The sequence below is a fragment of the Dermacentor albipictus genome, chromosome 9 (genome assembly GCF_038994185.2).
Source record: "Dermacentor albipictus isolate Rhodes 1998 colony chromosome 9, USDA_Dalb.pri_finalv2, whole genome shotgun sequence".
Lineage (NCBI taxonomy): Eukaryota > Metazoa > Arthropoda > Arachnida > Ixodida > Ixodidae > Dermacentor > Dermacentor albipictus.
In genome coordinates, this window is record NC_091829.1 from 117,070,670 (window position 1) to 117,214,848 (window position 144,179).

General features: G+C 45.9%; 1 protein-coding gene and 1 long non-coding RNA gene across 3 annotated transcripts; both read left to right on the plus strand.

Moving 5' to 3' along the window:
* Positions 1–23,392: 23,392 nt before the first annotated feature.
* On the plus strand, positions 23,393–104,782 carry LOC135915858 (cytochrome P450 3A4-like). Of its 2 annotated transcripts, none has more exons than XM_065449046.2 (5): positions 23,393–23,572; positions 86,285–86,477; positions 89,251–89,440; positions 101,773–101,984; positions 103,696–104,782. In XM_065449046.2, exons 2-5 carry the CDS (start codon positions 86,298–86,300, stop codon positions 104,641–104,643), a joined length of 1,530 nt encoding a protein of 509 aa, XP_065305118.2. In that variant the 5' UTR covers positions 23,393–23,572; positions 86,285–86,297; the 3' UTR covers positions 104,644–104,782. The 2 variants fall into 2 exon arrangements, with proteins under 2 accessions (XP_065305118.2, XP_065305119.2); XM_065449047.2 differs by lacking the exon at positions 23,393–23,572 and adding an exon at positions 57,612–57,749.
* LOC139050076 (uncharacterized) lies at positions 30,750–34,758 on the plus strand. Its single transcript, XR_011508778.1, has 3 exons — positions 30,750–31,086; positions 31,856–31,942; positions 34,566–34,758. It is a non-coding gene; the product is annotated as an uncharacterized lncRNA (long non-coding RNA).
* Positions 104,783–144,179: the final 39,397 nt, after the last annotated feature.

Consider the following 144,179-nt stretch of genomic DNA (forward strand, 5'->3'; position numbering starts at 1 on the left):
TTTTTTCTTAATACATTTCGGGGGATGCCAATTTTTTCCATGCAACATTTACCATATATTGCTCGCTTTTGGCTTAGTTAACTTATATTTCCCAGCAAGTAGACATGATATCCGATCTCTAGACGGCGCATTGGCTTCCTGCGGAAAAGCCATAATACTTGCCGGTTACTTTAGCTATCGCCATGTGTTTTGGTGTTTCCGAAATAATTTAGGTGAAAAACACCTGTGTGAATGAACTCTGAATAACAATCTTACTAGTCTAAATTCAAAAGTTACTGTGCTTGTTCGCGGCCCGTCTCACTCATCAAATTATCTGACTTTATCCAACAATCTCCTTGTGGAATCCAATAGAATGAACTACAAATAGCAACCACATTCGTATTATGTTTTAGATCAATTTTTCTTCGATTTCTTTCAGAAGCGAAATTGGCACGCTGGTGAATTATGACAAATTTCAATATGACTTGTAGTGGACCATGCTTTCTCGTATAGATATACAAGAAGATATGATGGCTATAAGCCTCTGTGCAGTTTTGAAACGTTCCTTGAAGAATGCAGCTTTCATTTAAACCTCAGATACTGACGGATCTTTGAGTCCTCGATGGAATTCATAATGCACGTCACCAATCGAAAACACAAAGCTGCTTGGCATTAACCTTGTAACCAATGTCGAGGAAATTTCTTTATTTCTTTATTGATTTATTTAAGACAATGAACAGATTGTCTTAGGGGAAACGGCTGAAGGCAAACATTTGCCTGACTAGGCCCGTGCCATTGGCAGCAAAATGGCAGTTGCAGACTTTAAGGAGGTCACACATGAAATTAAAGTAGTAAACATTTTCCAACACTTGAGTACACAATTCGCGTAAAAAGAAAAAAAACAGGTTAAAATTTACAGTTTTCTAAGCACTTGAAGCACAACAACAAGAAAAATAAACATGTACGAAATTTTCTATACCTGTAGTTGAAAGAATAAAAATTACACAGTTTTCTAAGATCAACAACAGCAACAAGAAAAAAACATGTACGAAATTTTCTATACCTGTAGTTGCACATTTATATTAGTCTTAGGATAGTAACAGTTCTTTTACCGTTTTCTTAAAGCTTTGCTTTGAAATTCCAAACTTTAGCAGATCTAATATGAATGGGTAGTCGTTCAGAAGGTTAGGAAGTTGAACTGCTAGTTTTTGATCTCCGTATTTTGTTTTGCAACGTGGTTTTCCTATCACAGTTTTTCTGAGGGTATAGCTTGTCATTCTGCCATTGTATTTACTTTGGAAGGAACATCCGTCTTCCCAGAATTGCCGTGAAAATTCGAGGAATAATTTGTAAGTGTGAAGTTTTGATGCTGTTAATATTTTATATTTGGTATAGTATTGTTTGGTGGTATCAGTACGTTCCAAGTTACCTATCGCGCGCAGTGCGCGGTTTTGGAGCGCTTGAATTTATCGTAAGTTAGTTTGCGTAGTGGTTGAGCTAACTAGAAAGCAATAAGTTAATCGAGAATGTATAAGCGCGTTGTAAATATTGCGCTTCACATTTATTCGCAGCAAATATCGCAACCTGTTTAGCACACCGACAGCACGAGCAATATTTTTTCTGAGAACATCTACGTGCGGTGACCAGGACATATTTCCGTTGAATATAATTCCTAAAAATCTGGCTGTTGGTGCCTGTTCGAGGTTGATCTTCTGAAATTGGACTGTTAGCTGAGGGTTAATTATTGTTCCTTTTGGTGTAAACACTAGGTACTTAGTTTTAGATATGTGTAATTGGAGTTTATTTGCATTTAGCCACAAGCTTAGTTGCTGTACCCAGATGTTAGCTCGCTCAAAAAGATTTCTTATTTCCCTTCCTGAGAAGAACACGTTAGTATCATCCGCGTATAATATAATATTGGAGCAGCCTTGAATATTGACAATATCATTAATATAGAGTAAAAATAAAACAGGCCCCAAGATGGATCCTTGCGGCAAGCCGCACTTATTCTGCTGAATTTCGGAACTAACTCCATTTATTGTTGGGTACTGTGTTCTAGAGGTGAGATAGCTTTTTATTAAGGATAATGCGACAACACGAATTCCATAAAGATGTAGCTTTTTCAAAAGGACTTCATGTTGCACGCAATCTAAGGCCTTCCTAAAATCTAGAAAGATACCTAGAGTTAAAATTTGGTTTTCTATGTTGTCAAGTATTTGTTATTTTATTTCAAGTAAAGCGGTTTCTGAAGATTTAGCCTTGCAGAAACCATATTGCTCCTGAGCTATTATTTTATTTGTGTTTAAAAACTCACAAAATCTTCTAATAATTACATGCTCAGCAATTTTCGCGATGACAAAAAGAACGAATATTGGCCAGTAGTTATTCATGTCGTTAACTGGGCCACTTTTATGAATGACAGTCGCCCGGCCTAGCTTCATCTTATCTGGAAACACACCGTTAGAAAGAATTAGGTTACAGATATGTCCAAAAGGCGTGCTTACAATTTCGCTGACGGCTTTCAACGGCTTCACTTTTATGTCATCTTTCTTTCTTTCTTTCTTTATTTGTTTCCATTGCTAAATACAATGACGGGGGCTAAGATAAAAGCTGCAATGAGGCAGCTTGAGGTGCCCTTAGCCCCCGTCTTACATGGTGGCAGTGAGTAGCGCAATCAACCGTACACAAAGAACAATGCATATAAATAATAATTGCAATCATCAATCAATTCAAGAGAATTTTCTATAATGGAACAAACTAGAAAGGAACAATGAAATGGGATAAGGACAGATAAAAGTAATTCAGATATTACGCACCACAACATTACATACACTTGCCAATACGTAAGTAAAAGTGAATATCGCGTGCACTTGACGATGCATAATTAAATGTGGAAAGATACGATGGTCGATTAATATTGGAATAATTAGGAGAAAGAAAAAGACGAGCCTTTGTCTCTTTGTCTCTTGATTTCCTTCCGGCATATATATATGTGTATATATATATTATTTCACTTTCTTTCTTCTAGCTATTTTTTTCACCTTTCGTTGACTAAGTCGAAGCCTTGTTTTTTGATTAATACTTACATATGCTGCTTTTCTGTTCATTTATGCCTTGTCTCTTAAAACCTTTGCTTGTAAATTTTTCATGTTGCCATTGTTGTATGTATTATTAATTCTAGGCATCATGCACAGGAGGTCCCATTTCAGTTTCTAACTACGGGACCTCCTTCTGTATATACATATGTTGTAATTATCCTCATTTTGTCATGAATAAAAACTGATTCTGATTCTGATTCTGAAAAGTTATCTCATTACAAACATTCAGCAAGACACATGTGAATACAGGTGAAAAAGAAATTACGCTTGATTCATCATTTAGGAGAAGGTTCTAATAAGTAGCGACAGTTCTGACCGTGTTATGTTAATGATGTCAATGCCAGCGTCATGTAATGTATTAAGCAGTCTGGGTAATTTATTTTTGGTCATTTGCAAACCGTAGTTGGTTCTTGAAGGGGGTATAGACCAATATTCTCCGTGACGGGTAATATAGGTAGCTGTATTCCTTTGCAGACAAGCAATTTCATTATATACGCTGTTTTCAGAGTTTGAGTTTGAGTGCCATATACGAAGGAGAGAGCGGTTGTATAGAGAGTAGATTGTAGGTATGTTGTATTGTTTAAAGAGGTGTTCACTGTGACTGTTATATGGCACATTTGCAATGATACGTACGATCTTTTTCTGTAGTAAGTGTATTTTCCTGAGGTTAGTTTCAGTTGTTGTGCCCCACACAAGGTGTGTATAATTAATGTGTGATGCAAATAGTGAGTGGTAAATTAATATTTTTACGGATGTTGGTAGGCGATATCTGTTCTTGTTCAGCATTCCTGTTATACGGCTAAGCTTTTGTACTACAGAATCTACTTGTCGATCCCAGTTTAGCGTACTAGAGAAGTATGTACCTAATACTTTAATTTCATTTACTATTTCTATGCTCCCTTTGTTCATCTCTAAAGTGTGGCTTTGTGGAATTTTTGTGCCTTTCGCATGAAAGATTACGGCTTTTGTCTTATTTGAATTTAATTTTAGATAATTTTCTATAGACCATGAGGATATGTTATGGAGAAACTCATTTGCGCTGTTTATTAAACTAGTATAAGATGCCGATGAAATAAACACACTAGTGTCGTCTGCATATATGATAAATTTTGCCTTGGGATAAATGAGAACGATATCGTTTATATACAAGTTAAAAAGTAGCGGTCCAAGAATGCTTCCTTGGGGGACTCCTGTTTTTATTTCTCCAGAAAACGACTTAAAGTTATTTATGTGCACATATTGCCGTCTTCACCTGAAGCACAACTGTCTTTCAACGATAATGTTATGATCTGTATCTCGTACTGCTCAGTAGGCGCCAAGAATACTGTAGAGGAACATCGATTTGATATATGTTCCGTGCAAGAGACTGGTGTATCATTTTGTGAGGACGCACAAGCATCAATAAAATGAGAATTTAAAGTATTTGAAGCCGCAATATCTGATAATTCACTATGCTGAAATTCTAGTTTTTTTGTGATAGAGCCTTTGTTAATTACCTCGTTGACTTTCCCATGATAACCATGACTTTCCCAGATTTGACTTTCCCATGATAACAAAAAACTTGTTCGCGTAATATTTTTGTTTAGAGTGTTTATAATCAGATTTTAATTTGTTACGCTCAGATTTAAAAGACCGAAGGTCATCTTCCCTTCTGCTACTCAGAAAAATGTGCAAGAGCTGGTTACGACATTTTATCTTCTTATAGATTTCACGAGTTATCCAAGGCTTTCTAGCTTTGTTGTGTTTCTCTAACTTCTTAAATGGAAAACATCTGTTGTATAAGAATGCGAAGGAAGGAAGGAACGCGAAAAACATCGTAAGCATTTTTACGTCAGTTTCCGCAGTCACTTCGTCCCACCGATAACCAGAGATTAGTTCAACAAATCTCTTAACACTTTGTTCTGAATAAGTTATGTTTAAGCTTTCAGGGCATATATTGGATAGCTACTTATGAGGTAGCAGACAGTATATAGGGAAGTGATCACTAAGATCGCACATCAGGACCCCTGCTCTTATATATTCAGCAGAAAAACTCGCCACACAGAGGTCAAGCGTTGTCTGACTGTAGGTGTGATGCGAGTAGGCACGGTGATAACATTTGAACACCCATATGACCCAAAGGTTTCCTGGAAACGCTTATATTCTAGGTTGTCTGGGGAAGCATATATATTAGGATCGCCCATTAATATTGTTTCGAGTTTAAGTGTGATGCTGAGTTCTAATAATTTTTCAGTATATTCTAAAAACTTACACATGGATCCAGATGGCGGGCGTTAAACAAGCGAAATCAAGGTTTTCATGCACTGAAGACCAATACATTCATAGCATTCGTTAACAATCTTGAGCTTGGGGATTTTACTGTACGACAAACCAGAACGGACATAAATAGCGAATCCGCGTCCTCTTTTTTTCGGTCGATAAACAAAGATACAATCATACCCAGAAATAGAAGCGCATTCAACCTCTGATGTCAACCACGTTCACTAAAACAACGCAAGTCGAAGCAGCGTTGCAGTTGAGACAGATACAAACTGACTTTGTCAAACATATTTCTCAATCTTCGCGCATTGAAATGAAATATTGAAAGTGGACACTGGTTCTTTAATGACGCGACATCACAAGGAAATTGGAATTCCAGCGTCGCCATTGTGGTTAAGTAAACATAATGCATGCATTGCTATCACGTATGCCACCATCACTTCGAGGGTGTAAGACTGGCCAGATCCTCCTCGCCGCGGATGAGAACAGCTCGGTGACTGCTCCATTTTCACACCAAAAACTCACCGTTTGAGTGCCAGACGTATGCCATTCCTGAGGTCGTGGCACATTCCTTCGTCTTTGATACGATATCACGTGATATTCGTGTCATATTTTCACAGAACAACACGTTCACGATAATTATCCGTGAACAAAACGGGTAATGATCCCCCGTGTTTTGTCTGGTTAAGCGGGAAGTCTGTGTATAGCCCAAACATGACCCTTGTTCAATAGTGGAAGCTTAATTTGGATCGCTACTTCATTTACCTTCATCATTAGGTCTTCGTTCTTGCTTTCAGTAATACCGTGTATTTCAATATTGTCACGTGGCGGTGACGTTGAAGAACACAGTAGCAGTACTGTGAACAACAAAACTAACTTTTATTGGGCGAACCTATGCCCACAAAACAGGCTACATTTAAAGCACAACGATAGCGGCGAACACAGTCGGCGATTGTCGAAAAATCTCATCAGCGGGTCAAGCGCGTCGGCTTTTATACAGCAGTCTTCGAATGTTCCACACTAATCGTTGGGACCCGCGTGCCTTCCACAAAGTTCTACACTATTCGCGTCACGCGATGAAATCAGTTAACACAAGTTCTGCGACAACAGACAACCGGATAGAAGCATCTATAACTTTCCAGAAACTTCGGATGCATGCAGGCGCGCCCCGCGCTTTGCGATAACATTTGTTAGGCGGCGAAACGTGGTCGCCCGATAAAGATAAGTACAGTGTCAATATTTAACCTGCGTCCATGGCATTCAAGATTGTCCAGATCCCGTGTGATTTGGGACAATTCACTGCTCGAATCTGACTGTTCAAGCTGATCAACTTTGTTTGATAGTTGCGCGATAACTTTTTTGTGAGCCTGCAGCCCCGTATGAAATTCACCGAATTTATCAAGATGTTGCACAGACGATTCCAGTTCCACTAGTTTGATTGGCAGAACCAAAAGGGTATCTAGCTTGGTTTCGATTGCTAGGAGTCGAACTGCGGCGTTTGCCGCTCAATTTCAGCATCCGCCCCTTCTCCCGGGCCCCGACATGTCTCACATTTCCCTAGCTTCTTAGAGATATCGCGCTTTCTAGTAAAAGCTTCTTCCGTTATACCAGAGTACGAACCAAAGTGAAATTTGAATTTGAACTCGCAGCAACTCATGTAGAAGCCACTGTCAGGCTTCGCGGAGCGACACACACAACAACGCGACATTTCAACGAGTACTAGTAACACTCGTAAATATCACGCAGCGTTGGCAGCAGCGGCTTGCACGTACAAAAGGTAACTGATAGAAAACACCAACCTGTATTATTTCAAAAACGTGTTTCAGTGGACATGCGTCACATGCTGCCGCTACTGCCAAAGTGCGCAGGAAAACGGTTGTCAGGACTTGACATAGCCACTGGGCCAGGGGGCGCTCCGAAAAGTGCATTGATAGCAGATCGATGGCCAAGAAATCCGTGTGGTGGTATGGGCTTGCATTATCAGCAATGAGGCTGCAAGTGGCAGAAGAAACCGGGAGTAAAGTTGAATGCTTGAAACCGAGGCAGGCCAAAGATTGGGTATGGGCACCACAGTCTTGGGACGAGTGCCCGACGATTCCACGGGTAAAGTTTGTAGACGAGGCAGAAGTCACCGTACCTGTAATATTTCAAAAACGTTGTTCCGCGGATATGCGTCCGATGGTGCCGCTACTGCCAAAATTGAAGTAATTACCAATTTGTTTATGTGTCTTCCAAGCGTACAGGATCTAAAATCAAACGTGAGTCTAATAGGAACAAGTTTATTTATCGGTCTAAACCTAAAGACAAGAAAGCCCATTTTAGATTTTTTGATGTCTCGAAAGATGATTCAGGTTCTAACAAATAGTATTTTGTTCTTTCTCCATGTGTATGTCATAATTTTTAGAACATATTGGAAAGGGACAAAAAATGATCATAATCATCAGCCTGTTTTATCTCCACTGCAGAACGAAGGTCTCTCCCTGCGATCTCCAATTGCCCCTGTCCTGCGCCAGCCGCTTCCCCGGTTCAATCGTTCCACCACCCCTACTGAATCCGCTGCCACTTGAAGACTTCACAAAGTCACATTACAAAAACTGGCGAATTTTGTTCCCTCTTTGCTTTCTTGTGCTCCAGGTCCTGATGGACTTCTCGCAGGGGTGATAAAAATTCTTTGTGAATTGTCACCGCAAGAAATTCTGAATATTGTCAACTACTCTTAAGAAATGTCTGGATACCTTCAGAATGAAAACTCGCGAGGATAATTCCGATACTTAAAAATCAGGGACGTGGATATGAGTTAGATAGTACTAGACCTAATTCTTTCATATTCAGCCTAGTTAAACTAATAGAAAGAATATCGAATTGCCGAATGGCGACCAATATTTTTGAAAATTCAGTGCTTATACCCAATCAAACTGGTTTTAGATCTAAGGGCTCGAATCTGGGTGCGCACGTGGACTTAGGGAGTCGCATGCAACTTGCTCGGCGGCGAAGAGAATATTCAGCATTACGGATCATGACTGCATTGCGCTTAGTAGCCCACCGACGGGAGGTCTATACAGGGGGTTTCACGTACCTTGAGCCAAACTTTAAAGATATGTAAATTCCACGTAGCTGGACGGAACCAAGGTAATGTGGTTTGCCTTACTCAGATTATTTATTTGCATTCCGCCTATTCAGATAATTGGTCATAATTATTTATTGAACTTCTAAATTAATATAGTTAGATGAAAAGTGTAAATGAGACAATCGTAGAGCAACATAAACAACTCCCGATGCAGCTTTCCGTAGCTCAAGACGCACTACATTAAAATGTTTTTCCGAGCGTCAAAGAAGCCCGAGAACACACGCAATATTGCCGCGCGACTGGCTGCTCAAGGTACGAGGTAACAACATTACTTTGGTTTTGTCCAGCTACGTAGAATTTGTATATATTTAATGCGTGGATCAAGATAACTAAAACACCCTGTAGAACGAAAATAAAAGAACAAGACGTGAACGTACATGCCCAAGCCACCAACACAATACTGTTACAGAACATCCTTATATACATGGTAAATGAGAGGGGGGTGTTGTGCGTCAAATGTAAGATATTTCAAGCTTATAACATCTGATGATGCCGCAAGCGGGAACAGCGGCGCTCACTTGCAAAAGTTGGCCTTTGCAAGCTCGACCTCAGCTTCGATGAGCATGATGAACGGAGTGCTTCCGCAATTCTCTTTTTTTTTCCTGTCGCAAGTACTTCCCATATTCACAACAACATTGATTTGGGCTAGATTGTGCATGCTACTTGAATTAGTAAGGAACAGCGCCAACTAAGCTAACCACGAGAGAGAAAACGGCACACGACAAGCGCCGTGGCGCTTGTCCTGTGCTGTTTTCTTTCTCGTGGTCATCATAGTTTTGCTGTTCCTTACCAATTCCCATATTCCTCGTTCTCTTTTCGTTTTTGCTGTGCCAGTGACATTGGTGCTGTCTAGTTACGGAGAGCACTTGCAAAAGTTGCAGTGCGCAGCCAAGTTGCCAGGCGCTCTCCGAAGCTGGCGCGTGTACTTGTGCCTCCCGTAATCTGTCGTTTAGCCAGCATCCGGTCTGCCCATTATACACATTCGCGCAAGTTAGTGCAATCTAGTAAACCGGGCAACTCGCACATTGCGCGCATTTCTTGAGTTAGTCTGACAGATTGTAGCACTTATGTTTTTTTTTTGCCTTTTAGTTAAAATGCACAAAAAAGGAAAATCGATAAAATGCAGGAGGTTCCTTTTATGCGTGGACTGTCACAAAGAATAAAACGACAACCCGATGCCATGACGTTAAAGTACTGTTCTCCGCCCCGCAAAAAAATAAAAATAAAAGCCATGCAAAACATGGTGAACGCAGGATCCAAAGAAAAAAAACAGGTGCTACTGTTTGTCAGACTAAGCCCGGGAACGAATGCGTGTACTGCACAAGTTGCGAAATTTACCACATTCAGCATTGTGCTGCTTGCTCAGCTCGACGCAGCCTGGTGTCATGGTCAGTTTTATGAAACTTTATCCGACCGGTATCCGACCTTATCTACCCTTATCGGTCGTTAGCAACATTATCGGGCCAGATACGATCCTTATCAACCTTTATCGGTTATCTATTTATTTTAATTTATTTTTTATTTATGCAATACTGTCAATCCCGTCAGGGATCGTAACAGAAAGGGCATTCAAAGAAGTACCCTGACATACAAACATGACAATAATAACGGTTTAGAAATACAAATTATTACACAGAATAAACTTATACATCAGTAGCAGTAAAAAAATATATAATTAGGTTCACGCTGCAAGATTTGGGTTGGACAGATATTCGTGTTAAAATGCAAAACAAAGGTAATAATAAAGGAATACTGACAGTAAACAAAAATAATTACTGATATGTGAGTAGGCCTTTTTGAACAAGCGTGATAAAAGCAGTTAGTGATTAACTATTAGCATAGCCCACGTTCAAAGCGTTCCAATCGCGTATAGTCTGTGGAAAGAATGAATACCTGAAAGTGTCAGTACGGAATGAATACTCGTCTAGTGTATGTGGGTGGGTATGACGTGTTTTTCTCGTTTGAGATTTCGTTATGTATCGTGAGATATCCAGACTTAATTGATTGTTTATGAGTTGGTAAATGGTTTTAAGGCGCGCTAGTTTTGCACTGTTTTGGAGGGTTAGCGTCCCGTCTTGTTTGAGTAGTTCTGTCGGTGGATCTGCTAGCCTATGTTGTTAAAAATTTATCTGAGCGCCTTTCTCTGAACACCTTCAAATTTTTTAATCAGCTTGTTAGTAAAAGAAAACCAAACTACATTTGCATACTCTAATACCGGGCTGAGAAATGTTTTATATGCTAGTAACTTTATATCAGATGGTGCTAGTCTGAGGCGTCTATTAATGAAAAATAACGGTTTTAGTGTGGTTGCCATGACTTTGTTAACGTGAGAATCCCATCTGAGGTCGGAGGTTGGTCATAATTCTAAGTATTTGTATTCACAGACCGAAGCAAGATGAATGCTGCTTAGTGTGTACTGAAAGAGTGATATAATGTTTCTTCCTATAGTTGGATACAACTTTAGAAAAAAGGGGGCGTTTACTCCTCCGAGGCGGATGCACATGAACATCCACCAATGGGCGCACACTCTGGACCGACGTCATGCGCTGGACGGCCAGTGACCCCACCGTCGGAGAAGATGGCCGCTTGGGCATCGAACTGGGCCAAGTCGCGTCCGCTGTGCGCGTCTACGCCTCGTCACAGTGAATTCCCGAACTGTTTGTGATTCTCTATCATGCCGGAAATATTACTGCGAGCTTACGATGCGGCATTTGTGCCGCGTGCGTTTATTCCAAGCCGTGATCCGGCGAAGAAACATTGCAGCAAGCATCGCTGACGCTGCACTACACTTTGCCTGAAAACAGCATCCCACGGCGACCGCTGTAAACACAGATCCTGTCTGTTTATTCCATGTCTGTTTTATTTGGCTCCCGCGTGAATTTACGATGAGAAAAGTTTGCCAAAGTCTGGTGCCTACTGTCAGTGGCGGGCGTGTTCGTGTACTGTGTCGCTGCGTTTCTCGTAGGACGAGATGAAGTGATGGAGCAAAACCATTCTCAGGAGAAATGAGAAAAGCGTGCGCGCGTGAAACAAACCTACGAGCGTCTCAACAGAAAATATTTGCAAAAGAAGCCTCCAATGCAAAGATCTGTCGCGGTCAACTTAGCGTGAATGATCGTTTTCAGCAATGAGATGGCCGAACGTCTAAAGGGCCGTTTATAGTCCGACGTAACGCACGCGCGCGCGCGCGTGCGTGCACGCTACGTCACGTCGGCGAAAACGACACCTCTATAGTCGGGCGCACCGGCGCAGCTAACATAACCGGCGGCTTCCAACGCGCCCCGACGGGCCCGGCGCTGATTTGGCTCCGGAGCCATTCGCGCGTCGAAGTCGGCGGAACTCTCGCACCACAATGCATTGCGCGCGAAAAAAAAAAGGCGCCAACACAACTCCGCAGACGGCTTTTGTGGACGGCGCGCGACTTGGCGAACCTTCTGCGCATGCTCCGAAGATAGCAGCCTACGGCGCGCGCGTTGAAGTATAGAGGGGATGGCATCTCGGGCGGCGCAGCGCAACCGACGTAGCGTGACTGACCGCGAACGACGCTCGCCCGCGCGCCGATAACGTCGGACTATAAACAGCCCTTAAAGGGCTGTTTATAGTCCGACGTAACGCACGCGCGCGCGCGCGCGCGCGCACCGTACGTCACGTCGGCGAAAACGACACCTCTATAGTCGGGCGCACCGGCGCTGCTAACGTAACCGGCGGCTTCCAACGCGCCCCGACGGGCCCAGCGCCGATTTGGCTCCGGAGCCATTCGCACGTCGAAGTCGGCGGAACTCTCGCACCACAATGCATTGCGCGCTAAAACGGCGGAGCTGGTGCGTCTAGAGGAAGCTTTAGCTCGGGTGCTCCTATCTAAATACATCTAAAAGGAGAATTCGTTTTTCTCGGCAACGACTGCACCAAATTTGACGGGGTTTGCTGCATTTAAAAGAAAAACTTAAAATCTAGTGACTGTTGGTTTCGAATTTTCGATTTAGGTCGTCAAATATTTATAAAAATTTGGCAAAAATCGCAAATTTTCAGAAAACAAAACTGTCATGTTTACAACTCCGTAACTCAGCAGGAAAAAATGATATCGCAATTCTGTGAATTGTACCTAATAGCACATCTAAAGCGGACAAAATTGATATGTTACACATGAACCTAAAAAAATGGGGTAATGTGTAATTACAACTTTTGCAGAACCCTTGTAAACAACGTAACAAATTCACGTAAGATGTAAACTGACATATCAAATTTGTCCGCTTTGAATGGTCTAGCGGATGCCGTTTACATAATCGCGATATCTGTTCTTGATGCTGAGCTCTTAGCTTGTAAACTTCGTGCTTCTATTTTTTTCAAACGTCTGAATTTCTGAAAATCCTTTTAACAAAATTCAAGCCCTAAATCGAAATTCCGCTTCCAACAGTCACTAGAATTTACCTTTCTCTCTCAAATGCAACAAATTTCATTAAATTCGGTCGAGCGGTTATCTCAGAAAAACGTTTTTGCGTTTTTACATGTATTTGAATAGGCCGCGTCGGAGTTGGGCTCGAGCTAAAGCTTCCTCTTAAGGGCCGTTTATAGTCCGACGTAACGCGCTCGCGCACGCTACGTTACGTTGGCGAAAACAACTCCTTCTATAGTCCGACGCACTGCAGCGCCGACGTAACCGGCGGCTCCCAGCGCGCCCCGACGGGCCCTGCACAAATTTGGCTCCTGCTCCATTCGCACGCCGGCGCCGCCGATTGCGTCGACCCACAATGCATTGGCACGAAGAAAAAGGCGCCAACAGAACTCCGCAGACGGCTTTTGCGGACGGCGCGCGTTGAAGTATAGAGGGGATGGCATCTCGGCTGGCGCAGCGCAACCGACGTAGCGTGACTGACCGCGAACGACGCTCGCCCGCGCGCCGATAACGTCGGACTATAAACGGGCCTTTAGGTGCTAGAGCGTTGTGTGGCACCGTCGATTGATTGCTTGCACCAGTGCTCACCACGCGCGCAAGCTGTAGCATGCGTGCTGTGGCACAGTCACGCATAAGTTATGTTGCCAGCGCTCGATATGGTTGCCCACAACATAGCTTCGCGCTGCTTTTCGATTCTTGTGATATGTTGCAATTAAAAATTCCTAAGACAGTGTTAAGAGAACCGTTTAAAAAAATACATATGAGAAGGTAGACACAGCAGCTTGTGAACCCGCTCCTATGATACGTCTACCCAGGTCTGTTTATAAATGTGTGTGTTTTTTTGCGTTTGTCAACTTCTTATTTCGCACATTCCTTTATATTTGAGTTTTTCTTAGTTTTCGCGTTTGTGTGCCTGATTCCATGCATGTTTGCGCATACTCTTATTTCTCTCCTTTTATTTTATATTATCATTTGTTTTTGCTAGTTATCTTTCAGCAAAGTCTTTACACATTTTCATTAACGAATCTCATTGAAAGCACTTAACTCCTGTACACTGCAGGGCTGGCCTCTTCCATCTCATCAAAACCTTTCTCACTGGTCTACCTCGTCTTATCAATCTGCCTACTCACTGTGTTTTCTGTCCTTGCTTCTTGTGTTGTTGCTTCAATGCGATTAACTAACTAGCTAAACAAATTTTGATCGCCTATGAAAACAGAAAGGTTTAGAGATACATTTTCTTAAAAACGTCATGTGGGTTTCGCAGCAACTTTGCCTCTTACCTCTGTTCATGTTTATGCATCAGTACATGTGGCAGATCGCCAGAAGTGCACATGAAAGGCAGCATATTGCGAAGCAACATCTTTCTATGCTGTTGCATTTTTCATGCATTAAGTCTTAGTAAACAGACGGTGTCGCTGCCCATCACATATGATGGTAAAGGTTTTCAACGCGAATAACTTTGTGCAGTGGGGAGTCATTTCTTGTCTGACGCTTTCATCGTTGCAAAGACATTTTTCAGTGAATGGAGCCCAGCGAAGCAGTGCACTGAGAGCTTTCGCAACTTTCACCATTTATTACTTCACAAATGGCATTGTCTGAACCTGCCTGTCCATCACTATGCCGATGGTTTGTGAATTAAATAATTGCCTCAATAAAACACATTCAACTTCACTCAGCATTTTTTTACTACAAACAATGCTAGCAGAGCTATTCAGGGTGAATAATTGTCCTTACATTGGTGTTACTTGCCCGGTCATATAAACAAATACAACAATGGGTGTGGCATGACTGTGATTTGATGTGCAGACTGCGAACGTTGCCTTTCAAGCGTGCCCTTGACTGCTGCAATTAATCGTTACCCGAGTGACTATTTTGGGCTTAACTACGCTAATGATGTTTGATAATTCTTCTTATTCGCAAAACTTGCCTGGGCCAGATAACCAAAATAAGCAATGCCACCACATGAATGTGTTTTTGCATGCAAGCTGCCAACAGTGGCTGTCATTTTCGCGTTGATTGCTGCTGTTTCACCAACAGTGGCAACAGCTTGACTGCGCTTTGATGTGCAGGCTGCTAATGGTGCCTTTCAAGCGTGCCCTCGACTACTGCTATCAATAGCTACCCAAATTAGTTTTCTGGGCCTAACTAAGCTAATGATGTTTGATAATAGTTCTTATTCGCAAAACTTGCCTGGGCCAGATAACAAAAATAAGCAATGCCACCACGTAAATGTATTTTTGCATACAAGCTGCCAACAGTGGCTGTTATTTTCGCGTCGATTGCTGCTGTTTCACCAACAGTGGCGACAGCTTGACTGCGCTTTGACGTGAAGACTGCTAATGGTGCCTTGCAAGCATGCCCTCTACTACTGCTATTAATAGCTACCCAAATTAGTTTTCTGGGCCTAACTAAGCTAATGATGTTTGATAATTGTTCTTATTCGCAAAACTTGCCTGGCAAGGTAACCAAATTAAGCAATGCCACCACGTAAATCTGTTTTTGCATGCAAGCTGCCAACAGCGGTTGTCATTTTCGCGTTGATTATTACTGTTTCACCAACAGTGGCGACAGCTTGACTGCGCTTTGATGTGCAAGCTGCTAATGGTGCCTTTCAAGCGTGTCATGGACTACTGCTATGAATAGTTACCCGAATGAGTATTTTGGACCTAACTAAGCTAATGATGTTTGATAATTGTTCTTATTCGCAAAACTTGCCTGGGCCAGGTAACCAAAATGAATTGCGACCACATGAATGTGCTTTTGCATGCTAACTGCTAAAAGTGGCACACAATTTCTCATTGACTACTGCTGCTTCACCTACAATGGCTACGACATGGCTGCACTTTGAAGTGCAGATACTAAAGGTGCCTTTCAAGGGTGCCTCGACGACTGTTATTTCATGACAGGGCCCGTCATGCTCATAGGTGGCGGCACAATAGAGTACGTTGGGCCTTCTGACATTGGCATTATTCATCTCAACGGGCTGGAAAAAACGTTAGGGGCAGCACAACTGCACGCAAAGCACATTATGCTTTGGCGTGCAGGCTGCTAAGAGTAGCTGTCACTTTCACTTTGACTACTGCTTTTTCGTGTGAAGGTGGACAATGGCTGCCCGAATGAGCATTTTGGGCCCCACATAGTTATTCAGAGTTAATAACTGTATTTGCATTCAGATTTTCCAGCTTTTTAACTCATTTCATTGCCAAATCTTATATTGAGCATGATCTCTGCAGGACGATGCTTTTTCAAAATTGGGCTTTGATTAAAGGGAAGCTGAAGAGTCTGTCGAATTCAATAAGACGCTCATATACGGATGCGGGAACCTTATAAACCATGTAGGTCAAATTTGGGGGTTTTTTTTCAAATAGGAGCGACGTAATCGTCGGCTGAAATTGCGCTGTAGCTCCGCCCCCCGTCGAATGCCGCGCGCTGCTGCTGACGCTGACGATGCGAGCGGAGACCGGAAACCGCGGTGTTGTGACGTCAACTTTAGTGTTTTGCTCCTTCGCAGCCTGAGCGACCGTGCCTGACCGTGCTTGTTTCTGCGTGCGTGCCGTCGTAATCGGCTTCGATCGACCCTGCATTTCTTTGTTGGTGCGTCTGTGTGTATGTAGAGTGGTGGTCAACGTGCGCAGCATAAACGGATGTGGTGGGCCGATCATGCCGTCTTTCTGTGCAGCCTACGGTTGCACGAACACCAGCGGCCGCGACGATGTATGTTGTCTTCCATTGCTTCCCACAAGACAAGACGCTTTTAAGGAAGTGGGAGGCTGCTGTAAAGCGAAAGAATTTCAAGCCCTCAAGAACAACACTGCTGTGCTCCAACCACTTCCGTGACGACGATTATCACCAGAATTTCCACTAGCAGGCTTTCTAAACGCAGCGCGAAAAGATCGGAGCAACGAAAACAAAGACGGCACGAGTGCGGACTGACTGATGATAACTGGTGTTGGAAGGCCTTATGAATACACGAACTCGCCCAAACCTGGATTTTGATTTACTGCGAGCTCCTTCTTGTTAGCACGCTGAACGGAAGGTGCATGTTTATTTCCCGTCCTCGACGCAGGTTTCGTCGCAAAGCGCCGCGAATTTTCTATTTGCACGTGTGTTGTAAAACAGCCTGCACGCAGCTACCATAACGCAGTGCAAATGCAGAGTTTGCATGTGCTGGAAAGCCGGCGCACGCCAGGACGCTACGCTCCCGCCCCCGTCTCTCGCGCACAGCGAGAAAGCGACCGTCTCACGTAGCCTACGGAATTCGCCGCCTTTACGACTTCGGTTACGAGTAGTATGCGGATGGCGCACAGATGAAAGTCACTACACGTACTGCATGAACCGGGAAGCTTTTCACGCATTCGAACCGTCTTTGTAGGTTGCCGACAGCTTTGGACAGCGCACAAATGCCGACGATCGCATCCCCGCTTACGTTCCACGAGGAGGCATCCAGGAACACAACACTGCAGTTGTTTGACCGGAAACGAGCTCACTAGATTGGCGAAAGATCGGCGAGATCACTAGATCGCTTTGCAAAAAACATACTCACCAAAAAGCATTTCCAACACGAGGAGATCCCAAGACTTTCGTTCGCTTTCGCTTTCGTTCTCGTCGAAAGCACAGCTCGCACCAGCATCGTTTGCTTCTTCGAGAGGCCGGCTCTTTGCAATCGGCTCGTACATGTAGGGAGCAACGCCGAACTCTTCAGAAAAATGTAGTCTCTGTAAATTTTCCATTACCTCTTAATTTTCTATTACAGCACCAAACTACCTGGCACCGCGCTTCATGTGGAGCGGCAGCGGTCGGTCGCTAAAGTTCACGTCACGGGTCGCCCGACCAATCACAGGCGGAAACGAGACGCGCGAGGTGGGCGTGTCCGCTGCTGCACTTTTCGTCGAAATGAAATATAAATGCGCTTTCTTTCGCTCAATTTCGATACGATATTCGAATTCGGAGGGTCGAAAACCATTATGTACACATGTGCACTCATTTTTTCTGGAAAACCTTTCAGCTTCCCTTTAAAAGAAATATGTACCCAAATGAACTGCTTATTTATTTGAGAGATCACGGGAGAATGCTTGGCTGCTGCGAACCCACCGGCAAAATTTTGGTAGCCCTAATAAGGGCTGTTTGTTTGTTAATAAGAAGCTGTTATGCTTCATTGAGTGGCTCAATGCCGGACAGCTCGCAGTCGGAGTCGCTTTCTTTACTGTCATCTTCACACATTTGGATGATGATGGGTTGGATACGGCCACTCCCAGACGTATCAAGCGCAAACTTTACATCCAGGTCGATCACGTGGTGAATGTTCTTCCTCCAGTCTTCTACCGTCACGTGCTGGATTTTTTCTCTCAAGACGTCTTCGACTGTGGACAGCTTGAAGTCTCCATTGCCCACAGCGATCCCATTTTTCACCTTTGCCCAAACGAGCTCGATAGGACTAAATTCGCAGTGGTACGGTGGCAGCCTGAGTACAATGCATCCAGCCCTTTCCGCTGCATTGTCTACAATGTAGCTCAGAAAGCGTGGCCAACTCAAGCAGGTGCTTTCTAATTATCCTTTCGCTATAGGTGACGGTTTTGCTTTTGAGCCACTCCAGTACTTTTTCTTTCTCCCAAGCTGTCATCAGCAATTTCTCTTCTCTTCGGGAATGGTAAGGTGCATTGTCCAAAACAATGAGGCTACCAGCAGGCAACTTCTGCAGAACGTCGTTAAACCATCCCTCGAAGTGGTTGCCGTCCATTTCATTGTGATAGTTGCCTGTTTTTTGGCCACGGAATCTATCTAAGCAGCCGTCGATGAAGCCATCCTCGCTGCCGATGTGCATCACAATCAGGCGATGGCCTTTTCCAGAAGGTTGTTTCAGACCCATCGAAAGGCCATTTGCTCGAGCGTACAGGTGTCCGCGCTTCTGCACCACGATGTCTGTCCACATGATCGACCCTGTGTGTCCCGCCGTCACCCATGTCTCGTCCAAGAAAAAGATCTTTCGGTCTTCTGCCTGTAGCGCTCCACGTCAAGAAGGTAGCGATTCCAGCATTCAGCGATGTCATCCCGGTCGATAAGTAGCGAATTGTGGCTCCTCTTCTCATGCTTGAATCAGATCTCGACAAGCAGGTGACGCACAGTTCATCGCTTCAGCGATGGGAAATCCATTTTTGCGTGTGCCGAGGTATGTGTGGCGGGCAGGAGGTCTGGACCCCACTTCACGCAGAGTCAGAGACGAGGAGAGCTTTCTCGGCGAATAATTCTTTATACAATGTTTACATCTTGTGGTCGTTATCAGGAGTGAGACCAACAGAGCAGCTGCAAGCTGCTTAAATAGCACCCCTCAGTCCCCAGATTCCCCAGAGGCCCTAAGGACGGAACAAGGTCGAGAGAGAGGTTCCGGGCTGCCTCCGTGGCCCTAACGCCGCTCTCGGTGACCGGTGCTTCCTCGAACCGCGCTGTGGCGTCGGGCCGATGTGGCGGTTGGTCAGAATGATGCGCCGGGGAAGTTTTATAGCCCGCATAGGAAAAGGGAACCAACTGCAAGGCAGGAGTCGAAACACAGCCCTCATTTGGAAACCGTCCCAAACACAGCGGGAGTCGTTCGTGGTGGCGGCGCCGCCGGACAAAGGAAGAGGGGAGTTGCATTGCTGCCGGCACGGGGAGGGGCCTAATAGCACTCCGTGATCCGGTGGCCGCTTCAGTCGTGGACGCCGCGCAGCCACGAGGAAACCAGAGCCGTGCAGGTAGTCGTGTGCCCTTTTAACGCGATAGCGTTAAGGAGCTCGTGTCGCAGAAAAGCCGGTGTCGTCGGCGTCGGGTGTCGGCGTCGGCGGCGTTGACCGTGAGCGATAAATCACGGCACGCTCTTCATAAATAAAAAGCAACTTCCAAGATTGGCCCGGTGGGAATCGAACCCAGGTCTCCGGAGTGTGAGACAGAGACGCTACCACTCAGCCACGAGTTCGATGCTTCCAAGCGGTGCAAACGCGCCTCTAGTGAATGCGGTGTTGCCTTCGAAACCAGCCGTGGAAAGTTATACTGCGGTGTATATCGGTAATTATGAACATGTAACGTACAGAAGTCACAATTACACGAGTTGCGAAGTGCGTTTCCGCTGCATTTCTTTTGCGCTTTCCGCACACGCAGAGCCATCTTGCGGCAAACACAGAAGACCCCCTCCTCTCAATGTACGGCGCTGCCCCGACAGGAGGCGCGCCGCGCGCGCATTGGGACCGCTGCCAGGCGCGTCGCGGGACTCCCTCTCCCCTGACGACGCTTCGCCGTGCTTCCGGTTTAGATTACTATCTATCTCTCTGCCCGTGCCGATCACGGCGTAGATCGTTTTCCCTCCGAGACACCGAGTTCTTTGGTTCGTTTCGTTCGCTCAGGCGCACGTTTCGTTGTCGCGCCGAACGCTGCGTTGCTCGACGTTCACCGCGTGATAGGTGGGCGCATCGTAAGTGATTGCTGTGCCGTAGCGCATTGTCTTATACCCCTTGGCGGGTCGACGGGAACGCTGTCGCGTCCCACTCTTGAAGGCGAAGCTTAAGCGTCCTCCAATTTTTATGCTGCGTCTTCTTTTCTCCGCATTTCGTGGGCGCTTTCGCGATGGCGTCGACAGTTTGCCACCCAAAATATGCGACGCTTTGGCCTCCCTCCTCACCTTGAACACTGTGCTTTCGCTGACACCGAGCATCTTGAATTTCTAATGGTTATGATAAATGAATTGTTTTATCTAAGTACTTGTTCAATATCAACTGATTCATTTCAAGCTCGGAACAGGAGTAGTATATTTGCCGTGTACATGTAAACAAGCACAAAAGCCATGCAGAGCTGCCCTTTCTACTTTCGTCACGTGCAATGAAGCTAAAGAGCAGACGACGGGCAGTGTTGTGGAAGGCACGGGGTTATCTTTCCGTCGCGATCCGGCATGTGCTGTAGCACATGAGAGCCCTACTAAACCAGTCATCCAAATACAAGAGTCTTTATTTATATCGAGAATTGCCCGTTTCAGACGCACGATTTTTTGAGAGGGATTGTTTTAGTCGCGGAGGCAATCGGACGTCGCGCTTCGGTCATCTGGGCGGGGCCTCGACGGGCCTTCCCTTTTTTCTAAATTTGTATCCGACTATAGTTACAAAAAATACAACAGATTTATTAACGTTAATAGTCATCTGCCAATCTTCCCATCATTTGGTCGCTGCTGCTATGGCGTTATATAAAGCTATATGGTCGACGACAGATTTCATTTCCTGATATAGCACGCAGTCATCGGCAAAAAGTGTAATGTTGTTAAAGATGTTAGCAGGAAGGTCGCTTATAAAAATTAGAAATAACACTGGGGCTAAGACGCTTCTTTGTGGTGCACTTGATGTGACATCAGCTGTTATGAATTTCCCGTTCTTAATTTCGACAAACTGAGCATGGTTAGTGAGGTAATCAGTAATCCAGTCTAAAATTGGGCCAGTTCCTAAAGTTAGTTCGAGCTTCCTAATAAGTTTTGGGTGTGACACAAGGTCGAAGGCTTTCGAAAAGTCTAGGAAAATGAGGTCAATTTGTTTCTGGTGATCAATAGAGGTAGCTACGTCATGCACGAGTTCAATTATTTGAGTAACGGTAGAAAGTCGCTTTCGAAAGCCATGCTGGAAAGGTGTTAGAATTTAGTTATCTTCTAGATAGGTTGTTATGTGCTTTAATATGATGTGCTCAAGTAGCTTGCACATTGTGCTGGTTAGTGAGATTGGTCTAAAGTTGGAAGGTTCTGATTTGCTTCCTGATTTATGTATTGGTGTTATTTTAACTGTTTTCCATTCTTTAGGAAGGGTGCAGGATGACAGGGATTTGTTAAAGAGTATTACTAAATACTTCGCAATCCACTCGGTATATCTGCGCAGGAATGTGTTAGAAATGTTATCAGGCCCCGATCCTTTTTTAGTGTCTAAATTTAGTAGTAGGTTTAAGACTCCAGCTTCAGACACAGTAAGGGGCCCTAGTTGCTTCTCGGTGCAGGGGCTATTGCGGGGTGCATTTCCATCGTCTGTAGTGAAAATTGAACAAAAGTAGTTATTCAGTGTCGTTGCAGTATTTCGATTTTCCTCCGAGAATGGATGACTGTCATTATGTACTTGAGGATTTAAGTAATGCCAGAACTTTTGGGGAGAATCTTTTAGGAAATTTGTTAGCATATTTGAAAAATAGAAAGTTGTAGCTATGTTGATTTTAGGTTTTAAATCGTTGGTGGCTAATGCTAAATTTTCGGCTGTTCCTTCTGATGGGTGACGTCGTTGCGTTTTTTTTTTCAGTCGCTGGACCTTCCGTTTGGCATGAATTACAGTTCGTGTAAGCCAGTGATTATTCTTTCGCGTTACTTTAATCTTAGTAGGAACGAAATTAGTAATGCAATATGATAGAATATTTTTAAACTTATGCCATAGAATTTCCATATCGATATTAGTGTCATCTGAGAGTTGACAGAACAATGATAGCTCTTCAGATAATGTGTCAAGTATGCTAGTGTCGTCAGCTCGGCTGTAGTCAAGGATACGTTAGTGTTGATCGGGAAGGGGGTGTAGTGTAATGAAACGGGACAGAACACATTATTAGTTTGTGGTCAGACAGGCCTTCAAGTACTTCTACATTCGCGTCATGGTAAAGGAAATGATTGCTCAGGAACACTAAATCTAAAATGTTAGAGCTAGTTCCTTGTACACGGGTAGGTTCTGTAACGATCTGCGTGAGGTTGAAAGCAAGCATCATATCGAAAACAACAAAACAAGAACTGAGTAAATGTTGCGAATAGGTTAATTCCTTCAGGCGCTTCTCCAGAAAGACAATTCGACCATAGTTCATTGCGGAGCTGTCCCTATATGAAGAATATCAAAGCTCTAATATCTAGATATAAAAGTCAAATGATTTCATTGACTTACATACAGAGTAAAGACTTCAGTCCTATTTATACCTATTAATATGCTTCCCGATATCGTATAACCTATTGGCTAACTGGAAATGGAAGGCTCGCGGTTTTCTATTTCTTTTGAAGAGGAAGTGGGGTATTCGTGGACAGCGGAAAATTCTAGTTTTTTTGAAGGAATCATTTGCTCGATTATCCTTCTTAATCCAGTCAAGGTCGACGCGCCACAGAAGTAATGGCAAACCTGCTCTGAAGGGGCTAGGTGAGATAACGAATGCTTTTTCTACAGCTCCGTAAAACCTTTACATTTTCAGCAATACGAAGTGAGTGATGATATTATAGTGTCCGGAATGGTAGCCACTGGATAAAATTTAATATGCGCCATCATATGCGTGGATTTACCGAATTAACGTCTATTACCTTTTTTTTATTTGTAATTTTAGGTGGATACACGCACCACTTCTTTCTCTAAACAACCTTCAAGGCAGCCCCGTCGCGGTGTAAGGCTCGAAGGCACGCCGACACGCTGTGCGGCACGCAGGCCGCGCCAACGCCACCACGAACGGAGGCCACCGAATCGCTGAGCCCCGCGCGCCATCACCAAGGACGTCCGTGTCAACCTCAAGGCGCGTGTGTGTAAAGACACACAGAAGCTAGAGGCCTTCGACAGGCTGCAGGGGCCGCTGTACGGAGAGGGGGCACGCGTAGCTGTTTCCGCGATATACGAGGAAACGACGACGGCGCTTTACGTGTGCTGTTGTGCCTGCAGCCGCTGCTCCCGCGGCAGGGGGAAAGATGTTGACCAACTTCTGGCATCGTGGGTGAGTACAATCGCGACTACTTTTCATTCATGCGAAATTCAAAAACAATGAGCACGCGCCCGACGTTACAGCTTGACAGCGGCGACACTGCCGCAACAGCTGCTGCTGCGATGGATGTTGCTGCTGCTGTCGCAGCTGCGGCAGCATTCGTCGAAGCTGCTCCATATTTCAGAACCATCTTTGAATGCTGTAAGTGCAGTTGTCAATGGAGAATTAAAAGATACGCCATGCAATTCTTTCATGTCTACAATGACTTGTATTCGCCAACATTTGTCAACCACGGGGCGTAAGGATTACGTAAAAGGTAAGCAACTTATGGCACAAGTCGAGGTCAGGCTCGGCCCCAGAAGCTCTGGGATTGGTTTGGGCGCGGGCTTAATTGAGTCGGTCCCGTAATAAAATTTAAATGTCTGTAGAACTGCTGGCTGTAAAAATTGCCCCCTAAAGAATCTCGGTTCAGTGACGGCCTATTAGCCAAAGAAAACGAGCGCAGGCAGGTCCCGTAAAGGCACCGGTGTACAGTCGACCAAATACTTTTAGCCCTTCCCTCGGTTTCTGGGGAATTCGTACCTGTAGCCACTCACGCTCACCTAGTTTGATGCGTTAGTATTTGTAAGGTATTTCAGGCACTTTCTAGGGCCAACTATGTATATACGTTTGTATCTATGTACATTTGTACCTAACTGATGTCCGGTCTACTTGCGTCGCTGGATAGTCCGTGGTCAAATGGGTAGCGCCCCTGGCTGCTGTCCAGGGGTCAGGGTTAGAAATCGAACATCGACATGCGCTACGGTACACGACTCATACACAACTCGTTTCGACGGCGGGAATACGTTGCGTGACTATAATGGCTCCATGCGAAATGCATTATCGTCGACAGTCATCGTGAAACGGGTTCTTCCAAAAATTTTTTATTAGTCTTCGTGACACGTAAACTCTGTTGGGCGCATTTCTTACGTTATTGATTCCTCATATTATTTGAGGCGAGCATCGCGCTCAGTCGAGGGACAGACGACGAGACGTTCCAGTGAAGGTGATGACATGAATGACAGCGACTCTGTTGGACGAAATGGAGAAGCACATTAGCCAGGCAGTGAACCAGGGTGTAACTCCAAGTGGGGCGAGGCGTCACAAAGTCGGAATAAAGTGACGGCGAGTTCGCATTGCCATGGCGTTGAAGAGATTGGACACGTGCCTGCATAATACAAGCACAGTGCCTAGATTATACTGCCAGTGTGTCGTACGGAGCGCTCTCCCAATGGGAGAGGGTGGCAGCACGCGCGATGCCTTCCAACTTGGGCCGCAAGAGGCGCTGCTCGTTGTAAAGGTGCCGTCGCTGCCGGGCATTCAGCAGTCGCTGCAGTTGCATTGGTCGTGTGCGGTGTGTATTATAGTATTTTAGTCGGATCTGCGCTTTTTCCTGCGTTTTTCTCCGTGCTGTTCTGTGTGAGGGAAGACCATAGCGACTAATGATGCTAAACTCGAAGCATCAAGGCCGGGAAAAAACGTGTTTCATGCAACTCTGTCGGAGTGGCCACCGGTCGAATCCGGACAAAGCTTCAACGTTCGGTGTGCCCTCGAACCCAACACGGCTTGCGGAGTAGGAGTGCCTGATCAGAAGAGAGGAACGCAAGTTGACTCCAGCGTGTGTTGTCTGCGAAAAACATTTTGAAGACCGCTATATCGAAAGAACGTTCAAAGTGACGGTGAACGGTGTTGTCAACGAGCTCGCCCGAGACAGACCACGTCTCATGCCCGACGCAATGCCAACGGTATTCGACAACTATCCGAAATACCTTCTGCCTAAGAAGACATCGAAACGAAAAGTAAGGAACTTGTGTGACGAACCTGCCGCTAAACGGCAAAAGCGCAGTGCCGGTGCAGGCGTCAGCGATGGAGCGTCAAGCACGCTCGACGATGTCTCCGACGAGCCGCCAGCAACGGAAGAGCCGTGTGAGAACTCATGCCCGCAGCAGCAGATGGGTTGTATTGCTGTTAAAGATCACCATCCGTTCGACTCAATTTGTATTCCTGAAACCTGGGCCAAGCTATCTGATGCACCTGCTGGCTTTTCCAGTGTAATGTCTCATTTGATGAAAACTTTTAGCTAAATAATGTCAAAATTTTGCTTGTTTTTGGTGCTGTGTATTTTTTATCTGTTTTTACTGTATTCCATATTTGTAGATAAGAATAAATTGTACAATCACCATTTTCTTTTGTTCCGTTACAAAGGGAAGCGCAAGCACACACACACCTGCGTAAGTATTTATGTATTAAGCAAGCTAGCTGTGACTTGCAAATAAAATACACCCATAGTCTGTCCTATTCCAACTGCTTGTGTTGATTGTCACATGCGGTCTTTGAAGACGGAAGCCGTGGTGGGAAATAGCGATAGTGCCCTGCTTTTGTCTTTTACCTATATGCGACGTCATTCCGGGTTAGATGTTCTGCTCGCCATTGGCAATGCGGGCCACTACTCGGTCTTTCCACCTGCACAGAGCTGGCTGAGCGCTCATTCAGCATGAAGGTGTATACGATATCCTTCACCCGCGATGGCGATGCGCGATCGCAATCGACTGGCCCCTAGTCGAATAAAATCTCGATCAGAATTAAGTTTCCATGTAGCAACAATGAGTCCGGACCATACTCGATCGTTCTATCACAACAACGCAATGCGGCCAACGCATCAAATTTCGTTGCTTATTTCAAGTTGGGTACCTCGCTGAACATTAGCCGGTCAATATGACTTCTGCTTAAGTCCTCTCGCGGTTCACCACAAAGATAAACGAATAAAAATTAAGAAACTGGACCTGGTTGTACGTGTCAAACGTTTCGCCGAGCTCTGTTTCAGTCCAGGAGTTTTTCCGGCTAATGCCAGGGTGGTAAGATTGTCTCCAGCCAGTAGAGTTTTTAAGCAAAAACTGCTCTCAAAGCCTTCAGAGACAGGCTTTCGCAGTGAAAAGCGCAGTGCACCAAAGTCAGAGTTGCCGCACCTACGCTGCCTCGGCAGCGAAAGAGGCGTGGTGGCACGGATGGATGGATGGATGTTATGAGCGTCCCCTTTGGAACGGGGCGGTGGGTTGCGCCACCAAGCTCTTGCTACTATACTGCCTAATATTCTACCTAGGTTAAACAATGAAAACAGAAAAAAAAACTACTATGAACTACCACGCCCAAATTTTCTGATCCCCTAGTGCGAACTGTACTTTTGTACGTCTCCGTCTTTTGTCGTTTCCCTACTTTTCTTCCACCAACCCTCCGGTCGCCTCTTAGTAATGCCTATTGCGGACATGTTTGCTTTACCTACTCCCTCTCAGCCCAAGGGCTTCAAGGAGGCCAGTGGTGCCTAAATCGACCGCTGGGTAGACGTCTTCACATTCTAAGCGATTGGCAGCGCCACCACGCGGTGGCTGCGGGAAGGCATCGCCCCAGTGGCCACGCGAATGCGCGCCGTCGGCACAATAGCAAGTATATTCTAGGCACTATAATACAAGGCTAGCAGAAAAAGAAGCGCCAGATGTATTCGTTGTATAGAAGCCACGAGTGCAAGCAGTGAAATAAATTGCAGTGCATCTGATTTCAGTTTTCGAGAGCAGATGACATGCTTATAGCAGAATGGTTGTGCAGTCATTTGTTTCAGCGCAGATATATTTAGACTTTTGGTAGCAGTTAATTCTGTCTCACCTCGTGTTACCCTGCCTGTTATCGTTAAATTGCAAGAAAATAAATAACCTAAATTTTGAATACTTTCTTAGAACAATAAATTAATTATTTTGGCAGCAGCAAATAAATTCTCGCACATACGTCCAGAAATTGTGTTGCGTGCAAAGACATAATACAACTCGATATTGGGTTCCATTTACTTCATTCTTTGTTCAAGCGAGATAAATAAAGGGCGGCATATTGTCGCATATTTAATCAGACATAATCGAATTCCGACTTTCAAGTATTCTTAGATAAATACTTCAAACCAACGCAGACGCTGCAGAATTTTGTACACTTTCTGAAGCGGATGTATGAAATTAAACAGAATGCACAGAAATGCAATATATAAAAGCTTTTCTTTTTCTTTTGAGTGATGTTTTGAAATGCTGTTGCTGAAACGCTGAAACCGTGTTGCCCTTACGGAAATTTGGCTCTCTCTTAACATGCAAGATCGCGAAATCTTTCATGAAGGTTCACATTTCAACAAATACCGATGTGACTGCACTGCGTCTCGAGGTGCAGCCGTACTACTTGCGGTTTCAAATGATATTCCTTCATCGAGCATATCAGTTAGAACTTACGCCAAAATCATCTGGGCATCAGTAAAAATTGACCATCGCAAACTCATTTTAGGCCTGTGCTAGAGACCCCCTTCTTCCTCTTCCTGCTTTTAAATGCGTCCTTAATACGATTTGCACTCTGTTTCTGATATGATGGTTGACGGGTCCCTTATGAAAATGAACCATGAGTTTCTGTGGAGGACGTGATGTGTTCCTAAGGTGACATCAGACATTCATAAGGAATGCATCGTCTAATGTTTTTTGGCATCACAAGTACATCAGAGACTCAAATGACAATGCACCTTAGGATTTCTGATGAGAGGAGTGTACAGCTTTTTTGTGTTATTGCTAATGTCAAAGTACATCATATATGAATGTGTACGATGCCAAGTCGCGAAAAATTCTTTGTAATGCGATAGCATTAAATGGCTCATGAGCCGCAAAATCCGGCATTGTCGGCGTGAGCACTCGATGTACAAAGAGGTTACAAACTCTCAACCTTTCATGGGAGTCGAACTAACTTACCTTTGGCGGCAATTAAGGCTACGAACCCACGACCTTTGGTGTTGATTAAGGCACCGTTAATTAAGAATGTTATTGAAGATATGGTTGATTAATGCACTCAAACGCACGTACGACTTTTAGTGGAAGTCGAAGCCTGTTAATTAATATGTTAATTAAGGCGCAGCTGATTATTATGTTGTTAATTAAGACACTCGTATCCACGACCCTTGGTGCTTATGAAGGCGCTGTTAATTAACGCGCAGTTAAGATGCAGTTATTTGAGGCAATCGAACCCACGACCTTTGTTAATGATGACGATGCTAATTAAGGTACAGTTAATTACGATCTAGGAATTAAGTCACTCGAACACATTACCTTGTGTGGGAATCGCACCCACGACCATTGTTGTTAATGAAGGCGATATTAATTGAGGTAACGTTAATTAGGATATAGGCAATTAACACCCTCGAGCCCACGATCTTATGTGTTAATGAAGGTGGTGTTAATTAAGGCGCAGTTATGATACAGTTATTTGAGACACTCGCACCCACGGCCTTTGTTAATGAAGATGGTGCTAATTAAGGCACTGTTAATTAAGACCTAGCAATAAATCACTCGCATCCAGTACCTTGGGTGCGAATCCAACCCACGACCTTTGTTGTTAATGAAGGCGATGTTAATTAAGGTAGTGTTAATTCATATAGTCAGTTAAGGCACTGGATCCCACGGCGTTTGTTGTTAAAGGTTATGCTAATTAGGCATATTCAATTAATATATAGTTACTGAAAGCACTCGAACCCATGATCTTGTGTAGGAGTTGTGCCCGCGAATTTTGTTGTTAATGAAGGCGATGCTAATTAATGTACAGTTAATTAAGATATAGTTGATGAAAGCACTCGGACACATGACTATTGGTGGGAGTCCAACCCGTGACCATTGATGTTAATGATGACGATGTTAAGTAAGGAACCGTTAATTAGGATACAGTTAATTAAGTCACTCGGACCCTTGGCCTTTGGTGGAAGTGGTTCCGATTCATCGTTAGGGACAGTCTAAGAGACAAAAATGATGAAAACGATATAACACAGCGTGAGCGCCGAGTACTCAGGAAACGCTTCCGATATATCAGGGCTAGGCACAAAACAACGACGTCATTTTCTTTCCTTTTTAAAGAGCACTGTAAGATGGTGTTACCCCGTTATCACATTTGGTAAAGAGTGCGATCCTATAGCGTATGCCTTGTTCTGAGCAGTTTGATTTCTCGGATGTGTTACTAGTCTTTAAGTGGCAAACCGACAATTGTGCAGATTGACATGATCATGACATGGGAAACTGCGCGTAAAAAATTATGGGATTTTACGTGCGAAAACCACTTTCTCATTATGAGGCACGCCGTAGTGGAGGACTCTGGAAATTTCGACCACCTGGGGTTCTTTACCGTGCATCTAAATCTAAGTACACGGGTGTTTCCGCATGTCGCCCCCATTGAAATGCGGCCGCCGAGGCCGAGATTCGATGCCGCGACCTCGTGCTCAGCAGCGAAACACCATAGCCACTGACCAACCACGACGGGTAAAAAGAAAAAAAAAACTGCGCGTAAGCGTCTATTTGCTGGAACGCACTGTAGTACTTGGTTGAAAGCACATCGTACGCCAGCGCACATTTCTGGCATATACCACATAGGACAAATGCACGCTACCGAGACATGTGGGTTTTTCGAGGAATCTTCGTGGATAGCACGATCAACACAGAAGGCACGAGCGACAGTAGTGCAACCCGCGCAGATTAAACGCACTAACACGAAAGCAAGATACGGACGACAGGGGCGTAAGCTGCGCCACACGAGCAGATTTGACGCTTTCCGACTGACACTGTTGCAACTGGCACTAAAACATCGCACACTGCACACATGTGTCCCTCGGAGATCACGTCAACGATGTCTGAGGCCATATAGTTGATGTTAACGACAGCAGGAAGTTATTTAAATTGAAGTGACGGCGCAGGTAGCACGGGGAGCAGCGAAATGCGTAATTCACGGGTTTTATGAGAGGTAACCGAAGCGAGAATCGTTCGAATAACGTCACCGCAACGGCTTTCTATAGGGTTAACATTTTCAGATCTCGAAGGCCATGCTTTTGCTGTCTGCAGATAGCAGAAACGATTCAAATTGAAGATGCGTTATAGAATTTCTTTCTATGCCAAACTATAGCTTACAATATAGACTTATCTGCGGTTCTGCTTGTCTTGCAACAGCTATGCGCAATTAGGGAGCCGCACAAATCCTCAGATGACGCTAGCCGAGGCATTGGCTGGCCCCTGCCAACCTGTTGGTGGCGCCACCCACCATCCCGTTTCCTATCCAATCCAATCCAATAAGCCTGTCGCTCTGTTTACGAGTCGGTCGGGCGTGCGAGCTGCAACGATGTGTTTGTTTGATCGTGTGTTTTTGTGTTTGCTGTAACTAAATATGACTTAGTTCGCGTGCGCATAAGTGCCACAGACAGCTTGTGTCTCGCTGCAAACTCGCCGTGTGCGTGGCGCGCCAGCCAAATGTGGACCAACGATATTCATGCCGTGGAGTGCGTTCCCTTTGTCTCTGGTTGTCGTGGAAAGTTGGGTGGACGTCGCGAAGAAATAATGCGTATTGTTAGCGTGCCACAGCTCCTCCGGTATGTCTGCTGGGAGCAACATCGAAGCATCGGCAACTTGGAGGGCGCTTTTCGACCGCGTCGTGCCATTCAAAAGGTGAGTAACCGTGCTTGCTAACTACACACGTGTTGTGCGTGCTTCTCGGTGTGGGCATAGGTTGCCTTGCGAACGTAGGAAAGAGAACTCCCACGACAACAGTGAAACCTATGCCGATGCCTGCTGGGTGTCAGAGTTTAGTTGCGCGAATTTATTGCCATAATGCGGAATTGAAAATCTTGATGAGCGTTTTCTTCTGATGAGAAAGATTAAGTTCGGAAATAATCGTGTTCATCATGCTCGCTTGTGCGTGAGCTCCCGCATTTCTGCTGATGTCGCATAATAACGACTCATCTACCTCTTGACCGATTCTCACTGCAATGACGTTTCCTCGCTTATAAATGATTCGACGTTGTAGATAATCTCTGCTTACAAAGTTTTCGATTTAGGAGTAGTATTAGGAGAAAAGAAATGTAAGCAATCACAGCGTACTACTGGTACAGGTTTGTTTTGAAGGGGTGTTGCCATAACTTTGACGTAACTAAACATTACAAGGGATAGTCACATAAAGTCATTAAAGAAACTCTAGAATCGTTATGTAAACAAACATTCATGTAATGCGCTGCTGCTGCGTGTAAAATTTTGCCTTGTTCAAGGGGTCCCCGTTATCGTGACATTCATCAGTGACTTCGACTTTGTGCTCTATTGCCACCCTGCACCAGTGCAGGCATTGTTTTCGTGACTGTTTTTACATGCTCCTTGCATGTGTTCACGATGTGATGGTCTTATTCTGCCACAGCTATAAGTTAACACAGAATTCTCTTTGTAGTGGTGAAGCCGTGACCCACAACAGTGTCCACATAAACCGTGGCCATGGCTGCAGCAGCACGGCATGTAATCTGGATGGACATATCAGGTATGCTTTAAGTGTACGTGTTCACAAAATTGGGCTTCGGTATCATTAGTGGATAAGTGTATCGACATATTACTTAATGAATCTTGCTAAATAGGCTAAATATTTATGCAACTTTATTCCACTTGCTGCTTATTTGTGTTTGTAGACATTATGCACACGTAATCTTGTTCTGTTAAAACTACACCTCGCATGTCCTGACGTTTAGTATTTTTCTCGCATCAATTGCTTGGCTGCAAGTCCATTTTATTTTTGCCTATTACGCAGTATGTTTCATTTTTATTTTGGTTTTATTTGTTTGGAACTGTTTCTTATGCTGTAGCATATATTTCCCTGTTTTCCTTTCTGCTTATGATACACACATGTGCTGTTTTTGTCCATGTAAGAATTCGAAGTGTAGTGTGCCATATATGTCGCAGGTCTAAGCACGCAGTGTGCATACCATTGTTTAACATTGATATTTACAATTATGTCTGTTTTGTTCTCAGAATAACTGTCACTGGCAAATACACATTTGATGAACTCGAATTTTTTGAAATGAAATAGGAAGGCCAGTATTCATTGTGCTGCAGTTACTTAAGTAGTGAGGTCTTTTCTGGTAAGCTTTCTATTTTTTCTCTGACTTTCTTCGTATTCTTTTCTTTGCAAGCTGCCCCTATTTATGCTGGTAGGCATTGTAGCAGTTGTGAGTGTGTCTAGTGCAGCAATGTCACAGCTAGGTTGCACACACTACAGGATACCAACAGATACCCATCACTGTTTTTGAGCATTTCTGAGAACCAGCTGTGTCCACTCGGCAAAACTTGTAGTGTCCATTTGAATTTGCCAATCAGTTCATGTAACTTTTCAGGACAACATTTACCCACGCAACATGACCTTGGCTAACAACTGTTTAAGTTGTAAGAAGGACTAACAAAAATAGCACTCGTTGTGCACCAGTTAATTTGAGGGATGGCAGAAGTTGTAATACAAAGGCATAAAATCATGATAAATGGTGTTTGCATAAAAAGAAGTAAGTGAATCGGCACACACTAGTTTCTATCCCTTGTAATCTACAAAGGATGCCTTTCTTCATGCATTGATAATGAGGGCTGCCTGACACTTATTGTTATTTATGTGGTGTGCCTGACTGATTTCTCTTGCCAATTTTCATCCATGGGTGAAAACAGATAAACAATCCTAATCCGGCCTGAAGCCCCATTGCGGATATGTGTGGCCAAGTCGGACGAGCATACTGGTCTTTTGAGGGAAATATGGTGATCTCATAGGTACATATTTAGGCACCAGCCAGTCTGCACTATGTACATTTGACCACATGTGAAAGGAATACAGTACAGTGCCTCTGACACGTACTGGACAAATTTGGTGCTACCTTTAACCAAACAACCCTCGCTTGCCTCCTTGCCTTTCTCGATTCAATTTTCAGTTCAATCAGTTCATGTAACTTTTCAGGACAAAATTTGCGCAGCGAGGGATGGGAGACCACACAACATGACTGTTGTTCATATGCGGCCTAATTTATTTTTGCTGGAAATACATGTGCATTGCAATCCACAAGTGAATTGACAAAGGCACCCAGGCATTGGAGGCTTGCTTAGTTAAAGATACCCAAAATTTGTTTTGTATCTCTGAGGGGCAATGTAGGCTATTCTTTTGATCACGTGCATATTTGGTCCAATGTACATTGGGCACGCTGACTAGCCGGTGCCTCAGCATGCGCCAAGGAGAGCACCATAATTCACTCAAAGGACCAGTGTGCTCGTCCCATTTGACCATGCATTGACACGACAAGCTGTGCACTAGATTCAGATTGTTTATCTGTTTCGTTCGCCTATGGCAACCGATTGATACAACAAAATCAGTGAGGAATACCACATCCAAAAATGGGACATGTGTCAGTCAACGCTCATTATGATTGCATGACAAAGAGGAATACTCAATAATGACGTGGGATAGCAACCACCATGCTTATTTATTAAATTATTTTTGTGCAAGCTTGTTCATCATGCTTCTACGCATTTGCTTTCAACTTGTGCCCTCCCTCTGAAAGCAGTGCTCGGGTTTAAATGATAAAAACACCAGACATGGTGGGGTGTATTTCTTGAATTGGATGTATGCCGTCATTCAGGAGGCCAACACATGCATGACATAGCAGGCTTCGAATGTATGAGAACTGTGCCCGTAGCTGATGCAAATATTCTGTAACGACTGGCACTTGGATGCCTCTGGGATGCATTGGGTTGCCCGTGCACAAACACTCCTACGCTCATTTCCAAGCCAAGTAATTAGTGAGATTTTCTCATTCACGCTAGCAATCCACAGACACTGCTGTCCTTTGTCAAGTGGAAACCGATATAGCTGAAGTAGTTCACGAAATGTACACACGCCACAGCTGATCCACGTTGCACGTTTTTACAGCCAAGAGCAATTTCTGCTTACTGTAGTTACTGCTCCACCCAAAGGCCACACAGTGGTTCCTCAACAACTTTGTGTGAACCGACCCCACATAAATTTTTCGCAGAACTATCTATAACATCTCCAGATCGTTCTGCAGCAAGTGATACAGCGTGTATTTCTGTGGTTGATTGCCAAGTTTTGTTAATTTTCTGTGCTTTCTACCATGCAGGGTACACGTGCACTTACTTCAAGATGACGACACTCCACCTCAAGAACAGCCTCTCCTCAGTTATAAGTAGCGAGATTAAATGAAAGGAAAATATCACATCCGTAACCAGACTGATACTGTGTTTTCCTTCCATTTAACCTCCTTCTGCATTTAAGGAAGCATTGATATGCCCAATAAATGTTTTTGTTAAATATCTTTCCTTGAGTAATATCTAACATGCAGCATATGTAGGGCCCATGTAAATGTTGACAAAAGTGCTGCATCTTCGCTGGACATACATACATGCATACAGGCTGCATATATCAAGCACCAAAGACAGTCACGCACAGGTAACATATTTAAATATGGTCTGACTGCCATTGGGACACATGAGAAAATGTTACCACACGTGGTGGCCAATTTTGTTATAGGAGTAATATGAGCACCAGCAGTCTAATGTATAAGCTCAGTAGAGATTCATTAGGAAGACGTGAGAAAGTCACAAGAAAACTGCTTTGGAGCGCACATTAGGAACACATTTCATGCTCACAAGAAAAACACTCGTCGAGAATTCTACAGAAAGACGGTGGCCAATATGTTATAGAATGATATTAGGAATACATCAGAAAATTCCAACGAAACTCATCAGAAAGTCTAATGGCTTTGATGTCAAAACTCGTCAGACTTTCTTCTGAAACTCATCTCATATTTTCATAAGGGGTGGAGGCAACGCCTCTCCCGTAGTGAACGAGACAGTCGTTCCAGCCGAAGAACGCCGGGTTTATTCACACTCGGAAATATAAAGAAAAGATAAGGGGAGAGGGAAGGTGTGACAGATAGAGTATGCACATGCGCACTGAAGGAAAAAGCTTGCTCGTAATGTTCATGGGCTACCGCATTTCTTCACCTTTAGTAACCAAAACGCACAACAGGTTTCTTTGATCGTGTGGAGCGATGTAGCTCCTGAGGTTGCGCTCTGGTATTCTCTGTTTCAGAGGTCCATGGTTCCTTTAATACCGGGGAACCCGTTGTAGGAAGCCTCGACAGGTCGACGGCTGCTGGGGTCTCATCTGTGCTCCGCTTACGAGCTTGATCCAAGTGGCGGTGGACAAACCCGTCCGCAGTCTGTTAAGACTGCGGACGGATTTGTTCTAGGCGAGCGCCGGAAGTAGCTTTCACAGTGCCTGGGGCCCACTTATCCGCGACGCCGTAATTTCGCACGTACACATAGTCTCGCGGTACAAAGTTCCAGCTCGAGTCGTTCACAGCTTTGGCAGGGCAGGTTCTGGAAGGAAAAGACATCTCGAGTCTTGTGCGCAACCGGTAACCTAATAGCATCTCTGAAGCAGAAGGGCCTCCTTGGTGTGGCGCGTTTCGATAATTGCACAACAGCCGGGCCAACGACGTTATGATGCAACCGCCTCCTATCTTCTTCAAGCCTTCTTTAACGGTGCGCACGCCTCGCTCGGCTAGGCCATTACTCTGGGGCTGATAGGGGGGTGCCCGAATATGCACTATTCCATTTCGCTTCAAATACTGCTCGAACTCCTATGCTGTGAAGGGCGTCTCGTTGCCTTACACGACCGTGCGCGGTATACCGAAAGGGCTAAATAGTGTCCTGAGGGCATTAATGGTGCTGTGAGCGTTACCCTACTACATGGGAACCGCCTCAATCCACTTTGTGTGTGAATCGACGACTACCGGAATAATTCTCCCTTTGATTCGTCCCGCATAGTCGATATGCAAGCACGACCACCTTTCGCGCGTATCGGGCCAACTTACTGGTTGTTTCCCCTGAGGCTTCGGTAACATTTGCACGTAGTTGTGGCATGTCGCTGCAATGCGCTCGATGTCGTGGTCTAAGCTAGGACACCAAAGGAAAAACCTGGCTTTTGCCTTCATAGCGGACATAATTTGGTGGGCTGCATGTAGTATATTTAGTAGCTTCCCTCGCGCATGTGTCGGCACTACAAGGCGATGACCCCAGTAGAGCACTTCTTCAGTAACAGACAGCTCATGCCGCTTTTTGTAGAACTCTGCCATCTCTTTCAGTTCCATGTCAAAACTGCGCGGCCAACCTTCTCGTGTGTACTTGCGTACCTGTGAGAGTACCTCATCAATGACAGCGAGTGCTTTGAGTTCCCTTAACGGCACGGCAGGCTGATCCCACTGGCCCAGGGTCAGTTCAATATGGGCCTCATCCTCCTGGTCTGCTCCGCCCTGTAACGGTTGAGGTAGGCGGCTCAGAGCAACGGCATTGCACATCAATTTTCCAGGCTTATGTTGCAATCAATATCGATAGGCCCCGAGTATGATTGCCCATCGCTTCTTCTGGTGCTTCTGGTGCTTCTGAGTCTTCTGGTGCTTTAATCGTCTTCTTAATTGATATGTGTACCGAGAAATCCACGGAGGTTTGTCTTTCCTTTTCTTTCACATGCATGGAACAAAGCGCTTTATGCAATCATTTACAAGATCTTTAAATTGATTTCACAGTGTATGAATGTCTGCACTGCTGCCATGCAACGGGTCAAAACTACACGAAAGCATGTCCAATATGCCGACATCATCTGCGCGCGAGAAGTTGAGCATGGAAGTGACACCAGCGGACTTGTTCACAGAGGTGCCCAAAAGGGTCAACAACGCAGCAAAGTTATCGGAAATTCGAGGCAGCACTACACACTTTGACTGCCCCGTAATAGATCCACTTAAGAAAAACCGATCAAGGATGGAGCAGCAGTTACCTTGTATTCTAGCTAACTGTCAACTACTTGCCATAGATAAAAAGACGAAATCATATCAAACAACCCTTCTTGTAGCCTGTCAGTAGATACGTTTAGTGTGAAGTTTAACCAATCCACGTTTGGCATACTGAAGTCTCCGCCCAGAATCATTCGATCTTCAAGCTTCACATGAGCAATCAGGTAACATTTAAAACGAACAGAGAAATCAGGAGAGAAATTAGGTGGTCGGTATAGTGCTCCCAATACATATCTAATTGAGCCATGATAAGCTTTACAGAATAGACCCTCAATGTTTCGTATATCAGGCATTCTAAACATTTTAAAACGCTCCTTGAAGAGCAAAGCCCCAACCGCAGCTTTGCTCTCTCGATCTTACCTGTGCATACTGTACCCACGAGGAACAAATTCGTTAACTTTTATAGAAGCATTTAACCATGTTTCCATGAGAATCATTATTTCATGGCTATGGGTCACCAATATTCCCTCCAGTTCTGTGAGCTTGTTAACAACACTCCAGCAGTTCGCGTTAAGTATAGTAAGCTCCTGAGGCTTTTCTACAAAACGTCAATTTTGATTTTTTTTGGTTGGACACGTGCATCTTTCTTTTCATCAGAGCCAGAGATCACGCCATCTATGCTCAGTTTATTGTGCATAAGTTTGACTTTCCAGCCACAATTTCTTTCTAGAGTAGAACTGTTCCATAGCTTCTTTTGAATTTCTTGAACATTACGTGAGAAATATTGCGATGCTAAAACAGCTGCACCCTTAAATTTGAATGCAGCCTTCAAAATTGACTTTTTTCACCATAATCAAGCAACCCAAGCATGACCGGTCATGCATGGCTAACATTTGTGTTTCTAATTCTATGGCATTTTTTTATGTTCGCCGAAGAAATACACAGTTTGCTGTGAAACAAATCTTCTACTATTTCTTCAAGATCATGAGAACATTCAATTGCTTGGCTCTTGAACACCGTAAATGACCAAGTTGTTTCTTCGACTACAATATTCCAGATCATCTAGTTTTTCAGCAATGGTGGCTATAACTGCTCTAACCGTAGACATCGAAGTCTCCATATCCTAAACCCGCTTGGTAACTACACTTAGGTTGCTCAGTTGGCGCTCTAAACCATCAACACGATCAGTAACTTAACTGACTTGCTTGCCAGTCTCTTTCTGAGACGCCTGTACATCTTGTATAGCTATTTTCAATTAATTTTGATCGGCAAGAAGTTCTATCCTTCTCGGTAGGGCCAGGGTTGGCCTCAACATCGCCACAAAGTAAAATATTTGCAGGAATATTTTAAGACGAACAAGAAAGCATTCAAGACACAGTGGGCAAGGCAGTAGCAGCGAAAACCTATTACCGCTACGATAGCAGGCCCTCGACAAATATTTACTGACCTGGAATACGTAGAAAAAGGGGCTCCTAAGCATGTTGCCCATTTCGCTGCTGCGTTGTCCACTGGAGTAGCATGGTGCTGACTTCACATTTAGGTCGTCCTGCAGGGTCACGTGAGACGACGTCATCCATGGTCGATCCCGCGTGTTAGCTGTGATGCCTGGGCTCGATATCTTGTCGACGTCTCACGTGTCACCAGGATCCGATAGCAGGATGTGAATCCGTCCTATATTGTGATTCCAAGAGGCAGTTATGGTGCGGCAGACCAACAAAAGCTCGCACTTTGCCAGCAGAGCCCTAACCTGGAATGCGTAGAAAAAGGGGCTCCTAAGCATGTTGCACATTTCGCTACCGCGTTGCCCAGTATTTAGTCATAGTCATAAACGCATCATTTTCAAATTGATGCGTTTATGGTCACTCCCTAGGCTGCTACACCCTTCCTCATCGATGACCATTTCTCTCTACTTATCATGAATTCCTTCTGTCATCAGACAGTAATCAATGCTTGATCGCCGGTTTCCCACTTCCCAGGTGATCTGCCCTTCACACTCAGGCCCTGTACTCACGATAACGAGGTTATATTGCTGACAAAGGTCTAGCATTGCCTTCCCATTGTTGTCAGTATAGCCATCTAAATGCTGTATGTTGTCATTCATGTCACATAATAGGACAATTTCAGCAACATTGCCGAAACCCTTAATATCCGCACTTATGCATTCCACTAACTCTTCATTCTTCTATGTGCAATTGTTTCCGGTACACAAATACTTAACGCCCAGCCAAGTTTTTTTTTTTCTACTCACTGTACCTGATAACCAAAGATGCTTTTGACATCTTGAATTTACTCTTTCCCATTTGGCATCCTGATGAATGAGCATTGCGACTCCCCCTCGCTTTCTGTCCGACTTAGTTCTGATGCACCCTTCCAAAACATATTTCTCAATCACTGGTTGCTCTGCCTAGTCTCTAACCTGTGTTCCTGTAAGCGAATACACCGCTATTTGTTTCGTATTTAACTGCTCCTCAATCTCTGGCCACTTTTCATTTCTTCTGCCACCCTGTATGCTATGTAGCCTATTGCATGGCGAGCGCTCTTTCTTCCTTATCTCCTTCTTCTGTTATTGACGGCGATGCTATTCTTAAGTTCCCTTAGGGGACCTTCTTCCTTGCCACCTACACTGGCCTCCCGAAAACCCGTGAGCCCCCTAAAGAAACAACAGCACTACCAGCATGTGGCCAGCCACCTTCTCATGCAAACCTGTAATTGAAGTGGATCCCGTCACGTTCAACACCACCACGCATTCTCACTCTCCTGTTTACTTCGACAACCTCGAACCCTTTCTCTCGGTTAATTCAATTCAATTCAATTTTTATTTTTCCAGAAATAATAGGTCCTGGAAAGGGTCAAGAGCTAAAAGCTGTCTCGACAGCTTGACTAGTGACCCCCTCTACAAGGCAGTATTGATGTACAGCAACAAGTAGTGTCCATGACATCAAGAAATGCGAAGAACAATGAATTATACAGTAGCATAAGGGTAATTAATTAATAAATCTACAGCATATGATTTCAAAATGTGTGTAATAACTTTATAGTTGTGAACATATGACAATACAAACAAAAAGAAGATTAAAACACCAGAGTATAAAGAAAATAGAATACATACATGCTCATGTGAAACAGTACTTGCAAAACAAAAGGCAAACATACATAGCCCTTCATTCTTTAGATACAAAATACATTCTCAGTCCTTTTACGCCGTAACTGATCACACATTTATGCTCATTTAGAATAAATGGAAGATTATGCTCTAATGACTGAACTTTATAATTATTTCGAAATTTCGGTTGAAGCCAAACGTCATCATTACGTGTGGATACTGTAATATGTCTTTTTCTGAGCGATGCTAGATTCATTAGAAAATCTTTGGAAGCTACAGTGGAAAAGTAAAAGGAGCGGAGCAAGCGATACGGATACATATATTCCGCCCTAATCGTATTGTAGCTTATAAAAGCACTTTGCGTGGGAGACTGGTGATCAAGGTTTGCAATATGTCGCACGATCCTCTTTTGAAGTGCACCTATCTTTGCAAGGTTTCTTTTTGTTGTTGTAGCCCATACAAGACCACAGTAGTTAATATATGTTAATATATGACGATTTACCCCAACACGTGTCTTGTAAGATACGAATTCTCGCCGATGACTGCGTGATTTACCATCCAGTTTTTAATGCTACTGACGAAAACACCTTACAACAAAGTCTTAACAACGTGCAGTCTTGGAGTGAAAATTGGCTGATGACTCTTAATCCCAACAAATGTAAACATATGTCTTTTACCCGTCGCCGTGACCCTTTCCTGTCCTCTTATACTATAGTAAACGTTCCCTTAGAATCAGTAGAATCATTTAAGTACTTGGGCGTCACACTTTCTCGTGATCTCAGTAGGGGTACGCATATTTCCAACATACTTTCATCAGCTAACAGAACTTTTGGCTTCATGAGACGACACTTGCGTGACGCCCCGCAGAACGTAAAACTACTAGCTTTCAAATCCCTTATCAGACCGAAAGTCGAATACGCATCACCCATCTGGAATCCATATCAAGTCTATCTAGTTAACGAGCTCGAGTCCTTTCAAAACCGCGTCGTCAGATACATCCATTCCTCATACTCATACGACGTAAGCGTATTATCCTTAAAAGCAAAATCTGATCTACAGCCCCTTGCACGTCGCCGTGCTACTGCTAGCCTTTGCCTCTTTCATAAGTTTTTTTACAGTACCTTATTTCACGAGCCATATATCACACCACCCGCATGCATATCTCTACGAACTGGGCACCCATTACAAGTCTTACGCCCACGCTCCCACACAACTACATTTTCCTCGTCTTTTTTTTCCCGCACAGCATCAGATTGGAACGCCCTTCCCCACCACGTAGCTGCAATCACTTGCCCGACATCGTTTCTGGAAAATGTGTCCTTGTTGGCTAATCATTAACTTGCTTTCTCACGTGTTATTATTTCTGTTGTTTTGCACTTGCGAAAATGTAGCTTCCATGTACAATTTTTTCTGTATACCTGTGTTTATATTTGTATATTCAAATGTACCCACCCCTTATGTAATACCCCTAGCAAAGGGGTCTTTAAGGAAATAAAACTGAACTGAACTGAACTGAACAAACAGTGCATGATAAATTTGGATTTTAGCCTGTGTTGGAAGAAGATGTCGGCAACGAGATAAGATTCCTGTCACTGCGGCTAGTTTACTACAAACATCTTCTATGTGTTTACCCCAACTTAAGTTTGTAGAAAACGTAACCCCGAGAATTTTGTGTTCGTTCACTACTTTAACTTCTTGGCCTTGGCATTTGACAGCATGGCATGTTTTGACTATCTTATTTTTAGCTCTAAATATTACTACTTTCGTCTTCTTTGGATTTATTCTAATGCAATTCAAATTGGACCAGAGGTGTAATTTGTCAAGTATTTGATTACATTTGATAATTAGATCGTCTGCATTAGGACCCGAAATTAATATGCTGCTGTCGTCCGCATATATGATAAATTTTACGGTTGAATCAATGCTCACAATATCATTATTATATATATTAAAAAGCAAAGGCCCTAACACACTGCCTTGTGGTACACCGTTTTGCACTGGTAAAAAAAGGATTGTTGATTGTCTATGTATACTGCCTGCTTCCTGTTTTCTAAGTAAGACTTTATTAGAGCCAGAGGTTTTCCGCGGATTCCACTAAGTGAAAGCTTGTAAATTAAAATATTATGTTTGAGACAGTCAAACGCCTTGCTAAAATCGATAAACAGGCCAAGAGTGAAAAGGTTGTCTTGAATATTTTGCACGATGATTTCTTTAATGGTTAGCAGGGCGCTTTCGGTTGATCGCCCTTTTCGGAAGCCGAATTGGGCGTCACATATAATATTCTTACAATGGAAAAATTTAGACAAAGGAGTGAATATCACCTTTTCTAATCCTTTCGAGAAGATAGGAATGACAGAGACTGGCCTATAATTGCTTGTGTCGTTTCTGTCACCGCCCTTGAATAAGACGGTCACCCTACTTTTCTTCATTTCATCAGGATAGACGCCAGTTTCTAGAATCAGGTTAAAAATATGAGCAATCACAGGAGCTATGAATTCTATGACATACTTAACTGGTTTTATTTGAAGGTTATCTATGTCTAAGGCCTTGCTATTGTTTAAGTTCATGAATGTCCTGTAAACCTCTACTTCATCGGTAGGCTCAAGGAAAACGCTGTCGGTGCATGTGTTCGTCGGCATTTCTGAATTCGGTATCTGATTTACTGGTATTCCAATGTTCGTGAAGTACCTATTGAAATGGTCAGCAAGTACTTTCCCCGATAGTTCACTTCCTTTATGATTTATTCTTCCTACTGACGCGTTCTTTCTGGTGCGGCCCATAACGTCATTTATCAGTTTCCAAGCTACACTGGGCTGTTTCCTTGCAAGTTCAGAAAATATTTGCTGATAGTATGTTCGCTTGACGTGTCTAAGCTCCAAAAAAAGTTTTCATATCGCGTAATAATTACACTTACGCGTAATATCGCGTAAGTGTAATAATGACAGAAATACGGAAAGGGAACCAACATGTTCTTTGGAAAGGAACAAAGAAACTGAAAAGCTGGTCGAACGTGGAGATACGAGAAGCGATCGCCGAACGCCAGAAAGCATCTCGAGAACACAGGCCGGCAAAAAGGCGCAGTTGCCGCAGGATGAAGTAACCAGTAAATGGGAAATATAACGTGATTAAAAGTCTATGGTTCAAATACTGGGGCAAGAAAAATTAAAAGGTGAAAGTGAACTTTGGTTGTCAGAAATACGTAAGGAAAAGAAGGCTGCACCTCAAATATCTTGAACCACATAAAATTATTAGGCAGGAAGGCAACAAGAATACAACAACACATCCTAGACGATAGAAGAATTCCTTAGCACGCAGCCACAGGGCTAGACGAGGTTCCCGTTAGGATGAATAATGAACTAGGACCAAAAAGTAAGGAAGCTCTGGTGAAAGCAGTGGAAAAAAAGATTGACGAATACCACAGTTGGCGACAAAGTAGAATTATATTAATTTATAAAGCTAAGGGGGAGAAAGACAGAATTCACTCGCATAAGCCCTTGAATATTACATCAGCAATAAACTGGCTAGCAATGCAGGCAATCAAATTAAACCGTCAAGCATGGGGCAGAGAATAATGGCATTTTGGGAGAGCTTCAGAATTGCTTTAGAATAGGTAGGCGTATATAGTGTATTGAAATATCAAAAGCTGAAAGCAGACCGTTGTATGTGGCCGTTTTAGACATTACGGGTGCCTATGACAACGTAGACTGCAACACCTTGTGAAATATTCTGGAAGGGGAAGGCTTAGGTGACGTTTGTCTACAGCTTTTGAGAGAGATTTACCAAGAAAACACCGTTTTCGTTCAATGGGAAGGGATGAGGAGTGATGAGAAAGTTCAGATCAACAAAGGAGTGCGGCAGGGGTGCCCTTTATCCCCGCTACTATTTATTATTTACATGGTGAGGTTGGAGAGGGCGCTAGAAGGAAGTAATATCGGGTTTAATCTCTCATACAAAGAGGCGGGAACAGTAGCAGAGCAGAAGCTCCCAGGTTTATTTTATGCCGACGACGTTGTGTTGCTAGCTAACAAGCAAAATTATTTTTAACGTCTGGCTAATATCTGTGGAGAGGAAGGCACCAATTTAGGTTTGAAATTTAGTGTTAGAAAATCACGTGTTATGGTATTCAATGAAAACAGTGAAGAGACAGTGGAGATACAGGGCCAGGAAATACCTCGGGTAACAGAATATAAATGCCTTGGTATATGGATAAACGAAGGCAATAGATATTTGGAAGCACAGGAATCATATCAAAAAGGTTCATATCAGGTTCATATCAAAAAGGACTGCGGCGGGGGTGTCCTTTATCCCCGCTACTAGGCAGTGACTGGTATTAAGTATGAGCGAAGGATTGGTTGACCTTTATGTTTGGATGAGGAAGAGGAATGATGTCTAACAAGAATGTAGAATGAAAAGACTTGCATACTTAAAAATATACTTGGAACAAATGGAATTTGACCATGCCACGAAGCTTCTTAATGAAATTTATTTTTATCAATAATGCAAACAGTAGTACAAGCAGGTGAAGTATAATAGCGTAATCTGAGGTCGCGAAGTAAAAACTGTCAGGGGGACCTCCTAAACAAGAAACAAATGGGGGTTAGCACAATTGTGGCAACAGTAGCAGGCTACATCATACAAAGGTTGTGTTTGCAAGCGAAAAAAGAAACTTGATAAAAAGAAGAAGAAAAAACAGAGCTTTGAATACAAAAGTGTGGTAGTAGTGTGTGGAACATGCAACACGCAAAAGTCTTCACTGAGAAAAAAAAACAATATTTTAATCCAGAATTAGGTGGTGGTAGCATGGGGAATAAGCAATGCTGTAGTGTATTGACAGGGACAGAAAAAATAAAATATATATAAAAAGAAAATTAGTAACAATACAATACAAATATATACTTCGCACAAAATATTTACTTCGGAATACAAATATTTTACATTGCACAAGATATACTAGGAGTTCGGTAAAGAGTTATTATAATATGCCTGAGCTTTGCGTTTGAAGGCTTGAAATGGACATGATTTGTTATCGGACGGAATGGAATTCCACAATGACATGCCTGAAAACGTGATAGTAAATTTAAATAGCAAATTACGACCTGCGGAAAACCTTGTGGTATTATTATTAGTGAGGTCAGTACGGATAAAACTTTCAATACCTATCTCCGTATTTATGAGGCGGAACATTATTAGCAAAAGCTTATGATTGAATAAGATGCGCAAGGGGATAAGGTTTAGGGAACGAAAAATGGGAGCACAGTGAGACGGAAAGGTTAAAATCAGTCGTACCGCTTGCTTTTTTAAAGCTTATTGTTGGTGGAGATGAGTGAAGTGTGTATTACCCCATAATGAGAGGCAATATGAAACATGACTGTGAATATACGCGTCATACATAGACGAAATAATTCTTGGTTGAAAAAATGAGCGTGATTTCATAATCACGTGATTGCCAAAAGAAATTTTTTGAGCAAGAGATTTGGCATGGCGGTTGAATTTTAAGTGCTCTTCTAAGATAATGCCTAGAAATTTGGTTGACCTAGATCTTGCAAATATGTGATTGTTAAGTGATACAACTAAGGAACCTACGAATAATGTTTGAGGGGAATGAAGGGAGGGCAAGCTGACAGAACTCTTTTGGCCAGCGTCGTGTGCTTGTTCAGAGGTTGCAGGTACACCTGAAGACACATTATTTTTATTGTTGAGGTACCTGCATTACTCGGCCAATATCCGTGCTGGCGGAATGATGGCGGGGGCTCTTTTCAATCCTCACACAGTCCTCCGTAGACTTTATATTTCATCCAAATACTTCTGCATCCGCTTCTTTGTTCGTGGTGTAAAAGCCTTGGAAATTCTGCTCCAGCCCCTTCCTGCTGGTGTAGATGGGGGCTCTTGTGATAACCAAGATGTACTTGACACAGACTCTGTTGGGACGGAACATTGACACTTGAGATGCAGCACAGATTAGCGAAACTGATGTAATGTTTTCTTTTATGCTCGAACCAATTCTGCTGAACCATAAATATGAACAAACATTCATATCATCTGCTAGAAACAAATGACATGTATCTCAACACTAGCAAGCCAATACAGCATATAGCAAGCATATTTATTTCTGAACCAGGTGTTTTTTTTTACCTTGTCGTAGCAGCCAAAGTCAACACAATGACCCTATTGTAGCAGGCAGCAGCTTCGCTTTAGCGCGCAGAGTGTGTTGCTTTACACTGGTACCGTCCTCATTACTGCATGTCTGGAACAGACGTTTTGACTGCTCCAGACATTGAATAAGCACAATTTTGCAATAGGAATTGCGAGAAGGTGTGACCATTGTAACTGATTGTGACTACGGAACACATTCAAACGTACACTGTTTGTTCTAGAGTGCTTAAGCAGCATGATAAATATAGCTACTCTCCATAAAATTTATCTCTGCCTAACTACAATGCATGTCAACAGCTTAGGTATTATTAAGATCACAAATGAGAAGATTTGTGCGGTCACTGCTCGTTTCACAAGGAAATAAATGAAAGATGTGAAGCTACTAAAAATGCCGCATTTTTTGTGTGAACGTGATGTACTGCTTCGCTACTGCGAAAATAAATGTCCTCAGGTACCAAACCGAACAGCAAGAACATTTGGAACCAACAGGTACGAAATATGCGTGAATTATCATGCGAGCAACAGTTTAACATATTAAATTCAGTACTTTAGCTTCAGTTCATCAAATGCTTATTCGCGTCTGTGAATGAAAGAAGTTGTCGGCGAACTCAAAAAAATATATATTGATAAGGCTACTCAGTCACCCATGGGTGGCTACGAGATGAAAAATGTGACGCGCGTTCCGATATCGCTTTCGCTTTCGTGAATGCGTGCATAATGATGGCCTCGCAACTAAAGGTTTATTTCGGAAACAGCAACGGAGGGTCCTGACTGCCCATATTTAATGCAACAGCTACTTCGTTAAGATGCCTCTGCCTGCAAGATACCGAGACGAATGCATTACAAAGCGATTGAAGCAGCGACGTTATACGACTCACAGGTATTGCCGTGCCCAGTCGCAAGAGGATCCGGCTCCCACTTCTATGCAGACGTGCTCCACATGGCTCACGACCGAAACCTAGCTTTCGGGCTTACACCACCAGGTTAAATAACGCGAGGTATCGAAGTTCAATAAACTGGTTTTAACACAAAATAAACAACCGATCCACGAACCAATGAATCCGCTCCTGCCGTGCATGCGAACATACCAGTAAAAATTTTAAATCTAAGTGAGAGGTCAGGTGGGAGGTCGGTGATGCTGAACGCTACTTTGCATTTATATCAAACAAAGAGCAGAATGTGAAATTAGGAATGATAATTTCCTAGTCTTTTTCATGTAATAAAAATGCTACCTTTGTTGTTGAAGAAAGTTTGTAGGTTAAAATTGCGCTTGCTATGGTGCCTCTAGCAGGACATAATGCTCTCACGGGGGAAACTTTTTAATTGGTATACTATGCTTGTTTTCTTAGTAGCGCCACGCGGTCAATTATTTCGCCCTCTGTAGCCATTTGTGGAACTTTAGAGTATTCGGGGCCTGGCGGTGGCCCCCCACCGAAGCGCAGCGCGCGCTGTCGCCTGGTGCCGCACTCTGCGAGTACGGAGAACAAAACAGGATTGGTTTCGTTCTCGCATTTGTGCTCCAGTCTCGGAAATAGTAAAATAATTGCTTGACAAATAATTGAATTCTGAAAGAGGAGCACGCTTTGTTTTCAACAAGGTAGTGCATTTCGTGCAAAGAGATAGATTATGCAAGAAGAAGAAAGTCAGGCAGGTCAATCAGAGAGTTTGCTTCTGCGGATAGCTAACCCCAGTCTTGCAATGCAGTGCAAAGCACTGCCCTGCGATGCGTCAACACGCTCTACTGTAGTGCTAATTTGGGCTGGTTGGCGCATGCAATTAACGGGTAAATAAGTGTATGAAGCACATGAAACAAATTGTGTTGCATGATGGATCAAAAAGAAATAAAGCTTGAATCGTTACGCCAACTTGGCACTAGGCGTTCTTTTTTTCCTTTCTCTTTTTTTTTTGCTTTTGACAGTACACGCAGTACTAGCACGGTACTAGGTCCTTCACCTCCAGTTACCTTTTCTTAGATTGCACAAGTATCAGCGTATGTTCGCGATCTTTATTCTGCCATACAAGAACGTGCGTGCTCAACGGTCTTGTTTCAAGGTGAAGCGCCAAATGTTTGCGATTGTACTTTGCCGCAAGAATTCAGAGCACATGAACAGTGAAAATTATGCTTAATTGTTGTCTGTCAATGAATGCTCATTTATTGACAGACACGAGATATTTTGGAAATATTGTGTGAACGAGTTAGACCAGTAACCTTATAGTTCAGCGAAGCCCGTTCACTCTTGGGTTAATTGCTTCTCGCATTCGAAAATTCCACCCGGCCGTTGTATACTTGGTTATACAGGCCGCGAGTCAACTTTGACACCAGTTGTTGCCAAATATAAACGCAGTTAAAGTCATTATACCTCTCCCTACGTTTCGGAACTGATTTATAGTGCAGACAATTTTTGGCGTAGAGCACCAGTGTCATTCCCGGTGCATCAGCACCTGAGTGCCGCAAATTTGTTTACGGATGCCCGTATGCCCACGGCTCTTCATTCACTTAAACATATATGCTGTATTATTAACTACGAAACGCTTAATTTGAGCACATTGCACACACGTATATTTGCGCATATGATCAGCGTTACAAGGCCTGTATGCGCGGCAAACTGCGACCGGAATCGAGGATGCGTATATATTTATACATGCTATCTGTTACTGTAACTTTTGTAGAACTCTCACATTTGGTGCGCATCTTCAGAATGCATTCAATTTGCGTGCTCAATAAAATACGGTTAGCTGAATCTGAAAATACAAGCGCTCATTCAGACGACGTGTATAGTTTTCCTCGCAAAAGCACTGATGTTCGCGTAACAAAATTACGGAATTCTGTCTCTTTCGTGCAAAGCAGTGTAGCCACTGTATTATTACAGTGAAATGGCCGTAAAGGATAAAACGTAGATGACTTCTCGTGTATTAACGGGAGATTTTACCATATTCTTAAAATTCCACATACTTTCCGTATATTTACTTGCACATCCTCCGTATAATGACGGCAATATTTTACAGTGAGGATTCACCTCAATTTGAAGAGATAAAGAGTAAAATTCGTCAGAAGAAACAGACGAAGCTAGGCGCAGTAGCGGTAAAACGAGACCACTTCAGACTGCTACTTGCGAACAAATATGCAGCCTTAGAACAGAGAGATGAAGACCACATAGAGATAATGAATCAAACAGTAACTAGGCCGGCTTTAGAGGCAGCAATTGAAGTGGCAGGTAAGGCACCAAGGCAACCAGTAGGCAAGCTCTCCCAAAGAAAAAAGGACCTAATAAAGGAATTACCAAGAATGAAAGTGTCCAACTCAAAAGATAACATAGAATTCAAGAAACGGTCAAAACTGATAAACAAGTAGAAAATAAGGGATATTGGAAATTATAATGTCAGAAAGACCGAGGAAGGGGTAAAAATTGGACGCATCCTCAAATCAGTGTGAAGGAAACTTGGCATAGTACAAACAAGATCTTAAAGATAAACAGGGTACTATCATCAGCAATCTCGAAGGTATAGTAAAAACAGTCGAATAACCCCATACTGACCTGTGCAGCATCCACTGGAGCCACGATACCTGCATTAAAAGCAGTAATGAATAGGTTGCAGAGACTCCTTCTATAAGTAGCGGTGAGGTTAGAAGGGCAATGCAAGACATGAAGCATGGAAAAGTGGCAGGGGAAGATGGAATAACAGTCCATTTAACCAAAGATGCAGGAGACAGAGCTTGAAAAACTGGCGGCTCTCTGTAGGAAGTGTCTATTGACTTGAAGGGTTGCAGAGAACTGGAAGAATGCAAACATTAAACTAATCCACAAAAAGGGAGACGTTAAAGAATTGAAAAGTTATAGGCCCATTAGCTTGCTCCCAATATCGCATAAAATATGCACTGAAGATAATCTCCAATATATTAAGGGCAACACTAGACTTTAGTCAACCAAGGGAACAGGCTGGCTTCAGGAAGGGATAGCCTACAATGGATCACATCTATGTCATCGATCAGATTATCCAGAAATCCGCAGAGTACATCAGCCTCTCTATTTGGGTTTCATAGATTACGAAAACACATTTCATTGAGTATAAATACGAGCAGCCATAGAGGCATTACGTAATGAATGGTACAGGCCGCTTATGTAAATATCCAGAAACATATCTACAGAGATTCCATAGGTACCTTAATCCTACAGAGGTAAAGTATTAAGATACATATAATGAAAGGGGTCAGGCAAGGAGACACAATCTCTCCAATGGTATTCACTACCGCTTGTGATAATTATTCAAGTTAATAAACTGGGAAGGCTTAGAAGTAAGGATCAACGGCAAATATCTGAGCAACCTTCAGTTGGCAGGTGAAATTGGCCTGTTCAGTAACATCGGCGACGAGTTACAACAAATGATTGAGCACCTTAAGAGAGAGTGTGTACGAGTAGGGTTGAAGATTATTATAAAGAAGAAAAATGTAATGAATAGCCGGGCAAAGGAACAAGAGTTCAGGATCCACAGTCAGCCTCTAGTCTCTGCAGTAGTACGTTTACAAAGGTCAATTACTCACAGGGAAGCCTGATCAGGAGAAGGAAAATCACAGAGGAATAAAAATTTGCTGGAGCGTATAGCGCAGCCATTGTCAGATTGTGACTGGAAGCTTACTATTATCATTGAAAAGGAAGGCGTACAATCAGTGCACTTACAGCACCTAGAATATGGGGCAGAAACTTGGAGTTTCACAAAGAAGCTTGAGAAGAAGTTAAGGACAGCGCAAAGAGGAATGGAACGAATAATGCTAGGCATAACCGTAACAGACAGAAATAGAGCGGTTTGAATCAGGAAGCCAACGGGCATAGCCGATATTCTAATTGACATTAAGAGAAAAATATAGAGCTGGCTAGGTCAACTAATGCGTAGGTTAGACAACATGTGGACTATTAGGGTTACTCAATGGGTTCCAAGAGAAGGCGAGTGCAGTAGAGAATGAGAGAAGACTAGGTGATGCGACGAAATCAGGAAATTTGTGGGCGCTAGTTGTAATCTGATGGTGCAGGACAGGCAGCGCTTGATTAGGGGGGGAGCGGGCTAAGGGGGCTGCTGCCCAGGGCCTCACCTCGGACAGTACAAGAAGGGGGCCCGTTTATTCTAACCTGCTTATCATATGCAATGGAAGGCGCAACGCAACTTCGAACGACATGTATGAAGCGAGAAAACCAGAACAAGCAGACGGGACCACCCGCCTACTGTAACAGCATGCGTTTAGCCTTTAGCCATTTGGGGACAGCTTGTCGAGCTGTAAAAACAGAAATCCCCCACCACCAAGGTGCGACCCTCTTTCTTACGAAGCGAGGTGCGTTTGCTTGGAAGAGTTTTCGTGATTTCATGTTAGTCCGTCTGTCCAGTGCTCTCTCGAGAGGAGGGGCAAGAGGGAGACACCTAAAAATGTAATATGGGATGAGGATCTAAATGTGCCTCGTCCCTCGTCACCACCGCGGCACCCTCCACCTCTCAAATAGCTCCGCCGCTCTCCTTCTCATAGAAAGAATGAGCTGCAGTACCCAACAGTGCCTCCCATTCGACTTTCCTTCACCGTGATGCTAACTTGGGCGGGGGAGGCTTAGTCCGATAGCAGATGATGATGTGTCTGATGGCAGAGTCTAGGCAGGAAAGGAGAACAGACGTCACACGTGCTTTTGTCCGCGTGTCTTGGGGCATGGAAGGTTCCCTGTTCGGGCTGGGGTTGTGGAAGAGTGAAGGGGGATGTTGGAAAGCTCGGCACAAAGGCCTGTCTCCAGGGCCCATTCCTGCCTGGTGGGGTCGCAACCCACGCGCGCTCGACGGAAAAAGTAGGTCAGACAGGCCGCAAAACTTTCTAGAAAGAAGTAGAAAAAGATGACTCAGAGGCGATGGAGGGCGCGTAACTTCGCCTGCGCTAAGAGTCGCCCTTTCCCCTTCGTTCTTGCGCTCGGCGTCGACGGGGCAAAAGAAAAGTCGAGAACCTCCCGGAACAGATGATTGCTCCTAGCCAAAAGGAAGACGAGACCGGAACGGGAGTAGGAGTGAGTTTGTACGGACAAGAAGGTAATTTGTACACGGAACTCTATGCGTATATGAACGCCTGCTTTCGCGCTAGTAACACACAGACGCGGCACGCCTCTATCGCGGGCTGTGATTCAGCTCCAAGCCGCCGGTTAAGCTTGCATAAGCCCGCCCGCTGAGGAGCTCCCGGGGGACGCACCACTCTGGGCCAGCCACGGACCATCCAGGCAAGGTTCGCCAGTCATCGGGACGGCCACCATCGGACACCTGCGGTCACGTCGGACTGAAGAAGTGCCTGGTGAACAATTAACATCCATTCATGTGAAAATTCTTTGTCGGAAGCATCAAAGTGGTGCGTCTAAACGAAATTCGAAGTTAGAAAGAGATGAGCGTGAAAAGAAGCTACCAAAGATAACAAAGATAACAAAATACTTACTGAATGCAGCTTCCGCGGAGCCGTATGATCTCTCTCTCTACCCAGAGTCCGTGTCAAACTCCCAATAGTACCGACTGTGCTTCTGTGGAGGACCTGCCAACTCCATCACTACGGTTTCCTGGCAAGCAGCAAGGTTTGAATCATTTTGGTTGTCGGGATCCTGCGAAAACGGTGCCAACTTCGGTCGTGCATATTTTTGAGCAACCGACGACAACCAAGCCCTGTCCTGTTCCAGAGTCAGCAACGTCTTTTGCTACTCGGCCGGGCCCTTGCCACAGAGCTCCAGGTGTCTGGCCCACCATGCCCGATTTGTACTACCGCTGATCAACAGGTGCCAAACCTCCCCGGTGAGCCTCCTTCTACTGACGAGCGCCAGCAAACAACACTATAAGAGCCGACTCACTTGTTTCCTGTAAGTTTTGCTTCAAATAAACATTTTCCCACCCACAAAGTGTGCCTCGAGAGGACGAATGAGACGGCGTCTCGTTGCGGCAACAGAGAACTACAGATACCCCCGCGGCAAGAGGTACATTGCGAGGTTCTCCGAAGTGACCCTGCTAAGTGGCCGGGCGTTATTACTGACAGCTTTCCGAGTGTATGCCTTGAGAAAGGGCCATTGTATGTTCCAAATCGGGCAGAGAATGTTGTCTTCTGAAAGGCAATACAAAACTCAGAAACGCTATATGTCACCTGATCTTTTCATGCGAAAGGCTGTAAATGAGGAGGCGTACGAGCGACACTGACTAATGTACTCGAAGTCCAAAGGTTCCGCTTATTGTTTCATGTGCAAACAATTTTCAATTTCAAGCAACCCCAGTGCTTTCACCACGCAAGGCTTTTTTGATTGGAAAAGAGCAGAAAAAAAGGTTTGCGCACATGAAAATAGCGTAGAGCACCGGAACTACGTGGCAGCATGGCTCGCCCGCTCTAGCTCAAACAGCACAATTGACAAGGAGCTGGTTAAGCATCTTGTCACTGAGGCCGTTTACTGGACAAAGGTGTTGAAGCGCGTAGTCGTTGTAGTTAAGGTTCAAGCTGAGCGGAACCTAGCGTTTAAGGGCAGTGATGAGATTTTTGGTTCACCGAGAAATGGCAATTATATGGGAGTGCTCGAGGCCATTGCCAAGTTTGATCCCTTTCTAGAGCAGCACAACAAACGCTACGCGAACACAGGAAAAGGTCACTCACCGTGTCTGTCAAAAACCATTTGTGATGAATTTATCGAGCATATGGCAAAGGCTGTCAAGGAACGTCTCGTTGACGAAGTGAAACACGGAAAATACTTCTTTTTAATTGTTTATTCGATTCCCGACCTTACTCCCGTTGAACAGCTGTTAGTTCTTTTACGATACAATGTAAATGGAAAAGTGTATGAACGCTTTCTAGGATTTGTTCCAATTGAATCTTATGCCGGCTTGTATCTTTTCGATACCATGATGTCCCTCTTAACGACCAATGGCATCTCAATTCATGATTGTAGGGGCAAAGCTTATGATAATGCGAGTAATGTGTCAGGTAAATACCAAGGACTGGAACCTCAAATGAAACACCTGAACCAATTGGCAGTCTACGTCCCGTGCGCTGGTCATTCACCGAACTTAGTTTGCGCGTGTAGCTTTGACAGTTGCTTCGAGGCAGTCAAATTTTTCACTGTAATTCAGAGGCTGTATGTGTTCTTTGCTGCCTCACCTAAGTGATGGAGGTATCTTTTGGACAGCATGGGCGGAACTGGCCAAAAGCTTGTTTTGAAAAGTCTCTCTGAGCCCAGGTGGTCAAGACACGCTGAATCACGTAAGGCCATTCTGAAAAAAATTTATGCAGTCTTGTGCTGCCTTGAAGCTGTATCAAAGAACGAGCAAGAAAACGGTGACACTAGGAACGGAGCGCATTCTCTCTTCAAGAAAATTAGAAAACTAGAGACTGCTCCCTGAGGGTGACTTTCTGGAGTGATATCATGGAGCGCTTTGAGAAAACGAGCTTAGCACTTCAGAAACCAGGCCTAGACATTTAAACTGATATAGACCAGCTGAGCTCTCTAGAAGGCTTTGTTAATTCTTTGCGACCTCTCTTTGATACCTTCGAAGAGAGAGCACGCACGCTAAGTACCAATCAATGTTATGAGGATGAGAGCAAGCGCATCATGTTGAGTAAACACCCCGACGGAAAAAAGCGATGGTGCGCTACAAGGTAGAAAAAAAAGTTTATTGTAGAGACCTAGAATGTTGTACTTGGCAGTCTAGGTTCTGCTTTGCGAACGAGAAAGGCTGCCTACACTGAACTCTGCGAAAGGTGCGGATTCTTAAAAATGCTGGCAGAAGTTGGGAGCGAGGCCTCTCTGGCGCAGCAGACTGAGAAGTTGGTGAAAATCTGCAAAATGATTTAGAGCCAGCATTTTCCGCTGAAATCGTTCAGTTTGCGAACTTTGTGCACAACTCTGTATGCCAGGACACGAATCCCCAGGAAAAAGTGAAGTTGCTGCACGAAAGAAAGCCTATTGATGTGTTTCCGAACCTTTCTATTGCTTTACGAATGCACTTAAGCATACTCGTGGCAAACTGTCGGACCGAACGATCGTTTTTCAAGTTGTCGCTGATAAAAAATCGCCTTCGTTCGAGCCTCCTTGATGACAAGGTGAACTCGCTTGCTATCATGTCCATTGAAAGTGATCTTCTCCGCGATCTATCCTTGGAACAGACTATATCCAATTTCGCCAAAGCGAAGGCCCGAAAGATGCCATTTTAAAAGAGCACTCTTTGCGCTATACATGAATAGTTCCAATAAGTTCGTTGTGTCCCTTTTCAGATCCACGTTGCCAATGAAACGCTGAGCAGTGTAATTCAAGATATGCAAATCTTCGTTATTCGGTCTTGTTTGTTCTTGTGATATTTAGCGTGCTTATAAAGAACTGTATTTTCGTTGTTCTGATAGTACCACGTTTATTTTGTGTCATCCTTGCTTGTCTTATCTTTAAAAAAATATCTTCAAAATATGTTTTTTAATTACAGCTGGTAATTTTCTTCTGTATTCTAGTGAATTTTTATGGTGTTTCTACTGCCTTAGGCATTGTAGATATCTGTTGCATATGTATAGAGTAACGTGTATGACGATTACTGCAGTCTGATGCTTGAATTTTCATAAAGAATGTTTTAAATGCAACCATGCGTCTCCTCACGGGATTAAACTTAGTAATGCAAACAAAGCCTAGCTTCAGAAGGATCGACCTCTGAGCTGTGTTGTCTTTTCTACGCTCTAGTTCGTCATGAGTGCACTAAACATTTCCTAAAAAGCCTAGCTATTGCTGAAAAAAAGGAATACAGATTAATAAAAGAGTGAACATATGTATTGGTGTTTACAACAGCACGCGCTCCAAGCAAGTTTTGTTGTTTTTCCTTATAATAATAACAATAATAATAATCCCGTTGACCGCACTTCGTTCTTCTTAATTTGGTGGAATTCAAATGAAACATGACATATTTCCAGTAGCGTAGCAAGCGAAAGGGGTGGGGGTCAGTATAAGGAAAGGGGCCTGCGTGCGCATTTGCCCAAGGCCCCCATTTTCCTTAATCCGGCCCTGAGAACAAGGGTAATTGGAGATCGCAGAGTTGAAAATTCTGTGATGTCCCATTAGGCCTTTGTGCTGCAGTGGACATAAAATAGGCTGATGATGATTATATTGAGATGTCCTTCGAGATCCGTGTGTCGCTGATAAGTGAGCTTATTAGCTTCTAAGAATGTCGAAATATGTTTGAGTGCAATGTGTTCGAAAAATTTCCACAAGATCAAAACATTGAAATATGCCAGAAAGAGGAGACTACCGTTAGGCTGTCAGTTTTTGGTATGCGGAATACGTTATCAAATTTGTGGTATTCAGAGAGCTCTTACTTTAGCAGTCACCTGTTGAGTATTATGTTCGGGAATTTTACAAGCTCATGAAGCAGGGTTCATTCCAACTTGTTTTGGCTCGGTTTCCCTATTGTTGTTGTTTTCTACTTCTCTCTTTGTTTATAATTTCTACATTTCAATTAAAATGCAGTTAAATTTCCCTATGCTTTCCTCGGCTTCATTATCGGTTCGCTTTAATTAATGAGCGTATAGCATGCATTCTCCTTGTCAAACGGCATAGATTTCAAAACGTTCAGTTATAGGCGCGTATTTCCCCTGGCAAAGAAAAATTACGCACGCGGGATGTTTACGTGAACGCTATCAATTGTACGTGGAAAGATGTTTTCTTTTCTGTAGGCGTAAAGTAAATTCGTTTTCGCACACCTGTGTTCTATTGCAAAAGAGCTATTTCTATATAAGTGATAGCGTTACTGTTTTATTTTCCCATCCCTGTCGATTTCTTGAATATCAAACTGAAAAATACAAATTTGGAACACGCTACGTCAACGTCAAAAATTATCGTTATTTATTTCAACAATGGCGCAAACTGCAATCACGAATCTCCAGTTCCACACTCCTAACAACCTCACGCATCCTGAAACACAGTCGCGCGCCAAGAGACAAGCGAATAACCGAGCCAGAGCCTACAAGGAGGCAACGCTTCCTGAATGTCGGCCGTAAACATCGGAAGCCGAGCGGGAGAGTCCTTGAACCCACGCATGTGCCTCGTCAGACGAGCCCGCGCTTGTCAGCTCCTTATCCCGCCGTCGTTATTTTTCGCGAGGCGCGTGCGGCGGAGAGCTGGCTCGCGTACGTGCGCACTTGCTGTGTCCTCAATCTGAGTACTGTTGCAGTCGCGAGGTAACGGAGCGAGCCAGCCGTGGCATCGACGGCGTTGCGAAAACGAATCGAGCGATGAAAGGTGCGTGTTTCATGTGCTGCCACGGGGTCCATGTGAATCATTTTTGTTGCAGCTGTTCGGGGAAACGGTGAGCTGAGCTCGACCCGCACGTGTCTGGAATGCCCGGCTACTTACACTTGGTCGCTGGAGCAAGTTGACTTGCTTAAACAGTGCACTTTTCTTTTCTCGTGTTTGTCATGCAATTCTTGGATTTTATGTGACAAAACCTTGATACTATTATGGGGCCTGCTGCAGTGGGGGACTCCGGATTAATTTTGACCACCCGGGGTTCTTTACCATGCACCCATGCACGTACACGAGTGTTCCTACATTTCACCCCCATCGAAACGCGGCTTCTCGTGCTTTCTTTTATAAGCGTCAAAACATGATAATAAAATTCCGAAAACTTTCTGCTTGGTACGCTGTTCTTAGCTAAGAGTTTCAAGCAACCAAGGAGACAATGCGACACCGAATGTGAGCGCCTAGGATCAGCGTTTGAGAGAGAAGGAAAGCGCTAATTTCACAAGGTCACGTGGAATTTCGCTGATCTTGTACGCGTCCGGTGCCTGGACTGTAATGCGATACCACGAATCGCCTTTCTTTGAAGCTTGGCGATTTCTTCCTACGGGCGACTGCCAGGCACGCTGCAGCCTGACGTGCGCGGTTTCCTACACACTCTGTATGAGCAACAAGGGAAGCCGAGAAGACAATAAACAGCGAAAGCTGCAGTTATCGATAGGGGTGTGCCAAGTCGAAACTAATAGCATTTTTTCACTGTCGGCCCGTAGACGTCGATACTTTAACAGAACTGCTACACTCGACCAGCTTTCCCAGACACCTAGTCTCTGAGAGAGGGTAAAAATGCATTACATTGACTCATCTACCTCAAAATATGGATTCTTTCTTCAATCGCGTAGCATCAATCAATCAATCACCCAAATACTTTAAAAATGCGCGTCATTTCGTTCACTGACGTGAACGCAATATGCGGAATAGTTTGTGGAGACTCAAACAGTGCGAGTTTAAAAGTTCAAATTAATTACTCTCACATCAATTTTATTAGACCCCCTTCCACCATTTCAGCGCGCGAAGTCTCTTAAGCTACGTGGTGGCTTTCCGTTCTGTTCTTGTTATGAGCTGAATTAGTAAAGGCAAATATCGACATTGTATGTTTCAGTTGAAATTTATTTGTAGACAGTGCCGCGCCATTTAACTGTACATTTCTTCAGAATATGGAGAAATTCGTGAGCAATAACTTTATTGAGCAGCAACAAAGTCGGCTCGTTTATCTAAGAGTTGCCTGATAAGGTTCAGGAGATTCTTGATAAGCACCCTGATAAGGAATATCATTATTTTTAACGTCTGTATGAACACGGTAGCTACACGAGATGCAGCTAGTGGAGGGCTCCGGCTAATTTTTGAACTGGAGTCCTCAAATATAATAATTTAAATGATGTGCCTGCCAGCATCTTAATCGTTAATCATTAACCCATCATTCGGTTGGAACTTCTTTCCATACATGTTACATGCTTTCTCCGACAAATACTCAACTGTTTCGTTCCTACTCATCTTGTAGTAAGCTGTTAAGAGGCCACGCGAATTTAATAAAATTAGTGTCAGTGATCAGGCCTGAAGTCAAGCATGTTCGACGTGCGTTAGAACAGCAACTTATTCGAAATTGTGCAAACCTAACTTGTACGGGGTATTGAAATTCGTTTCTCTGATTGGCTAATTTAGATTGTACGGCTGTCGGCTTTGCGATTATGAATACCAATATAAGCAATCACTGGACAATATCTATCCGTTCAAATAAGCCCTAATATACGAAAATGGCATTGAGAGGGTTCACTTAAGTACAGTGATATGCGAAATGCACTATTCACCGAGTATATTATGTGCACTATATTGCTTAATCACCTCAAGGTAAGGATATCAAGGTTAGCATAGTCCTCTGGCACACCCACACACATGCATGCACACAAGCATGCACACACACCCCGATACTTGCACAAACCTATGCATGCACACAAAAGAGACTGATGAATGGAACGCGAGGAAGATAGGCAGTTTGCCAATAGGTGGCGGAAATGGAGAAGAACGGCGGCGTGAGATCTTGTGGTGAACGGACGTGCTTTCCAAAGATCCGTGGCGGTGACGAAATCACAAGTTTTTTTGTGCATGCTTTAACCTGTATTTTGTTTTTAATTTGCTGATTGTTTTACTCTTTAAAGAGTAATTGGGTGGTTTTCTTTTTTTGTGTCTCTCTTTATTCGTCTGCGCGGGTGTGTTTCATGTACATTTCATTTTGCAGGATAGTCAGAGCATCCTTTCGCACCACATGCTTCAACACGTGCAACCGGGTGGGAACGTGCAGTCTTTATAGCCTTTAAATAATAGCTTGGAAGTGGCAAGACTAATAGCTATTAGCGCTTTTACTGTGTGTACTTTGGTGTCGGGAATATTGCTTTGGCAGCATAGTGAGAGCGCAGCCGCGCGGTGGAAAACGTGCGAAAACGTGGCATACCCTAAGTGGGTGCGGCATTGGTTACTTTTAAAACATTCGTGAGAATTACTTTGCGACATTTTAAGGATTTTGATCCTGGGCGTATCTGTTTTTGCAAGAAGACACGTACTCTACATTATTACGGTGTTATAGTATTTCCATTAGGAAATAACCGGGAATGCGTGGTGTGTGCGGAGGACCTTCAAGGCAAATCAGAAGACGGATGAGAATTGAGAGCAAATCGAGTCAATCGGCACACAATGTGATATCAATGCTAGGCTGAAGGAAATGAATATTTTCCACGAAGAGCTTGTCAAGCAGGTTGAAGGGGTAAAAGATGAACTGATTGGGTAGCGTGATGCACGGTAGGTAGTGGAACAAAGACTTTAAGCAGCCGGGGAAAAGCAGAACAGGGCCGTCATTGCGAACAAGAATGGGCGTGACAATGGAATGCAGTCCCCCCACGAGACAAGACAGGAAGTGTCAGCAAAGAACGTGGAATGCGTTCAACCTGGGGAGGAGGTAGCTGGAAACAGCCGCATCAACCTCAAAGCCACCGCACACAAAAAGTAGGAGCGCAGGGGCCAGTGCCCCTTGTCGAGACCGAATCACGCGGAAAAAGGCAAAGACAAGCAGGGAGAGGTAGTACTGAGTGGAATGGTGATTATCGCCGGCGACTCAAACCTAGCTTGGTGCTCAAAAGCAACTGTGGCAACAAAAGAGTGGCGGTAGGGACATTTCCAGGGCGGACACTAGGTTGTGTTATGGAGCGAGCAAAAGTAAAGCTGGCGGAAAATACGCACGAGTGTAACCTTGTCATAGTACCAGTTGGGTTAAATGACATCCGAAACAGGCAAGGGACATGACCAGCCCAGCGCTTCGCGAAGGGGGTGACCGACTTGCGCGAGCTATTCCCTCAGGTGCAGATCGTGGTGTGCACGGTGCCGGAGGTGCCTGTACGTGACAGTCACGTGCAAAAAAGGCGTAGTGACTGCTAATGAGGCGATATGGAAAATCAGCCGAGAGAAAGGCTTCGAGGTTCTCGAAGTAAACAGGGAAGTGAGAACGTGTGGTGGTTTTCAAAGAGACGGTCCACTTCAACTACAGGCTAGAACGAGAAGTGGGCTGGCGACATGTCAGTCGTGCTGTTGCTTTTTTAGGGGGTTCATGGGCACTCAGGAGGCCAGAGTAGGTAGTAAGGAAGAAGGTCCCTTAAAGGAACCTCAGTATAGCCCCACTGTCAATAACAGAAAAAGGAGGTAAGGAAGAAAGAGAGCTCGTCATGCAATAGGCTACATAAGCATGCAGGGCGGCAGAAGAAAAGTGGGCGCAGGTTGAGCAGCAGTTAAATAGAGAACAAATAGGGGTGAATACGGTTACAGAAAAACATCTTAGAGACTCGGAAAAGCCGCGAGTGATTGAAAATTATGTTTGAGAAGGATGAAACAGAACTAAGTGGGACAGAAAGGGAGGGGGAGTCGGAATGCTCATCCATAAGGGAGCCAAATGGAAAATGGTAAATTGAAAATGTTAAGAGCATCTTTGTTTATTAAGTACAATGAGTGGAAAACAATAACATGGCTGGGCGTTCCGTATTAGTGAACCAGAAATTATTGCAGAGAGAATAACGACCTGGTGGAGTGCATAGGTGCTTATATTAATTGTTTCGGGAATGATGCCGAACATATCTTACTGGGCGACATGAATGCCCACATAGAGGATTTAGATGGCTATACCGACAACAACGAAAAGTCAATGCTGGACCGTTTTGAGCAACATAACCTAGTTATCATAAATACCGAGACTAAGTGCGAAGGCCAGATCACGTGGGAAGTGGGAAGCTGGCAATTGACCATTGATTACTGTCTGATAACAGAAGAAGTTCATGATAAACTCGAGAAAAGGCCACTGAGGAGGAAGTGTATAGCAGCATAGAAGTCACCGTAAATGTATCATATTGAAAATGGGATATGTAATTGAGAAAGAGAGCAAGGAGTGCAAAATGGGCAGTTCCAATTTGAACACTGTACAAATAACAAATATAGTCACTAGAATCGAGGAAGAGCTTGGCAAATGGCCAAGAGTGATAATATCATCATCATCACTGTCAGCTGCAGCAGCAGCCTGGTTGCGCCCACTGCAGGCGAAAGGCCTCTCCCATACTTCTCCAAATACCTCGGTCATGTATTAATTATGGCCATGTTGTCCCTCCAAACTTCCTAATGTCATCCGCCCACCTAACTTTCTGCCGCCCCCTGCTACGCTTCCCTTTCCTTGGAATCCAGTCTGTAACCCTTAATCACCATCGGTTATCTTCCCTCCTAATTATATGTCCTGCCCATGCCCATTTCTTTTTCTTGATTTCAACTAGCGTGTCATTAACTCGCGTTTCTTCCCTCACCCAATCTACTCATTTCTTAACTCCTAATAATAATTTCTTAATATCCTAACTTAACACCCATAATTCTTCTTTCCATAGCTCGTTGCGTCGTCCTCAATTTAAGTAAAACCCTTTCCGTAAGCCTCCAGGTTTCTGCTCCATATGGAAATACTTCTAAGACACAACTGTTATACTCTTTTCTCTCGAGGGATAATGGCAACCTGCAGTTCATAATCTGAGAATGCCTGCCACCGTAGCCCTCCATATAGAAAGCAACAAAGTCACAATAAAGGAAGGCGTCAGCAGGGAGATACGATCTCTCCGATGCTATTCACAGGGTGTTTACAGGAGGTAATAAGATACCCGGATTGGTAGGAATTGGGGATAAGAGTTAATAGAGAATACCTCAGTAAATTGTGATTTACACATGATATAGCCTTGCGTAGAAACTCAGGGGACTATTTGGAATGCATGCTCACTCACCTGGAGAGGCAAAGCAAGAGTGTGGGTTTAAAAATTAATCTGCAGAAAACTAAAGCGATGTTTAACAGTGTCGTAAGAAAACAGCAGTTTACAATAGGTAGCGAGACACTGTAAGCGGTAAGGGATACATCTACTTAGGGTAGTTAGTGACCGCGGATCCAGATCATGAGACTGATATAATCCGAAGAATAAAAATGGGTCCGGGTGTGTTTGGCAGGCATTCTCAGTGGGAATATAGTGAGTTTCAAATTCTAACGATGGCAGAAATCTGGAATAAAAAACATGGTCGTTGGATAGTAGAAAAAAAAACCGAAAGGCGAGAAGCGATACGAGAAGCGATCGCCGAACGACAGAAAGCATCACGAGAGCACAGGCTGGAAAAGAAGGCGCAGTTGACGCAGGATGAAGTAACCAGTAAATGGGAAATATACGGGGAGAAAAAGTCTATGGTTCAAATACTGGTACATGCAAATATAAAAGGTGGAAGTGAACGTTCGTTGTCAGAAATACGTGAGAAAAAGAAAGCCGCACCTCGAATGTTTTGGAAACGCACAAATTATTTTGGCAGGAAGTCAGCAACAATAATATAACATATCATAGACGAGGATGGAAACGAACTGGAATGAGAAGCGGCATTAGATTACACCCAAAAAATAACCGCCGAATCTTTCCAAAATAATGACGAGGTTGTATTTGGAGACAGAAATAGCATGGAAGGGAATCAGATTGAAAAGGAGCTGGTGCTCAAAAAATTCAACTGGAAGAAATCCGAAGAGAAAATTCCTAAGCGCACAGCTACAGGACTAGACGAGGTTTCCAAAAGCCTGATTAATGAACTCTGACCAAAAAGTAAGGAAGCTCTGGTGAAAGCAGTGCAAAAAAACTTTAAAAGACGAATACCAGACAGTTGGCGACAAAGTAGAATAAATTTAATTTGTAAAGGTGAAGGGAGAGTAAGATAGAATTCACTCGAAGGGACCGTTGACCATTGCGTTCGTAATATACAGGCCAGCAATGCAGGCAATCAATTTAAAGCTACAAGCATGGGCTTAGAATAATGGCATTTTTGAAGAACTTCAGAATGGCTGCAGAATAGGTAGGCGTTCGGATGACACTTATTTGTTCCCACAGAGTGTATTGAAATACCAAGAGTAGAAAGTAGACCGTTATCTGTGGCCTTTTCAGACATTACAGGAGCCTATGACAAGGTAGACCACAACATTTTGGGAGATATTCTAGAAGGGGAAGGCTCAGGCGACGATTGTCTACAGCATTTGAGATCGATTTACCTAGAAAATAACATTTGCGTTGAATAAAAAGGGATGAGGAGCGAGAAGAAAGTTCATATCAACAAGCGACGGAGACGGGGGTGCCCTTTATCCGCACTGCTGTTTATGATATACATAGTGAGGATGGAGAGGACGCTAGAAGGAAGTTATATCGGGTTTAATTTCTCATACAAACGTGCGGGTAAAGTAGTGAAGAAACAGCTTCCTTGTTTATTTTAGGCGGATGACATTGTGTTGCTTGCTAAGAAGGAAAGTGATTTGCAACGTCTGGCTAATATTTGTGCACAGGAAGTCGAGAATTTAGGTTTGAAATGGGCGTTAGAAAATCAGGTGTTATGGTATTCAATGAAACAGTGCATAAACAGTGGCAATACATGGCCAGGAAATACCTCGAGTAAAGGTATACATATATATATATAAACATTAATAATTATATATATATTGTTACAAGCACGGGGAAAAGGGGTTTATTGAGGCGTGCGTGAGCAGGAACGGCTGGCTACGAACAACAGGAATGGCCACTGCACAGTCTTCGTTCTCCTCTTCCTCTCTCTTCTTGATCCCCGCGTCCCTTTGACGCGCTTGGACGTAACATACCTCCCCTCGCAGACAAAGCCCCCTGGGCGAGTCAACTAGCTTGTCGTGGCGTGCATGATTTCAACCGTGCGACATGCGCGACTTGTGTCCTAGCAGAACGTCTACCAGTGTTCGTGAGGCGCGCGAGAGTATAGTTAACTTCGCTGACTTTGTCGATGACAACATACGGTCCATCGTAGTTTGCCAGCAGCTTTTGACACAAACCGCGCTTCCTTGTGGGAGTCCAAAGCCAAACGAGATTACCAGGGTGATATGTAACAGGCCGATGTCGTGCGTCGTAGCGGGCTTTGGAGTTTTCTTGTGATGCCAGAGTCCGAAGACGCGCAAGTCGCCGAGCCTCTTCAGCGAGGCATAGCGCATCGGCGACCGTAGGATTGTCGTGGTCGTAAAAAGGGAGGACAGTGTCGAGCGTATACCGGGGCGGCCGAGCATATAGAAGGAAGAAGGGGCTGTAGCCGGTTGTCTCGTGCTTGGCGGTGTTGTAGGCGTAAGTAATAAACGGTAGAACTTCATCCCAATTCTTGTGATCGGACGCAACATACATGGAAAGCATATTGGTGATTGTTCGATTAATGCGCTCAGTGAGGCCGTTCGTTTGGGGATGATACGGCGTCGAGTGCCGGAGGTGCGAGTTACATAAACGCACAAGTTCTTCCACGATATCCGCCGTGAATTGACGTCCCCGGTCACTTATGATAACACCAGGCGGTCCATGCCGTAGAACAATAGCGTAAAGTAAGAAAAGCGACACTTCGGTGGCAGTTGCTGATGGTATAGCCGCCGTCTCGCAATAGCGTGTGAAATAGTCGGCGCAGACAATTATCCAGCTGTTCCCCTTAGATGACTTTGGAAAAGGGCCCAACAGATCAATTCCAACTTGCCGAAAGGGTGAGCTGGAAGGCGGCACAGGTTGAAGGAGACCAGATGGGGCAGTGGTTGGGCGTTTCCGACGTTGGCACTGTATGCAGCTGGCGACATAAAACTCAACCGAATGTCGCATCCGGGGCCAGTAAAAGCGTTCTTGAATGCGATAAAGTGTGCGCACAGTGCCTAAGTGACCGGAGGTAGGGTCATCGTGCATAGCCTGAAGGATTGCTGGCCAGAGACGCTCCGGCACCACTAGAAGGAAGCGTGCACCCGTGCTTGAGTAGTTCCTTTTGTACAGGAGCCCTTCACGTACACAGTAGCTGCTTGTTGCACTTGAATGGGCAGAAGTAAAGAGTGGCTCCAATTTAGTGTCTGTCCGTTGTTCTGCTTTGAACGCATCGATATCCGGAAAAGCGGGTGTCACAGAAGCGACGAGATGATCAAAATCGTCTGCGTCGCAGTCCGTCGTGGCAAGCGGCATACGGGAAAGGCAGTCTGCGTCAGCGTGTTTTAGGCCACTCTTGTAGGAAACAGTGAAGTTATATTCCTGCAACCTCAAAGCCCAGCGCGCAAGGCGACCACAAGGGTCGCGAAGGTTCACGAGCCAGCACAGGGAATGGTGGTCTGTGACGACTTGGAATGGGCGTCCGTACAAGTACGAGCGAAATCGCTGAACCGCAAAGATTACAGCGAGGCATTCTTGCTCTGTCACCGTGTAATTCCGTTCAGGTTTGCTTAATGAGCGGCTTGCGTAAGCAATCACGTGCTGACGGTCGTCATAGCGTTGGACCAATACGGCACCCAGACCAACGCCACTAGCATCTGTGTGGATTTCTGTCGGCGCAGTAGGATTGAAGTGGCGAAGGATAGGTCGAGAGGTTAACAGGAACTTCAGCTGACGAAATGCAGAATCGCACTCGGGTGTCCAGTCAAACCGTGCGTCTTTATGTAGCAGATTTGTCAGAGGATAAGCGACGTCAGCAAAACCAGGAATAAATCGGCGAAAGTAAGAGCAAAGGCCCAGAAAACTGCGAAGTTGCTTCACTGACTGCGGTGCACTGAATGCCTCGACAGCTGCCGTCTTGAGGGGATCAGGCCGGATACCGTCTTTGTCAACAAGGTGACCCAGCACAAGGGTTTGACGGTCACCAAAGTGACATTTCTTGGAATTCAGAACCAGGCCAGCGTTTTTGATGCAGTCGAGGACAATATCCAGGCGCGTATTGTGCTCATTGAACGTGCGCCCAAATATAACAACGTCGTCAAGATAGCACATACAGATGTTCCACTTTAACCCACGCAGAATGGTGTCCATGAACCTTTCAAAGGTTGCTGGAGCGTTGCACAACCCAAATGGCATCACATTGAATTCGAATAATCCATCCGGGGTTATGAAGGCTGTTTTCTCCTTGTCTGCCGGGTGTATAGGGATTTGCCAATATCCTGAGCGCAGGTCCACTGAAGAAAAATAAGAGGCCGAATGCAGGCAATCAATTGCATCATCAATCCGGGGCAGGGGGTAGACATCCTTCTTAGTCACGGCGTTTAATCTTCGATAATCTACGCAAAATCTCCAGTTACCGTCTTTCTTTCTGACAAGTATGACCGGAGCTGCCCAAGGACTCGAGGACTCTTGTATTATTCCATTTTTCATCATGTCACTCACTTGTTCCCCGATTATCTTCCGCTCGTTAGGCGACACGCGATAAGGCTTTTGCCTGATCGGGCGCGCAGATCCCGTATCTATAGTATGGCGTGTTCGTGACTCGGGAATCGAGAACGCTTTGTCCGGCTGCGCAAAGTCAAACACTGACAGATGCTTAGAAAGCGTATCCACCAAGGTATGGCGCTCCCTCGTGCTGAGTGACTTGTTTACCATAGACAGAAGCTTTTTGTCTGAGACGTGGCGAAGGTCAGCAGGTTCACACGGCGGATCTGTTAGTACGGCTACGGACGAGGACGAGTATTCTGTAAAGTAGGCGAGTTTCAGGCCGTCTGGAAGCAGGATGGGTTCTGCCGAGCAGTTGGCCGTCCACAAGCCAGCACGCCCCTTGCCGATGGATACCACACCATGAGGGACAAAAATGTTCTTCTTCATACAATTTAGATGCATTGGCTCTACGGAGGCATCGAAACTGTCTGGCACTTCACCGCGACACACAACCGGCACGCACACAGAGGTGGACGCAGGCACAACAGTATCTGCAGATACACAAAGTTCACCTTGACTGCAAGTCTCCTCTAAGAGCCCGGACGAAACATGGCCATCGACGCAAACTTCCCCCGTGCGACAGTCGACGGTCGCACCACACTGTCGCAAAAAGTCGATGCCCAAAATCACTTCGTGCGTCGATCGGGGAATAACTACAAATTCCGTCGCGAAAACTCCACCAGCCAAGGATACGTCAGCAGTGCACACACAAACAGGGCGCAACGACTCGCCGCTCACTCCACAAAACGTTGCAGCCTGGTCCCACCGAAATACAACTTTACGCCCCAACCGACCTTTAAAACCGAGACTCATTACGGATACAGTTGCTCCGGTATCCACTAAAGCCATTGTAGGAACACCATCCACAAGTACATGCACTTTGTTCTTAATCATAGCAACTGCAGGGGGCATTTCTGTCGATAGCACATGTCGAGCGACCTCACCCCCATCGGCCGCGCTAGCTAGTTTTCCGGTTGTGAAGGCGAGGAGGAGCGGCGCACTGGCGATGGAGATCGACGTAAACGTGGCGCACGAGAAGTCGGCGGTGGTGTCAAACTCCTGTCAGATGCCGGCGAGCGGCTCCGGAAGCTTCTCTGCCAGTAATCGTTGCCGGGAGGGACGCCAGCTGACCAAGAGGTGGTGTACGGCTGTTGAGTAGTCCTCGTAGGAGGTGTGGGCCTTGTTGAAGATCCGGATCGACCATTCCACGTTGTTGGGCGACGATTGCAAAACCTCGCTATGTGGCCCGCGACACCGCATCGGAAACACACCGGCAGATGCCTCAAATTGCGATGTTCTTCCATGCAGTCGCGCATGTTGCTGTCAACTGCATAGACAGCAGGTAGGTGACAGTCATCATGGCTAGGCATCGGCCGCTGGGAGGCGTGTGTGCGGCGTGGGCGTTGGTCGTAGTCATGACCTTGATAGCTCATGGTCCCTCTCGTTTGTGGGGTAGACCTATACTCGATGGTCGCTGAGTTCACCGTGGGTTGCCATGTCGTCGAAACGGCCGTGTTTCTCATCTCGTGTGCTGAGTACGCGCCAGTGATGCCGGGTGTGCAACGGTACATCTCTTCCTGATGGAGCAACTCTTCGCGAACAATCTGCCGTATAGTGGATGGAAGGTCAACACACGAGCTTGGGTCTACACTCGCCACCGTCGTGACATTAGCCAGGCGACCAAACTTCGGTATTATCCGTCGCATCTTCAGCGTCTCAAAGGTTCGGCAGTGGCGAATGACGTCAGACACGGAATCCAAGCTTTCCTTGCCGATCAAAAATTGTAGACGTCTTCGGCTATTCCTTTCAATAAATGTCCAACTTTGTCATCTTCAGACATTTGAGAGTTGACTATTTTACACAGTTTCAGCACTTCTTCTATATAAGTCGTACAGGTCTCGCCGGGAATCTGAGCTCGTTGCGAAAGCGTCTGTTCAGCGCGTTTCTTTTTTGCGCTAGAATCTCCAAAACACGCTCTGAGCTCCTCGACGAAAAGCTCCCACGAAGTGAGCGAGTCTTCGTGATTCTCGTACCAGACGAGCGCAGTGTCGGTAAGGGAAAATACAACATTGGACAACTGTGCGGTCGAGTTCCAACCGTTAGACCGGCTCACCCTTCGGTAGTTCGTGAGCCACTCGTCGACATCTTCTCCGGCTTTTCCTCCGAAAGTGAGTGGCACGCGGTAGTATTGCCACGGAACACCAGGTGCTGGCCTAGAAGCCGCGTCAGATCCTTCGGGAGTCTGGCAGGCGTATTCAGGCATGTCAGGTGAGGGTGGCGGAAGTCCGGCAAGTCGACGGCTTCGGCGAAGTTGTAGCAGCGTAGGCTCCGTGGTTACGAGGTGTACCCCGCACCGTCCACCAATTTGTTACAAGCACGGGGAAAAGGGGTTTATTGAGGCGTGCGAGAGCAGGAACGGCTGGCTACGAACAACAGGAATGGCCACTGCACAGTCTTCGTTCTCCTCTTCCTCTCTCTTCTTGATCCCCGCGTCCCTTTGACGCGCTTGGACGTAACAATATATATATATAAAGAGAGAGAGATCAGTATATTGGTAAGCGAAGGCAGTAGATATCTAAAAATATATAAAAACACTAACAGTAAAGGGGAAGGGAAATGCGGTTGCTTGCTTGAAATCAGGGGTGCAATTAGGACTCGATGGGAACCAAAAGTCCATGGGACGCCGTTGATCTTCGCCTCGATGTCAGTGAGGGAAACTTGAAAATGGTATGGATGACGCGAAGTCACATTGCTGTAGGCAAGGCAGGGAGGTTGATTGCAAAGGGGTTAACTGTTTATTAGGACAGTGTAGGCAGGCGATAGAATTGAAATTATTTACAAGGACATCAAACTACGAGTCAAAACTTTGAGGTGAATCTCCACGGTATCTCCGTTCGACGGCCCTGCACGTACCTAAAAACATTCCCACCAGCCTCCTCGCCCCATCATTCGTCCAATCACACTGCGGCGCGCAGTTTGCACACAACGGGGCTCCAGAGTGACACTATCCGGAGTTGGAGGCCATTGCCACAAATCCTTTGCAGCGCAACGAGTCTCCTTCTTTCACAACCTCGTAAGACACACTCGCCCGAAGAAAACACTTCCACGCCCGTTGGGGCATCTGGTGTATTTGCGGAATGTTTCGCCATGGTGCGGTTCAGCGGCGAGGAGTTGACTTCAAAGCCACGGCGCAGCTTCTGCGAACCAACCGGCGAAAGCCCCGACTCAGTCAACTCGCTTAGCGCTCTTTGTAAACCGCAGCCCCTCCTTCCCCCTTCTGCCTATAGGTTTCACTCTCCGCCGCCATCTTGTTGTCTAACCACGCGTCTCTTTTGACCGCCCCGCGTGACCCTTACACGCAGCCGTCCGCACAAGCAACGCTGAACTCCACTGACGCTTGCATTGGACGCTCACGGGAAGACTACAAATGAAGCTGTGCAGGGTTAAATGGGCTGGACTAGTTTTGAAATGAGGAAAGCTCACAGCAAAATTGATTATGGAGAACGACCGAGGAATATGGAAGGATTTAAATTGGGTGGGAGACTGTTGGGAGGTATTTGTACAGGAAAAAGATTCATTCACAGTGCAGGAAAAGAACCAGGAATCTTACCAGCAAGTATGCGGCCTGTCCGGTGAGGAATACGGCACGAACGTGAAGAGGAAAGTCAGAGAGGCTGAAATAATCTCATGGGTGGCGGCAGTGGACAAGAAACCTGCCATGAGTAACTACTTAGGAGATAAAAACGAAAGCAGGAAAGAATGAATTGATGACAACTCAAAGGGCAGCTTATTACTTTTCGAAGCAAGATCAGGATGCCTTAAAACACGCGCCTATAAAAGGGGATATAAGAAGGAAGAAGAAGCATGTGCTTGCTGCGGCAAAGCTAGGGAAACGATGGAGCATGTTTTGTTTTAATGTGAAGACATCTGCCCAGCGTTCGATGTAGGTTCAGCTAGAGCAAGGGAAAACTGAACATGTCCGCAGTGGAGATTAGTAAGAGGCGCTTGGAAGATTGGTTAAACAAAAGTACGGAAACGTGAAAAAACGGGGACTTACAAAAGCAAAGCTCACAATAGGTGGTCAGAAAACTTTGTTGTGGGAGTTCATCGTGTTTTCCCTTTCTTTCTCTTTTTTTCTTTTTTAGCGTAGGTAGGATATTAGGCACTATAATAGCAAGAGCTTCGTGGCGCATCCCACCACCCCGTTACAAATGGGATGCTCATAACATCCCTCCATCCAACCATCCATTCATCCATCCTTCCATCTGTACTCGCCAGACGAACCATAACGCTGAGTAAACTACTGCTGTGTACCGGATACCTCACAGTACAGCGGACAAGGGATCCAGATGTGGCCAATTGCCCAGCTATTGCTTTCTTTGTAGCGGTCCAGCGATTGGCGCATTTTGAAGATGCCATATGGCGAATATTCAAGAACGGAAGCAGCATTCATTGCACTTTCAAGTAACTATCCGATCCATCGCAAGTGGTTATAAGCCGCGTCATGAATACGTAGTTGTGGAATTCACGCGGTGCCACAATCACACAAGTGTGTTCCTCGTGTGTTCACTTTTTAGGCTTTGCATGCAAGAAATAAGACGCATTCATAAAGCACCAGCAATGTTCTCCTATGTGCGCGCAAGAAATGGTGCCGCGAACATCAGAGATGGTGCAATGAAATAAGTGAGTGACGCCGCCTTGTTGACGTTCATTGTCGGTCTCCTGCAGAGAGCTAAGTAGCCAGGCAACGAATTTAGTGTTCCTAATACCTGCTGCAACAACCGTCCCCTGCTGGCCTCATCGTTTGATATAAAAAATACTCCATGCAAGTGACATTATTTTGGTATTTTTGTTGGGACAAGGCAGTTCGATATTTTCACTTTTTTGCTTACAAAGAGGGAAAAAAATTAGTTTGATATTTGCACCAAAAAGGATGGTTGTTTCTGTTATCTTCGTCAAGCGGAAGCATTGCGCTTGGACGATCGTTGCGCTCAGTTCTTATATCATTTCTTATAAGGCACCGTGAGTAATATATAATCCGCTACTCATCTGCGGGCGGGCATATCTGAGAATAGGAGACCTTACTCCCTTAAATATTCAAGATGAATCGAAATTTTTGTCCTCACTATGGAATTATTTAGGGTATATGGCCCTGATGGCGATTTTTTTCAACCTGAAGATCTGTCATAAATTGACAGTGTTGAATCGATGTCACCACATTGTGTGTCGCAAGTGTAATGCTGAAAACTTCGTCAGCCAAATTATTATTCCATGGTAGGCTTTGTCGAGATCATAGAAGATTTATAGAAAGCCTTTCGCGAGTGCATCTATTTGTGGTACTTTATACGCAATGCGATCCAGTAACTGCATCAGACTCCAGAATAATGGAGCAGAAATTGGAGCAGGGGTAATGTTCAAAGTAAGCAGCGTCAGCTAAGAGGCTGGTATTTTGCGCCATTGATGATGTCTTGATTCGCTTAAGGTATTAAAAGACAAAGAACTCGTGTTCACGATGATCTGCTATTACTGCTTCGCTGTGGTCTCCCAGTTAAAATTGTGCGTATTGACCCCTCTGTGGCGGACACAGGATCAACAGCAATGAAGGACATTCCACCTCCTCAACCGGCAAGGTTGGGGGCTAGCCTCCAAAGCGCAAGTCGGACTTCTGCTCCCGACCACCTGAACGTGACTCTTCTAAGGTCATCGAGCTTCTCTGACGTAGACGACATGGAATCTGACAGTGCATATACCTTCGCCACAAACCGTTCGTTGAAGAGGAAACTTCGTAAGACTTCAAGCGTGAGTGAGCTTAACTACAATAGGCCGCCCTCACAGCAAGCGTACACAATCGCCTAAATGCCAGTCGCTGCTACAGGCAACCTTAATTCCCTCAGCATGCAAACTCTCACTGCCTATCCCGAGAGCCCGGCTCCAGGGCAAATTAGAGAGGTCCGTAATAATCGCAGAAGGAACATGCTGCCGATGTGTCTACGCGAACCATTCTGGATACATTGAAAAGGGTAACTCAGTTAGGAAATATACTTGTCCGATTATTCAGCGTGCATGCAGGCAGCCCTACTGCCACTGTAATCGACGATGTGAATAGAGATATTGATAATGGCGATCTACCAATGTTAGTCTCCTCAACTGTCCATATCACAGACCCACACCAATTTGGACGGCCGAGATGCATAAAGCTAATTTTTGAGGGAGACAACTTAGCAACACGTGTGAAAGTGGGATACGTGAGACATCCTGCCCGTCCATACATCCATAGGCTATTATAGTACCGTAAATGTGAGAGAAAAGGACACTTGAGTGCTGCCTGTGTGAGCAAGACATGTCCCCGCTGTGGCAGTGATCTTGATGAGTCTTCGTGGGATGTGGCGGACTTGCAGTTCTATAACTGCGACGGGTGGCACGAAGTAACGTCGAAGGATTGAAATTTCCGTAAAGGACTGAAATGTCCGTGCTGAGGAAAATGATGCGAGATAACTCTACACAGACAAGCGGCTACCGACGTACACCGCCACCAGAGGAGTTCACATAATCGCACGAGGAGATTAGCATCGACAACAGGACAACCTATACTCCCTCAAAAGTAGCCATGTGCTCCTGTTAATTCTCATTTGTCGGGGCCACGTCTAGCCATGTCTACTCTTCTGAACACCAAATACCCTACGTATGGCCTTCCCTGCCATTTCGGGGTACAGAATTGCATCCGAAACGCCAGAATGGACGTAAATTTCCGTCATCAGCTGGGCAATTGCACAGTTGGTTCGTTGCTTGCGAATGCTGCTTATAGACTTAAGGCGCCATTTGCCGACACTGTGGTGCAGATTCTAGACACACTAGAACTGGTGCTTGCTGCTATATAAGAACTAGGAAAAACTACGGAATCATCGCTTCAATGTTACCACTGCCGGAAGGGATCAGCTGTTCCGCAAATTTAAGTGGGATGCACGAAGTCTGTCATGTCGCCTCGGAGATATTAAACAGACATTGCTCAAGTAACGATTTTGAGTTATTGTGATTTTCGAGGCGAACATGACATCCACATTTAGACTTCTTGGGTAGGATGCCAACAATACGCGCCTGAGAAAAGTGGATATCCTAGCAAAGCTTTAGTATGCATACGATGTGTACTGACGCATTCGCTAAACCATGTTCCCGTGCAGAACAGCAATGAGCACGTTTCTATAACACTGAAGCTAGAGCACCACACAATCTCAGTCATCCGCGGCTATATGAGGCTGGACAAAAATAAATTTCTTCTTGACTCCAGGCAAGAACCCCATGTCATCCCAACTGACTTCAACGGGTACCACCATCTTTGGGGTAGCAGGGTCATAAACATTCGAGGAAGACAACTTCTTGACTTCAAAAGTAAAAATGGCATGGACATGCTGAAAGATGGCTCACCAACATATTTTCGTGGGACAACGTACAGGAGCTGTCTCGATTTAGCAGTAACTTCACGATGCTTTTTGTCTTCTGCTGCCTGTTACGTATATGCTGAAACGTATGGCGATGATCCCCTACCTACTCACGTACAATTCAGATGGTTTACCAGACTTCTGAATTCTCAGGTGCAACGCCAGAGTGGGATGCTTTTCAAAACAAACTGAAAGAGGCCTGTGACTGTTATTTATTGGAAAGAGGTAGAAGAACACATTAGAGCAGCAGTGCACGCAACCACACACGCCGTCATAACATCAAATTCCAGAACATCCGTTCAGGTTGCATATGAAGAGCTGCGAACAGTCCGACATCGCTCAGGGAGGACATACAGGCGAACTAAATTGGCATCATAATGAAGGACATCACGCCGTGTGCCAAAGAAAATTTAAAGATACTTATTCAAGCTCGAGTGACAACGTTGTAGATCTTTTTAGACGAGCATGGACCCAAGAAAGCCATTTTCCACGATATGTCTTGTTGCATGAGCCCTGCCATCTTCTCCACAACAACTACGTCCCTTCCGAGCTTTGGCAATCGTCCAGATGCGCAGTGAGAAAGAGGTGGCAGAACATTCCTGATTGCACCTCTCCGGCTCTACAACAGCGGTAGCTTCACCCCTCAAGTACGCTCTTCTAACAATTGACGATCCTATCCAACTTCCATTCACGCTCCAATAGCTACGGGCCTACGCGCAGCGATTTCTTCTTCAAGACACTCAAGCGCGCCTGGGCCAGACGGCAAACCTTACCCTACCTGGCACCATCTAGGCCCTCGATCAAGTGAAGAACTTCCGGCTTTATACAATCTCTCTTGGTCCTGGGAACAGTGCCCGCAAAGGGAAAGTCAAGCAAGATCATGGCAATATTGAAATCAGAAAAGACACCCCAAGCTATGCTTTTCTAAGAACATGTGGTGCTTGGCAGTTGTAGAGAAAAACCATGGAACACATGGTTTAGACGCTACCGGAGTGGTTCTCGGGGATGCGTAATCTACCTCCAGACACAATTACAGGTTTCCGAAAGGGTGGGTCGTCAATCGACAGCGTTATTGGCCTAGTAACAACTGTCGAGCATAAAAAAATGTTGCCATACACTGACGGCTGCTGTTTTTTCTTGACATGAAATGTGATTTTCACCATGTTCTATATGATGCAGTTTTAAATGTCATTGAAAAATATGGCATTCCTGGTCGTCTGCATCAGTGGATAGCTGGCTATTGTAAAGAAAGAATGATATTTATGACAACATTACAGAGCATTACAAGGAACCATCGTGCCTATCGCGGAGCCAGTTGTAGTGAGCAGAACTTTATTTAATGTTGTCCTGGTTTGGGGGCGGGGGGGTACTCGTCAGAGAACTCGTAGGAACAATCTGGGTCCCGATGCACGCAGAAGACATCAGCAATAAACAAAGAGCATAATGCGCTTGAAAGTACAAACAAAGCTATAGCGTTCAGTGTCAGTAATGCCGACATGCCTAGACAGTCGTGGACTCCAGCGCTCACTGACAAGGAATGTAGCCATGGTATTTACACGGAAATCAATGGTCTGCTACCCCGTTATGATTGATGCGAAAATTGCACCTTTGGAAACCAGCTATAAGTCTCTATCAGTCAGCATCGACCGTGACTTGTCTTGGTCGATGCATATCTCTGCATTAAGAAAAAACTGAACAGCTTTGCTCAAGTCATTCGACATATGTCGGGACAATCGCGGGGGCCATCCAGATCACACCTTCTGCAGCTCTACCAGGCATGTTTTGTTAGATACCTCTGCTACAGTGCTCCTGTGCTATCTCGGATGAGTACATCTGCGCACGCAGACTCGAAAGTGCTCAGGCTCGTGCACTAAGAATTTGCCTACGACTACGACGATGTGGTTCTACTTGGGGCACGATCGCAGATGCACGCGCGTACTGAGGTCTAGTTTATCGGGAACATGTACCATTACGAGTACATGTAAGGCAACTGACTAGGCGCAGGAATCATCCCCTGACAAACGCCACAAGCATACGGCCTGACTCCGCCTATACAGAAGCCGTGTTGTCGCCATAATATCTACTGCCGTCGGTGTCAAAGCTGACAGCGAGACTCTCGATCCCCGGAATAGCGACGAAGTCGAAATTGCCACTTGCTGGGCTCAAGCATTTCGGTGTGTCCTACATTGCTTATATGTACGGATACACCGAAAATATTTTGCAGATGGTTCTGTAACAAAGATCTCTCCCACGGAAGCTTACAACATACCTGGAGTGGAGATAATGCAAACCGTACTTGGAATGGAGATAACGAAACGGGTCAAGATAGGACACCTAACATTGCCAACAGCAGCCGAGTTGAGCGGCGTTCTAGAAGCAGTCCGCTGCCTACTGCAACAAAGCCTCGTAAAATGGATAGTTTTCTGTGAATCAAAACCGGCGCTGCAACTCATACGCAATCATATGAACCATCATTATCATAATCATAATCATACTTTGTGTCCACTTTTATGGCCTCTCCATGCGATCTGCAATTACCCCTGACCTGCGCCAACCGATTCCAACTAGCACTCGCAAGTTTCCTCATTTCGTCGCACCACCTACTCTTCTGTCGTCCTCTACTGCGCTTCTCTTATCTCGGTATTCATTCTGTCACCCTAATGGCCCGACGGTCATCTAATCTGCGCATTACATGACCTGCCCAGCACCATTTCTTTCCCTTAATGTCTATTAGGCTATCGTCTATACCCGTTTGCCCTCTGATCCAAACCACTGTCTTTCTGTGTCTTAAAGTTATGCCTAGCATTCCTCGTTCCATTCCCTTTCCGTGGTCCTTAGCTTGTTTTCAAGCTTCTTTGTCAGTCTCCATGTCTCTGTCCCATATATCAGCACCGGTAAAATGCACTGATTGTACACCTTCCTTTTCAATGATAACGGTAAGCGCCCAGTCAGGAGCTCACGATGTGTGCCGTATGCGATCCAGCCCATGTTTATTCTTTGAATTTCCTTCTCATGGTCAAGGTTCCCTGTGATTAGTTCACCAAAGTAAAGCTACCCCTTCACAGACTCCAGATGCTGACTTACGATCTTGAGCTCTTGTTTCCTTGCCCGGTTATTTATCACTATCTTCGACTTCTGCATATTAATCACAGAACCGCATATAGTCCTATGGGTTACTACATCATGGCCCTGCTTACTGAGACGTCTCAATCCGGGCATGCCACCTTGCTGAAGTGCATTCCTAGCCAGTGTGGAATAGCTGGAAATGAACAGGCTGACGCGGAGGCAAAAAAGAGACACGCTGAGGGGAAGATTATAAAACCTAAATTTTCCAGGTATAACATCAACGCCTCGCTCTATAACTGCATCCAAACTTCTGTCGCACGAGAATAGGACAACTCCGAACATCAACAAAAACACCACCATAGATTTGACGATCGTTTGCGATTCCGGCTTCCACTTCATCAATTACGGCTCCGTGGGGCTACTCTCACCGTTACCTTCAGAAGATTGGGCGAGAACGGGACCCTGACTCTAACGTCAATCACACTCCGGAGACAATACCTCACATGCTTTACGTACGCCATAAATATGAGGCCGAGCGAAGGGAACGTATATCTAGTGTTGACTGCTCGGACTCCCGTCCTTTCTCGGAAGAAAACATATTAATCGAGAAGATTTGAATATCCCAAGGGCCATAAAATCACCATTCAACTTTCTATGTCACACTGGCTTAGACGCATATCATATTGAGCGCTAACAAAGATGATGACAGGGGAGGAGAACACAAAACGACGATGCGGGTGGTCTCTTTCAACTGATTTAAATACGGTAACACACGAAACTATATAGGCCAATATAACATACGCAGAACACAGAAATAAGACCACTCATCAGTCTAGAGGGGCAACCACTTATCAAAAAGATATATCTCCGATTGAAACAGAGTAATCGAAGTATCACTAACCCAGTCTTGGCCTTTCTTTTGATATGGTATGCCTCTATCAGTTCGCGTGCAGTCTGCTCCTTGTTTATCCCCAGAGTCTTTATTTCCCTGAAACGTGCTTTACAAGGGCAGCCATTGCAAAGCGTATTCAAATGCGCCAATTCGGATTTACTTAACTTTTGTTCATGTTCCCTGGCTTGATCATTCAGGCACCGTCCCGTCTGCCCTATGCAAGACTTGCAGCCAGGCATGGGGATACTATACACAACTCTTACATTGCGTTTGGCATACATCTTGGCATGCTTCTTGCCACAGCCTTGCCTTCTTTTAGCATCTCCGTATTGCGAGGGCAGAGCCGTGCGAGCTTAAAATGAGCAAAAAACCGAAGGGGGACACCGAACCTGCCTGCCACCTTACTTAAGTTGTGAGCGACCCTGTGGACATACGGTACCACTTTAGGTCTTACGGCCATAGCAGTCGTCCTCGCGCTTGGTTTCCTCCTCGATCCTTTTACCTTCTGCAGAAGGGTTTCCACCACTGGCGTTACTATCGAGTAAGGGAACCCTGCCGTTTTAAGAGGGGAAATCTGATTATCAAATCCAAGCTGCACCCAGTGTAAGCACGATTTCGGGAGAGCCAATTCTAAATATAGCATCGTTACTCCTCCTTTTACTATCTTTGACTGGGAGGAGTCATATGGCATCAAAACCTTCTGTTCCCGAGGGAAATACTGCCAGCAGGCTTGGCTAAAATATCTAAAAGGCTGTCACAACCAGTTAAACTGCCTTGACCGTTGTAAACAATAAAGAAGTCATCCATATATCTAAAAAGGCTCAAAGTGTTTAAAAACGCGCCCCCAAATGCCTCATCAAGCGCTGTGTCTAAGGTCTCTTAAATAATCCTGCACAAATTGGCGCGAAAACCAACTAGGCCAAAGTGAAGTTCACCTGTGGCTTAGAGGGTCGTCTCTAGGACCTGTGAGAGGTGAAGACAGAATGAAAGGTGTTTGCGCGATTAGGTTTTTTGCGCACAAGATTGCTTCTGCGCGTAGTCCGTCTAAAGCGCCTATCAGCGTTTTGGACAACAAGTATATAGTAGCTCACTGAACTGTATCATAATCACCTGCCACCTGCCTTTACCTGTATTTCCCACTTACCCTTACCCCATCAGAAGTAGAAGGCTAACGACACGCTCTCCAGGCCGAACTTCTCTCTTCCTTTCTCTTCGTTATAATCCACTCCTCCTCCTTCCTCCTCAAGGCTTGCGAGACCATGCAGAAAGTTATTGTCCAACTATGTAAGTGTATTTCCAACACAGCTTGCGTTTCTTTATTCGTGGCTTGTCTTCAAACATGACAAATATTTCTTCATTTAAAACTGTAGAGCCAGCAGCACTCGTTAAGTGGAAGTAAGTACGCAATATCTAATCTAGTTCACAGTGCCGATTCGCAATCCCCCCAAGCATAGCACAGAACGCAAATATCTAAAAAAACGAAGCTAATCTCTTACCGTGGCCTCATGTACGCCCGAAAAGGGAATAATGGCTGTGTACCAAACAAACGCGACGTCACAAAATAGAACACGAGGGCTTGAAAAGCATTCTGCCATCTAATAAGCACCATGCACCACTCATGCGCACATTGTTATTTTCTTTAGGAAATCGACTGCTGACGGTACGGTTGCAGCTTCATCTTGCACCAGCCATGTAAGATCGTCAGAGCCATGAAGTTCACATAAGTGGTCAGCACTTCTCTCAAAGTTTTTTATTTATTAAATAATTTATTTATTATTATGGGGTTTTACGTGCCAAAATCACTTTCTGATTATGAGGCATGCCGTAGTGGAGGACTCCGGAAATTTGGACTATCGAGGGCTTTTAACCTGCACATAAATCTAAGTACACGGGTGTTTTCGCATTTCGGTCCCATCGAAATGTGGCCGCCGTGGCCGGGATTCCATCCCACGACCTCGTGGTCAGCAGCCCATCACCACAGCCACTGAGCAACCACGGCGGGTCACTTTGCTCAATGTGGCGGTCGAAAGGGTTATATGAATTATTCCACAGCCTTGAATAAGGAAAGCCTGATAATCATACCGTGGTTTTGGTAAGTAATAGTGTGGGAAATTATAAGCTATTCTTTGTCATCTGTACACGATCATCATCATATGGGGTTCATATGGGGTTCTTCTTCATCATCGCTTGTGGGGCTGGCTCTCGAGTGTGCTCCATGCTGTGGGCGTGGTCGGTTCGCCTAACCTTTTGACGCGGAATAAAAGCCGTGATTACTGCTGCGTCACAAGTGGTGGGGTGTGCTCATCGGTCCCCCGTCCTCTGACTCCCCGCTCAACCTCCTGGAGCCTCGATCGGGTCGCCGATTGTGCCAACTGTCCGCCAACATGTCGCAGGACGAGCCCACAGGCACTTCTACTTCCGCCATCTCAACCTCGCCTACCCCAGCCGCTCCGTATTGGGTTGTCAGTGGGCACCAGCGTGATCCCCATCTGTTTGCTGGACTTCGCGGTGAAGACGTCCAGGATTGGCTGGACGACTATGACCGAGTGAGTTCGGCTAACCTTTGGGACGACGCGTCGAAGCTGCGTCACGTCGCCTTTTATCTGACAGGCGTAGCGAAGACTTGGTTTTTCAACCATGAGGTTGATTTCACGAACTGGGGCGCTTTCAAACAGCAGCTCCGCCAAATCTTCGGCACACCGGCTGTTCGTTCTGCCCTCGCAAAGAAGACGCTCGACGCTCGCAAACAACAACCCGGTGAATCTTATACGTCGTACATCGAGGATGTGCTTGCTCTTTGTCGACGCGTGCACACGGCCATGACCGAATCAGACAGGGTTCGACACATCCTCAAAGGCATCGGAGCTATTGCTTTCAATGCTTTAGCCATCCAGAACCCCACTACCGTCGCTGATATCGTCGCTACTTGCCAGCGCCTTGACGAACTCGAATCAGTTTGGTTGCAGCCGGACACCACTGCAAACACTAGCGCCGACGACCCTACGTTACGAGCAATGATACGCGCAATAATTCGAGAAGAGCTCCAATATCTTGGCTTAGCAGCAGGACCTATGCCTTCTCATGCCTCCGATACCAATCTGCGAGATGTCATCAAGGAGGAATTGGCATCCATGGCTCGTGCAGCGTACACGGACCCTCTAACACCTAGGGCCCCATCGACGTACGCACAAGTAGCCGCAGCTACTCCAGTCATCGTCCCACCGATGCCTCCAAAACCAACACCGGCTCACATCGCTTCCATGACTACCAGCGCACCTACCCAAACCAGCTATCCGCAGTGGCGTCCTCCTCGTCACATCTGCTACTACTGCGGCTATCGTGGCCACATAGCGCGTTTTTGCCGCAAGCGCCAGCAAGACGAGCGTCGCGGATATGACGTATACGAACGGGGTGACTTTTCGCCCGGAGCTACTTTCCAACGTCTAGGGAGCTTCCATGACCAACGCCGTCCTTATGGTCCACCGCGCGGACGCTCTCCATCGCCTACTGTAGCATCCGAGACGGCTTACCGTCCTGCGAGACGCCGTTCGCCGTCACCCCTTCGCCGCTCTACGTCCCCACTGAGACCTGCTTCTCAATTCGCCGAGCGTCGCCCGGAAAACTAAATTAGGCAGCTTTTGGAGGAAAAGCTGCATCGAACGACAGGACAGAAATTCCGCCATCGCGTCCGTACAATGTGATATTGGTTGTAGTAGAAGGTGTACAAGTAGAAGCTTTAATAGACACTGGTGCTAGTGTTTCAGTCATTCACCGTGATTTGTGTTCGCGACTTCGGAAAGTTACGACCCCCTATGAAGGACCTACGCTACTCGCTGCTCAAGAGGCCTCCATTCAACCTATCGCCATGTGCACAGCTCGTATTTCCATCGATGGACTTGTACATCACGTACAATTTGCAGTGCTAAGTTCGTGTGCCCAGCCGCTCGTATTGGGATGGGATTTTCTTTCTATGGCCTCCGCCTCCAACTGCTGTGGACAACACGTTCTCCACATGACCGACACGACCTATTGACTTCATGCAGATGACACACCCCTTCACTTCCTTGCTCCAGAAGATACCGCGTTGCCTCCTCGCCATCAAAGCATCGTTACTATCACGTCTGATGTGATTGACTGCGGCGACGTGCTCGTCTTACCATCTGCACGCTGTCTTGCAAGAGGGATAGCCTTTGCATCAGGGCTCGTTAGTTTTGATCATGGCTCTGCACTTCTCTACGCTACAAACCCGACATCCGAAAAGATTCTCATCCCTAAAGGCACTACATTGGCTTGCGCCACTGCATCAGAGTCTATATCTGTTATTTCCTTTAAACCAGCTTCCTCTGACGGTCCTTGTACCGGATGGGCCGCATCTCCTTCAGCTCTTGCAGCTGCGATCAGTTCCGACCTGACACCTTCGCAGTCACAACAATTGCTTGCTTTGCTCCAAAAACATGAAGCTTCCTTTGACGCGCATTCATCTTCGTTGGGAAAGACTTCGGTTACGACGCATCGGATAGAGACAGATGGTACATCCATCGTGCGCCGTAGACCATATCGCGTATCGCTACCCGAGAGGAAAGTCCCACAATAGTTTAATTTTTGTTATTCAATTTGGAGCACCTTTCCCGCTACACTGAAAATATTGGAGCTCCGTCACCGTTGCTCTCGTATCGCCCAAGAACCTCAGTGCGCACGTTCGCGGCAGAAAATGTGATAACTAGGGAAGTCTGACAAGGTTATTTTTTTGTTCACTTGAAGATTGCACTTAGGCTGTTGAAATATTCTTACGCCAAATTGTTTTTAGTAAGTTAACTGTGAATTCGGCGCCAGTTCAGCAATGGACCAAGGATAGGTACAATTCCTAATTTCAGTGCTTTGCTGATGCAGTTGTTATTACTATGCATACAAGGATTTAAACCGCTATAGCAAAGTAAGGAAGTTATATTTTGGGAGTTCACACACACAGAGAGGTGCTATGAAAGGTAGCTGGAGAGTGAAATGCATACATATAAGTTTGCCGCTTCAAATGATGCCCTGCGACAATATGCAAGTTAGTGCGTTCTTGAAACTTCATCTTCTGTCATTAATAATTATTTAAATAATTACATAAATTATTAGCGTACTGATTCTCAGTAATTTGACTGAATAACGTACCAAAGGAGGCCTTGATGCCTAAATGAGCAGACTGGTGTACATTACTCAGCGGTGTGAGAAAAATAGGTCCTGTCATCAAGAAGTGCACATCCCGGGCGCACAGAATCGAACGCTATGACCGATCTAAATCCCGGTCACTAATACTGAAATTTCATCATCATCATCATCAGCCTGGTTACGCTCACTGCAGGACAAAGGCCTCTCCCATACTTCTCCAACAACCCCAGTCATGTACTAATTGTGGCCATCTCGTCCCTGCAAACTTCTTAATCTCATCCGCCCACCTAACTTTCTGCCGCCCCCTGCTACGCTTCCCTTCCCTTGTGTATAATAGCTGTGTCTTACCAGTACTCACCTACGGGGCAGAAACCTGGAGGCTTACGAAAAGGGTTCTACTCAAATTGAGGACGATGCAATGAGCTATGGAAAGAAGAATGATGGGTGTAACGTTAAGGGATAAGAAAAGAGCAGATTGGGTGAGGGAACAAACGCGAGTTAATGACATCTTAGTTGAAATCAAGAAAAAGAAACGGGCATGGGCAGGACATGTAATGAGGAGGGAAGATAACCGATGGTCATTAAGGGTTACGGACTGAAATTTACCAATAGCAAAATAAAAGAAGTGATTCATTCAAATTGTCATATGCTCAAAGGCGGCAACATAGGCGTTAGCGAAGATTTCTGCACGAAGACTCGCAACTTGCGGAAGAAATTATTTGACTTCGGCAAGAAACTCGAGACCATTTAAACTGAGGCATAAGAGGCTACTGGTCGACTGGAAATGCTATCAATATAATCCAATCTATGGCAGTGTTTATGAAGTTCTTCCACCAACGACTGCAGTTAGAGACCGCCGTATCTCACCCCGTTGACCCTTCGCTCAGATCACGCTCGCCCTGCGGCAACAAAATTGGTAACAAGAAAGGGCTGGTGGCCACAAACCTCGACCATCAGACATCTCGATGCTATACGCCAACATGCATAGTATCATACTAATGAGAGATGAACCATGAAGCAGAATTAGCGATACAAATGCAAACATAGTAGGGCTAACCGAAACGTGGTTAACAAAATATCTAACTCGAAGCTTGTTTGTGCAAATCACCAATATATTGTCTACCGCAACCACCGAACACACAGAACTCATGCTGACAATAGAAGAAGACGTAAATTCGTTTTCTTCTAAATACAGTTTTAGAATTACTCTTGTGATGGGTTACCATCAAATACAAGAAGCTCATTATCAGCGTTTGATATCACCCTCCTACTTGCCTGAGTTCATTCTGTAACAGCCTACATGATTCTTTGAATCAAGTCAAAGTTCATTTTCCTGAAGCAGAAGTTATACTAATGGTGATTTCGACTTCCTGCATATTAACTGGACATGCGCATCCCCCTTTTCGCAGCCGTTTTGCTCACAATCTGAACACTTTATCGCCTTATGTTCTGACTTTGGCTTCTCCCAGGCAGTTGCTTTACCAACACGTGTAACGCATAATACTTAATCACTTCCTAATCACGTGCTAACCTCATCTATTGATCACACTTCAGCGATAACACATTTTCGGGTTTAAGTCATTATTACATCTTGCATTTCCCGCTTACATCAACACGACCATCCCAATGAAAAAACCTATAAATTTATCAGGGATTATATAAAAGCCAAGTTCTCAGCCGTAAACGCCGAACTCCTTACTTTCATTGAAAATGTCTTATCTATCTCGAACGCGCTGTTGAAATGAACTTGTGCATACGCAAAAGCAAAATTGTAGAAACTATCAATCGTTATATTCCCCTTATGTCTATAAGAGGCATCCGCCACCCCATACGTTTTAAACGCGCCTTAGCAGTTGAATAGCTGGTCTAACCATTGTGTAACTACATTCTCTTTATTGTGTTTCTGCGTGTTGTCTTACATAATTACTGTATATATTATTGAAAGTCTGTGCTTAGTTGCTCATCTATTGCTTCTGTGTTGCTTTAGCCATGTTATTTTCTTATTTATTCCTTGGCTATTATCAGACATATATTCATGTACAATTGACCCTCCCCCCCCTGTAACATACTGTATAGTACCCTGAGGGTAAAATAAATTAATAATGTAATGACCACATATCTATGGAAAAAAATACTTGGCATGCCGCTAATGTAACCATGCGTCTTTCTGCACGGCAGGTGAATATTAGTCATGGAGATAGGAGCGTCAGGTGTGACGGCAGCGCTGCTGTCGGCTGTGGTTGTCCTGTGCATTTCCTGGGTGGTCAAGAGAAGGCACCAGCAGCGTCTATTCCGAAGGTACGGGATTCCTGGACCCACGCCCAGCATTTTATTTGGAAACTGGAAGCAGCTGAAGGAAGATAGACTCGAGGTATGAATCAAGTATTTTCTGGTGTATCGTTTCTCAGTTTCATATATTTTCTTCGTTTTTACGGGTAGAAGCACAAACGCAGCAAAGCAGCTACAATGGAAACACTTTGCAAATACTTGTTTCTCTGTTTCGCTCTTTATATTGGTCACATCTCCGGTAAGGAGTAGGGTGGCTGATATTGTGTAATCATATTGGCGTGAGAAGGTCGTTAACACGAAGCATAATAACGTCGATGTAGCGACTAGATACAGAAAAAAATTACTTCTCTTTAGTGATTAAACAGTATATTGTACTTACGGGCGACTGATGATAAGCTCCCGTCCGTGGCACAACGAAGACCTTGCGAAAGCCTACGACAAAATGGTCAAAAAGGAACACTTAATATGAGGCTGCTTGCATAAAGAGTGGCGATAACGCGGTCGCAAACAAGGGTAAGTAATGTCTTCAATTGCGCTCTACAAACCTACTAATGACACCGTGGCTGCAAAGATGGTAATTAAGAAGTGCAGTACTACATTTAGAATTCATGGAAACACTAAAACAACAGGAAGCTCCTCCGGGATTCTCCAAACCACCCACAATTCGTTTAATGTATAATGTTCGTTCGGCATTACCCGTATGCCAGTTACATTTCCGGCAATGACATGGAAAAACTATTAAAACCAGAGGTTCTGCGCGGCCAAAAGCACGATCTGATTATGAGACGCACCGTAGCGAGGGACTCCGGATTTGACCACCTGGGGTACCTTGACGTGCACAACAGCACACGGGCACTGCCGAAATGCTGCCGCTGCGGCGAGTAAACAAACCCGCGACATCGCGCATAGCAGCGCAATGCCATGGCCGCTAATTGACCGCCGCGGGATCGCAGTGACGTCGCAGCTAGCAAACTGCCGCTGCGCAATAGATAAGCTGTTGTGTTGTGGATGTAGGCGCGGGCGGAGTGTGAAGGGGCCCTGCAGATAGTAAAAGAAAAGGGGGGTGGGGCTTCATTTGGAAGGCAGGGATTTCTGACAATACACTGATATGACCACTTCCAGGTTACTTTGCATGCCTTGGGGAACAATGGGATAATATGCATACATATAGTTCTCGCATATACGATTTTCCGCGAATGGTCAGAACTATTCCGGCACCCTTAATATAAGGCCCGCGAAGCATTCACTACGTCCCGACGTATGTAAACATAAATCTATAGAATCATGCAGAAGTAACCGTGCAAAAACAAATGTTGGTGCATATGTATTCGGAACTTTCGGCGAAAGATTTAACGTGTTTAAACGTTAAACCTCAGTTGTAATCACGCGAGACCATGCACCTGTGTATTTAGATTTCATGTGCTCCGCCCAGCTTGCCTAGTTAGAGATATTTCGCCTCTTACGCTGTGTATGACACAAACGAACAAAACGAATTGGTTCATCTATATGTTCCTGTCTCCGTCGCATAAAGCGCAAAAACAAAAATATCGACACTCATTAACAAGCTTTTTAATCACCGAATTGAGCTAGCTGGCAAGGTGCGTGCCCATGTACTTTGCGGCAACGTCTGACTGCAATCGGAATTCTCTATTACTTCAACTAGCACGAATATGGCACCCTCCATGCATTAGCAGTACATGCGTCGCATGTAAAGCACTCGCTGACGGAATGCGGTGCGCGGTACAGAAAGTCATGGTGTGCTCGCCAGGCAAAGACGCGCTCGTGCCACCACTCGCGCGTTCGCCGTCATGTTCTTTCAAAGTTGGCTCCGATGCCGCTCATCTTGTCAAAAAACAAAGCTAAGTTAAATTAAATAGAGTTAATCCAAGCAGTCGAACCTATGTACTTCGGTGGGAGCTGAGCCCTCGAGCTCATGTGGAAGTTGAAGCCACGACCTGTGGAATTAAGGCGAACCTAATTAAGGCACAGGTGATTAATATTGGGTTAATGTAGGCATTATAACCGAGGACATTTGTTCTTAATTAGGGTGGAGGTAATTAAGAAACAATTAAGGTAGCGTCAATTAAGGCACTCAATCCCACTTCCACTGGTGGAAAAATGCAAGTAGTAAGAAGTAACAAAGAATTCCAATGAGCATGTCGACCAACCTAATGAATGTCTCTTGAGCGCGCAGTCTTTCGCTTTCACCTTCTTTGGTGTGTACTAAAGTGAGTGTAAATTTTTTAAAGACCATGGGCGCTCTAACGTAGCGCTATGCAAAACTTTTCAATTCCAATTCTGCAGTCAGTCCTCCATGGTGGGTCAAAAGATTTACGGGCCACCCCCACTTCGTCTGTCTCTCACCCGACGTCGCGAAAGCTGATATGAAATGTGGACACTGATTACGCAAGATTGGACCGAACAAAAGAAAAATAATATTTCTGATTCGTCGACTTTTTCAGACGTTGAATTATGCTTATCATTAGGTGTGCTACATCAGCGGCATGCAATATTCTTCGATGAGCCAATCCCGAAGGCTGTGTACTGGATTTTTGGTTATAGACACCACCATCATGAGGCCGAGAGCTTTTCATGACTGAATAATGCTGGAAAAAGTGAGGCTGCATTATTTGCGCATGACCAGTGCACCGAGTGGTTCAAGTGTGACTAGATCCAACACCATATAGTTCAAGACCAAGAGAAAAGTATAAAAGGAGCTGCGTAGGCTTGAAATGCCACCCTTGAAAAATATGTTTATAACTTATCATTACGAAATTTGAGCCAACAGTTCCTTCAACAGTGTATGTTTAAACATCCATTCTATTTCCCCATCAAGCTTTCTTTACCTATTACAGGTCATGGACGATTGGATCCGGGAATACGGCAAGGTGTTCGGCTTCTACGAGGGCGAGATTCCAAAAGTCGTTATCAGTGATCTCGACATGATCAAGGAATGCTTCGTCAAGCAGGCAGACGTGTTCCGTGACCGAATGCCCTTAATCATAGAAGTGGAGCCCGTGAAGAGCAGTCTACTCGCTCTAAGAGGTACCTTGTGCGACCAACTTATACCAAATGTTAAGGCCTATAGCAAAGGTAATGGTATCCCAGTGGCTGCTATATCCTGTACAGCTTGTAAAATTTTTCACAGGAAGAGCAAAGTCGACCAACGCCATATTACAGGGTACGTTGGTTCTCTTACGATTTAGGGGTGTGCGAATATTGGGAACTTTCCAATAATGCATAGAATAACGTCCTATTCGATTCGGTCTTTGAATGGTACAGTCATTATTCGGAAATGCGAGTATTTTTCCAATACTTTTCGAATATTTCAAAACTTCAACTGCACACGAACCAACATCACATTGGAGCAAAGGTACGGTAAATTTTTACCTCAGCGGGCATAGTATGGACATGAAACACGAGAATTTCCGTAGCAGAGCAGCCTACGTGCGTCACTTAGGCAGCCGTACATTACAGGCTATACAGCGACCATTCGCGTTTATTGAAAAGTCCTGTGCATGTAAAGAAACTGCGTGTTTGTTCCTGATGCTCCACTTGTGCTTTTAAGAAACAGAGCTTCATAACGAACTTTGCAACTGCAGAAACTTGCTAACTTTATGAATATTAGTGTGTGAACATCGTTGTTTGATAATTCTGATAACGGGCGTTGCTCATTAGAAAACTATTCGAAAAGTTTTCTATGTTATATTTGATTTGGTTCGGACATTTTTTTATTTGTGTTCGATTCGCTCTGAAAACTCACTATTCGCCCACCCTCCTTACGATCGCTTCTTGAAACTTTGGTAAAATAAAGGAAAACAGACACAGGTAGCATAGCTAGCGAGCGCACATTGCATCCGAGTTTGCTCAAGGATCACCCACGCGGCTTTTGCTAATCTCTACTTATCGGCGTGCAGAAAACAAAACGAAATGCTATGACGGACGCAAGAAAGTTGAGCTGTGTCGGTTATTCAGAAAAGCCCAGCCGACCGCGCTTCCATCAGACTAATAATTGCGCGCATTCTGGCCCATTAACAGCATTGCTCCGCATGATGGCGTTGATAGCCTCCATAATTTATGGAGTTATTTTATGTGCTGTCCAACCATAGTTACTTGTGAAAGGATGTTCTTGCCGCGTTCGAACCAGTATAGTTCGAATGTGAATCTTTAAAGCCTACGACGACGCAATTGTGAAAATTACCCACATGCTTCACTGTACGCGTGTGCACGTTCTTCGAGGCCTATCTTCGAGTCACAACCTTCTCTGTTCACCTGGCTGAACGAGCAGGATTATTGAAATCATAGTGAAATGCCCTAGAATGCTCCTTTTTTGCACCAGTGCTCGTTAACGTCCCCCTTCTTACATTCGCTTGGTAAAAAACGGTGATACCCGACGTTTGCTACATCATGTATGCCGACGGCATTACTATGTGGACTGTCTATCCTGGTCTCGCACGCCAAACGTAAGCACTCCATACAGCCCTAAACTTGACTGATCCCTGATAGGGCCAAATAGGAATAGGCGGTGTTGTCTTGAAAACAATACAATTAAACCATTTATGAACTGTAGCACAGAGCTGTGGGTGTATTGATCATCTGTGTGCTTCCTCTTCTTTTCTGCTCCGTTTCTTTTTTCTTGCGCTACAGTTACACATGCTGAACTTATACCAACTCGCCTAATTTTCTATCTTTGATTAACACCAGTTTAAAGGGACATTAAAGCGAAACAATAAATCAGTTTAGACTAGTGAAGCATTGTTTCAGAACCCTGCCGGCAGTCATTTCAAAAAAAAAACTAATTTGGATATTAGATGAGAAAATAAAGGTCCAAGTATCAGTATTTGAATTTCGCGCCCTACCCCAGCACCGGTACGTCAGCATGACGTCAGGGATTGCAATGTATATTTTCGCATTTGGGCCGCATTGGCTAAGTAAAGGTTCCCGAAACTTTCCATGTTTAATGTTTGGTTCCTTTAGAGCACAATGTTGTCAATCTGTACCTCTGTATGTATTTACTGGGCCCTAGAAGATGCCATAAAAGTCCATGACGTCACAGCCCCCAGGTGCGGGAACATAAGTAGGCATCACCACCCGTATTTCGTTCTTGCGCTTTTTCTGGCTTGCCAAACGTCTTATCGTTGTAAGAGTGGTGTTTTTGGTGTTGTAGAAAGGTAATTTACTGATGCAGAAGAAATCATTTTTCACTTAAGTGTCTCTTTAAGTTATATGCGCTGGTAGTTTCTGTTGTCTGTTTATTTTCAGTTATGCTTTTCAACAGTCAAGCTGAGCATTGTATCCATAACCCATGTAGTCTAGAAACACCTGTTGAATCAACAGCTTTGTCTTATTTGACATATTATTATATGTTTTTATTCGTTTGTTTTTTTGCAATTATATAACTGCTGATCGCCATTGTATGTCTGTCATACATACAGTGACATATATATTTTTTCTGCTTGAGGTGCAGCCACGTCAACTTAACAGCTTTTAGCTATGCCTCATTTTCTGTGAAGAAACAAAAATAAACCCGCGCGCTCTCTCTCTCTCACTCAAATATCGAAGGATACAGCATCGCATACGCCTGTAGCAAACAAGTACGGGCGCCACCAGCTTTTGAACAGGCCCATTTGCTTGTTCCTCAGTCAGGAACCTGTGCAGTAAGACTGGGCCTTGAAGTCGCTGACAGGTTCTGCTTCCTCGTGGGCCAAGAGCGCAAAGCAATGCGAGCAGAGACGACACACCAATACGCCCGACTGCCTTAACGTCGGGTGGAGCATGGACCAGCTTCGCTCGATAATTTCTTTACAACTGCCACGTCTCGCCCATCAAACTCAGTTCCACCATTTCACGAAAACCACGTAATTAGTGGGCCATCATTGTGTTGCCACGCAGGACTCCCGCTCCAGCTTTTCAGGAAAGAGGAGCAAGTGCTGGTGCATCAGCGCTGTTCTCCTCACGCCCTAACGATGTGAATATTAATTTTTACTCGTTTCTGTGTTAGCTTGATGTGTTGGAAGACACAGTACTTACACCATAACCACCACAAACCCGGAACCGCCATTGCATCGAGCACCTCTCACGGACAAGTCCTTTGGTCATCTCCCTCACCCGGCGTCTCACCGGGCAATGACACTAATCGCCTGCATTAGTCCCAACGATGACACACAAGAGCGGGAAACTCTTGCATAATATGTCAATGCAAGTGCCCAAAGCTACCAGAAGCAAGATGCACCATGCGCATATATGTAGCCGACCCTGAAGCGTATCTCACTGAACTCGCCACCGTACGAGAGGAATTCAACTCACTGTTACGTTTCGTCGAGGTCGCGCAGCATTTGGGGCTTGTCATACGCACAGATATTAGTCGTGTAGCTTGCTCTACCTCACCACCAGATATTGTCGAGAAGTGCCCGATTTTCATCCAGTGGGTGCCCCATATGCAGCTCTACGTGACCGCTTAGAAGCGGATTAGTAGCCCACCCGCCATGTGGCAAGTCCTACCGCAGCTTGCCGAAAATGCCTGCGGACAACGGTTACGCCAGAAGGACCGTCTCCAACGCACCACGCGAACATTCATGTTCCGTGAGGCATCTCACTCAAGGGGAGGAACCGGTGCTTCGGAGGTTTCGCGGCGGGGCTGCGTTTATGTCTGCCGCGACAGCCGTCTGGCCGCAACAATACTGCGCCGCTTGTGGAGGATCCTCGGGCTCGTTCTTGGACATTGCCGTTAATGCATTGACCATGAGGTACACTTGCTATAGTCTTGCCCTGAACGGCACCAAGCGTGTCTGCGGCCCTTCAGAGCAATCGGTCTTCACCCGGCCGCCTTCCTGGTATGCCATGCCGGAGACCGGAGCAATGTGACCACCTGTTTCTGGACTTCATGCATGAACCAAACATATTTGCATACGTGCGTCGTGTTCTGTGCACATAATTTGCAATAAAAGAACAAGTCTACATTCGTGCATGTAAACTTAAAAATTCGAAGGATGTACGTAGGTACTTCATTGCAGTACGCATAACCAATCACTTGTAACGGTTCTTTTTACCGCGCCTGAAAACATCTTCAAGGGGAGTATGGTAGCACGATTCAAAGACGGCACAAGAGAAGACACAAAGGGACACACACAGCGCTAACTTGCAACACTGTTTATACTGTTAAACTGGTAAAAAGAGGAATTGCGAAAATATGTTTCACTAACGCACTTACTAAATCATGCCATCATTGCACTGACGAAGCCTTCACACAACAAGCCATGCGGCTGCATGAAGCAAGTTATCCAAATCATGTACTGACATCAGTTGCAGAGGGAATACTTCGGCAAGTGCAGCAATCAGGGACTGCTGAACGAGCGGAAAGAGATAGGAACCGAGAGAAAAAAAGACCAACCGTGATACCGTATATCCACCGGTTGTCGCACAACCTAAAGAAAATTGCTCGCCGAGGAAACACCGATGCGGTTTTTTCTGCACCCAACAAACTAATCAGCCTGTGCAGGAAAACAAGACCAGAAAAGAAAGAAAGTGCCCCTAGCTGCCAAGTTAAACACAGGAGGAAGTTCAGAGAATGTAAGACTTCAATTGTATATCGTATACCCTTATCGTGTGGGAAGTATTACGTCAGACAGTCGGGCAGATGCATAAATGATAGACTGCGCGAACACAGAAATAAAGTCGACAAACTTGTATCAGATGGCTTTCTCTCCCTTCATTGTAAGCAACATAAGTGCTCCCCTTTCTTCGAATCAACAACCATTACCGGTAGAAACAAGTGCGAACTCACTAGACTTATAATAGAAGCCGAGCAGATTGATGCCCTAGGGGATACATGTATCAGCAAACCGTCATTGGCTCTCTCTGAAAAAGAACTGAAATTTCTGCGCATGGCCTAACTAATCACAAAATGTATCGCTATGATTGTTAATCTGTTCACGTAGCTGTGACTCATGTTCTCTGAGTGTATAAGTACGACCTGGTTTTCGACAATAAACAGTGTTGGAAGTTAGCGCTGTGTGTGTCCCCTTGTGTCTTCTCTTGTCCCGTCATTGAATCGCGCTACCATACTCCCCTTGAAGATGCGTTACCAACAAGCCCACATTGCAACCCTGAAAACAGTAATTCTAGTTCTTAACATGACTCTTTGTTTAACTTGTATGTTACTGGGCGCCGGCAGTGGCAACGTCCAGCTGATTAAAGCTGCTATTGGAATGCCTCCGCAGCCCTCTGCGTATACGGAGTGGGCGGGGAGGCGTTCAGGCTCGTGTAAAAATTAAAATTCATTTCGTGTGGATACACCTCGCAAACACACTGGCTACAATTCGTACATTGCCATGTGTGTCGTGAAGTAATTATTTATGAAGATAATTAGTGATTTTTGTTAATTAGTTTAAACTCTAAGAATTGTCCCGGGAAAAACTGTAGTAACTGGGCAGCTGGTCCTAAAAAGGGCGCTTTCGTCACTCAAGGGACTAACTGCGTGAATGGGCGTGCCATGTGCAAATTTCGACATGTAAGTGTTTAGTCCCTGGTCGAAAAGAGAGCAACGGAAGGCCGAACGGCAACAGCTACTCCTCATGCTCTCCGCTTGTTCTCGTCCGTGTCGTGGAGCTATGCGGCGAAAACGGTATTGTCTATAAATCATTGATAGTTCGAAGTTCGTGCACTGTCTATTGAACTGCATGCAAAGCAGCACTTTGGCTCTTCGTGAGAAAGCTGCGCGAAAACTAAAAGCTGGAATGTGGAGAGCCATGCTTAGGCCATGCCCTTCGCACACCATAGGTGAGCGATAAACATTAACGCTCAAGTAATTGATAGACTGCTACTTTTTCTTGGTCAATATTACCATTCCTTCCGTTCCAAGGAGATTAGATACTTAACGGAAGCGATGTGTAGCTCAAACGGGACACGCTAAGCGACAGTGAAATCACCTTCTCTGTCGTCTTAGGTGCCACGTTTGAGCTAGCTGCACGTATACATCACGTAGTGCCTCAGTTTAAATCACTCGATGAATAACGGGCAGATTTCTTTTTGCAGTCACGTATGGTTGTAACTACAGTCAGCGTTAGAATCCCCGCACAGCATACACAAAATGCCCAGTCGCTTTTACAGTGCCGCACCTGCGTCCTGAAGCTTAACCTTGTGTCAATATATCGGCCTGTCAACGGAACCGCCGTGGTTTTTTGTTTTGAAGACCTGCTTTTTAAGCGTGAGTACCTGAGTTGGAATACTGCTTTCTGGGACCTTTTGTTTCTTTTTTATTTCAGATCAGTAATTTCTATCTGGGTATAAATGCCTAATTTCAATAATTCCACGTTTGCGGAGCATCTCTAAGAATGATCGACCGTTACTCCCTTGAAGACCATAGGAAAAGGGCAACTGTTAGTCCTTGAAGGAGTAACCGCATGGAGAGTAGTAGTTCATCCATCGCACTTACCCCTTAAAGGGAGGAATGTTTGTGGCAGATGAGTTTCTTCCCTGAAGGAGTAACCTGAATACCCCATTTCCCCCTTTTCTTCTTAGTGTGTAATATATGTTTCGAGTTCTAGTGCAAGTTATGGCCGCCTCTATGAATAATTCATGAATACTTTTTTGGGGCAAGTTGGTTCATCTACTCCAGCATATAATCCAGCCCAAGAAGTAGAATTGTGTTTTCTGCAACCAGCGATTTTCAAAAATTTCCTAAAACTTAAAAGTAATCAATTCGTATGAGGGGCGCTTGGCATCATTACCTGGACTCAAACTTTTAAATCTCGTACCCCACCCCTTATATAATACGTCCCAAATTGTGAATCTCTAAGGAAATAAAGTGGACTAAACTGAAGATTCTAGACGGATAGGACTTACGGTTTGGCTTGTTTAGTTGCCTTCAGCGACTGAGCATAATGTAAGTGCGCCAATTGTTTTTCAGTTAGTAATTAAGTCCTGCAGTTTGTTTAAATATTCGACCTAGGCTGCTAGGTATATTTCAAAATGTCGACAAGGACAAAGCTATTGGTCCCATGAAATTACAGTGCAGCACGAAGTTTTCTTTTTTTTTCATTTCGTGCCCTGAACAGTAAAAGCCCACTGATTATTGTTACGCGCTATTCCCGCGCACTGAAGCACGCATCCTGCCGAGCATAGGATGAATGCGCCAGAAGAACGGTGACGACGATGATCCGAGTAGCACTCGTGCTGTTCTGCCATCTAGCCTGCATCCGTCTCTCTCTGTATATATTTTGTAAATACAATTTTCTATCCCTTTTGACTGCTCTCATCCCCGTGGTGTTTTTGGTGGGAGGTGCGGGTACCCACACGGTAAAACAAAGCTAAGCAGCGGCCGATACTTGGCTTTCTCCGCGATGGCCGAAGAGTGCACTCTTCTGCCATCGCGGAGAAAGCCAAGCATCGTCGGCGGCCACCTAGGCGACTGCAACGACAGCGGCCATCCTGGCTCACCTAAAGGACCCAGGCTCATTCTGCGGGACTGGCAATGTCGACACCGAAGACTGGCTACCCCTGTACGAGCGTGCAAATAAGAACAAACACTGGGATGAGATGATCATGTTTGCACGCGTATTATTTTACATCAAAGGAACAGCGAAGGTGTGGTTTGAGAATAAAGAACACTAAATTGGGAGCTGGGATGCATGCAAGGAAAAGATGCGTTCCCTCTTCGTCAAGTCCGCAGGTAGAAAGGCAGCAGCAATGAAGGAGATGGCATCTCGTGCACAGACAGCGACGGAGCCATGTCTTATATACTGGACGTGCTTGCCGTTTGACGTAAAGCCGATGACGGCAAGACGGAGTCTGAGAAAGTCGGCCACGTGTTAAAGGGCTTAGCAGGCGATGTCGTCAATCTGCTAATCTTCAAGGACCATCGATGCACCGTTGATCTGCACCATCGATGCCATCATCCAAGAGTGCAAGCGCTTTGAGGCCGCCAAAAGTCGACGCATTGCGCCTCATTTCGATCGACTTTTGAACACGGCAGCAACGTGGTCATGCGAAGACGTACCTGAGCAGTCGGCACCACTCAAAGTTGAACACGTTAAGAAGATCATCCGACGTGAACCTGACACTATGTCTCCTGTTTCTACGTGCGGCCGTATCTGTGACCATTGCTCCCAGGTAGTGCCACTATTTCAAGCTATCGTTCATCAGGAGCTGTGCAATGCTGGCCTGGATTCTGTGTGTGCCGCAGCTCCTCACCAGCCAATCGACCGCCGTTCCTTACATTCGCGCGCCCAAGGCCAAAGGCCGCCGTTCCGCACTCGCAATCCAGCCGAGTGGAGGAGTGTTCATGACCGTCCCATTTCCTTCAACAGCCACCGTATCGGACGCGTGGCCCACCATTATAACAGCCATTAGTATTGGTATCATGCTCCCTATGAATAAAACCGTCGCCCCGACATAGATCATTGCCAATTTCAGCCCTACCGCGAGCCTCCCCAAACCACCGGCGATAACGCTCCCTCCATGTTGTATTGTTTTTCACCATCCCCACGTGGTCACCAGTCCCGTTCCCCGTTGCCTCGTCGCCAGTCATCTCGCTCGCTACAATTCCGCTGCCGTACGTCACCGATTGAACGACTCCCTTGGGAAAGCAAGACGATGCAGCTCCCAGAGATGATGCTGCATCAACAACTCGCCTGCCAAATGCTCTGACCACACTGCAGGCTAGAAGGAGCCTAATAGACGTCAAACTGGATGACGCACATGTTGGTGCTCTAGTGGATGCTGGAGCTCAGATATCAGTGATGAATTCGGAGCTTCTTCGCTGCCTTAAGATGGCCCTAGCACCACCCTCTCTACCGTTCATTCGTGTCGCCGATGGCGGAACGTTTTCTGTGCTAGGGATGTGCTTCACTTGAATAAGTGTTGCTGACCGATCCAAAAGCGTACTACTTGCCGTGCTCGAGAAATGCGCCGAGGAACTCATCCTCGGTATAAATTTTCTTTCTGCCCATTCTGCCCTTATTGATTGTGGAACCGGCTAGCTTCAGCTAGACCTACGGTGCTACCATGACACTCCTGCAGCACGTCAACCGCGCCTGTGCTCAGTGCATTACGTTCGTGTACCTCATCAAGCCCTTGTATATGCGAACTGGCGGTCCTTTTCTCGCATTTCCGATGGCAATTACATCTTGACCCCGATCGTCGAAGTCTTATTCGCCAAAAACATTGCTCTTCCTCACACAATTATTACAGTTACGGATAATCGAACGTCTCTACCCATATTGAACTCTAGCTGTTGCACGCAACATATCCCAGTGGGCATGACTAGCCCACATCTCTTCTATCGATGAGTGTGCCATTTCTGCATTCGTCACCGACGCTTCTTTGTCCTATGCCATTTCTCCTTCCACGCACAGTCTCGTCGATGGTGATATTGACGAGATGAAAGCGTCTGACCTCCTTCCTGCTCAGACAGCCGACATGCGGTGCATATTGAAGTACTACCGCAACATCTTTGACTTTGGGACAGACACCTGGGACAGACATCTGTCCGTCCTTTGGGACAGACATCTGAGGTCACTCATATGATCAGTACTGGAGACACCAGCCCAATCAGACGAAGTCCTTATCGCGTGTCTTATACCGAACCGAGAAGTGATACAGCGTGAAGTCGACAAGGTGCTGACCAAAGACATCATTGAACCTTCATGCACTCCGTGGGAATCACCGGTCATCATAGTCTAGAAGAAAGATGGCAGATGGCGCTTCTGCGTACACTGACTCACTTAAACAAAGTAGCGTGCAAGGACGTCTACCCTCTGCCGCAGATAGATGATGCTCTCGACTGTCTGCACTGCTCTGCCTACTTCTCTTCTATCGACCTGAGGTCAAGATACTGGCGGATATCAATCGATGATCAAGACCGTCAAAAGACCGCCTTTGCTACACCCGATGGACTTTGCCAGTTTAAGGTAATGCCTTCTGCCCTGTCACATTTGAAAGGGTGATGAACTCCCTCCTTCGTGGATACAAATGGTCAAAATGTCTCTGTTACCTTGACGATGTCATCGTCTCCTCACCGAGATCGGAATGCCACCTCAGCCGATTGTCGGCAGTACTCGAAGTTTTCCACTAAGCAGGCCTCCAGCTCAACCCTGCCAAATGCCGTTTTGGCTGCCGCGAAATCACTGTGCTTGGCCACCTTGTGAGTGCTGACGGCGTGCAACCTGACACAGGAAAAATTCGCGTTGTCAAAGACTTCCCTTAGCCACGTCGGCATGTGCGCCTATTTTCAGCGTTTTGTCAAGAACTTCGCCGACGTTGCCAGTCCACTAACGCAGCTTTTGAAGAAGGAAACGTGATTTTCTTGAAGTCCTGAACAGTCCACCGCGTTTCACGTGCTCACGATTTCACTCACGTCACCACCCATCTTGGCCCATGTTGTCCCGTCAGGCCCCACTGAACTTCGCACCGACACCAGTGGACATGGCATCAGCGCTGTTCTAGCCCAGCAGCAACAAGGACGAGATCGCATCATCGCCTATGCCAGTCGCCTTCTTTCCTCTTGGGAGTGCAAGTTTTCGATCACTGAGCGCAAGCGCATCGCACTAGTTTGGGCTGTCGGCAAGATTCGACCATACTTGTTCGGCTGCACTTTTTCGGTCATCACAGTCCACCATGCGCTTTTCTTGTGGTCTTCCCTCAAATATCCGACTGGACCACTTGGTCACTGGGCACTCAACCTGCAAGAATACAGCTTTGGAGTCACTTGTAAGTGGGGCTGAGTGCACCACGATGCGGACTTCCTATCCCGTCATCCAGTGGATCCTCCCGACTTGTCAACGCACGATTTGGACACCTTTGTCTTCGCGACATCGGATATAACCGACATACGCAGTGAACAGCTCCACGATGGAAATTTGCGGCCAATTACTCACCGTCTATGCTCTCATTACTCTGCTCCATCCCTACAGTTATTCGTACTTCGTGACGAAATCTTATACTGACGCAACACCTGCTCTGACGGCCCAGAGCTTCTCCTGATTGCTCCCGAAACACTCCCTTCCTCTGTTCTCGAACAGCTTCATGACGCCCCAAACTGTGCATATCTCAGAGCAACTCGCACGTACGATCCCCTTCAGCGTCTGTTCATCTGGCCAGGCTCCCATCGCGCTGTGTGCCGATACATTGCTGGATGTGAGTTTGGCCAGTGCTATAAGCATCCATCCTAGTCGCCAGCCCGTGCTCTTCAGTGCATAGACATGTCCGGTGTCCCTTTCTACCGCATTGGCTTTGAACTTATAGGGCTATTTCCAGCATCTCTGACTGGTGACAAGTGCATTGTGCTACGGACTACGCGACGCGATGCGCTATCACACGGGCCCGCTACGATCGCCTTCACAGAGTCGTTATTCAATCTCCGGGCTCCTTGGTCGTCCTCGGCAAGTCTTGCCGCCACGTTGGCTTGTCATCAAAGCTTCTTTCCCGCTACTCCAGGTCTTACAAGTTCCTATGTCAGGTCACTGACGTAACGTACGAGATCGCGCGATTGGACAGTAAACCATCTGCCGCGTGCGCCACTGATATCGTGCACGTCTCCCGGCTTAAGCCTTAAGTTTACGGGCACGATCCTACTGCTCCTTGTGCGCCGAGATGACACTCTCAGCGGCAGGGGTTCTATGCTACGCGCTATTCCCTCGCACTAAAGCACGCATCCTGCCGAGAATGGAAGGATGCGCCAGAAAGACGGTGGCATTCCCTTGGCAATATAAAAAAAAGAAAATGACTTCATTGGCGTCTTTGGTCACTTGGGTTGCAGCGCTGTCGTGTGTGTTGTTGACGAGCGACATTTGCGCATCGGCAACCAAAACAAACTGACAAGGGAGTTACAATCCACTTTCGGCAGTGTCGCGTTGCTTATATCAGTTGCAGCCAGCTAGATTTTCTTTTCACAAAGTAAACGTCACTATCGGGCGTATGCTGTATGCCGAGACCACTCGCCAAGTACTCTGCGAAGTACATAGGGGCTTCGTTCTACGCAAACAAGGCTGATTGTAGTGCTACAATACGGGTGCGAAATTGTCCATAAGGGTTGTATACTTTTTATTTATATTTCGCGGATTGACTTTGTCGAAAGCCCGACAAAATAATATCACCTCAAGCGAAAAACTGTATCGGGTGTTTATAACCAAATGCCCTGCAGATTTTCGAGTATGTATTGGCTTAAGCCAATATTTTATAATCTTACCGGAAATACCTAATTAAGGAAGCTACAAAAAATTTTTCCAAGTCGCTAAGGACAACAGCGAACACTACATGAATGGTCGCAACCATCCCTGGCGTAGTGCATTTTTATGATGTTGTTGGTGTGTCGTAAGCGCTTTCTAATTTTGTCTTTGCGCTGCGTGCACTGAATGCAAAGTGCCACTTTTCTTCGGCAGGTGACGAGTGGAAGAGGGTGCGCTCTCTGCTCAATCCCACCTTCAGCAGCGCCAAGATGAAGGTGATGTCGCAGGTTATGAACGCTTGTGCCAACACGCTGGTCGAGGTGATGTCGGAGAGACTCGCCGCGGATCGAGACATCATCGACGTAACTGAAACCTCTCAGGCACTTTCCATGGATGTCATCACTAAGTGCGCTCTCGCTTGGCAGGTGAGACGCATGAGAGAAAAAGAAATTTTACTAAAACTCGACGTTTCGCGTCAACTCAGTGCTGCAAACTGCTGGCCAGCAAGCTTTTGTCAAGTTTTCATATTTTTGTCGGGTAATTGTGCAGAAACGAAAGACTCACAGTAGGTTTTCTAAATTGCGACGAGCCCTACACGAACAACAATAACCCGCAGTAGAAATGAAAAATCCGCGGATTGAAAAGGAAGTAAAAGAAAATAATAACGGTGAATTCACAAAGCCACCTACATGAATAGGTCACAGGTGCGTGAATATTTGATCACGCTGCGTGTTGCTTGTAAATCGAAGCAAACACGAGTTTGGTACAATTGTCATGTATGTCTATTCTGGCTCGTATCATCTCTGATACTACGTAGAGGACCGCCAAAATATTCATTCACCATCTAAGGGAGGTTCATGCGAGTGCCATTTTTTTGGCTTTTTTTCATTTCGAAATAGAAAACCTAAATTATTCATTCATGGGTGTTCACAATACAGATAAATGATGAAGCCCAGGGATGCTGTGAAGAGTGTGCTTGCTGCTTTCGGAGCCTCAACGAGCACAAAGGGCGAGTGATCTTGGCCTGTTAAGAACACATTTGAAGAAAGAATGTGGATACCAAAGATTGCTAATTAAGAGACAGTCAATAAAGAGAAAAAAAACACGTGCGTATTTCAACAGTGATTGACACGGGGTACATAACATGGAGGAAAAATTGACGATTTCAGGTCACCACGCTCAACTGACAAAGGAAGGCGGGCTTCCGATATGGGTAACATGACGCGAGCAACGAGCCGTCTTGCAATTGTATTGGTTCACTTGATTCTAGCATTGCTTTAAGTGTGCGCGCAATCTTACGTGCAGGCATTCGAAGGGCGCCGCGCCAAGATGCTAGCGATCAGACTATCATTTTGTAGTTCTCAGACTAAATATGATAAGACTCATAGTGCTGCTATTGCGGCTTTCTGATTTTGTTGCAAATGTATTTCCCCCGGCGGATTTATTTTCTTTCTAGTTGAATAATTTATGTCACAAAAGAAATAGCTAGATTACAGCACCGAGCTCTGCCTGTCATTACCAACAGGAAAAGCATGGCCTAATGTTTGAAACAGTCAAATAAAATAATAATGCCTCAACTGCAGAGGTAGATATAAGTGAACCAGTAATGGTTCACTGGTTTCTTTCGGTTCTTCTATTTGACTCAAATAAACCACAAAATATGAAAATATTTGAAAAAGGAAAACATTCAACAAGGAAATTTAATTTGTCAATTTGAGAGACTCATGGCCCAGAATAATTCATGTCATATTTTGTTTCACGAATGTTCACATGAACGTCGTAGTTGAAGAAAATGGTCCGCATGGCGCTGTGTGTTGTATTCAATGCTTGATGGCGTTCCCTAGTTTAAATGTGGCGGCACGTGCAATGCCCAGACCAATCTAGGACAACCATAACCTTGTCGTCATCACAAAATTGTTGTACTTCTTTTTTTATTTAGCGGACTCTCTGTGCACGCATCAACGCCACGCTGTAGTTATAGAAGGGGCAACATCTCCCCTACATTACTAAACCTGGATATACCTCCCGCCGTTATAGCGACGCGTAGTGCATCTTAAATCAAATTGTAAGTTATATTCGCGCAGTACGTTTTCTTACTTTTAATCTTTTTTGCGCTTTATTTTGACACAAATGCAGGTTGACTGCCAGAGAAATGTCGACGACCCTTCGCTCAGGCTTCTGCAAAAGATTTTCCTCGAAGTTGACCAACGCATGATGACTTCCGCCGTCGCCATTCCTATCCTCCGAAAGATTTACGCTTGGATCTTTCCTCTGATCACCTATGGGAAGCTATTGCTCCAAATTTCGGACAACTTGCGTAAGGTTATCGCTGTCCGTTCGGCGAAAAACGAAGGGAAGCAGCGAAGCTCCGGGGACATTATTCAGCTGATGCTCGACTCCAGAATCGAGGCTGCTCAACAAGGGATCGACAAGGTCGAAATCACGGACAGACACCTAGTAGCAAACTGCTTCGTTTTCCTTGCCGCAGGCTTCGAGACAACTGCTGCGACGCTCGCGTTTCTCTTGTATGAACTGGCCCGACATCCTGAAGAGCAGGACAAGCTGTACAAGGAGGTTAAGTCTCATCTAACGGAGAGCTCTCTTCACCTCGGTTACGACGACGTGCAAAAGCTAAAGCGAATGGATGCAGTCATTAGCGAGTGCCTTCGGCTCTATCCTCCTATCGTCCTGTTCACCGCCAGGGTGTGCGCAAAGGACACGCCGATCTCAGGTTACACAGTGCCCGCTGGTGCGCATACCATTCTGCCCACGTGGCACGTTCATCACAACCCAAACATATGGCCCGAGCCGCACAAGTTTATCCCGGATCGATTCCTATCAGACACCGGACAAGAAGAACGAAGGCATGCGGCCGCCTACGTGCCGTTCGGTTTGGGACCACGCGAGTGCATAGGGCGCCGGTTCGCTCTTCTGGAGTTGAAGATAGTGCTCGCCAAGTTGGTAAGGACGTACGTTTTCAGTTTGTGCGGCGAGACCGACGAGCCAATGAACCTCACCGTGCCGACCGTCACTCTCAATCCCAAGCGGAACATCAAGCTTCGAGTGACACGAAGGAGCTACTGAAACGAACTTTGTTTTTGTTTACCCGTGGCTTCTGCTTACGTCACGAAAGCTTTGAATCCAGTCGCTTTTTTTTTTTAATTTGCTGGTCTGCTGAGGTGAGTCCATGCGTTTTCTAATAAAATAAATGTTGTACAGGGTACATATGTCTTTCAGACCTTATGCATTTGCTAGTTTTCTCCTTATAGAAACATATACGGCAAGTGAGCAGTGTCTTAAGGATATCAATATAATCAGCAAATTATTTTCGCCCATGTTCGCACAATGGGAGAATGATGCATAATAAGGGTTAGTTCGCATGAACCTGTAAACACATCGAAGGTACAACGAAACACATTCTCCTTACTAAAAGCATATGTTCAAGTTGAGAAAAAATATGATCTGATGTTCGGAAATTGAAATTGGAACCACCACCTTTCCAATCAAATCGCTCCATTAATCGAACTTAACGCAAGGCAAGTAGAAGCATCTTGTCAGTAATTTTCATGCATCAATTCAGTAATTTCATGCATCATTTCTACATCAAATTTCTACATCAGAAAGACATGGCAAGGCAAACTCCTGCAAGCCTTTCAGGACAATATCCAATAACATAGAGAAGTTAATGGCGCGTACTTCAGCCCGAAGCTGAGGGCGAGAAGGAGAAAAGTGCCTACAGGTGAGATAAATGCGGCATAGCGGCTGGCAATTTCTGAAAGAGGAACTTGTCAGTACCCCCGCACGATATATAGAGTTGAAATGTATTCAACAGCGCTAACTCTTTCAATTCGTTCCTCAATATTGGGTATCGGGTGCAGCTGATGCGTAGTGATGGTATTTAACTTCCTGTAATGAATACACGGACGAGGGTCCTTATTGGGGCTTTCTACAAGTATTAGAGGTGACGTGTAGTCACTCTCAGCGGCCTCAATAACTCCCAACTCTAGCATGCGCTGTATCTCTGCCTCCATAATTTCTCTCTGTGGTGTAGACGCCCTGTAAGGCTTTGATCTTACGGGTTCGGATGATGTCAGCTCTATTTCATGCGTTATTAGTTTGGTTCTACCTGGCCGATCGCTGAATCTGTCTAGATATTGCCCTAACATCCCTTTTAGCTCATCTAGTTGTTCAGGTCTAAGAGCGTGCGAGCTTGCCGAATGTTTTACTACTTCTAGGCTAGTTTCAGAGTTGGAGGTCGCCTTATACTCAATAAACTTGGTACTAGTGTCATCCTGGTCTTTGATGGTACAGTTAGAGATTCCGCTCCACTCTACGTATGGCTTCAGCAACTTGCAGTGGTATATCCTCACCTCCTTCCTGCGGCCGGGAATTTTCAGAGCATAGTTGGCGTCTGAAAGTTTGTGCAACACTTTAACTGGCCCATCCCAGAGAACGCCAAGCTTGATCTTTCTTGAAGGTTTCAGGATCATTACCTGTTCTCCAGCGTTACACATGCGAAGCCTCGCATTCTTGTCATAATCGAACTTAGCGTTCTTGTGAGCTACTCCCATGTTCTTTTCCACTAGTTCTTGGGTTGCGCTTAGCCGTTTCAGTTGATTTAGCACGTGTTCTACCACTGTTGCACTCTCTACTCTTTCCTCCCACATCTCTCTTAACATTCTCAGTGGAGAACGGAGTGTCTTCCCATACACTAGTTCTGCTGGCGAGAACCCTGTAGCCTCATGAGGAACCGTTCGCAAAGCAAACAAAGTGGCCGCGAATGCAATTCTCCCAGTCCTCCTTGTGCTCGTAACAGAGCGCCCGCAAAACTCGCGTAAGCACTGAATGCCGCCTCTCTACACTATTTGACTGAGGGTGATAAACGGAACTGTGTATCAACTTTACCCCGCACTTTTGTAAGAATGTGGAACTGAGTGCGCTGGTGCATACTTACCCTTGATCTTCCTGAATTTCGGCTCGAAAACCAACTCGGGCAAATACTCTCAAAAGCGCGTCTACTACTTCGGTGGAGCTCTGCTCTTTCAGAAGAATTGCTTTTGGCAACATTGTAGCTGGACACAGCGTGGTAAACAAATACTAGTAACCCGACTTTGTCTTCGGTAGAGGCCCTACCGTGTCTATCACAAGTCGTCTGAAAGGTTCTGTTATTAAGGGCGCTACCTTTAGTGGAGCTTTCCATGTTTCTCCTGGTTTACCCGAGCGCTGGCAGGCGTAGCACAATCTTATAATGTTTTCTACGTCTTTGAAACAGCCCGGCCAATAACATTCGATGAGCAACCTTTCCTTTGATTTGTGTATGTCTAGGCGGCCAGACCACCCATTTTCATGACAGAGACTCAGAAGTCCGCCCTGTATTTAGTAGGTACGACCAACTGATCTATAATCCTACCATTTCGGTCTCTGTAGTGCCGATACAACATTCCTCCTCTCTCTTGTATAGTCACCTTGCGCTTAGCAATGCTTTCTTTAGCTTTGTGATGTAGTTTAGTTAAGCTGTCATCCTTTTGCTCGGCAGCCAGTGAATCTCTGTCCACACGTAAGACCTGATCAAAGTACCTTGGGGCTGGTGATAGTAACGACCCTGTCTCGCTTACGAGAGCGTCAGCGGGCTCTTCCCGCTGGTGGGAACTTTGACGACGTAGTGATACGCTCTCATTGAGTTGGTCAGCTGGCAGCCTTTCGTCAACCGTATTTTCCATTCTTCGAACCTAGCTCGAATTCGGTTACTGAAGTTACCTCTTTTGCTGCTTCCGCTGGAGCAGCTTTTCATTTTTCAGCTGAAAGCAACATGAGTTTACAAGCTTGGCCTCGCGTCAAAGCCCGTACTACGCCTTCTCCCAGTTTAAGCCCTTTGTCACGCAGTAACTGATCCGACCAATTCGAAAAAATGTAAGGGTACTGCAGCGACAAAAATTTGGAAACTGCAGCCTCGGCCACGAGCTCCCCGAACGGTCGACTGATTTTGACTTTGGCCATGGGCAGACACACGCTGTGTTCTTCTACAACCTGTTTAATCCATTTTGCTTCACCAATGAAGTCATATACAATCACCTAAGACGGATAATATCCATCTTGGCGGCACTGTCTCCCAGCACCCGGCATGGTTTGCCATTACCTTGAAGGTAGTGAAGATATGGGCTTAAAACTTCCATATTCTCGTTTTTTTTCATCCACGTAGGAGAAAACTACGCTAGGCTTCCCGCAGTTTACAGCGATATGTCATACTTTGTGGCACTTATAGCAGCGGATCGGTATAAAAGATTCGAATTTTCTTTTCTGCTCTTTCTGTATGGTTTCCCCGTTTGATTTTTCCTCGCTCTTTTCTGAGGGCTTTTCCTCCACGTCTGCACGCTCCGGTTGTCTAGTCTTGGAACCCTTTTTGAACTGAGATGGTTTCCGCGGTCCATTCCGACCATCCCAATCTCCACCCTCGGCGTTCACCTTTCTACGCTTTGCGTACTCTTCGGCTAATTCACCGCCCTTTCCAGAGTGTTTACATTTCCTCTCTCTTGCACCCACAGCTTCACAGATTGAGGGATGCTTTTGTAAAACTGCTCTAGACACATGCATTCAACAATCATGTCTCTGCTCTCGTATGCTTCCGCGCTTTTCAACCATTCGACTAGGTTGGCCTTCAAGCTATATGCAAACTCCGGACATCCCTCGCTATCGTTCTTGCCTGTACTTTTAAACCTCTGCCGAAAAGCTTCGGCTGAAAGGCGGTACATTTTCAGAATACTAGCCTTAACCTTTGCATAATCATATGCATCGTCCGCAGTGAGTCTGGCTATTACTTCTGCACCCTCACAAGGCAGCATAGACACCAACCACGGTGGCCATGTACTAGGACCGAAGTTCACCTTCTCGCAAGTCCTTTCAATATTTCCTAGGAACAAGCCTATGTCATGCCCGAATACAAATGGCTTTAACAGCCTGTCCATGCGGTATGATGCTGCTTCACTTGATCGTCCCGGAGCCCCTTCACTTCCTTGAGACAACTAGACAACTCCAAATCTTTGCTTTCAAGTTGAAGTGGCATTTTTCTTAACTCGCCATCTTTCTCGTGTTCCTCTCTCTCTCTGGGCCGTTCTCCTCTCTTCCTAAAAAGTTGTAACCCAATTTGGCTGTCTTCCTCACTGTCCTGTTCGGAAATTAGCTGCAATAATGGGTCACATCGCGTCACTTCCGTCTTCAAGCGAAATCGGTACCCGGTCGGTACGCACAACATTGTGTTGGGCATAGTTTGCGGAACCGGTTTGTGTCACGTGCACGCAGACTTCCTGTGTGATGTCCCGCGGAGCGTTCGTGCGCTCCACTGGCAGACTCGGACTGGTGAAAGCCGAGTGCTCGCTCGAGGATTCAGGCGGCTGCTCCAGATCGACCAGTGAAAAACGCCATTAGAAAGTTCTCGCAGACATGGTGCTTGACCCGAGCAGGCGCCTCATCATAACAGTGTCGACTCCGCAGACAATGGCCGCCGCGTCTTTCCATGACCTCTAAGCCCCGTGAGACGGCCGCAAGACATCTTAGAGGTATTCCACTGCTTGTAACAAGCTGTGACGGCCACGGCGAATCCACTAACAATACTTGGTTCGCCGACCGCGTTTAGTCATAGCGGCGCCGAGAGGATATTAACGCGGCACATCTTCGTCCTTGCAAAACGAGTCGCCGCAGCAAGTGGGGAAGGGTTTCAACAGTCGCTTCTGGAAAGCTCGCCACCCTCCCAGCAGCAACTGGCTGGGAAAATTTTGTCGGTCGGTACCCTTGGAGGCCGTTCGTAGCAGGCGCGACTGCGTCGGTAATCGGGAGATCGCTAGAGGCAGCGTGTGGTTGTCGCGTGGGCGTGATTCACAGCAGCCGCATCAGACAGACCACAGCTCATGCAGCGTTTTGTTTCAATATATGGTATTGGTGGCGTCTTCGAAGAACAGACGACGCGCCTCTGGCGCCATCTTGTAACCATCGGTGCCACTGGGCTCTTTTTGCGCGGCAGTAGGCTTTACTTCGGACTCCTTTGCCCTACACTCGTCCTCCGCTTCCCTCTTCGTTTTCTCTTCGTTATCACCGTCTTTCGCCCCCCGCTGCTCGAGGCCACCTAAAGAAACTTTGTTAAGGCCGTGAAGCTCCTCGCATGACGTATCACCAGAGGGCTGATGCTCACCTGGCGCGAAATGGCTAATGAATAGGTGAGCGTTTGCCGATTGGAACTCCAGTTGTTTTGCGAAAAAAAGTGAATAGGAAAAGATACTTCAAGAAATAAATAATCGAATCTTTTCTTTTTCGTTTGTCTCTTTCTTCTGCAAACGCTTGAGCACTCATTTATAGGTGTGTCATGTTTCCTTTTTCGAGACTTGTCTTCGTCCTGTACGTTGCCATTTAGTTGTTGGCATAGATTCTTTAGCAAAATATTTTTGCTTCACCACTGCACATGCTTTAGCACGAGTTAACTTTGATGTCCATTTTAAGACCTCAAAATCTGTGAACGCTTCATCTGCCAGCAAGTCCATCGTTAATCCCATGACAATGTGGCTCTGCCTGTATGCTTTTAAAAGCTCTGGCTTCCTTGCAAGCTACTCTACAACATAACTGTGTGGAACTGCCTTCACTGCGTTCATTGAAGGATGAGCAAGACCTCCTGCATTTCCTTTCGAGGCTATAAAGCGGCAGTGCGGGTGAAATGTTTATTATCCTAATCACGGTTACCGCGCCATTGCACTTGTCACATTTTAACTTATTGAGAACCGTGTGCACTACGTATCTTGCCACAACTCTATGACGGTAAAAACGTCTTTTTGCTTTGAAAATGGTTGGGCAGTCATGACGATGTTCCAGCCTGCTCGGTGTAAGCCTGCTCCTCCTCGAACTCCTCCTAGTTTGGTCTTTATCGGTGTGGCTTGCAGGTGGTGTACCAATCTGTGGTAGCGAGCTTTGAAGGCGCGGCTTGCTTTCGCATTCCTACAGCTGTCTGATAGATACATTGTAATGGGGACACAGCCATCCGCCTTAAGTTCCAAAAACGATCTTCAAGGAGGTCCGTCTGGAATGTATTGAGAAGGACAAAAGACATACCGAGCTCATCAAAACAGTACCTATCAATGCCCCGGGTGCTCGGGTTGTCTGGTGAAGCGCATCGTGGGCCTCGTCGCTGAGTCTGCAGGCATCCGTCTTTTTTTCCTTCCATGCATCTAGCGAGTCCCGAAACTCGTAGAGAGAGGAACCTTGGGGTGGCATGAGGAAGGAAACACTAGCTTTCGGGCTTTGTCCTCTAAATTCGTCCTTTGGAATTCATCATCTTCAAAGTTCTTGTTAACTTATACACTCATTCGATCTAAATTAGAATACGCCACTCCAGTCTGACACCCTAGCACTAACAATTAGGTTATTTCACTAGAAATGCCACAGAATCGTTCTACTCGCTTCATCGGTTCCACTTATAGCCGCACTGTCAGTATAACTTGCACGAAATCGGTTATCTGTCTTTCTTCATTAGCATCCAACCGAAGAAATGTTCTATTCAACTTTTTTCATAGTCTTTACTATCACCCAACTGTCCTTGATGAATTCATTCTTCAGCCACATTATATATCGGACCGTGTTCACCACCCCTTTAAGGTTGGTATAGAGTCATGTCATGCTAAACTCTTTCATTGCTATTTTTTACCTTCCACTTCACAAGACTCGGATCGCCTTCCTTCCGACATTGTTTCCATTTACGATAACACCCGATTTGATTATATTTTACCATTGTACACTATTGTTTACTGTATACCCACGCCCCCTGTAATGCTTCAGCCCTGAGCGCAAATAAATAAATAAAAATAAATGTGAGTCCTTGCAGGGAGTTTTCACGCTGACTACCTTCCACCATTTCACCACTGTAACAATGAATGTAGCTGCTCCTTCGAAGTTATTTAGCTTGTGCTTCTGTCCCACGACACGAATATCAGTAGGGTCAGATTCAGTGAGTGTTCTTAGAGCATACTTCACATTAGGCTTTGGAATGTCAGCTGATGAGATTGACTTTCTGTATACGGTGTAGCCGTATCGAAGAAACTGGTCGCACTCGAAATTGTAAGCGTCCTGAATAGTTTTGAAGTAGCACATAGCACGCGGCGTGCTCCGGTTTCGTCGGCCTGAAATTCTGTGTACCGAAACGACTGATTAGTACGCTTGGCCAGTTATTCTGCACGCAGTTCAGTGTCTGTACAGAATCAATCACGAAAAAGAGCGTCCTTCCGGAATGGGAGGGGTGCGGAAACACGCAGACACTGGGAGCCTTCTGCAGGGCACAGTTAACTGTTTTTGTCGAGTTCCTCAAGGGCAGCACTGCCTTTCGATTTAGGCAATTATTCCCTGACAGAGCGCACATGACTCGGAACCCACTGTTTTCCAACCAACAAATGCCATCCCGCATCAGGCTGCGCAAGAGCTCTGCTTTGAGTGGGGTTGTGAACAGGAACAATGTGGGCTACTTATTGTGGCATGAGACTGCGGACGACAAAAAGAAAGGCACTATGTGCTGCCTCCGAGATGTAGTAAAAGAAGGCCTTGATTTGGATCTCATCCCCCATAAATGTGACGTAATGGTAATTTTCCTTTAGATGGCACACTCTTCTGGACATGTTGCTTAGAAAAGATCCACCTTGCTGCTACAACTGAGGATACGTCCTGAAAGAATATATTGAACGGATCGTTCTAAGACAATGCAAAATGATGCCACCATGGGTGCGCAGATATCTGTAGCCGTGAACTGATATTGTGTACAAGAGGCAGGGAAAGATCATAAGCATTGCTGAATGGCACCATTGCTCGTTTCTTGCCTCGAGAATTTCACTTGCTCCCTTGAAAGCTGAATGGATGGTCCTATGTCTTCCTCTCGAGGTGCTGGCATTTTGTCAAGCAGGTATGCTACGGTCATGCAGATTTCCATCTCTGATGTGCACGTATTGCATACAAGCTCACCGTCAAATTCTACGCTTTCAAGGAGCTGCATCAGAAGTTGCGTCCGAACCCGTTGCTGTTCGCCACAAATGCAACACCTACACTACTCCCTAGTTTCTTGAATACTCTCTTTCTAAGGTTTAGTGTAACTGCCAAGTTAGCCTCCACGACGACGGAGTATTTTATCAGTAGCGATATATATCCGGCAAAATGAAGTAAGAAAAGGTGATCATGAGCTTCAACAACATGCCAAAACGTAGATTGCACGCATTTGATGTGCTCAGCAAATTTTTTGACATTGTGGCCCTTGTCAACTTCTTCGTCACACGCCGTCATAACAGTTTAAGTTACGGTTTTTGTAGTGCGTATTATCGCCTACCGTTCGGATCATTGCGTCTAGTTTTATCGCTCGATAAATATCTACGACGTCTGGAAAAAATATTTGGGACAGCTCCTGGTTGAAGGCGCATATGCGTCAGTGGTGCTGTTAACTGGCGCCCAGTTCTATCAGCCGTGCTACTCACTTCTCGAAGAATATCTAGCGCATTGCAGTGCTGTTCGCATACACACGAAGAATAAGACAGTCATCACTGTAAACATTGTGTTTCTATTACTGCCCCTAACATACGCTGAAATACACGTAGAAGATAAAAGTTCATGGGTAATAACATGATGCCAGGTGGAACACACCATATAATTAAAAATGAAGGAAAAGTATGCTACGTCGGGAAAAAATGTCCCTTAGGATAGCACGTAGCCACACCTTCTGCCTGCCTTCTTCACTCGGAAACCCAAAGACGCGTACTTCTGGTACTGCGTCTTTAGTTTTCATGATATTGGGGCACACAACACTCTCCCAGCATCGCAGCTCAATGCTGCGACGCGCCACTCACCAAAGAGCACGCATACAACTAAAGGTAGCACGCATCACGGCTTCGAAAGGACTGACCACATGCACAGAGTGAAACCACAAAAGACACCTGACAGAGCTTTTCTGATGCGGCCTGCAACCGCGAAGGCAGCGTGGAATGTCAGTTAGGAAGTGAGGAATTCGCAACACGTGTAAGCCTAGTCGTGCCGATATAACCAGCGCGCCTGTGCCAACGCCCTGCCAAACACTAGCGTCAGTGATGAACCATCACTATGCATAGTGAGCGACGCAACCAGCGTCGCAGCCCCGCAGCAACCGTAAGACCACGGCGTCCGTGGGACCACCAAGCGGTGTGCTAGCGTCCGCAGTGCAAGAGCGGCTCACAAAAAAAAGTCAAGTTATCCCGCTACCTCTGGTTAAGCGATGGAACTTTCTCGCCTCGACAAAGTTTCTTTACGTGGTATTCCGCTGCTCCACCGCTTTCCTTCACGTGCTCCCTTCGCTATCGCCGTCTTTCATTCCCCGCTGTGCTACGCGTTCGCTCTTTCATACGTCGCTGTACTCGTTTGCTCGGTTACGAGGGACCGTGATTCTCGCCGCAGGAAAGGGCGCCTAAGAGCTGCGCTCTAAAAGCAAGTTACTGCGCAAATCGTGAGCTCCACGACTGACGTGCCTATGGTGGGAACTCGTCCGCACCTACGCCAGCGTACTGTGTAATGTAGTTGCAACCCTCACATGATGCGGGATCTTCTGGTTCCCAGAAAATGCTAAACTAAGGGACTGTATGAGAATCGGGCAGTAGGAGCTAAAACAAGTTGAACTGCAAATACCAAACGAACACAAGCGACGTTTCTGACCCTTAATTACTCGGTCTAGAAGAAAACATTATGAAGAAACTCCTCTGGAGTTGTGTAAGTATGCATAAACATACTCCAACATTTCGCTTGGCCGACCCCCAAGTTTTAAGATGGCCCCAAAATTCCAAGCTGACCCATCCCCAAACTTCAGTTAGGACGCCCCTAAATTGCAAGCTGGCCCGCCCCCAAATTTCAGTTGGTGCATCCCACAATTTCAGGTCGGCCTACTCACGAATTTATGTTTTCCCTTCCGAAATTTAAGTTCGCCCACCCAAAATTTTAATTAGCCCACACCAAAAGTTCAAGTTTGCACCCTCCCCCATGCTCAAGTTGTTCCACCCCAATTTTAAGTTGGTTCACCACGAAATTTCAAGTCGGCCTGCCCCCAAATTTAATTTGCCTGAATTCAAAATTTTAAATTCTCCCATCTCGAAATTTACCTTACCCCACCCCTACTATACGCTTTCCATGGATTTTCTGTAGCCCGTATATATCACACTATGGGAATTCTCGCTGATCCTTTATTTTTTCAATTGTCCCGTATCGCTTATGAAGCTGTCAGAAAGTCATTAAATGCCTTCACTTCGTAAATTGCGCATTATTGTGCCCATATAGGGCATTACAATTTTCGCATGACGGGCTTGCGGTATTCACCAAAGAATACTTGCGCATTAAAATAAAAGCTAAAATGCATTTCCCACAAAAATTTGCACGGTACCATTTCAAAGTTTTGCGTGAAGGTTCTTCAAACACACAAAATGAGACGTGGGCACGGAATACAAAGAGCACGTAATTAAACGAGTCAAGATATTCGTGGTTGCAAGATATTCGTGGAGGCAACAAGGTGGCGCTTTATTGCCGTAAGCCTGCACTATTTCTAGACTAGCTCAACATGCGACTGCAAAGCGTTTGAGTTCGCATTCGCGGTACACCTTCATCAGTCCGCTCACAAACGTACCAATCACAAGCACACGGCAATGTTTTTCTGCCCCGCTGTTTGGAAGAAAATTAATGTTCGGGCGCTTGCAAGTACAAGAGCGATACTTGTAGGGCACGTCGTGTTCTCTGAAAATCACGTCTGTACAGCTTGTCTTCAAGTCGGTAAGACAAGTTTAACTGGTGCAAACCGGTAGCCTGCATCCTATGCTTCCAGAGCACCAATCCCCAGTGTGCTCTGCGGTCCATTGAATTTCCGTATTCAAAGAACTCGTGCGTGAATATAAATTTTCCTTCCAGCATAGATTCGGTCTTGTCCGAAATGCTCCAATCCATCCTGGCGTTAATAAATATGTGCCCAACGTTGGCGAACAAGGCCAGTTGTCCGGTCACGTAGGCGTCATCCGTGGCGAAAGCCCTTACAATCTTGGAGGCTCTTAAAAGCTTCCGCATGGTGTCCACCGTCAGGATCACGGAGCGACCAGAACAGAACAGAGGATAACTGTCTTGCGGGAGGTCTTCCTCCCTGATGCAGAACCTGTGGAATGACTCGCGGTAAACCTTATTATTTAACCAAACGAAGCAGTGCATATAGTTGTTTCTTTGCGGCAGCTTTTCTTCAAGGTATCGCCGGAGCTCGAACGGGTGTACGCCGACGTCATCATCGATCTTGACGATGCTTCGCACGTTGGGACAGTAGTCGATCACCCATCTCATGCCACCGATAAATTTATGGAGCACGGTCAGGAGCGTGTCGTTGTACGGCAGCATCACCACGTCTCCCATCACTTCTGCCTCGAGCTTCGTCCAGCGCCACACTACGGGGTCATCGGTATTGCCAACGAAGAAGATGACTGTCCAGTTGAAGAACCTCGTAGCCGCCTCTTCGAAGAGAGTGGCCCGCAGGTGGACGCGGTTCTTCCAGCTTTTCGGCGCAGTGTGCACGAAGAAGAGTGTGTCCAGAGGTTGGCTGCAACGTCGGCGGACCGCCCAGCCTCCACTGTGCCATTCAGTGTTCATTCCTTGCGTCCCATCCAGCGAATCGATCCGAACCGGGCACTGCCCCTCCGTAGATACCGTTGCGTTGCTTTGCTGCTGAGTAACTGAGGGAGGGAGAGAGTCCGGCTGTGCATCTTGTGACTTCAGAGAGGTATTCGGCAGCGTCGGGTGGCGTTGCTCGACTGCTGGAAGAAGGGATGGCGTCTCCATCTTCCGCTCAACTTGCTGCGTGAGGAACACGACGCTTAGCATGGTCGCTGCCGTGACGACAAGGAATGCCACCTTCAGGCGACTAGGTAAAAGCGATATCTTCATGACAAACAGCGTTCACAATTGCTTCCTTGCGTAGAGCCTTGCGTATGCTCACGTTGAAGTTCAGTCCTTTTACGTTCCAAGCTCTAGACCAATACCTCTTCGTCTTCTTATAGCACGTGCGGACGTTAATGCAAATTTCGAGGATAACGATGTTTCTGATATGCATAAAACTAAGAAATGGGAAGAAAAAAGGAGAAAATTTTAAGATCTTGCTTTATAATCACATGCAAGCCTTTTATTGTTCAATGAAGCCGGAGTTAAAAACACTTCGACCTTACATTTCTTGTACTGCAAAATACAGAATGTTAGCCTTCAAAAGAAGCATTAGCATATAAGGAAAAACGTGAGCTAAGAGCGAATTCCGTTATTCACTCCCTGAATGAGAAAATCGCCATTTAACAGGTCTTGAAATGCCTCAACACACTTTAATTGATCAAAACTGAGCGGCAGCGGCTGCAGGGAAGGTTGCGGTTACCCCGCTGCGGTGTGGGTAAGGTGATCTGATCGATGAAGACGATCGCGACGTCATCGTGGGTGAGGCGCCTTTTTCGAATGTGACACTGAACTGCCGGGTCTGTGTCCAGCCCAGTAAGGACTGCAACAAATTTTGTCGCTAAAGTGGAATTTTTGATTTGTTTGAAGGTTGTCACTGATGTCATTGGGCTCGAATCAGCGAGCCATGTACCATTATTGTTGTCGGGATTGGAAAACCGCGTTTCAGTGAAGCATGGTGCGAGTAAGAACAGGGCACTTGGCCAGTTCCACACGTTGAAAATACCAATTGCCGGTTCTGATGAAATAGGTAGCGCGCCTGCAGAGCTGGCGCCCTAAGCTGGACCGAGTGTCATGGTGTACCCGCGGGAGCGTAGTTTGCGAGATGTTGTGAACGCGCTCGAGCGAGGAACGCGAAATAGCAGGTGTCGCACGTGCAGTGAAAAAAAAGTTTAAAAAAAAGTACGCAGACCCCACGTGCTGTGGGAATAGATGTAAGCGAGGTTTTGCCTGCTGTTTCCGCTGATTGATGTTATTTTTCCGTGATATATAGATGGCATACGACAGTCGTAACGTGACGTGAAATGTAACATTGCCTGCACCACTCGTGTTTGTTGTTCTTGCTCCGCTCGACGGTTTTGCGAGCCTCCGCCTACTCGGCACTAACCCCCGAATGCAGAGATCTAACTTGGCTCCAACTTGACTTCTGGCAGTCTCAAGACAGCTTCGCCGCGCGCCGTAAATCGTGCTTGATCTTGCGGACGACTTGCGAACGACTTGGCTGCGTCGAAGTCCCCTCAAGTTTCAAGTCTGCTTCCAGGCTAGCTTGAAACTGACTTCGTGTGTTATTCCAACATGGCAGCCTCCCGAACGGACGTCGCGCGAAGGTTAGCTGCTTTGGAGTTTGCTTGCCACGCCATGGATACAGCATTTTCAGAGGCGCAGCCCTTGCCGAAAATTCAGCGACCCACCCTACGTGACCGAGGGAATCCGATGGAGCTGTACGACGAAGAACAATTCCTCGATCGCTACAGATTCACGAAGAACGCCGTGCGACTTCTCGCTATGTTGCCTATCCGGGTAAGCGGGGACAACAGAGAACCACCTGTGTGCCTCCCATGCTGCACTTGCTGATGGCTGTGATGTTTTACGGCGCTGGCACGTTTCAAACAGTGACCGGAGATCCGGTCCGCATTCCTCAGTCAACAGTGTACCGCGCAGTTGGAAAGGGGACTCTGTTCATCGCGAAGCAGCCGCGCCCGATGCTGGTGCGCTTCCCGCAGTCGCGGAAAGATTGATTGCGAGCGTATTTTCTCATCTCCTTTGACTACACATGCCATCACCAGTTATTAGCGGTCACGACCATATTTACGCTCAGCATGCCGAACTGTCACGCACTCATCCACCGAATACGAAACATGCCCATTACCATAATAAAAAGTAGCCCAAATAAGTCAGTCATGCAGCACATGTGCGCTTACCAGTTTTGTGGCGCTTTCCCTTTTCTTTCGCAGCTTCCTCTTTCCGCTTTTGCTTCAGGTTCGTCCAGCATTTCTTCAGTTACAGGTGATCGCGCCGCGTAATCCCGTGGTTGGCATTATAATGTTTTGCTATTTCTTTCCATGTCTGATTCTTCTTGGTCAACGACGCGACATCAGTTTTGTTGCATTCCACGATATGCTTGTAGTCGTTCACGAGTGTCGTCAGCAGGCTCTTTTCGTCTTCTGTAAAACGGGATGCCGTCTTGCGTTGCGGTGCATTCTCTTGGGAGCAGACCGTACGTGAGTGCGACATTTCAGCGTCAAAGCCTGTTGGCAGAACAGCAATTTCGTACCGAATGCGGCGCGCGGCCGTCGCGCGAGCCCCAAAACCTGTTTTCCTAACAGACGACACTTTCCTAGCAGACGACACGCACTGCCAATTTGCGATGTCTACGACTGTGCCACACTCTCCCTCTCATTGTTCTCGACAAACCCTCCATTCGAAGTAGACAAATCGTTTGTACGTGTCATTTTATTTATTTATTTTGTTTTTTAACGGGTGTTGTCACCCATATGGGTCCGGGCAGGGGACTCTACGGTGCTCGGTACTCTCCGTTCGCAGCACATGTTGCAGTTTTTTTCTTGTTTGTGACTCCGGCCTAGTGCGATCGAATAGTTGGTCTTTTCTTCAAAGGGTCACGTAGCCCAAGCAGAACAAGGGTCGTCGCCATCCTTCTGAAAAGGGACGCGCGAGCTCCCTCAGAAACCAACCGTATGCCTCGTCTCGGCCTCTTGCATCCGCTCGCCGGTCCAGGCGGCCCATGAACGTCTTGCGGCAATCGAGAACAAATGCCGTTTAAGGACCACCATACGAACCAACCATTTCGTTCGCTTCTCTATGGCCAGTTATACAAACACGCGACAAGACCTCTGAGTTAAAGATAAGCGAAAACCAACATAAATGTGGCGATAAAATTAATTTGCACTCAAATACACTGTCGCCTAAAAGTGTAGCGGCGACTTAAGAAGAATGGTGAAACCTGCAACTCAAAAAGCGTGCTCAATACCGAAACATGACGACCACTTAAACCCGCTGGGAATGCGGGCATTCCGCAAGCAACACTGCCCATCGCAGCGGCGGACGTAGCCAGATGGAATAAGTTTACGCAAACTATACTTCAGCACTTATGCCCTGGTGGAAATTTGGAAAGATACATACTTTTTTGCTGTGCAACGTGCCTTACGCTAATAAATTTATTGTTAACCTCGAACACAGACGAGCAACCTGCTTTTGCAATGAAGCACAGTCTTGACTTCACGAAGCAAGTCAGCTTGAGCGGCTATGAAACGCGAAAGCCGACTTGGGCGTTTTGAAGTCCGCCTCTTGTTTGGGGCCGACTTCGTCAAGTCTAGTCCAAGCCCGATCCAAGTTAGATCTCTGCATTCGGGGGTAAGTGCGCGCTTCGGCACTATTCCGGGTTGTAGGGTTATAACTCACACAACTGCCCTCCTCTCTCTCTATTCCCTCTCTGAGATTGCCCCCACCTCCTCCCTCTGCTGTCGTCGCTGTTACAGGTGAGCACGGAGAGAAGCGCTCCAGCTCTTGCACTGCATTTATGGGGGTCACGCCTAATGTCGAAACCTCACTAGTCATGGAGGCATTACGTAATCAGGGTGTAGACGAGCCGTATGTAAAAAACACTGACAGATATCTGTAGCCGCTCCACAGCCACCGTAGTCCTCCATAAAGAAAGCAACAAAATCCCAATAAAGAAAGACGTTAGGCAGGGAGATACGATCTCTCCAATGCTATTCACAGCGTGCTTACAGACGATATTCAGAGACCTGGATTGGGAAGAATTGGGGACAAAAGTTAATGGAGAGTACCTTAGTAACTTGCGATTCGCTGATGATATTGCCATACTTAGTAACTCAGGGGACCAACTGCAATGCATGCTCACTGACCTGGAGAGGCAAAGCAGAAGGGTGGGTCTAAAAACTAATCTGCAGAAAACTAAAGTAATGCTTAACAGTCTCCGTAGAGAACAGCAATTTACAATAGGCAGTGAGGCACTGGAAGTCGTAAGGGAATACATCTACTTTGGGCAGGTAGTGACTGCGGATCCGGATCATGCGACGGAAATAATCAGAATAAGAATGCGCTGGGGTGCGTTTGGCAGGCATTCTCAGGTCATGAACAGCAGGTTGCCATTATCCCTCAAGAGAAAAGTGTATAATAGCTGTGTCTTACCAGTACTCGCCTACGAGGCAGAAACCTGGAGGCTTAAGAAAAGGGTTCTACTCAAATTGAGGACGACAATAATAACTCATAATATAAATCCCGTAATCTCAGACGGTCCCATGGTGGCACCGCCCCCCGTGCACCGCTCCAGTTTTTCAACAGCTTCTTCTTCAAGACTCCAGGATGGCCAGACACGATAAAGAGATATTGGTCTGGCAGTGGAACTGCAGAGGTATAGCCGGGAAAACTGTCCTACAACAATACGTAAGAAACATCCAACCCAAACCCGATGTGATAATGCTACAAGAAACCGTGGGCGCGTCGGCCAACACCCCGGGCTACCACGCCCTCGTTCCTAAATTCAAAAACGATAGGGGCATCGCCACACTAATCAGAAAGGGTCTAGTACCCATTGAACATGAGATTAAAGGCCCGCAGGCCAAGCATATAATGATAGAAATTATTCCTAACAGAACGCAAAATAATAGCATCTTCATATTGAACATATACAGAAGCCCATCCAAAAGACGGCAGCGTTTTCTCTCCCTGCTCAAAAAGGCAGCCGAGCTCGCCGGCCTGAACCCGCTAATAGTGGGGGGGGGGGGGGCTTCAACACGCCGTGCCATGCCTGGGGATACGGCCACACCACAACCAAGGGCAAACAGTTATGGCAGGACTCGCAAGAATTGGAATACACGCTCATCACACATTTCAGCGCCCCAACGCGTATGGGCGATTCGGTTGCAAGAGATACCACACCGGACTTAACAATGGTCATAAACATGGAGAGGGCTACCTGGAGAAACACCCTAGATGACTTAGGTAGCGACCACATGATCATCGAAATCACGATCCCCCGAGTGGGAACCACCCTCCCAGTCAAAAGCTTCAAATGGACAGACTGGGTCAAGTTCCGCAAGCACCGGGATATCAGGCAAGACGACGAGCCAATCGGTGACATTAACAGATGGATCGCAGACTTGACCAGGGATGTCGGGGAGGCCACGCAAACCATCACTCGCGATTTCCTGACGGAGAAGATGGACAGTCGCATCGCCCACCTCTGGGAAGCCAAGAAATCCATACAAACCCGGTGGCAAGGCCAGCAGTTCAATCGAAAGCTGAGAAATAAGATAGCCGACCTAAACAAACAAATCCAAGAGCACTGCAACACCTTAAGCAAGCAACAGTGGGACGAAGTCTGCAATGCCGCGGATGGCCAACTCCACAACGGAAATACGTGGCGACTGCTGAGGCACCTGCTGGGCGAAACCCAGTGCAAATCCAAGCAAAGAGCCGACATGCAGAGACTTCTGCACAAAGAAAAAGGGGTGGCGAGTGAGAAGCAAATCGTCACGAAACTCTGCGACAAATACCTCCCGCAACGACCGACGGTCGAGCACGGCCGGTACACTGGCAGTCCTAGTCCCAAGTTAGATGAAGGCTTCAGTGATTTGGAAATCAGAACGGCACTCCAAGGACTCAACAGCAAGTCAGCGCCAGGACCGGACAGGGTTAACAACAAAACGTTCAAAAACCTGGACGACAAATCTGTTACCAAACTCACGGGCTATATGAACAAGTGCTGGAGAAAAGGCCGCATCCCGGAGCAGTGGAAGAGGTCCAAGGCTATCCTCATACCCAAGCACGGAAAGCCGTTGAGTTTGGAGAACCTACGCCCAATCTCTCTCACGTCTTGCGTGGGTAAGGTCCTGGAACACGCCCTCCTGAACCGAATCAACAGCCATCTAGAAGAGACGGAAGCCTAACCCCACACCATGATAGGCTTCCGATCCCGCCTGTCCACGCAGGACGTCATGTTACTGCTAAAGAACCAGATCCTTGACGACAAGACAAGAAACACCAGAGCCATCCTAGGACTAGACCTGGAGAAAGCATTCGACAACGTCGCTCACGAGTCGATCCTTAAACAAGTGTATAATCTGAACCTGGGGGAAAGGTCCTACAACTACGTGAGGGACTTTCTGAACGATCGCAAAGCCACCCTCACGGTTGGCGATCGCGAGTCCGAAGAACGAACCCAGGGAAGTGCAGGTACCCCCCAGGGCTCAGTTATATCTCCGCTCCTTTTCAACTTAGTCATGCTGGATCTCCCCAGCAAACTACGCGAAATCGAAGGAATCCACCACTCTATATACGCAGACGATATAAAGATATGGGCAGACCGCCGCCGTGATGGGCAAATTGAAGACGCACTACAAACGGCCATTCACAAAGTGGAAGAGCACCTCCGAGGAACGGGCCTCAAATGCTCCCCGAGCAAGTCCGAACTACTCTTCTACTGACCCACGCGCTGAGGCATGCCACCAAAGAGCTACACAGGTCCCCGGGAGTACGAGGAAATCGGCCTGTACACCCGAGACGGAAAAACAATCTCCAAAGTAAACAAGATCAAAATCCTCGGAATGATCATTGAGGCCAACGGAGCTAACGGTGAAACCATGGGGAAGATCGAAGGCAAAATCATCAGCGCCACGACACTCGTAAAGAAAATAACCAATTGACACGCGGGGATGAAGGACGACAACGTCATTCGACTGATCCACTCATTCGTTGTCAGCCACATCGCCTATGTAGCCGCCTACCACAACTGGTACGTCGCGGAAATAAACAAGATTAACACGCTCATAAGGAAAACGTACAAGATAGCCCTGGGCCTACCGGAATCGACGAGCACCGAGCTCCTGACTCAGCTGGGCATATACAACACCATAGCAGAAATAGCCGAAGCACAACGCATCTCGCAGCTCGAACGCCTGTCGACCACCACGACGGGAAGACACATTATTAACATGCTCGGCATAACGTACCACAACCAGCACGGCCAGAAAATGCAAATCCCCAACAAAATCAGAGAGACCATTATGGTGGCAACCATCCCAAGAAACGTGCACGACGATTACAACCAAGGTAGAAGAAAAGCAAGAGCCGTGGCTCTGCTCCGTTCATTCGGCAGGGAGAGAAACGCGCGCTTTGTCGACGCAGCCGAATATGCGAACGGCCAAACATACGCCGCCGTAGTCATAGACGCAGAGTCAAAAATCAGAACCACATGCAGTGTATACACCAAACACTCGGAAATAGCGGAGGAAGTAGCGATTGCGCTGGCCCTCACAGAACAGGAATGCGAAGTCGTACTAAGTGACTCGCAAATGGCAGTAAAGAATTATGCAAAAGTTCAAATTTCCAAGGAAGCCCTGTCCATTCTGGCCAAAGCGGGCAGATCTAAAACAACGAGCTCGAGGATCATATGGTTCCCCGCGCACGTCACCACGGAAGGCGACACGCTCCCGAACCTAAACGAGACGGCGCACCGGACGGCGCGAGACATGACCCACCGCGCCGAACAGGGCAACGCCTCTCGCACGCTAGCGAACGCTTCTCGAGGAGAACGAGACAGGCTCACCAGATACAATGACATCACCAGTGCATATTTGAACGCCAGAAGGATATACCCACCGCCGAGTCCCAAATTGAACAGAAGGCAGGCCGTCGCCTGGCGACAACTCCAGACAAACACGTTCCCTAATCCATTCCGTCTAAAACGTATCTTCCCAGATAAGCATCAGGACGACACGTGCAAATTGTGCCAGGAAGGACCAGCAACACTCAAACACATGCTGTGGGAGTGCAATGTAGTTATAGGAGGGATGGCAGTTACTCCGGGGACCCTGTCGTCGAAGGGGCCGCCGCTCTGCGCAGCTCAGACCTCGGAATCCAGATGTGGGCAGTCCAGCAAGCCCGTGAGGCAGCGTTGAGGCAGGGTCTTGACGTTCCTCCGTGGGAGACCGCAGCCCGGGTCCCGTTAAACCTTGCCGGACGTACACGAAAGTTGTATCCCTCCATCCATCCATCCATCCATCTATCCATCCATCCATTCATCCACTGAGAACTACACAGAACCTTATTTTGTATATGTGAGAGTGTGTGTGCATAACGTGAGAGTATGTGTGTATATATGGCCTTTTGCACATGTCGATGTACCCAGTTTAATCCAGTGTGAAATACACAGACAAAGCAGCTGCTACAACATAAACTGCGGCATTGAGGGCCACTCAAAACATACGTACCTATAGGTGAAAAATATAGAAGGGAGCTTCAAAATACGCTCTGTAGCCCCGCAAAGTAAAACATACACTGTATGTGTGCAATAAATGTTCAAAAAAGCAGTGCATCAGTGTCCCATTTGCCTTCAAGTTTATTATCAAGTTCAAATTTACTCAAGTTTATTATGAGCATATGTACAACCGGAACCTGCTGACACACCCGCAGGCATGGTGTGCTGGCTGCCTCAGCGTAAGAAAAAGAAAGAAATTGGGTGAATGTCAACACCAGTGCCGCTGACTCATGCCTCTGACCTACACGTGCCTCCAGGGCATCTTTGTTAATGGAGTCTGCACAAGTGAGCTGGCGTGGCAAGGCGTAGGAGTCATCTGAGACAACGAGTATCGTTTGCATTGAGAAGTGGCTGTTCACATCGCCTCTCTTTCCCTCAAATGCTTCCTTGGCGACTTGAATGACGCACGCACAGTCAAGCTGGATGTTCGAGGTGGTCTGGCTGCTTAAACGTTAGAAAAAGAAAGAAATCGGATAAATGTCAACATGGTTGCCATTGCTTCTTGCCTGTTACCTTCATTTGCCTCCATGGCTTCTCGGCTTGCAAAGTCTGCATGAGCGAGCTGCTGTGGTTAGGTGTAGGCACTGTCTAAGCAAAAAGAAAAGACCATTCAAATGGGGAATTATGAAAATAAATGCAGTTCCTATGTCTGCTTCTTGCACTGCTCTTGCATAAATGTTTTCAAAGATAGGGTCCAGAATACATCAGAACTTTGCTTTTGCATTTTACCTGCAGACGTTGCTGTGAGATCCTTAGTATGGCTGCGTGCAGCATTACTAAGGCGTGCAGCATCACACTTGGTGGAGGCATTTTAAATGGTAGCCAAACTTTTTAAGAATCATCTTTGTCTGCATAAATGCTTCAAATTTCTTAATGCATTGGTAACTATCACTATTGGTAGAAGCCCCTCCCCCGTCTATGAGTCAAGTGCCATAGCTGAAATTGATTTTTTCCTTTAGTGTTTCCGACTTTCTCACGGAGCTCTGCGCCGGTGATCTACGGCTCCAAGAGAAGACGCTCGGCAGTATCGGGACCCCCCAGGGCTCAGTAATCTCGCCGTTATTATTCAACCTCGTTATGATCGGGGTGGCCAAGCGACTCTCTCGCGTCGAGGGCATCCGGCACACCATCCACGCTGATGACATCACGCTGTGTGTCCCGGGAGGCAGCGATGGTCACATTGAGAGCACGCTGCAAGAAGCCGTCGACGCGATCGAAGACCAGCTGAATGATTCTGGTTTGATCTGCTCACCGAGCAAGTCAGAACTGCTGGTGTTACCACCGAAGTACGTCAGACGTAACAAGAGGGAAGCGAGGGATTACGAGGCCATCAAGATCGTGATGAGGAACGGCCAAGGGAACCCGGAGGTCGAGAAAATCCGGGTTCTCGGTATGATTATAGACAAAGGACGGGGCAACGGCGAGACCATTTCCTGCCTGACAGCCAAGATTACCAACGCAATACGTCTCATCAGACGGGTCGCCAACCGCAAGGCCGGGATGAAGGAGGAAAGCTTGATTCGCCTTTTGCAGTCCTTCGTAATCAGCCATGTCACCTACGTTGCAGCCTTCCACAAATAGATGCAGTGTGAAAAGAATAAGATCAACGCCCTGATACGCCGTGCTTACAAGGTGGCGCTCGGACTGTTCGAGTGTACGAACACCAACAAGCTCCTGAGCCTGGGGGTAAACAATACCCTCGAGTAAATTGCGGAGGCGCAACTGACCGCCCAGCTGGAGCGGCTCTCTATGACCAAAGCCGGCAGGCGCATACTTCAATACTTGGGCTTCACGCCCGGGGCGAAAAAGGCGAGTAGCGACGTTTCTGTCCCGGACGGCACCCGGTGCCGCATTCGGGCAGACCTCATCCCGAAAAACATGGAGCTGGAGTTAAACAAGCAAAGAGCAGTGAGGGCCAAGGCCCTCATTGACTTTCACGCCAAGGACGAGCACGCAAGGTTCGTGAATGTGGCAGAATACCAGGGAGACTGCGTGGCCTTCGTAGCTACCGGCATCAAGGCGTCGCCTGGCACGACGAGGGCAGCGGCGAGCTTACGGGTCCGCGAGGCGTGTCAGGCGGAGGAGGTTGCCATTGCCCTGGCCATTGCCGACCCCGGGTGCCAGACGGTGTTGTGCGATTCGCGAAGTGCAGTGCGGAATTGTGCAAAGGGCAGAGTGTGCGGTGAGGCTGACCTGCAACGAAAGATTCGGTCTGTTAGAATCAAGTGGTTCCCGGCGCACTCGGGCAACGATGCGTCGGAGAAGCACGATAACCACAACGAGATGGCACACGCAGTGGCGCGAGTGCTAACTAGCCGTGCCGCTGCAACCGACCGTCCAACGTGGTGTAGTGCCAAGGACCGCATGACGACGTTCAACGAACTTGCACAGTTCTACCGTCTGGTTCGAAGGACTTTCCCACTCCCGCATCCAGGGCTGAGCCGAGCGGAAGTGGTGCTGTTCAGACAATTGCAACCTAGTTCCTTACCCACCCCAGTGGTATTAACTCATATATACCCGAAATAATATGTGAGTGATGTGTGCCGCGTGTGCCAGCGGGTGAAGGCCACCCTGACGCACATCCTATGGGATTGCACCAAGTTCCCCGACGAAGCTTCGACAAGTACAATGATTCCGCCGCGACTCGTGGCTGCGGCGGAATGCTACGACCACGAAAGCCAAACCTGGGCCGTCCAGCAGGTCTCGGCGGCTCTTGAAAGACAAAGGCCGAGCGAAACCGATGGAACGTTGCCCCTCAGGGCGACCGACCACGGGAGTAACACGCGCTGGTGTTGAGTAGAGACCACCCGCTGAGAAGACGTCAGGGCCTGCGTCACGACGACATTTAGTCATGGTGTCGTTCTGCAGGTGACTACATGAAGTTGTTTCTCTCTCTCTGTTTAGTGTTTCACAAGGTGTCTGAAATGTCCACATTAGTTCTGATCCACGTTTTTTTATTTATCCAAGTGCGAAGAGAGCACCATTAAATTGTTTTCTTTAAAATTTTTGCGGCTTGTTTTTGGTTTCTTTCTGAATTTATCAAGCAGCAGTCTCATGATGCTAAAGTGACTCATGTAACGACAATCATCAGCTTTTGTTTTGCAGAAAAACAAAGCATATCCTGACCTATTGTTTCCTTTCAAATTACTCGCATAATTTTGCAGAGTATTCTCCCTATATTGACTTGCTTGACCTTCACTAAAGAGTCTTTGCAGTTTCAAATACCATTCTTTCCTTAAAATCATTCGACACTTCTCATAATTTCTGTGCCTTGTGCAGCTGATACTATGCATTCACCATTTTTGCTAGTTGATTCTGACTAGAAATGTCTTGTTTAATTTAGAGCTTCAATTTTACCTTTGGAACACACAGAAGGGCCTGCCATTGCATATCTGGATAACAGGGAAACAAGTTTAATTAAACATTTGCAAAATCCAATAGAAAATTGATGAATGCAGCTAGCTGTGGGATTTGACTGAATGAGCCATAAAGGTAGCTCATCCCATTTGGTAAATTAAAGCACATATTAGTTTGATGTACAAACGTCACACTAATGTAGTGGGTTCTGTTGCTTATACAGCAAAATAATTGGTGCACGAGAAAAAAAAATTATTTTTGCATACCCCCTGTACGCACCGGTTTAAGGAAAATGAGCTGGAGATCTGCACATGATCTACTTATTTTACCTGCGAGTATACTCAGCAAGAAGGTGTCGCAGCTGCTTCGTGGCATTTGAGATTATGTCGGTATTGCATATGCGCGTGTTGTCTGAAATAATTAAATTCTTAATAGCTCGTAGGGATCTGATGTGCATATCTGCAGTTTATGGATACATGTAAAAGACTCAGCATCAAGTGCGAGTGAACGGTCCCACCGGCCCAGAGTCTATCATGCAAATATATTTGCTGCATACATTTGTGACCAGAAAACATATGCCACATGAAACGGCATGCAAGGAAGTGTTGGAAATATTGCGCAGGTAATAAAGCGCCTACGCTATTATTATGTGGGTTCATACACTCGATTTCGTCCGTATTAGGCACTCGCCTCTTGGTTGCTTCCTCACACAGAAATATTCGGCATCAGGCTGTTTTTCTGTAGTGGCCTTTGTAAAAGCATCATTGTTCAAAGTGCAACAATTAAACAGGTTCTATGACTTGCCTGTAGATTCGCCAGTACAATTTCGGTGCGCTAGTCCACCTATCGAGCGATTCCCTATTGAAGGGAAACGTGCAAATGAAAACAATGCTTCGCATGTCAAAAAATGCTCTACTGTGACCCTTCTCAAACGATTGTGATGCATCACAAGAGCTGTATACTCGCGTGATGTTCTGAACAAGAAGGTATATTCGTTTACTTGCATGCGAAAGTATATGCCAGAGCACTTCGGGGCTTGGGTGGCAAAAAAGGCACGAACGTGCCATAGCGTCCGATAACGCCGCGCGATCACATGTCAAACCTAAACTGTACGAAACTACTACGCATCCAAAAAACAAAAATTCAAAACCGAAATTCGAGCCATGCTTTATTACATGAATGAGTACATCGTGATATAAATAAATCACGCACTTAGCAGGCGCTTGCCGTAAACTTATTATTAACGCATCAACTTCATGAAGCCATCAGGTATGCGTTTTTAAATGACAAAGCGTAAGGTGAGCTGTACTTGTTTTCAGCTCTTTCAGTTATAACTGCGCGGTCCACATTGACCAGTAGCAACAGGGCGGCGCCCGAGCATTTTCCACTTTTTTGGGCCAGCTTTTCCTCTACGGTTGTTTATCTTAACTCCCCCGCAGGGGCATCTGCGCAAGCAGGCGTTTGGTGTGTTGCGACACCACATACCCGAGCACACGAGGGTCGGACCCTCCCGCGTGTAGCCATTCGCGGCTTAGCCGTGTCTGGGGAAAAGGGGATCCTGGTGATTGAGCCGATGCTGGGTGTTTGGACCGTTAAGGCCCCCCGGCGGAGGCAACACACCTCTTCGGCCTCGGCTTCACATAGACGGCACCCCCGGACTTACCCACCCGGGGAAAATCGGTAGTCGCCTTTTCCTGTCCTCCTCTCCATCTTCGTCTTTCTCTCTCACCTTTTTCTCTTTCCTGTCTACTCTTCACTTCTTATTACATCCGTATTTCCTGGCGGCAAGGGTTAATCTTGTGCATTATGCCCAGCCTCGGGTATAGGTATTTGTGTATAGTGGGGATGTACCGCTGGCGCGCGCAGAACAGGATACTTCCCGTCCTGTGTTCTCCCCTGGTTGGGCTCTATGGTGGGTGGCGGCCATCCCTACCGAACATATAATTATTACTTATCGAATCAACTTTCCCTCCATTCCCTGATCGCTCCTTCAAGAGGGGGCGAACCGAAGATTCCTTCAACTTCTTCATGAGTCGCAAAGAAACATTCCCAAAATACCATGTTATTCACAGTCAACATGAAACCAAGACAGTCCGAACAATATCTCCTTTTGTTGTGGCAAAATGATTGGCAAACTCCGTCGGCCCAGGCTACAAAGTGGCTTAAATGGGAAGCGGCGATCTTCTTTTTGAACTTCGTGACGAGACACAGTACAGCAAATTGTCAAAACTTATTGCTTTAGAGACATTCCAGTTTCAGTAGGCCCACACAGATCTTTGAACACTGTCCGCGGTGTCGTCCCTGAAGATGACCTGCTCAATCTTAGTGAAAGTGAGCTACTTGAGGGACGGCAAGATCAAAATGTAGTAAAGATCCAGAGAATAACGATTAGGCGAGACGGCAAGGAAATCCCCACAAAACACATAATCTTAACTTTTGGAACGAGAACCTTACCAGACTCAATAGAAAAAGGATACTGCAAATTCCGTGTAAGGCCATACATTCCTAACCCACGCCGATGCTTCAAGTGTCAGTGGTTCGGACACGGTTCGCAAAGCTGCCGAGGGCGCACTACTTGTGCGAACTGTGCATCAAACGAGCACTCATCTGACACTTGCTCTTCCACCAACCATTGTGCTAACTGCGACGGGAATGACCCAGCGCACCCCGTTCTTGCCCATCCTGGAAAAAAGAAAAACAAATCATCAAAATCAAAATCAAACTGAACCTTTCCTTCCAAGAGGCGCGCAAGCGCTTCACGATGAAACAATCTAGTCCGTCCTACACCGATGTGGTGTGCCGGAGGCAGCGCCACATCACTCGGCGGCTGCCCAAGTCAAACAGAGTGTGACAGCAGTCACGCCATCAGCCCCCCCGGCCGGAACAGCCAGCGCTGTTCAAGCCCCCGCAAAGGAGGAACAGCAGACCCTCGGGCCTGTTGAACCCAGGGCCACTGCTCGGGCAGATCGGCCCACCACTCCCGCGAAAATCCCTGCTCCGCGGCCAGTATCCACCGCCTCAGACGAGGTGATGGATACGAGTACAAATCTGGCGTCTCAGACACCCAAGGAACGGCGCAGCTCCCTCGAGCATGCCGGGAAGAAAGAGAGAGCTCGTATGAAGGGGCCTGGAAAGGCCTCGTGAGCTAAGCTATATTTCTTAGACACACAGCACAAAGCACATACATTAAGGACACACAGATAATACAATGGAATGTCAGGGGTTTGCTCCACAGCCTAGACGACATTAAGGAGCTTTTACATAGGTACACCCCAAAGGTGCTGTGTGTCCAAGAAACACATCTTAAACCTTCGCAAGCAAACTTCCTCCGACTGTACGCCATTTTCCGAAAAGACCGCAACGAGGCCTTCGCCTCGTTGGGCGGTGTGGCAGTAAGAGTAGATAAGAGTGTTGCTTGCCGACAGTTACAGCTTAAAACGCCCCTAGAAGCCGTTGCACTCAGAGCAGTGCTTTTTAGTAAGCTGCTGACAATTGCATCCTTATACATTCCTCTCAACTGTCAACTCTCCAAAACTGAATTTGAAAGCTTTATTGCGCAGCTTCCGGAAATATACATTGTCGTTGGAGTCTTAACTGCTCATCATACCTTGTGGGGCGACTCTAGGTGTGATGCCAGAGGGCGTCTGATTGAAAACTTCCTCTTCAGTGCGGGCGCATGCTTGCTATATAAGAAGGAGCCAACATTTTAGAGCGTTGCTAACAAGACATTTTCATCTACAGATCTATCCATTGTTTCAAGTACAGTCGTGCCGTACTTGGAGTGGAAAGTACATAAGAATCCATACGGGACTGATTATTTCCCGATTGTATTAAAATTACGGAAACGGGACGAATGTTCTCCACATGTACCCCAATGCAATGTTGACTCAGCGAACTGGCAGCGATACGGAGAGCTGACATGTATGACCTGGGATGATATTCGTGCGCTTAGTATTGACGATGCAGTGTCATACCTAACCGCATTTATTCTCGACGCAGCGTCAATATGCATCACGCAAACAAATGCATCGCCTAATAAACGACGTGTTCCCCGGTGGAACGATGAATGTAAGGAAGCGCGAAAGAAACAGAATAAGGCTTGGAATCAGCTCCGTGACTCTCCGACTCTCGAAAACCTTATCAGCTCTAAGAAAATAAAATCAGAAGGCAGAAGAACGCGCCGCCGTGCCAAAAGGCATAGCTGGAAAAATATATTTCCTACATTAATTCTTATACAGACGAAAGAAAAGCCTGAAACAGGGTAAACAAATTAAAAGCCCGCGAAACGCATCTTCTACCATTAGTAAACACACAAGCAGACACTCTTGAGGAACAAACTGATTGTCTGGGAGCACATTTCGAGCACATTTCCAGTACATCTCATTATGCAGATACATTTCTAAAATACCAGCTACTAGCAGAACAGCTGCATTTGAGTCGAAAAGGCACATCCAATGAAGCATACAATCGTCCATTTGGAGTGGCTGAGTTCCAGGATTCACTGAACTATTGCAACAAGTCCGCTCCAGTAATTGACAGAATATTGTATTAGATGATCAGACACTTACACCCTGAAACCCAAAAAACACTACTGTCACTCTTCAGTTCCATGTTCTCTGCCGGCTACATTCCTTGTGCCTGGAAAGAAGCAATTGTAATCCCTATTCTCAAAGAGGGCACGGACCCTTCCTCACCCAACAGTTACAGGCCTATAGCTCTGACAAGTTGTTTATGCAAATTATTTGAGAAAATGATTAACCATCACCTCATCCATTTTCTTGAAAGCAACAAGTTACTTGACCCCTTTCAGTGCGGTTTTAGGGCGGGTAGATCCACGATCGATCACCTTGTCCGCATCGAGACAAATATCCGCGAAGCCTTAGTCCACAAACAGTTTTTCCTATCAGTATTTTTAGATATGGAAAAGGCATACGACACAACCTGGCGATTTGGAATCCTCCGTGATTTGTTTGAGATGGGAGTTCGAGGCAACTTGCTGAACGTGATTCAGAGTTACCTCTCCAATCGCACGTTCCACGTTAGAGTTGGTAACCTTCTTTCTTATCCACTTACGCAAGAGGCTGGTGTTCCACAAGGTGGTGTGCTAAACTGCACTCTTTTTATAGCCAAAATGAATTCGATCCAGACTGCCATACCACATCCTTTGTTTTATTCTGTATATGTGGATGACATCCAGATAGGTTTCAAATCATGTAACCTAAGTATCTGTGAGCGACAAGTACAGCTTTGCACAAATAAATTATCTAAGTGGGCGGACAAAAAGGGTTTCAAACTAAACCCACAAAACAGTACATGCGTCCTGTTTTCTAACAAAAGAGGCATATTTGCGGACCCCGCAATAGATCTAAATGGGGAACGGCTATCTGTGAGCCATGAACAGAAATTTCTAGGAATCCTTTTAGACAGCAAGCTGACTTTTGTACCACACCTGAAGTATCTGAAATCAAAGTGCCTCAAGGCTATGAATCTGCTGAAGCTCTTGTCACGCACATCTTCGGGAAGCGACAGGCGGTGCCTTTGAAAACTTTACAAAAGTCTAATATTAACACGGCTTGACTACGGAACAATAGTGTATAATTCTGCTGCACCTAGCGCTTTGAAAATGCTAGATCCTATTCACCACTTAGGTATCCGAATTGCTACAGGTATGTTTAGGACTAGCCCCGTAGAAAGCCTGTATGCTGAATCTAACGAATGGTCCCTGCATCTTCAAAGAACATGTTTAACTTTTTCCTATGCTCTCAAGGTTAAATCGGACGTGCAGCATCCATGTCACTCATCTATTAGTGAAGTCTCCACAGCCAGATTATTTCGTAACCGCCCAGCTATTAGAGCTCCGTTGAACCTTCGTTTGATAACACTAGCAGAAGAAACAGGTGTGTTAGTCCCAGAGAATGTCCTAATGGCACCCACTCACCTGCTCCCACCATGGGAATGGCAGACCATTGAATGCGACGTGTCTTTCGTAGAAATATCTAAGAGGGTGCCAGAAGCACATAAAGAATTCCATTTTCGGGAACTTCAGGAGAAGTACTCCTATACAGAATACTATACAGACGCTTCCAAGCCCTCTAAAGTAGTTTCCTACGCAGCTCTGGGACCTTCATTTTCAGTATACGGGGCACTAAATCCACACAGAAGTATATTTACAGCTAAAGCCTAGGCTATACTATCGGCTATGCAAAACTTAAGGCTCACAAAACTTTCTAGGGCTATTGTGTTTACAGATTCATTAAGTGTAGTCAGAGCCCTACTTAGTCCAAGAAAATATAAGAACTCAGTTTTTAGTGAGCTGTACAGTCTGTTGTGCTGCCTATATATGTGCAATCAAGTGATTGTCATATGCTGCGTACCTGGTCACAAAGATATAAAAGGCAACGAAGCTGCTGACGAAAGCGCTAGGTCAGTAATTTTTAGCGATGCAGATTCAAATATCCCCATCCCTGCCACAAACCTAAAGCCCTTCCTACGCAGTAAATTGAGGAATCACTGGCAGGGCGAATGGGATACACAAGCATTGAATAAGCTTCACATAAGAAAACCAAAACTGGGGAACTGGATAAATGGGAAAATAGCAAGGTACAAGGAAGTACTTCTTTGCCGTTTAAGGATAGGCCACACATACGGTACCCACTCTCATCTCTTGACTGCTGGCGATCCTCCAACTTGTGTTAAGTGTGGCAATTGTCTCACAGTCCTCCATGTTCTTATTCAGTGCCCTACAATAGAAACAGACAGGAAAAAGTGTTTCCCTGCTGCATATCGCGAGAATATACCCCTTCATCCTGCATTTTTTTCTTAGTGATGAACCGATTTTAATCTGCGAAGAGTTTTAGAGTTTTTAGCCGAAACGGACACCCTGAACATCATCTGGACAGGCAACTTTTAGCACACGACTAACAGCCCTGAATTCAAGGGCTCTCTTGAAACTCTGTTGTCAGTGTTAAGTTTTATTGCATCATGTTTTAACGAAAGCCCATTGCCATAGCGCACATCACATCCTAGTCACCGTCATTATTTTAGCACCTATGTATTCTACTTCACTTACAGCGGAAGTTTTTCGGCCCTTTTACAGCCATATCTCCTCTACCACGATGAGCTCATTGTGCACGTCATCCACAACACATCTTCAACATTACCACCTGTCATGGCGCTCTTTGGCCAAACCTGGCCCTTGCGACATAAAACACCACACCTCATCATCTGTTTATCTTAACTCTATGCCGCGCGGCCACCGCTCCTACAAGCGCGCGTCCGCCGTTGCTAGGCAACCGCCACACCTGGTGCGCTTGCCGCGCCCTCTGCATGACTTCACACCACGGGCCTTGATTCTCCGGCAACTCTACTCGTCGTGGTCGCCTCGCGGCCACCGCTTCTGCCGTTGGGGGAAACCACTAAGCGGAAGACCACTAAGTTCAATAACATGTCTAACTACGTGCGAAGCCTAAGCGCAGCCGGGGCCAACGCCGTCATCGCCGTCATCGACGTCATCGCCGCAGCTCTTAGCTGGAAGGATGTCTGTAGGAAAACCACTGCGTCGGTATTTCATAGCCTTTGCCGTTCGTAACGAGGAATGCCAGCCGAGAAACGCGAGTCGCAACAGCGGCAAATTTTTATTGCGTAGTAAATACTTTCAATGTTACAAGACTTGTCAATGAAACAGCACCGCTGTAACCACGCGTTGTCACTCCTATAGGGGTGAGTACGAGCGGTCACAGCCCTAGAGGATATAGGCCCCAGCGCAAGCTATACTACAGTATAGCCTGCTGTGTCTGTATTTCGCACTGGTTCTTTTCATTCGATTTCAGAAGTGTGGTTTAGCAGAAACGTATTGTCGTTATTGTAACTGCGTTCTGAGGGTTAAATCATTCGATTCACCTAGGTCGGTGCGCAAGAAGCGGGGGTTGTGTAGTATAGATAAACTAGCTGCACGGCGCTTAGCAATTTGGCGGTTGTTGGCAAAATAAATGCGTGTTTAGCAACGCATGATGTTGGGCCAGCTGGTGCATTGCCGTCGATGTTAGCGGCGCAAAATTTTACGAAATGAAGAAACAGATTCATTGGGATTTTCAGGAGGCCAGAATTGAGCCTGCCGGTGCGATGTTCTCAGGGTCGGTGAGTTATGAAAGTGCACGCTTACTCCGTTAAGAAAGCCCATCTTAAGGAAATAAAACTTGTCGCGCGCACCCCTGCTAAGCTATTCGGGGAGTTTAGGTGTCTAGGACCGCCGAGGGCCGATAGCTTCATGTACGTTACAGCACTTATTCGCTTGCGCAGCACCCGCGTTCACAAAGTGAAACGTCACAGCAACATTTTTTGCCTTTGTGTTTCCCACTTTAATTAGGCTCGTTTCATATCCAGTTCATGTGCACTGATATCTAAAAGCTACAAAATTTTGGAAAGCACGGTCAATATTTTCGGTGGCATGGTATCCTGGTTTTATGTGCCGCAATGCAACGCGGATGCGAAAGAGCAGGGTGTAATTTCACTTTTACGTCAAAGATAACAAGCTTCACGATTTAAGGGGCGCTGTAACGTAAAACAATTCCAAACTTTTCTATTCCAATCCTGCAATCAGTCCTCCGCGATTGGTGAAAAACTTTTTTGGACGACCTCCACTTCACCTATCTGTCACACGACGTCACGAAAACCGCGATAGGTCGCCATCTGATATAACGTGTGCACAGTGATTATGCATGACTCGACCGAAGAAAAGAAAAATGGCTATTTCTGATTCGACGCCTTTTCGCCATTAGCCTTCGTCCATTGGTCAAATGTTTTCGGGCTGCAACCACTTCACTTGCCTCTCATGCGACGTCACAAAATCGCAGCAGCTTACCGCGTCAAAGTGACGTGAACCCGATAAAGATGTATTAATACGCCGAACAAAACTAAATTTTCTTCTGAATAGGCGCAGGCTGCGCCGTTCCGGAAGGAAGAAATATGGCTACCGCCAATAGCTCCGGCACTGGCTACTCGCCCCTGCCGGAGAGCACGGGCTTAAACTTTTAAAACTTTTTACGTGGCCGTGTAACGTTTTCGAGGCCTTTCGGCACGTTTAGGACCTCGTTCTGCCAACTCTTGTTTCCTGAGGATCCGGTTTAGCGTCATTCTTAGGCTTCCGTTGCATGCCGCCGCGAATGTCGACGAGCCACCGCAAGCTAAGTAAGAGAAAGCGGACCTATCGCAGACGCCTGCACCACCCTCTTCATCCGGTTATCGATATTCAGTGCAGCGGCTCGGCCCTATCGAATCTCTCTCCACTTGAGCATGCTCCTTGCCTCTTGTGAGCCAATTAGGTAAGAGAAGCCGCACAGTGCAGGCAATGTTGTTCATTTTTCAAGCAAACAAAAGTGACCTCCTATGAGCGAGGGGAGTATTTGGTTTGTTCAGACAACCCTGTGGGTGACCGCCCGATGCTTGTGTCGGCGGCTACGCAAATTTGACGTCAGGAGGTTGGAATAAAAACATATTGGAATAGTCTTACGTTATACGACCCAAGGTAAAGCACAACAGAGTACGTAAAACCATGTGATTGAAAAATGTAATTGTTAGTAGCGCTGTGCCTTTCTTCCTTTCCGTTCTCCTAGGTGCTCCGCAGCACTCTAACTAAAGTTATGAAGTACTAATTGGTCCATCAGTCCGTTCTTTTGAACTTCTCGACGTGTACCTCGTAAAGCGCACATGTTTGCAGCAAGCCCTTCCTAGTAGACTGCTTTGTCTGCGGAATAGGAACGCAAATGTTCGGTGAGTAACAGTGCATTCCACCGGCCAATTTGATCGAGAAACCACACTGTTACCGAAAAAAGCAGCCTATGAAAGACTTGCTGGTTTAAAAAAAAAGAACAAAAAGTACCTTGCAGGAAACCCTACACTTGCCTATGTTAAAGCGGAAGCCTTACTAACTTCGTCGAGCCGTGTTTCGCCGTCGCTAGCAATTTGACCTTGAAGTGTAAACCCCATGCAAGCGATGTAGCGCGCGATAGCGACAAGAGACGCAATGGAGATGGCTGTAGCATTCGCTTGTCGCCTACAAGTCGTGCGTCATGCGAGCGATGAGTTCAAGCGTCGTCTGCCGGGTATTGCCGGTGTGAGGGCAGCAAATAGGCGCTGTAACAGGCGTGGCGCACGCTTTATTGATTAACGTCATCTGTTTTACTGTTATCATCAGCATAAAATAGTTCTGGAGGTCTTGCAGCAGGTTCTAATCCTGGCACGCAGAAAAATTCACTCGTTTGCTCGTTCCGAACAAAAATTGCTAGTACTTGAGAGAAAACACGGGGAAGGCGGGAAATGGAAATTCAAGACGATGAGCAAAACGATAACAAGGGGAAAGCAGGAGCCAACGTTTCGATAAGTGGACTTGTCTTCTTCAAGGCGACATTTGCTTTCCTCGCCCCAGTATATATAGCTGGGGTTCTTCTAAAGCGGAGAGGGCGTATGGTGGGAGGCTGCGGCAACAAACTAATGTTTGTTAACACCCTAGCCGCTAACACACCTTCGCTTGTTGCCGCACTAACCCACCTCACGCCCTCTCCCCTTTAGAAGAACCGCGCCTATATACACTGTGGCGAGGAAAGCATATGTCGCCTTGAAGAAGAGAAGTCCACTTGTCGAAACGTTGTCTCTTGTTTTCACCTTGTTCTCCTTTTCCTAATCGGTAGTACTTGAGTGATGTACATCTATAGCGGCTTCGCGCTATTTGCTAGTCGCTCATAACACTTCCGGGCGACGAGTGACGAATTATAGACTTCCTGAATTAAGCGACCGAACGACAAGCGACAGCGGCCCGTTTCGTCGCTCGAAGCCGTCACTCGTCGCCGTCGCGCATAAAATCGCTCTCATGTGCTTTAGCCTTCATTTGACCGCTGCTGCTCCGTAGCCTTGGCAACGCATCACGCGACTCGCCACGCCGAGCTCCATCGCAGCCGTGGGCTTGGAGCTTGCGCTCTCTGACGCTAGGTCACCGCCTTACCGCGTGACTCGCCGTTCGCCTGGCCAGGAGGAGCGCCGCGCTCGCCTAGTCAATGCTAGCCTGGCCAGGATGAGTGCGTGCTGGTATTCTCTGAGCGTTTTACGGCAGCTGGAGGTTTTCAGGCGTCGTCGCCAAGCGGCGTCTGACCGCCCAGCGGATATCACCCAGCGAGCTATTTCATTAGAAACGGTCCGCAATGCAAAAGGCGTCGCAGCGTCGAGATCAACGAAGCGACCGTATTCGCGCCTTGTCCGTTTGTGCTTCTACGCTGCGTATGTTCGCGGCCTCTCTTACGCTTACGCTTTCCGTGTGGCACAACAGGCGTCGCACCGTTGATCGATGCGTGTCTACCGAAGCTTAATCACAGTCATGTCCAGCCACCATTCTAGGCATAGCCATCTCTCCTGGCTTAGTGATGATTGTACACCTAAGCATAATAAAACAGATAAATAGATGATTAACCAAGTGAAACCAAGAGTTAACCAGGCTGTTCCAAGCTTTCGCTTTTCATATTCAAAGTTAGCTGAAGTAAGCCGCAGCTAATTTTCCGCAAATCGTCAATTCGTACCACCACCTGTGGTCTGTCCACACTTAAAAAATGAGGGAGGCTATCGCAGGAGTGAAGCGGCCGATTTACCCTTCAAAGCGTTGTTTTACTCTCGCGAAATGTCCAGTGGAGTGAGATGCATTGTTCACCGCGTCACCAAGAAGAGAGTGAATGCGCTTTTAGCTCTGCCCTTCAGGGAGAGAGTAGAATGCCCGATCTACTCTTGCGGCAATAGAGAACAAAACGTAGCGTAATCTTCTGCTTGAACTGTAGGAGGCTGGCGCCGAAAATTGCAATGTATCGCTCACGCAAGCTGAGCCAAGAACACGTGAACAGGCAGCCACAGTTCAAATGAACGGGTAGCCAGCGCTCCACTTTTTCACTCGAAGTTGCTACATTGCGCCCGCGCTCAGCATCACAGCACATCCCAACATCACAATGACCAGTATTCTATTTATTAGCAGGAGTAATTTAACATTGGTGCTGAACGAGGATCAACTGTCACTTATTTCTTTTTTGTTTAAATCTAAAAATTGAAGTTAGTGTAGCTGTTGACTGTTGCAGTCATTTAGTTGTTTCGCATGCATTTCAGTCGGAAGATAAGAGCCAAGACTTTCTTTTAGTGCCTTGACGTTGACTGTCTTGATGTTTTTTACACCATGTCCTCGAGTTGACTTTTGCGCAGGATATGTTTTAGGCACCCGGTTTATGTAACGCAAGAAGGCCACAATGATGTCAAGGAGCCAGCCCAGCGCGACTTCAAGCAGTGCACAGGAGCGCACGCAAAAGAATCAAAAGACATTGCCATGCAATTTGGACAAAAAAACTAGAATGTGGGTATATTGGGTGTGCCATTTGACTAAATATCAACAAAACCAAAATGCCGTATGTCACACCAACATGAAAATTATCACGTGCTCTAAGTAGTCATCATAACATGGTAAATTTATGTCATGTCTCTGATGGGAAATTCAAAATCAAGTATGCTCTCTGGAGACAAACACATGGGAGCAAGTGTCATTGAAAAGTTAGAAATCTGTTTTTAAAAAAAGCTGATTAGTTGTGACCAGTGACTACTTTTTGTCTTGCTTCTCAACAGATATATCCATCTGAGAAGAAAGCAGTGGTAGAATGAAATTGCATATTTGCTTAGTGACATGATACTTACTTGCAATGAGCACGGAGGCTGTGTTCACTAACACCTAACAGCTCACGCTTGGTTAGGTGCTTAAATACATTTGACATTAAACAGCTTTAATAGCTTGTATTTAAGAGCATGTGAATGCAAGGCTGCTGATGCAAACCATTGTGATTCTGTATTTTAAATGCTGACATGAACAGCAGATTTTTATGTCTTCCTTTTTATCAATTTTTTACATTTATTTTAGAATTAGCGCTGCCTTTCAGGTTCCAGAAAGGGGAAGCATTGGGGGAAGAGAATTCCGTGTTCAGAATTTATTAGAACCAATCGTGCCTCCCGAAGCGAAAGCAAGGGGCAATTAAGGCATTTAACTGTGCACACAGTTGTGCACACCTTACCTTTAAGAAGCCGGAGAGTCACTTGGAATTGGAATTCCTTTAAAAATGTAAAGTAGTGGCTTCTCCAATCAACTTGCCAACCAAATATGCTAATGGAGGTAGAGAATCGTTCAATGCAAAGAACTGAGAGCATCTGAGTAGAACACTTGTTCATCAATTGGTGGATGTGAAAATATGGTGTTAAGCAAAAGCCTCTTTGTTTCATGGCTTCTGTAGAAATAATTCTTCTGCTCTTAAGATAAAGTGTACAGAGAGGCAATGTATTAATCTTCCTAGACACATATGTACTTGTTTTGAGACGAAGAATCTGCAAGTGCGATAATTTTTCTTACTTTAGCGCATCTTAATCAATTCAGTAGGAAAAAAGCATTGGTTTCAGGTAGTTGGTTCATTGTGCAAGTATATGCTTAGTCGCATGCGAAATCAACGTGCATGGAAGGGACATGGGAAACAGGATGGTGCCATTCTCAGCTTAAGTTTTGCTTCTTTGTTTGTCTTTTTCGTGCACTTCCCGGCCTGTACTTACGCTTATGTCGCCGTTGATACATCATATTCATCACAACTGATTTTTAGTTCACATCGGAAGCCGTGCTATATACGAGTAATACGAGTAATAATAATGGATCATATAATTATGCAAGCTGCTCCTCAGAAGTTTAGCATTCTTACCGTAATGGGAATGAAAAGCTACCATATATGACAAGAAATTTGATGTGCATGATTTTAATGCCAATGCTCCTTGCAGTTTTATAATCACCTGTTGCACAATAGCTAATATTGCAACTTTAATTTTATTTATCTTTGAGAAATGTAACGGATGAATCCCAACAGCATCAGGAAACTACTTTCCTGAGGAGGCCAACCGAATAGGAAATATAATACGCCTCTGTACCGGTTTGAGACCGGGCAGGATATTGCTGCAGAACCACGACACGACGCAATTAGAAACAATGGGGTGCAACTCGTACATGAATAACTTTATGTGAAATATAAGCAAAGCCAGCTAGACCTGCAGCCTCATATGAGAATGTACAACACATTTATATATACACTGTAATCTCAGCCAGGGGCATCCATACGTTGTACAGGACGTTATAAAATGAGCTGCTGTCTTAGAATATGGCACACAAAAATATTGTCTTGCACAATTTATGTACATTACCGGCACCATGCGCAGCAGCTCATCTGGTAACCTCTGCCATATAAGTGCACGCGTTTTGTGCCAGAAATGCGTTTGCTGGCCAGTAATGTGGTGCATATTTCTCTTCGACCGTAGTGTCAATACTCTGTGAGTTTGCACATGTTTGTTCTATGTTTACCTTTTAATTGTATGTTTATTTTTGAAAAGAACGAGCCAATTGAACTTTAATGATATTTCTTCACTGTAACAATGATGAAACTTTAGTGTATATACTTATGTTTTATTACAAAGTGTGTTCTATAGTTCATGGGCATTATAGTTATCTGATTTTATGTGCTTGTCACTATGTTTCTCAAATTATTATTTAGTTGGTCTTGTGATTATTCAATAAAGCTTTGGACCTTTGAAGAGAGAAAATGTTTCATTAGAGTAGCTCAGCGACTACATATTACATCCCATTCACCAAGCGTAAGTGCAGAAGCTGCTTATGAAGGAATCAAATATTCCCTACATGTAAGTATTGCGAATCTCTTCAAACGTGACCATGGATCTACATCGTGCTTTCACACTATTCGGAAGAGTACTAGCACTCTGTTCCGAAGGCGTACAAGCACTCTGTTTGGAACACTCGGCTTGGAGGAGTAGAAGCATTCGGTCCGGGGGAGTACTAATAACCCTTTGCGGAGAGAATTAGCACTCCCTGTGGGAAGAGTATTAGCACTCTGCGGAACAGTACTAGCCCTCCACAGCGGTGGAGTAACAAATCTCTGTGAGGAGGACTTGAGCTGCTCTCTGCCAAAGAGGGTCGATCTACTTTCGAAAAGAGAGTTAAATATGGGACAAGCAGATACTCCCACCATTCTCCCCACCTCATCCCTCTACTGTCGTCGCTTTTACAGGTGAGCACAGAGACAAGCGCTGCAGCTCTTGCATGGCATTTATGGGGGGTCACGCCTAATGACGGCGTCCAGAGGGCATATTGCACAAGCGATGCGGCATAAAAATTTGATACGAGATTCTCCGGTCGTCTTTCCTTTGTGCCACACTCCTGCCATGAATTATTGTGATAGCGTTAAGAGCCTAGCGTCACAGAAAATCCACATAACTTATCCTGAGTTACAACCAGACAGGTGCTTTACGTGGCTCATACCTTGCCCAACGTTCTTTACAAAGGTATTCCTCGGAATTTCGAAAAGGGCAGCTCTTATACAAATGTCATGGAACAAAAGACCAACAGCGCATGCCCTTTATGTTTCTGTGACATAGCCGAGTCTCAACCACATCCTGACGCAGCCGATGTTAGAGTGGCGTGCGTCTCAACCACGTCCCGACGCAGCCGGCCATAGCGGCGTGCAGGGCAGCAGCAGCAGAGGAAAGCTCAAAGAAAGAGGCTTCACTTTAAAAACACCGACGAATAAGCAAGTGCGAAGACAGAGCATTCAGTGAATCGTCCAGAAATGTGTGGCTCAGGCAGCCTACAGAAGGCGAAGGAGCCCAGAAGAGGAGATTGAGCTCAGAAGAGGAGCACGGAAGACGCGTTGGGGGGCCAACGGCTGTCGAAGGCATAGAGTTTCCTACAAAATTACTAGAGGGAACTCTGGCGCTAGTGTCTACAATGGGAGCGGTTGTCCCAGCATGGGAATTATGGGAAGTACATGGGTTTGCCTAAACTTTGTCCTTTTGGCTTCAAACGGCTTTCTGACTTTGTAAACTCATCATTTTCAACAGTTTATTGCGTAATAAATAA

Excerpts from the sequence above, each read along its gene's own strand:
- LOC135915858 (XM_065449046.2), top strand. The coding sequence starts at position 86,298 with ATGGAGATAGGAGCGTCAGGTGTGACGGCAGCGCTGCTGTCGGCTGTG. Across the intron at positions 89,441-101,772 it reads CAGTCTACTCGCTCTAAGAG|GTGACGAGTGGAAGAGGGTG; the intron begins GTACCTTGTGCG and ends TTTCTTCGGCAG. Across the intron at positions 101,985-103,695 it reads AGTGCGCTCTCGCTTGGCAG|GTTGACTGCCAGAGAAATGT; the intron begins GTGAGACGCATG and ends ACACAAATGCAG.